General features: G+C 39.2%; 1 protein-coding gene across 1 annotated transcript; it reads right to left on the reverse strand.

Annotated features, from left to right (window-relative positions):
- Positions 1 to 46,572: 46,572 nt before the first annotated feature.
- On the reverse strand, positions 46,573 to 120,069 carry LOC149221808 (Peptidase S24/S26A/S26B/S26C family protein). Its single transcript, XM_089385248.1, has 4 exons — positions 119,838 to 120,069; positions 47,265 to 47,546; positions 46,987 to 47,152; positions 46,573 to 46,847 (listed from the first exon to the last, which is right to left on the reverse strand). Exons 2-4 carry the CDS (start codon positions 47,501 to 47,503, stop codon positions 46,740 to 46,742), a joined length of 513 nt encoding a protein of 170 aa, XP_089241374.1. The 5' UTR covers positions 47,504 to 47,546; positions 119,838 to 120,069; the 3' UTR covers positions 46,573 to 46,739.
- Between the last annotated feature and the right edge of the window lie 24,110 nt (positions 120,070 to 144,179).

Genomic DNA, 144,179 nt, shown 5'->3' on the forward strand with positions numbered 1-144,179 from the left:
GAATATGGGCAACAACACTTCCGTCTTTATAGTTGTGAATGGTATGCTTCCTAGTTGCCATAATTTTGCTTTCCATTTTTCTTTCTAACCTGAATGCCTTCTCTAATGAATCAGGTTCCCAAAGGCGCACATCATGTTGGATATTATCCTTTAAAGACTCTATGAACACATCAATCTTATGCTCCTCTGGAATATCTTTTACCCTTATGTTCAATTTTTGGAACTCCTCAATGTCCTCCATTATTGAACCCTTTTGTTTGAGACTTATCAATTGGCTAAAAAAAGTGTTGCTTTTTGTATCGTCATAATGTGCTATCAATTCTTCCGTAAAAATTGCCCAAGTGATAAATTGTTTACGAGAACAAAGCCATTGATACCATACAAACTGATTTGGTTCCAAATATAAAGTTTCCATACGTACCTTTTGTGTGTTTTGCACATTATTGAGGTCGAAGAATTGCTCCATCTGTAATATCCATGTGGCGGGATCCTTGCCATAAAACTTCCTCATATCGATTTTTGGAACATGGTGAGTCTTTGATCCAACATTAGAGTCTATGGAATCATGATTGACATTTCTTTTGTTCTCATCATGAGTTTCCTTTAGTACTCTTTCACCCTTAGTGACCATTTCTTGTAGCAACTTATTCATATTTATCTTCAATTCTTCCATCTTATCATCCATGCCATCAATTTTAGCGTCCATGCCCTTCACTTTAGCTTCCATGCCATCCATCTTAGCTTCTACGCCTTTCTTTAAACAATCCATCTTAGCTTCTACACCTTTCTTTAAACCATACATCTTAGCTTTTGTTCCTTTTTGTGCAAGGGACAGTTGTTGCACTTGGTCTTGTAATTTTGATATATCATGTTGCATTTCTTCCTCTTCTTCATGAGTCATGCTAGAGCTTTCAGGTTCCTTACTAGGTGTTTGCATTTTCTTTCCTCGGGGCATCAGTTACCGATAATAATGCTCTACTATGCCCTTTGAATTCCTTCAAAATAAATTTTCAAACCAAGCTTAAGCAAAAATTTAAAAAAATCTACACACCTTTTTTCACTTTGTAGGAGCTTGATATTGCCTCTGATGTATCTCTGTACTTTCCAATCATCTAGTTCTAAAATTGTGACCTGTAGTAGCTCTCTATGTCCTCTTTCCAATGCCACCAGTCTGATCCAAATTGGATTCTCCAAGAAAGAGTTATGCACAATCTCCCAAGATGACCTGATTATAGACCTTTACAGAAGAGTTAACTTGTATGAAGTGCCACGTGTACAATTTTCAACCTCTGGTTCTGAAAAAGATATACCAGAAACTACAGTCCGTCCTCTTTCTGTACCTTCTTACGAAATTTCAATCCGATCCACAGAGAGAAAGTTATGACGATTTTTCCTAGGTCACCTGTTTTGAATGTAAATCAGGAGTCTTCAAAAAGACCAACTTCCTCCGAGCATATCTCCGCAAATATTGCATGAAATGCTCTGAAATTTGGACCCAAGGTTCAGCGTGATTTCTTCTCAAATGGGTTTTTTTTGTGACTTCTGAAACGTCACAGAAGAAAAGTTATAGCGAAAATTCCACTATGACCTGTTTGGAGCAGCGAAACCCTAGAATCCAAAGCTCTGATACCAAATGTTATGAAACCAGCTCAAGAAAAGATAGAAAAGATAGATCAACGCCTTAAAATTCAGCCTCTTCGAGGGGGAAACCTCCTTTACATTACATAAATGAACAATTCTTCAATGATACAAATGACAAAACCTCTTTTCTATATATAGGAGTCTAAGGAGTCACAATATAATCCAGCCGACCTAACAATAATAATATAAAGCCACAAAAATAACAATAGAGGGATTCTATGGGGCACAGAAATAACAATATGGGGGTAATAGGGGCACAACAATATAAATAAGGGGTATAACTACAATAGTAATGGGGTAATCACTAGTATTATAGGGACCCAACAGAAGCCCAACCCGGTGAAATAGTTTCCAAACCTGGTGTACCAAGCATGGGGTGCTTATTTCAGTCCATAGAGTGCTCGCTTGATTCTGCACACATGAGACTCTTTTTTGAAGGTCTCAAATCCTTCTGGATGCTCAATATACACCTCTTCCTCAACCATATTGTTGAGGAATTTTGTCTTCACATCCATTTGATGTATCTTCCATCCCATCTGTGCTAACAATGCTAGAATAGATCTAATTGATGAGTACCTTGCTACCAGAGAAAAGGTCTCACCGTAATTAATTCCCTCTACCTGAGAGAATCTTCTGGCCACAAATCTAGCCTTTTGTTTCTCCACACTCTCATTTGTTGCTTGCTTTACCTTGTAAAGCCATCTGGAACTCACCACTGACTTGTCTATTGGTCTTGGGACAACTTCCCAAACATTATTTCTAATAATGGAGTCATACTCCTCAGCCATGGCATCAAACCTATACTGGTTGTTGCACTTATTCCTCAAATGAGGATGGCTCAACCTCTACACTCTCACTCATAAGATCCATGTATCCAGTGTACCGATCTGGTGACCTCCTCTACCTGCATTGTGATGTGAGTTCTCCCATATCCTCTTTAGAATCATGCATCAATATTTCAGCCTCTCTGGAGTGCTTCGTTCCATCTCTTGAAGTCTCTACGTGAGTGGGTGCTTCTACTCTCTTCTCCTCTGCATGTGGTTGCACCACATCATCCTGAGGTTCCTCCTTTGGAGCTAAAATCTCCTCATCTACATGTAACCGAAAATCCCTCTTAAGGGAACATCTCATCGCCTTCTCTTCATTTAACTTCACATCTCTACGAACCACTATCATCCTATTGGATGGCAGGTACACCCAATAGTTGTGAGGTGTATCAGTGTACCCCACAAATATTCCCAACTCATTTTTCGGTTCTAGTGTTTTCTGTGCATCCTTGGTAACATGAAAATAGACTAATGAACCAAAGATACTGAAGTGTGCCACATTTGGTTTCTTACCTAAAAAAACTTCTTCCGGTGTACTCATCCCGAGAATTCAATGAGGGCTTCTATTCTGCAGATAAACAGTTGTGTTGCATGCTTCATCCCACAAGTGAAATGGTAGGCCCTAATCATGTAACATCATACGTGCCTCTTCCACAATACTTTTGTTTTTGTTTTCAGCCACCCCATTCTGTTGTGGGTTATGAGGTGTTATTAAATCTCGTCGAATGCCTTTTGATGCACAGAAGTTCTTGAATTCATTCAACACATATTCTCCATCGTTATTGCTTCTATGAGCTTTAACTTTCCTGCCTGTATATTTCTCGACAAGTTCTTTAAATTCAAAAAAATTAGAGAACATCTGAACATTCTTCTACATGAAGAAAATCCAGCACTTACAAGAAAAATCATCAAAAAAATATTATATAATACATGTGCTTGGCCATGGATGTTTTCGAGAACGATCCACAGACATTTGAGTCAACTCAATCAAGGATCGCTTGCACTCGACTGTCTTTATCATGAAAGGAAACCTTGGTGTACTTCCCCAATGTACACCCTTTGCATGTGTCTCTCTACTCTAGTGTATCCTTGGGAAGTCCTGTAGAAATTTGGTGCATGATCTTCAAGGCTCAGTGGTGAAAGTGACCCAATCTTTTATGCCACAACTCACTGATGTCTCAGCTTTGCACCTTCTATGCTTTTGTGCTCAAAGAAACACAGTATTCTACATACAATTTGTAGAGGTTCTTCAGCCAAACCTCGATCTTTTTCGCTTGTCCTGAGGCTATGTGACAAAAGAAATCCTTTCCCTTTCTAAATATCACATTGTAGCCACGGTCCTCCAACATGGAAACTGAAACCAAATTCTTCTTCAATCCTAGAACATACATGCCATGTTTTAATGTGAGAAGAGTACTAGACTCCCTTTGAAAGGTAACAATACCGATGTCGGTCAGTCTATACCTCCCACCATCTCAAATCTCGATGTGCATCTATAGGTCCTTCTCCTCCAAGTCACTGAATAACTCATTGTTGTCGTTCATAAGGAATGAGGCTCCACTATCCAGGTATCACACACTACCCATCACCAATGTCACCATGTAGGCAATGAGGGTGAAATCAAGTTCGAATTGTGAAGCAATAGCTTCACCTTCTGCTCCTCATAAGGGATTCTTATCGGCCTTCTCGTGCAGACATGTTGTGGCATAGTGTCCCAGCTTGTGATAGTGAAAAAAATTAATCTTCAACATGTCCTTCTTCTTGCCACCCTAACTGGAATATGATTTGGAATGGGATGAATTCCCCTTCCCTTTCTTCTCCTTTATAGATAAGGCACAGTTATCCTCATCGTCATACTTGTATGAGGATCCATCCCTGGTATTTCGTTGAATCTATTCTTGTACCAAGTCAAACCATAATCAATCCCACACTGGTAGTTTCTCCCTCCCATTAATTGAGTCATGGTAGTTGTGTCAGATTTTGCAAAGTCTTAGAAGTTCTAGACTCACCAGAGCATCTTCAACAACCATAGCACCGACACTTCCAATCTCATCCCAACATTGGGTGAACTTGGTCAAGTACTTCAGTATTATGTCGCCCTTCTCCATCTCGATCTTTTTGAGCTTGTCCTTTAGTGTCATCTTCCTATGGCCAATGATGTTTTGGAATTGGTTCATTAAGGCCTTCCACATTGCAAATGGAGTTTCCTTACCATTGGCGGTTCAAGACAATATTATCTCAAACTCCTTCTAGGATAATCCTTCTCACCTTTGCCACACACTTTCTCCACTCTATTGGATCTTGAGCATCAGCTAGCTTAGGAATATCATTATCTCTGAATTCCTTAAGCTCATTCTCTTCCAACACTGCCTCCATCATGTCCTTCCAAGCAATATAGTTCGAGCTACCCTCAAGAGCATATTTGATTCTCAATTCGTAGAACGACATCCGGTTGGCTCTGAAGTATGATACCGCAAATTCAATTTCTCTAGAAAAATTCAAACTTGTATTCAACTCTTCTATAGTGATTTCAACTCTAATACCATGTAGAAATTCGTTGTAGATTCAAACTGCAGATTGTAATATGCTAAAACAATTGACTTGAATCTACTCTACTCATCAGTAGAAACAATAAACAATCGATGAAATCACAAAGCATAAAAGGGAAATAATTCAATCACACATAATTGTTAAATTATGGTATGTTCTATGCTTATAGCAGTTTACTTATTTTTCTTTTTATTAGCCACAGATTAGCAATCACATATACATTAAGTAAAGTGAAAATAGAACATTAAATGATCAACAGAAAACAAGCCAAGACAAGAGACACAAGATGTGGCGGCGACAAACCCCAATGCGGGGAAACCCTTTGATCAAATATTATTTTATCTTCAATAGTTCAGCATAGATAAATAGTACAAAATCGGAATTCTGTAATTTTATATCAGTAGTAGCAAACCCTAGATCAGCAAAGTCAAACTTGGTCAAACTAGCTGAAATTGTCCTCGAACAGCCTGAAGAAACAGCCCCAAAAGTTCAGTCAATTTGCAGATTTCTGAAGTCAACTTGAAGCCCTAAACTAGGGCAGTCAACACCGGTCAAATTAGAGGTTAGATCACCTCGATTTTCGTGCCAAAAATTGTGGCCTTCCTAGGAGAGGCAACCACACCCAATCCGCACTCTTGGAAGGTCAATGCTTGGTCAACTCTAGTCAAAGAGATGACCTGCTGCCCTAGCGTCCTTCTTTCTATGTCTTCCTTGCCCTAGGACGTATTCCTTTCAGCCACACGTGTGAGAGAGAGAGAGGCTCCTTTTATGTGTAGGAGAGAGAGAGAGAAGATGAGTGAATTGAATTGTCCAAGTGAGGAGAATGCTCCTTGTATTTATATGCAAATGTTGAGGTTGAATAGACATGATTGTTGGGCTTCTGAGCCTACATAAGTTTGTTGGTCGACCTTGACAATTTGTCCATAATCAAAATAAATTCATAGCTCCATAAATACTTATCGGAATCGGATGATCTTTAGATCAATCCTACTCCTCTCGATGAGATGAATCTAGGAAAAATATAATAAGCCATAAATAAGGTGATCCACATGGAATTTGGCCCTAGTTGCCAATTTTAACAACTCCCTCTCAACTAAGGAGAACTTCATCTGCAACCCGTCAGACCGTCATTGCTATCCATCCATCAAATGCACTGTCCTATACAGCTTGACCCCACTCCACTCTGCTCGAACTATGAAGAAGAAGAAATGATCAAGGATGTATCATACCATCCTCCACTAACCTGAAGTTAGTCTCAGAGTGTGAACCACTCTCACTAATCCCAGATCAATGGAGGTCATCCTAACATAGGGAGTATGGTAGATACAGCGATCAATCCATCAATAGTATCACTATGGTCCCTATCCTCATTTCCCTGCTCATTGATCAGATGAGAAGTACTTCCCATGAGTCCCATACTACATGGGTAGGATGCCTCGATAGGAGAACTAATCATCTTGTCCATAGGAGAACAAATCATCCTGTCCAGTGGATGCCACGGAGAAGTAATCATCCTGGCCTACATGAGAACTAATCATCCTTCTCCACAGTCACCACGGAGAACTAATCATTATGTTCCACAGCTGCCACGGGGTGTCACAGGGTAAGGTTGAACCTTTACCCTGTACATAGTACACCACCAGGGGATGGTGAGTCGCCCTGTGGTCACATGTCGCTCCAAGAAGCAGCCCGTGTCCCCCCAGAGCTCCTAGAGCTCAATACACAATACTCGACCCTCATAAGATGGTCTCTGAATGACACTAAGTTGTTCTCGGAAAGTCGGTAATTTGACCTTTCCTAGGGGCTTTGTCAAAATGTTGGTGACATGTTCATCTGTACCGATATGTTGGAGCCTTATTGCTCCTCGTTGTACCATATCCTGAATATAGTGGTACCTGATATCGATATGCTTGGAGCAATCATGAAATATAGGATACTCTGATAAATGGATCCCGCTCTAGTTGTCACACAAAATCACGATGGTATTCAATGTAAATCCAAACAGCTCACTGAAGAGTTTTCGCAACCAGACTGCCTGACAAGAGGCCAAGCTAGCAGCAATGTACTCTGTCTCGACGGTGCTCAAAGCCACTGACTTCTGCTTCCTTCTCATCCAGGATATCGAGGTAAATCCCAAAGAGAAACAACACCCATAAGTGCTCTTTCAATCCACTACACTACCTGCCCAATCAGCATCAGTATACCCAAGTAGTCTCACATCTCCGACAGTGTATCTCAACCCATGAGTGATTGTGCCACAAAGATATCTCAACAAATTCTTGGCACCAATCTATGTGAGTGGTGAGGCTCAACCATATGTTGACTCAATGTGTTGACTACAAATCATATATCCAGATGAGAATTCACCAAGAACATTAATGCTCTGACAAGTTGGCGATACTCGGTAGCATTTCGTAAAACAGGTCTGGCAACACTACCACTTAACTTCTTGAAGTCAAGATCCATCGAGGTAGTTACGGGTTTGCAGTCCACCATGCCGAATCTCTCCAATATCTTTACCACATACTTTCCTTGAGATAGGAAAATCTCCCCTAGTTTCTGCCAGACTTCCAGTCCTAGGAAATAGTGCATAAGTCCTATGTCTTTCATCTAGAACTCAAAATCCAGCTCCCTCTTACATTCGTGAATGAGAGGGTCTACACTTGTTAGAAAGAGGTCGTCAACATATAACACCAGTATGAGAGGCTTGTCATTTATAACCTTAAAGTAAAGGTTAGGGTCGGCTTCACTCCTAGTGAATCCCAGCTTCATCAAGTAGCTATCGATCCTCTCATACCATGCTTGGGGTGCTTGCTTTAGCCCATAGAGGACCTTCTTCAACCTGCACACAGGAGATTCTCGATCATAAATCTCAAATCCTTCGGGTTGCTCCACATAGACCTCCTCTTTGATTAAACCATGTAAGAACGCAGTCTTGATATCCATCTGATGTAGGTTCCATCCTTGCGAAGCAGCAAGGGGTATGATCGAGCGGATGGTGGTATGTCAGGAAATAGGTGCAAATATCTTGTCATAGTGTATAACTTCCTTCTGGGAGAAGCCACAAGTGACAAAACAAGCCTTATACTTTTCCGCACTTCCATCAACTGCATGCTTTATCTTGTAAAACCATTTTGAAGTGACAACTGCTTTGTCTTGGGGTCTGGGGACCACATCCCAAACATCGTTTTTCATAATGGACTCATATTCCTCAGTCATATCATCCTTCCATACTTGATGCTTGACGACATCTGTGAATGACAAAGGCTCATTTTGGATGATCGTGCTCATGATGGTCAGGTATCCCTCATACCTGTTCGGCTTCTTACTTTCACAAAAGGTTCCTCGGGGTGCAATGTGTCCTTCAGCATCATCAAGTGTCCCCCTAAGCCATGAAGGCCTCTTCCTAAAAGAGGAAGGCTCTTGCAGAGGAGGATCAATAGGATCCATAGGTTCTTCCACATCGGGCATCGTCTCATCTTATTTTTCCTTCGGTTCCCTGGTGTCAGCTTCTTTAGATCCCATTAAAGTAGGAAGATTGTCTAACTTGCTAAGAGCCATATCTTCGTCAAAGGTGACATCATGACTAATCTAAACTTCCCTTTGACCAGCCACATAGATTCTATAGCCCTTAGTATTTTCTATATAGCCCACGAAGATTCCTTTCTTTCCAAATTCACCCAATTTATTCCTTTTTTCTTTAGGCACATGAAAATATACAGGGCTTCCAAAACTAAAATGAGATACATCAGGTTTCTTACCGGTGAACATTTCTTTGGGAGTCTTGGAACCCAATGCTTGATGAGGGCATCGATTTTGTACATATACGGCGGTATTTGCAACTTGGGCCCATAGAAACTTCGGAAGTCTTTGATCATGGAGCATAGCACAGACAACTTCCACAATTGTACGATTCTTCCTTTCTGCCACACCATTTTGTTCAGGGGTATATGGCATAGTAGTCTCCCTCTTAATGCGAGCCTCTTTGCAAAAGTCATGAAACTCATTGGATTCATATTCAGTCCCATTATCAGTCCTTAAGATCCTAATCTTCTTTTCAGTTTGATTCTCAATCAATGCTTTGAAGTGTCGAAACCAGGAGAACACTTCATCCTTCTTTTTAAAGAAGTATATCCAAGTCTTGCGAGAATAATCATCTATAAAATTGAGGTAATATAAATACCCCCCCAAGGAGTTCATAGGCATCATACCGGATATGTCTGAGTGAACCAACTGCAATATATCGTGTTGAAAAGTGTGCAACAAGAAATTCTTGTTGAGAATGCAACAAGATGATGGAGCTTAGTGAAAAGAGTCGCCTTCACTAAGTGGGCCCGCATGCAAATTATGGCGCAAGTTCTATTTTTGATCCCAGAAGGGATGATCACAGTATGAGTGATCAAAGTTTGGGTGATCACAGTGTGGGTGATCATAGTGTGGGTGACCACAGTGTGAGTGATCACAGTGTGAGTGATCAAAGTCTATTTTTAGACTGGCTGTCAAAAATAGAAAAGTCAAATATTATTGTCTCATAATAATATTTGGACTATAAACTTGATATTATTCTCTTGGATCACTTCAGGATGAGCTACGGATGTGGTACATGCAGATCCCAGAGGGAAATACGTGGTTACCTATGGGATGACTAATATTTGCATGCAGGAATTCAGTTAGAACTCAAGTGAGTTGAGTTTAGTGGACTGGAGGTGTAGTTGATGGAGTTGTGTTCAGTTTAGCCTTGTTAAACTAGTTGTATTTAGTCTAACTGATCAATAGACTAGAGATGAGTTGGGTGAATTAGTTATTAATTAATTCACAAGTTATTAACTCATAATGCAACTATAGAATACATCAGTTAACTCAGTTGCATGTCATTGCATGTTCAGTTCAGCAGGGACAGGTGTTAGAGAATCAGATTGCTATCAGTTGTGACTATAGTTGTGCATAATGATTTGCACAATCAGAGGGATTGAGTATGCCAATGAATTGGCCAATACTAAGAATTGTAGCCTGTGCTCACGTCCAACACAGTGTGAGTGATTATTTTCAGGTCAAATACGAGTTTGATAAGCCATTCTCATCAGTTCTTGAGCAGGTATTGAGCTGGAGAGGCAGGCAAGCAGCGGAATAGATTTGGAGATCAGATCTGAGCTGTATTGTGTGTAACAGGTGGAGATGGTACTGGATTGCTTGTGATAAGCATTGTACTTTGTAATGTTACATGATTCAATCAATATAATATACAGATAGTGTGGGGTTTTTAGCGAGATGCTTTCCCCGGGATACATACTGTGTTTATGAGTTTGATTGATGCTTCTATATGTGCCTGTGAATGTTTTTGCTTCTGTAAATTGATGATCGACATAGAGGAGATTATGTATTATACATGTTGCGCTTATAATTGTATGATCAGGATAATCTCTGTGAATATGTGTTAAATTATTCAAAATTTCTACATGGTATCGAAGCTGCTTGATTTGTAGAAGAGATTTTTACAGGATATCAAGCGAGGATTGATCATCAGATCTATTATTCAGGAAGTGTTTACATTTTATTTCTTCAGGCAGAGTCTATAATTGGGCCAGGTAGCCTCTGGATTCATCCTTCTTTTGGAAGGTGAAATATCCGGTGAATTCCCATACAGTCGATCTCTGTACAAGAAATATTGTGTTCTCACGAATTCTAGATCAGAAGCGGTTGAGTTTTGAGCTGGTGGAATTCGAATTTAATTCAAAGCAAAATATAAAACTCAGAAACATTTAGTGTGAGAATGGAGACAGTATGCCCGAGTATCTCACGAAGCTCACCCAATGCCGGGATGAGCTGGGAAGTGTGGGGGTGACTGTCGGATGAGGATTGTGAGTCTAGGACTCCTTGACCTTCCTAAGAGTTGGCATAGCTACCAAGACTCGGTGAATGGAAGGGAGAAACTGCCAGGATGGGAGAGACTTTGGTCGGATCTTGTGTAGGAGGAGATTAGACAGAGCACCAGAGACGGTTCTTCATCCATGCGGGATGAGGAGAACTGTGCCTTAGCGAGTAAGGCGAAGAAGGGGAAGGGGAAGGTTTCTCTTTCCAAATCCAATTCTTCCAATGATGGGAAGAAGGTTGACAAGGCGAAGGTGAGATGCTTTCGTTGTCATGAGATTGGTTCACAGGTCAAGAACCTGTATGCTCTTGAGGTTCAAGATGCATGCAAAGCCTTGAGCAGCGAGGCAACTGATGGAGACTTGGTTATTGAGAGGGAGCGTATATTACCTCTCAACATGCAAAGCCAAAAGAAGTCTCAAACGATTGTGGAGGTGCCACGATTGGTGCAGCAGCTTCAGGAGGTTGTGGAGGAGCCACAACAAGGGAAGCTGAGAGGAGATCGAGTAGAGACATCTACTCATGCAGAGACCTCCAATAGGGGAAAACTTCGAGCCAGGTGGGCTGAGGGATCGCATGCAGCCATACCTCCAGGTAGGAGGTGGGGTGATGTGGATTGATTGTCCCAAGGAGGAGGGGCAGTGTTCACACCTAATCCGAAGGCGGTTGGGTAAACTGGAACGTGAACAGTCATCAAGAAGATGAATTGTTCCATCTCCTTTGTGTATATAAACAATAGTTCTCTAATGAAATAACAGATCAGTTTTCTTCTGCTCATTCTGGAGTTACCCTGGCCTGACATGGTATCAGAGCGCAGGTCCCAGATTCCTTGTAACTCCCATCTCTGTCCTGAGCGCTCCTCTGTCCTGAGCGCTGCTCAGTCCTAAGCGCTGCTCTCTCCTGAGCGCTGCTCTGCCCTGAGTGTCATTAATTCTCTGCGCATCAGTTAAATAAAATTGTCATGTGATTCGCTACCTCTCCACACCAGATGCACTGGCTCTACAACAGATCATTGAGAACGTTGTAGATCCTTCCGTTGAGAAGTTTTCAAAGGAAACGCCGACTTGCAGCTCGTTGTTCTCAGGAACATTCAGGTACATTTCCCATTGTATGGTATCTACCGCCTTCTTGCTCTCACCGGTGACATAATAGATTTTTTCTGCACCTCTTTCATCTGGGTCTCTGTTGACATATCTCGTCACGCCCCCGAGCCTCTGATCAAAGCCATCGAAAGCCTCACGACCTTGATTTCTGAGAGTTTGTTGGGCGCTCCTCCGGTGATCTTTGCAACCCTGAGCAAGGCAAGCTCAGCCTTGAGCTCCTTGAGCTGGCTTAACAACTCTTTTCGCAAGTCCGCCCTAGCTCTGGCCATTTCAATTCAAATCGTTTTGCAAGTCCGTCTTCCCCATTGTGGCAGGATTTAGTTATCCTAAGCCTCGCACTATAATCGATCGAGATAATCTCACACGCAACCTCCGCTTGCAGCGTCGCTCCTCTGCCTCCTCAAACCCTCACTAAACAGCTTTGCATGTGATGGCCTTGCAGCTTTGTCCCCGGTGTGATACCTTCGGAGATGGGGAAGCTAGCAAAGTTACAGATTCTATTTGCTCGTTCTTGTAATCTAGTCGGTGATATTCTGGATTCTATTGGCAATCTGTCGTCTTTGACAAACCTGGATCTGTCTTCGAATCAGCTCTCGGGACTTATTCCAGAGACCATCACAAAGTTGAATCAAATAGGACAGATTGAGATCTACGGGAACAAGTTAACAGGAAGGATTCTTGAGAACTGGGCTAATCATATTTCTCTCAGAAACTTTGATGTTTCAAAAAAAAAATATGCTCAGCGGGACCAAGGCATAAAGATATTGTATGTGACTCATAAAGATGATATTATTATATGCATTATCATCTATGTATTTGAAACGAGTTATTAGCTGTCATCTGTATAGACATTGAATATTATAGTATGCAATATCATCTATGCCACACAGATGCTTATACTTGGAGCGGAAAGGATTCAGAGGGTCGTTTTCCATGCATTCTTGACACGAAGCTGCTGGGATAGTTGAAAGTGTTGAGTATTGTGCAGTATCATTCAAAACATTTATATCATTCAAAGCATTTATATATTGCGTTGCTTTCAAAGTAATATTACATGATACATTAATATATTGAAGTGATATATTGAAGTGATCCCTTGAGCATTTTTTTAAAACATAGTAGTATTGCATGATATATTGAAGTGATATGAAATGCTTCTAGCAAACATTAGAGGGATTTGAAGGCTGTAACGCAAGGAAATTTTTTTTTATCAGCAAATGTAATTTTTTTACAGAATGCATTCAATCATCTCTATGGTCGGAATAGTTCTCACTGGCAAGGAGAACTATTCTGAATGGTCTCGGATGGTAAAACACACCCTCATCTACAATGAGTTGTGGAAAGGAGTGTGTGTCGGAGAAGAAGACAAAGACCCTGTGCAGCCTACATCAGATAAAGAACTTGTCATTTGGGAAAACAAGAACAGCAAGGCCTATGCATTGATCGCAGCATCTGTAAATGAAGAAGTAAGTCGTCATATTTCATCCTATTCCACTGCCTTTGAAGCTTTACAAAAGCTGAAAGAACTCTATGATTCACATTCTGCACTTGAAGTTGTTCAGCTCATGATTAAACTCTTCACTCTTGAACTGAAAAATAATGATCCTCTTGCTCTTGCATCTGAAATAAAGTCTATAATGCATGATATTAAATCCACTAAGGTTGAGTTGGATATCTCTCTTATTGCCTTTCTCAAAGCACTCTATCCTACCTACTCCAATTATCTTGAGTCATTACAAGCAAATGGAAATCTTAAAGATATAACCTTTGACTCTCTTGTGAAAAAGTTTGTTGAAAGAGAGAAAGCCTTTGGAAAGAAGACAGTCCCTGAATCTTCTGAAGAGACTGTTTCCCTTGCTCATAAAGAAAAGCATCCTGCTCAAGATTCTACAAGAGGAAGAGGTGGACGAAGAGGAAGAGGAAGATACTTCAGAGGCAGGGGGGCAGACATTCTCAAGCAGAAAAAGCAGATCTGCATTGCATTCGCTGCAAACGAAATGGATCACATGATGCTTCTACATGCAAGCTACCATGGGACAAAATTGAGCAGAGAAGAAATCAGAAGAAAGGTAAAACTGATGATACAGACAAAGGTAAAGCACCTGAATCCGCTCACTATATTGAGGCACAATGTAACATTGGAGTAAATGAAGATTTGTTTAATGCTTCACTTGCTTCTTCAAAAAATGATTGGTTGCTTGATTCAGGAGCAACCTGTCATATGACTCATAGGAAAGATTTTTTTGAAGATTTCACTGACAATGTTGATGGAGCAGTATACTTTTCAGATCAGTCAAAAATCAAGCCATCGGGGCTTGGCACAATCAGGCTTAAACTGCCTGGTCTTCCAGACTTTCTTCTGGATCATGTTCTATATCTCCCACAGCTCAAGAGAAACTTGTTGTCCTTGGTCCACATCCGCCAGCAAGGTCACTCCATTCATGTGTTTGATGGAAAGCTTGAGGTAAGAAAGGCATCTGACCACTCACTTGTCATGAGGGGAATAGAAGAAGAAAGACTTCTTAAACTGCAAGGAACCTCTGCTCATGCACAACATTTCTCATATATTTCTCATCATGAAGAAGGTACACTCCCGTCAAGTTTATTATGGCATGCTAGATTTGGACATTTAAACTATGATAGTCTCCGCTTGTTGAAGAAAAATGGTGTTGCTGGTTTGCCTACCATTCCTAGAAAACATAAGCAATGTGATGCTTGCATTCTAGGAAAGCATAGCAAACAGTCTTTTCATGATTCACATTCAAGAGCACATAGGAAGCTTGAACTCATTCATTCATATTTATGTGGTCCAATGCATGTTCCTTATGCAAATGGAAATAAATATATCATGACATTTATTGATGATTACACCAGAATGTGTTGGGTTTATTTATTGAAGAACAAATATGATGCTTTTCAAACATTCAAGAATTTTCATAAGTGGATTGAAAATGATGCACAATCTCATATTGGGTCTATTCGCACTGATAATGGAAAAGAATATACATCAAATGAATTTGAAAACTATCTTCGCCAACTGGGATCAAACATCAAACAACTGTACCTTATAATCCCCAACAGAATGGTGTAGCAGAAAGAATGAATAGAACAATCTGGAATATGGTACGATCCATGCTTTTCTTCAAAAATGTAAAGATAATGTTTTGGGTTGATGTTTTTCTATGTGCTGCATATATAAAGAATAGATGTCCATCTAGTGCTATAAGAAACAAGACTCCTTATGAATTTTGGTATGGACATGTTCCTTCGGTAAAACATCTCAGGATTTTTGGTTCCACCTGTTATGCTTTAATACCAAAGGTACATAGAAACAAACTTGGTGCTAGAAGTCGTAAGTGTATCTTCATGGGGTATTCAAACACCTCTAAAGCATATCGTCTCTATGATGAAGTAAATAAAAAGTTTGTTGTATCTAGAGATGTCATTTTTCTTGAATCATCCAAATCTGACAGTGTTGTTGAGCGGCAACTTGATCGCTTGGATAGATTCACAAAAACAAAATCATTTCAAGAGTTTGGTAATCAGATTCCACATCTTGAAGGGGGGATTCCTATACTAGATCAACATGTGGAATCTTCTTCTGAAGAACAATCTCCCTTGCATGAAACTACAACACCGAATGATCCTTTAAGTGATGTAATTGATAGAATTGGGAGACTCAATCTTGATTCAGTCCCAACTCAATCAACAGAGCAGCCTGGACCATCTCAGAAAGGTCCCCCAAAGTGGCTGACAAAGACACTTGAAAGTGTTCATCCTGATGAAATTGGAAAAGCAGGAACCAGAAATACAAACCGACAAGATGGAGGTGATGTAGATGACTCTAATTCACCTGTTGATATGGATGTTACTTATGATTGTGAATTGAACTTGTATACAGATTTTGAACCAACTTCCTTCAAAGAAGCTGCTTCTCATGATGAATGGAAAGAAGCGATGCAGAAGGAGTATGATGCCCTCATAAAGAATGGCACTTGGAAGCTGGTTGATCCTCCATTTGGAACCAAACCAATTGGCTGCAAGTGGGTTTACAAGAACAATTACAAAGCTGATGTCTCACTTGACAAGCACAAAGCTAGGCTTGTGGCAAAAGGTTTTGCACAGAAGGAAGGGGTCGATTATGAGGAAACTTTTTCCCCCACAGCAAAATGGGCCACCATCCAGACACTCTTTGCACTAGCTGCCCAGAACGGTTGGAAAGTCCATCAAATGGATGTAAAAACTACATTCTTGAATGGAGATCTAAAAGAGAATGTTTTTATGTCCCAGCCTGAAGGATTTGCTGTGAAAGGACATGAACATAAAGTATGCAAACTTGTGAAGTCCTTGTATGGCCTCAAACAAGCACCACGAGCCTGGTATGAAAAACTAACTGAGCATCTTCTGAAACTCAACTTCAAACATTTTGATCTTGATGATGCAACTTTATTTGTCAAGAAAGTTGGCAAAACAGTTGTATATCTTGTTGTATATGTAGATGATCTTTTAATGACAGGGAACAATGAAAGCTATATTGCATCCATAAAGAAAGAATTAGGAAAAAGTTTTGAAATGACTGATTTGGGCTATGTTCATTACTATCTTGGCATTGAAGTAACCCAACATCCAAAATCCATATTTCTTTCTCAAAAGAAATACATTGGAGACTTGTTAAACAGATTTGGCATGACAGAGTGCAATCCTCTTTCTACTCCAATGGAACAAAACTTGAAGATCACATCTATTGAAGGAAAGGAATTTGAGGATGCAACAAAGTATAGACAGCTTGTAGGAAGTCTCATCTACCTCACTACTACCAGACCAGACATTTCATTTGCTGTTGGAATCCTCTCCAGGTTTATGCAAAAGCCTTGTGAGGGACATTGGTTTGCTGCAAAAAGAGTTCTAAGGTACTTGAAGGGAACTCAAAACCTTGGAATCAAGTATACACAGGTGGACGACTTCAACTTGATTGGATACTCTGATTCAGACTTCGATGGAGACAAAGAAACTGGGGTATCTACTTCAGGATATGCTATGAGTCTTGGATCAGGAGCTGTCTCCTGGAGATCACGCAAACAATCAGTTCCAGCAGATTCCACAACAGAAGCAGAATACGTGGCAGCAGCTGAAGCAACGAAAGAAATTGTGTGGCTCAGGAAAATTCTTGAAGATTTGCAGGTAAAACAAGTACAATCAACTCCACTCATGATTGATAACACCTCTGCAGTAAAGTTGGCCAAGCACCCAAAGTTCCATGATCGTACTAAGCACATAAATACTAAATATCATCTAATCCGACATCATGTTGAGGCCAAAACAATCCATCTCCGTCATTGTTCCACAAATGAGCAAATTACAGACATCTTCACCAAAGCGCTTGGAAGAGAAAAGCTTGAAAGATTCAGAATGATGCTTGGACTCACCAACATCCCTTCAGATTAAGGGGGGAAATGTTCACACCTAATCCGAAGGCGGTTGGGTAAACTGGAACGTGAACAGTCATCAAGAAGATGAACTGTTCCATCTCCTTTGTGTATATAAACAATAGTTCTCTAATGAAATAACAGATCAGTTTTCTTCTGCTCATTCTGGAGTTACCCTAGCCTGACAGGCAAGATCCTTGAGGTACCCAACCTCTTGGATGATACCTTGCTACGGGAGCCCCAGATGTGTAGTAGCAGGAACTGACTGATTGGGTAGAGACAGATGTGGATGGAGCGGCAGAGAGAGCGACAGTGCAGGGAATCCCAGGACAGCGCATAGCTAGCAGGCTGCAGCAATGCAAGAGGCACAAGTGTTTTGCACAGTGCTAGGTGGCACAGAGAGGTGTGCAATGGTGCGAGATGCATGGAGATGTTGCAGTAGCACAGATGTCAGAGAGGGAGCACTTGTCAGCGGTAGGTAGAGCTTCAGCATCAGAGGGTGTTTCTAGTCCAATAGGGAGGTCAGTTGGGAGGTGCAGTGCGGATGCAATGCTGGGAGATAGAACCAGCAGCAGCACGAATGCAGTCATAGATCAAAGTGACAGAGGGTAGAACAGTCAGATATTGAAGAGCACAGAGATGTAGAGTCTTCAGTTGACAGAGGCAATAGCAGTCAGAGACTTTGATGACAAAGCAAGTGGACTGGCCAGATGTGTTGCATGGAGAACATTCCAGAGTTTCAGGATCGGGTTTGAGAGGAAGCCTTTCTTGTTGAGAGGGAGTGTTGAAAAGTGTGCAACAAGAAATTCTTGTTGAGAATGCAACAAGATGATGGAGATTAGTGAAAAGAGTCGCCTTCACTAAGTGGGCCCGCGGGCAAATTATGGCGCAAGTTCTATTTTTGATCCCAGCAGGGATGATCACAGTATGAGTGATCACAGTGTGGGTGATCACAGTGTGGGTGATCACAGTGTGGGTGACCACAGTGTGAGTGATCACAGTGTGAGTGATCAAAGTCTATTTTTAGACTGGCTGTCAAAAATAGAAAAGTCAAATATTATTGTCTCATAATAATATTTGGACTATAAACTTGATCTTATTCTCTTGGAGCACTTCAGGATGAGCTACGGATGTGGTACATGCAGATCCCAGAGGGAAATACGTGGTTACCTATGGGATGACTAATATTTGCATGCAGGACTTCAGTTAGAACTCAAGTGAGTTGAGTTTAGTGGACTGGAGGTGCAGTTGATGGAGTTGTGTTCAGTTTAACCTTGTTAAACTAGTTGTATTTAGTCTAACTGATCAATAGACTAGAGATGAGTTGGGTGAATTAGTTATTAATTAATTCACAAGTTATTAACTCATAACGCAACTATAGAATACATCAGTTAACTCAGTTGCATGTCATTGCATGTTCAGTTCAGCAGGGACAGGTGTTAAAGAATCAGATTGATATCAGTTGTGACTATAGCTGTGCATGATGATTTGCACAATCAGAGGGATTGAGTATGCCAGTGAATTGGCCAATACCAAGAATTGTAGCCTGTGCTCACGTCCAACATAGTGTGAGTGATTATTTGCAGGTCAAATACGAGTTTGGTAAGACATTCTCATCAGTTCTTGAGCAGGTATTGAGCTGGAGAGGCAGGCAAGCAGCGGAATAGATTTGGAGATCAGATCTGAGTTGTATTGTGTGTAATAGGTGGAGCTGGTACTGGATTGCTTGTGATAAGCATTATACTTTGTAATGTTACATGATTCAATCAATATAATATACAGATAGTGTGGGGTTTTTAGCGAGATTCTTTCCCCGGGATACATATTGTGTTTATGAGTTTGATTGATGCTTCTATGTGTGCTTGTGAACGTTTCTACTTCTGTAAATTGATGATCAACGTAGAGGATATTATGTATTATACATGTTCCACTTATAATTGTATGATTAGGATAATCTTTGTGAATATGTGTTAAATTATTCAAAATTTCTACATATCGGAGGTCTTGCTTTGGCTTGAGGGGAATGGTCCCCTTTTGAGCTTCCCTTCGACACATCCTCGACATACACCTTCTTGCTATAATCTGAACTCGGGCATCCCAGTCACCATTTTTCTTACATCGGGTAGATCTTTATAATGAAGGTGAGAAAACCTCCAATGCCATAGTTCGAACTGAAGAGATGTGTCACAAGACAAGACACCCAGCGGACTTCCACCGACTTGATATAATGAATCAACTCAAAACCCAAGACTAAAATCATCTTTAAAGCTCTTTTTCCATACACGTAACTTGCCATCGCTGAAGGCCAACTTGTAGCCTTTGTATTCCATTGTCGAAATGGACACCAAGTTCTATTTGAGATCAGGTACATATAATACATCTTGTAAGTGGATGTTATTACCTTGATTCAATTGAAGAGTGACATTTCCTACGCCTTTCACGGGATATTTTGAATTATCTCCAAGAATAATTTCCAAGTTGGTTTCCTTCTCTATCAGATTATAGAGAGCTTCTTTGTAACCAGTGAAGTGCCTTGAGGGACCACTATCAATAAGCCAATTTCCCAGCAAGTCTTAGGGAGCAGTAGTAGATAGAGTTGTTGGTAGATAATATTCATCTTTCTTATTGTTAACGGTGTTAGATTCATACCTGGAATTTCTTGCCTTCTTGAATGGTTGTCCTCTTCCTTGATTTCTAGCACTACTTTTACCTCTGACATTCCTTTGATTGCCTTGAGAGGGATTTTGATCATTGTCCCAGTGTGAGTCCCTTTTATCAGGGAACTCCCTAGCATAGTGAAGCTTTTTAATGCAATTGTAACTTTGTCCTTTTCTTCCACCCTTTGGTCCAGCCTTTCCTTTGAATTTAGCCCCGGAATTTCTTCTTCTTTTAGTATGAGAAGAAAAGGCAGAGGGATGACCTTTAAGTATGGGCATTTCTTGCTCTTCCATCCTCGTTTCTTCTTGAATGCATCTGGAAATTAATTCCTCAAATCCAGGAATTACATTATTGTTGAGAAGAGTAGTCCTGAATATATACCATTCAGATGGTAGTCCTCCAAGAGTTGTGAGTGTCATTTCCCTATCAAGAATTACTTCCCCAATAGATAGGAGATCATTCTTGATCCCAGTGATCCTTAAGAAATATGCTTGCATACTTTCATCTTTTCCCTTCTTAATTTCCTTCAGCTTATTTCTAAGAAACAAGACTTGATTTGCATCATTAACTTTAAATAAACTCACCAGTCTATCGTAGATTTCCTTGGAGGTGTTCAGTTCGGAAACATAGGCCACCGAGTGTTTGTCGATAGAATCCCGAATGATCTTCCTTGCTTTGACTTATCCCTTGGTCCATTTGTTCCTAGCAGCAGTGGATGCATTTGATGGAGGCCCAACAATCCCGCCTCTCATATGGTCCAACACTTCATGCTCTTCTAATGTTAGATCGAGAGACATCTTCCATCTGTGATAGTCAGACTTCTCATGGAGTTTTTCTTCAGCAAGGAAGTGTGTTGAGGACCCCATGATTCTTTTAAGATAGTATTTCCAACCTTCTCTTCGGTAATTTCTCTTGCTCTAGCTCTTGTTTGGGCTTTGTCTTCACCTCGCCTCTGATACCATGTTAAATTATGGTATGTTCTATGCTTAGAGCAGTTTACTTATTTTTCTTTTTATTAGCCACAAATTAGCAATCACATATACATTAAGTAAAGTGCAGATAGAACGTTAAGTGATCAACAGAAAACAAGCCAAGACAAGAGGCACAAGATGTGGTGGCTAGCCAGGGACAAACCCCAATGCGGGGAAACCCTTTGATCAAATCTTCTTTTATCTTCAATAGTTCAGTAGAGAGAAATAGTACAAAACCTGAATTCTGTAATTTTATATCAACAACAGCAAACCCTAGATTAGCAAAGTCAAACTTGGTCAAACTAACTGAAATTGACCTCTAAAATACTTGGTCAATTTCCAGTCAACTTTTCCTCAAACAGCTTGAAGGAATAGCCCCAAAAGTTTAGTCAATTTGCAAATTTCTGAAGTCAACTGCAGCCCTAAACTAGGGTAGTCAACACCAGTGAAATCAAAGGTCAAATCATCTTGATTTTCGTGCCAAAAATTGTGGCCTACCTAGGAGAGGCAACCACACCTAATTTTCACTCTTGGAAGGTCAATGCTTGGTCAACACTGGTCAAAGAGATGACCTTCTGCCCTAGCATCCTTCTTTCTGCATCTTCCTTGCCCTAGGACGTCTTCCTTTCAGCCACACGTGTGAGAGAGAGAGGGGCTCCTTTTATGCGTAGGAGAGAGAGAGAGAAGATGAGTGAATTGAATTGTCCAAATGAGGAGAATGCTCCTTGTATTTATATGCAAACGTTGAGGTTGAATAGACATGATTGTTGGGGTTCTAAGCCTACATAAGTTTGTTGGCCGACCTTGACAATTTGTCCATAATCAAAATAAATTCATATCTCCATAAATACTTATCGGAATCGGATGATCTTTAGATCAATCCTACACCTCTCGATGAGAGGGATCTATGAAAAATATCAGAAGCCATAAATAAGGTGATCCACATGGATTTTGGCCCTAGTTGCCAATTTTGGAGTTTGGCACAATGATTTTCTAGGGAAAGCCACAGCTAAAAACACCTACTATCTGTATATTGCATTAATCAGAAAATATGAGAAGATTACAATGCTTTTCTCAAGCCTAAGCAACCTCTGCACAATCTTAATCTATCTCACTACTTCACAAACAAGCTCCAGCCAATACTTAGCCAAATCTGCTTCCTGCCAAGCTCTTATTTCCTTGCGCAGTTTCCTAGGGAATTAGCCCGTACTTAATTGGGAAATTCCTCATCCATAACTACGCAATCCATCAATTGGCATTCCTCTATTTGCATGCACCATCAGTTTAATTTAGATGATTTTACAACTGATAGTACACTTTCCCTGAACTCTAATCTCGACTGGGTCTTTCTCTAACTTGACATGCATGAGTTAATTATGATTGAATCTTCAGTTTACAATTTGAGTAGTGTTGGTTACACCCCACTATTGGATCTCCCACTAATTCCTCCATCAACTAGAACTAGTTTAACTAAAAATAACTCAACCTAGGCCCCTAAAATTTAGGAACCACTCTACATGACTCTAGATAGACTACCAACTCTAATTAACTGAGTCAACTATGTCAAATTAACTTAGTCAACTATTACAAGTTGCTATGAGAATTAGAATTACAATTTAATTCAAGGACAAAAATAAATTAGGATTTTCTTCTTGCATTTTTCAACAGATGGATGTCGGGGGTCCTATCTATGTGTGTGTGTGTGTGTGTGTGTGTACATGTGCTTTAAGGAATAAAACTATTTCTTTTTGGTTTTCCTATTTTTGGGTTTCCAGGGTAAAATATATGTTTTAATGTGTATGTTTATCATTACATGTTTTCTATTTTACTAATAATTTGTTTCAAACAATTAATTGTACAAGGTTAAAACCTAAATTTTGGTATCATAGCAGTTTTAGCTTCAAGCAGATGCTTTCGTGACTTCAAGGGGTGCTCGAGCCTATGGTAGACCCTATTACAATGGGAGATCTATAGAATTGATTCTTGTGGTGAAAGGAAATGCCTAGTAATTGAAAGATAAAGATCAAGAAATTCAATGGAAGATTTTTTAGTTGTGAAAGCTCAAAATAGAATAATTTTTGGTGGACAAAGATCAGTGATCACTATGGATCCAAGTACTACACTGACATGGATTTCAAAAGAATACTGGACCAAGTTGGATCGAAAGGAAAAGAGAAAAACAAGGTTGTGTCTCTCAAATTCAGTGTTACTAAATGTTTTAGGAGAAATTAAAGTGAGGGCATTATGGAACAAGTTAAGGACTTTGTATCAACCTAAATCCCTAGTGAACAAATTGCTCCTACAAAAAAATGTGTATAATCTAAGGATGAAGGCTAGAGACTCAATGACATAGCATCTAAATGCCTTCAATATTGTGGTAATTCAGCTATTATCTATTGATATTTATATTTGAGATGAAGATGAGCATATTAGTTTGTTGTGTTATTTACCAAACTTGTGGGATAGTTTGGTTGTTTCCATTGGTAGTAATGCAACTACTTTAAGTTTTGATGATATATTCTCATCCTTGTTATTAGAGGAGGTGATATCGAAAAGCCTATAAATCTAGAAAACATATGCCCTATCTGAAAGAAGATGATCCAATAATAGAAATAGAAATAATTCCTCATGTGAGAGATCTAAATCTAGAGGAAGATCTAAATATCCAGGAAAAAATTTAAAGGTATGTTGAAGATATGGAAAAGAAGGGAAATACAAAAAAAATTGTAGATCCAAAATTGCAGAGAAAGGAAATGGATTTGATGATGCTCCTTATACAGAATCAAATTCCTCCTGAAATGAGGGAGGGATGTGTACTTGGCTTCTTCAAGTACACATGTATATCATGAGGCATGGCTAATTGAATTAGGGTCATCCATTGGTGATGTTTTCCTTAGACATGACTTGGAAGCTAGAATCATAGGAGGAGAAAAAGTCAATTTGAATCTCATGGCTGGAAGGATTAGAACAGTCCCTAGTGTCATGCACATGCATCCCAGTATTAGCTAGAAATTTGATTTTTGCAAGCAAGATAAACGATGCAGGTGTATAACCAATGTTTGAAAAGGATGCTTGCAAGATGGTTTGAGGAGAAATGGCATTGTTATAGTCTCTAGAGAAAAGACTATGTTGTGGCATCAAAGACTAGTACATATCGTAGAAAATGGACTTCAATTATTATGATGTTAATGGTATGGTAGATGATATGTCTAATTTCTTTCTAGATTTTGAGTTATGTGAACATTGTTTATATGGTAAGCATAGTTAGGTAAAATTCTTCTCTAGTACTACAATGGCAAAGGGAATATTACAAATGGTGCATAGTACTGTGTTTGGACCCATGTTGGTTCCATAATTGGGTAATTCTATGTATAATATCCCATTTATAGATGACTTCTCAAGGAATACATGGATTTATTTCCTTAGGAAGAAATATGAAGTCTTTAAAAAATTCAAATATTTTAAGGCTCTTGTAGAAAATCAAATAGAGAAGAAAATGAAAGTGATAAGGGCATAAAATGGTGGAGAATCTTGTGAGAATGAATTCAACAAATTATGTAAGAAGTGGGGTATATTAATGCTAAAGGATACTCCATACACACCTCAGTAGAATGGGGTTGTGGAAAGGATGAATATGACACTCATGGAGAAAGAAAGGAGCATGGCCAATGGTGACTGATTAAGATAGGAATTTTGGGCAAAGGCAATGGATACTACATGTTACTTGGTAAATAGATCACCCTCATCAGCATTATATGATAAAAATCCATATGAGGTATTGACTAGTAATAAACCTTCTCTTAAGCATCTCAAGGTATTTGACTATGATTCTTATGTACACAATCTAAAGGAGAATAGGTGTAAGCTAGATATGAAAGTTGAAAAAAGTATTGTTATTAGATATAATGATGATTTTAAATGTTATAGGCTTTCGAACCCAAAAACTAAGGTTGTGTGTAGTCGATGTAGTATTTAGAAATCAAATATGTTTTCAAATAGGAAGTCCTAAAAAACAAATAGAGAAGATAAAGTTTGAACTGAAGGATGATGAACGACATTCTATAGAATGGAAAGAACCAAAAGAATAAGAGCCACATGCTCCAATATTGAGGAGATCAATTCAGGAAAGAAGGAAGCCAATAACGTATACTCCACCTAATTTCCATTAAAAATTTTCATTCTTTGTTACTAATGATGATCCTAGAACTATTAGGGAGGAAGTGTATTCAAAGGATGGAAAAATATTGAAAAAGGTCATGGTTAAAGAAATGGAAGCCTTAGAAAAAAATGAGGCCCAGGATTTAGAGGAGTTGTCAGCTGGAAGAAATCCCATTGGTAGCAAATGGGTGTTTAAGAGGAAGTTTAATGCATAAGGAAAAGTGGAGAAATATAAAGCTTGATTACTAGTAAAAGGTTATTCCCAAGTAGAGGGAATTGACTTGGTGAGATTTTTTCTCTTATTGAAAAGTTAACTTCTATTTGAAGGTTTTAACCCTGTATAGAAATTACCTGCAAATGAATTATTAGAAGGCATAAAAATTATACAATGGCGAGAACAGAAGATATACATATCTTTTTTTCTCCTAGAACCCAAAACCAGGAAAACCAAATTATTTTTTCATTACATCCCTTTCAATGTTACAATACATTATATACATCATGAAGCATTCATAAACCCCCAATCAATTAACCCTAGATTAGAACATAATCGTAGTTCCCTTGATTGGATCTACAAAATACCATGGGAGAAACCATCATGCATAAAACTATGGGTGGGTCAACCCACCATCCTTGGGTCTACCCAAAAAAAAAAATTGAGGTGCTTCCCAGAACCCATGCAAGGGGACTACCCCCGGCCCCCTCTTTGTGCTTGATGCAACGTAACAACTCCTACAACTATTTGCGTAAAGAATATAACACATACACAACACTATTATATTTATTATTTTTTTTATTTTTTTTAAGTAGAGCATATAGATTTGAAGATAGCATTCCTACTTGCGTATCTAGAAGAAGAAATCTACATGAAGTGGCCAAAAGGATTTTCAATGAAGGGAAAGAAAGATTTGGTATGCGAGATAAAAAAAAAAAAAAAATTATCTATATGGGTTAAAGCAATCATTAAGAATGTGGTATCAAAAATTTAATACTTATATATTGGGACTTGGCTTCATAAGGAGAAAATTGGATCATTATGTTTATTTCAAATTAGACAGTGATCATCTTATTTATTTGGTCTTGAATGTGGACGATATGTTGTTAATTGGAATGACAGGGAAATCATCCAGGAAGTGAAAACTCAATTATGCTCTAAATTTGACATAAGGGATATTGGTGTTGAAAAATCCATTTTAAGCATGGAAATTAAAAGAGATTGGGAAAATAGGTAACTCTTTATAAATCAGGGGGAATATGTTAAGATAATATTGCAAAGTTTTAATATGTAGGAATGTAAATTAGTAGGTCCTTATTCTTGTAGGTGTAAATTTATATGTAGAACATTGTCCTAAGACAAAGGAAGAGGAAGAGGGCATGTCTTGTGTTCCATATGTTGGTGCAATTGGAAGTTTGATGTATGCAATACTCTGCACCAAACCAAACATTGCACATGCAGTAGAAGTATTAAGTAGGTTTATGTCAAAACTAGGGAAGAAGCATTGGACAACAGTCAAGATGGTTTTCAAGTATTTGTGTGGCACTACTAGTTATGGATTGTGCTACCATAGAAGACAAGGATTGGACAAAATGTTGGACATTGTTTATGCTAGCTAGGCTAGATATTTGAATCACAAGTTCTCTACAAGTGGGTATGAGTTTATCCTTTTTAGACGAGGAATTAATTGGATGAGCAAGAGACAATATGTAGTGGCACTCGCAAGTACATAAGCTAAATACATGTAAGCCACTCATGCAGGAAAGGAATAAATATGGTTACAAAGATTGTGTTCAGGTATAGGTTGGTACAAAAAGCTCTGAGGATAGTTCTAACAAGAATTATGCAACATTCCTAGCAAAGAATACATAATACCATTTTAAGACAAAGCATATTGATGTTTAGTATTAATTTGTGAGACATATGATTGAAGAAAAGAAGGCATTGTCAATGAAGGTGGAAACTAGGAAGAATGTTGCATATTCATTAACAAAACCTGTGAGCATTATGTTCTATTGGTGTAGAGAAACAATGGGAATTATTGCACTATATTCTTGATCAATGTACACCTATGACCCCATGTGTGCAAAGAAAACAAGTGGGAGAATGTTGTGTGTGTGTTATATTCCTTGCATGACTACTTCCACACGTTTTATGTTGCATCAGATGTTGGGGGGGGGGGGGGGGGGGGAGTGGTGTGGTCCCCCTTGCATGGGGGTTTGGGGCAACAACCCTGTAAAAAAAAATTGATAGTTTTTTGTAATTGTTTTTGGCAATTTTCAGCACATAGTTTTCGTTTTTAGTGGTTGTGTGGCACATGGTGGTTTATCCCATGTTTTTGTAGTTTCACTCAAGGAACTACACTTGTATTCTAATCCAGGGTATATATATATATATATATATATAAAGAAGAATATATATTAAAAAAAACTTTCTAGTCTTCCTAGTTTTGGGTTTCCAAGGTAAAATATCTATGTTAATATGTGTGTTTTCCATTACATATTTTCAATTTTATTAAAAATATGTTTGAAGCAGTTAATTGTATCAGGTTAAAACCTATAGTATTACTACAAGTTCTATACTATATATTCCATTACTGAAATCCATTTTTATACGTTTAAATGCCTGGTCTTATCTCATAATTTTTTATATTTTTTAAGAAAAGAGGTGTACCACCTCAAAAAATGAAGAAGGGATTTACCTTATAGTGTTATCTCGAATACTAGTAACAATCTCAAAGATCAACACCTTTGATGAACTAGATACTATTCTAAATTTTGTATAGTAGCCCACAAAAAGGCCTAGTCATTGCCTCCGTGTTATTGAAGCATATGTTGCCACATTGAGGGTCAAACAAATAATAGCATTGGGGTCCTATTGGCACCAAGGTAGGGCCAAGTTTTGGAAAAATATGCAAGAGTTGTACTAAAGAGGATTAAGTTGTGTATGAGGGATTTTGTGTTAAGAAAGGGTTAAAATTACAATTCGTTTGAGATCATAGTCTCAACAACAATTAATGTTCTAAGCAAAAACCTTAAAATCAACCTTCAAAACAAACATTAATGCTAATAATAGCACCGAAATTTTTTTGAAGTTAACATTGCAACTTATTTGAAATTGTGGCTTTGATAACCAACAATGTTGCAATTTGAAACTTAAAAATCATCCTTTAAATTAAAACGTAATGCTACAAGAAGCACATTTTTTCTTAAGATAGGAAAATGTTAAAAGAAAAAGACATTAAAATTGCAATATTTTCAGATCATAAACTAAAAACTAGCATTGTTGTCACTAAAACATAAAAATATATAAATAAATGAAATACATATATAAATATAGATAGCAAAATTATAATTTTTTATATATATATATATATATAAAACATTAAAAATAAATAAATAACCATTAAAAAAAAATTATATATATTAAATTAAAATTTTATAAATAAAACATAACAAAATATTAAAAATAAATTAAAAATAAAAACAAATAATGGTCTTAAAATTAAAAATTTAAAGGGAAAAATGTTAGAACGTATTTGGAGGGAGTGTTTCCTCTCGCTCTTTATGCGGGTGCCGAAAGGTGGCTACTCCAAAAGATAGGTCATTGTTGGTGAGGGTAGTTTTCAGAATTTGCATCAATGTGCACCCCCACTTAGTACTATTTTTAAATAAACAAACTCATTGAATTTTTTTTTGAAATTTTCTCTCATTAGTGAAATGTTTTTCTTAATTTATTATATAATTTTTATTAAACTTAATTAAATAACAATAAAGAAAAATACAATTGTTTTATATTTTTAAATAATTTAAAATATATATATATATATATATATATATTATTTTTTTATTTTCAGGGAAAAAATTAGTTTTCTAATTTTTTAAAGGTTTAAGTTTATACTATATTTTTAAATCGTAATTTATATATATATATATATATGATGTTTTTCTAATATTTTTGAGAGTTAATTTAATTGGTAAAGTCTTTATTGTTAAAACACCTTTGCTATTGAGAAGTTAAGGGTTCAATTCTCTCGACACCCTCAGGGTCAAGCTTTGTGGTTAAGCCGGCAGGAAATGGTCGCTTAAGATGGATTTGTTACAAATATTCCATAAATAGTAATATTTGCTACAAATATTCCATAGATAGTAGTCACCAATTTCTGGGATCTGTGAACCATCCATATATATATATATATATATATATATATAGATATATATATTCTTCCAAAATAAAATAAAAATAAATTTCCATCTCTTTTTTTTAATTTCTTTAAAACTTTAAGTTTGTAATTTTTTCTTAAATCGTTATCATTTAAAATGTTATTTGACAAAAAAAAAAGCATACATTCCCCTTTGCTTTAACATTTTTCTATAGATATGCTTTTTCATTTCATTTATTTATTTATTTTTCCTTGTTAGCAATTTTGTTTGCAATAGTATCATCTTTCTAAGCCATGGTTTCAAAAGTGTTACAATTTTAAATAAAAAATAAAGAGCAAATGTGCTATTACTAACACCAAATTTCAATTTGGAATGTGATTTTGAGATTTCAATTCACAGTATTATCAATTTGTTAACCCTGCATTTTCAAACAAGTTGTAATGTTAACCCCAAAAAGGATACTACAACTAGCACCATTTTTCATTTCAGGGTTCAATCTTAAGTTTTATTTTTTTCAAAATTGTACTAGTTGACAAGTCCTTGATTTCAAACAAGTTGTAATTTTAACCTCAAAGAAAAAAGGGTGATGATGGAGCACCATTTTTTTTATTTAAGTATATTTTTTTAAGGTTTTTGTTTGCAACTTCATAGATGATAGTTCAAAATTCTGTAATTGAGCCGAGAGGCTCATTCTACAACCCAAAATGATGTGTAACTATGTCCGTCCATCATCAAAGTTGAAATTTTGCTATCTCAGTCAAAAAAATAACAATAATAATAATAAAATAACTATACAAAACATTTAAATAATGTCGGCTCATAAAAAAAATATGCACGTGAAGAAATTGGATCCCTCTCAGCTCATGTTAGATCCGTATTTAAGATGGATCCGTATTAGCATCTATTTTTTAAACAAGGATAAATGGCCAATAAATGTGACATTTAGAAAAACAAAAACTTTGGAGGGTTCTCATCAAGTTAGTAACCATGCTTTTCACTTTTTTCTATTTTATTAACTTTGGAATGGAAGGATCTCTTTCACTTTGCACATTTATTAAACATTTGATCTATAGATTTTGCACATGTTAATCATTTGAGAATATTTATTTACCTAGTATGCATGATTTTCCTATAGATCAAATAGATATATTTGCTTAGAGCAATTTTTGTGAAGGCTTTTAAATCATTATTAAATCTACTCAAAATCATGGTTTTAGATATTCATACCATGGAATTGAAAAAACCAACAAAAAAATTGTTGAGTGGGATATACTTATGTGCATTGTATTGAAATAACTTCTCTGAATATTTATTAACCAGTTTACCAAGTGATATTGTATATATAAATCATCTAAGAGATAAGTCATTGGATAAGTGTGTGCCACCTAGGATGGTAGAATTTTGAACTGGTTATAGTTCCTCAATAGAGAAGATAATATCCAATTGGTTGATTACTAAGAAGACCCTATAAAAGAAGTGGGATCTAGTTGTACCAAAGTAATGGCTCATGGGGTGTAAAGCAGGGAGACTCTGTATAGGACTTTCAAACTTTAGGTTGTGATTCCAAAGTGGATGAGATAGAAGTACATCAGTCTCTACCAAATATTGTCAAACTAATAATGGTCATAGGACAATGGATATGAGGTTGGAGATAGAATGCATAGTTTAAAATTTTAGGGAAAGTTGTTTTCTCAATGCTATCAACGGGTGTCATAACTCTCTATGCATTCTAGCTTAGGTGGGAAAGGGAGAGGCATGGAAACTAATATAGAAGGAATTGCAATCCCATAGCTTGGAGTACAAGGGTTTCAAACATATAAAGCCATATTTGCATTCAAAGGAGTGTAGGAGTCTTAGGGTGGGTTCATCTATGTGATATGGACCTCACTCAAACCAAGGTTAAGAGTTTATATTGGTTGAAAAATATTATATTAATCATATTAGAGGTGTATGGTTTAGTGATGCTTACCTAAATTAGGGATCTCTATGTGGAATTTTTAATAGGAACGAGACTAGAATAGTCTCATGAAGATAAGATAAATAAGAAGAGGGGGGGGGTGATAAGCAAAAAAGAAGAAACGGTAAATATAGTTGTGGGAGAAGACTTGGGGGTAGCTCAAATTCTATAATTCTTTAGGCAGGCATATAGCAAAAGAAACATTAAATTTATGGATGCAACAATTTTGAAAGTTGATAATAGGACATGGTCCAGTTTATTACATCATAGTTCGAGGATTAATTTCTCTTTTCATGACGAGAGAATATAGTAAAATACTAAATGGGGTTTGGTCTGGGGATTATTTGTTTTTATCCTTAAATCCCCTAGCATGCATGCATCAATCCAATAATAGAATAAATGTCCAATATCCTGATTTATATTAAAGCTCTATGACTTACATTGGAGTTTTGGACTAAAACATTTCTAAATTATTCAGGGAATAAGTTGAGTATGTTTCATATGGTGGATTCCTCCTTTCAAGGTATTGCATTCAAGATTTTTGCCAAAAGTTTTAGTGGAAAGTGATATTAAGGAGAGATTGGCAGATATTATAGACATGTTATTGGGCCATTGAATCCATAAGCAAATTATCGATTATCGTCACATGTTCCATCTAGATGTGTGAGATTCCATATGCATGCTTATTTTGCCAAGTATTTTTCTAACCCCTTCTTAAAGAAGATTGGAGGATAAAGAATGAGATCATGAAATCCTCTCCATGAAATAATCAAGGGAATTTATATTTGGTTAAAATAATCCTAAGGGAGAAGAAAATGAATCAAATATTGCAAATGATTAAAAGATCCCTACCAATATTGTTCCTATTCTACAAGTACCAATTTCAAAGGATGATAATTATGCAAAATTTTGCATCCCCATAGAGATTCCTCTTAGGGATTTGAGAGCAATGAAATATATGTTCAAATTCAATCCTTCTGCCCAATTTACTCAAAATATTGTTAATAGTGGTTTATGTTTTAGGTATTTTGAGAAAAATCTTACAAACAAATCATTCAATCCTTTTATGAAACCAAAAAGGGAAATACTTCTAGGTGGAGAAATATCTAATTATGAGCCTTTTCTAAGGCCTGGTAGGAAAAAAAATACAAAAGAACCATCCAATCTTGAGTCTAAAGGAACCTCCCAATAATATTTAGAGAATTTCAAAGGGTCTTAGAAGCCATCAAGTTGATACCATATTAGACCATTGGAGAGAGAATAGGGGTTGAGGGGAAAGGTTTTGGGAGGTTTGGGGTTTGATGAGGCTAATAATTTAGAGAACCATTCTATAGGTAGGAAACCAAATATTCACAGTGCCTAGAAGGCATGGAGAGAAATTTTTCAAGGCAAAGACAAGTCACATGGTTCCATAGAGCTAGCCAAATCTAAAATAAAAAAAATATGATCTCTTTGAACATCAAAGGGTTGGGAAACCCTTACAATAAGTTGGCCCTATCTATGTTAATACGATATTAGAAGCCAAACATTATAGTTATACAAGAATCCATGAGGGATGATAATAAGACAATAGGGTTGTCGAAATCATGTCTAAAAATTTGTGAATTTATTGATATAGATGTTGATGGCTTATTAGGGGGGAATTGCCTCTAATTGGTGTTCAACTGCCACTCTAAAAAATGTTTTTTTTTTTTTTTTTTTTTTTTTTTTTTTCATGCTTGGGTGTAGCTTTCAGAATCAAGGGCTTGGGTATTGATGTATGTTTTCTTAATGCTTATGAGCAATACAGTGATACAAAAAGGCGTTGGGAAAAATTTCTCTTAATGTAATAAAACAATACTTGTTAGTTATAGGAAGATCATTGAACTTCACTTGGGAAACATTACAAATATGGGGTTCACTAAAATATAATTGACAAATTAGGGGATTTTTTAAAACAATATTTTGAGCAAGTGAAATGCATTGATGTCCATGAATCAGTCAAGATTATTGCAACTTGGAGGAATAACATAACTAGGAATGATAGTGTTTTGAAGTGGATGGAAATTTTCTTATATTTGAATAGCTATTGGGGAAGATATAAACATCTACATTATGGATGGACAGTGGTGGAGGATTATGCTATTGTCCAATATTTCTTCAATTAGAGTCAATAAATGGTCAACCACTTTCCCTTTTGAATTCAATATTTGTTGGATGGAGGAAGAGGAATTGCATATTGTAGTTAAAAGTGAGTGGATAGGTTATGATGATAGCACAACGATTTCGGCCAACATTCAAATTGCTAAATATATGAAGAATATGAAGTCCAAAGTGGTGGACTTGAAAATGGAAAGACATAAATCTAAAGACAAGTCTTTAAATATGTTAAGGAAGAAATTAGAAGGATGCATCATAGTAATTATTTTGGGGTCTTCAATGAAGAAGAAAAAATGAAATTGAATGATTTGAAAATAAAAGTGAGGAGGGTGTTGGAAAATAGAGAAGTAGAATGGAGATTGAAGAGTAAGCAAATATGGCTAGAAAATGGTGTTTAGAACACCAAATTTTTCATCATTTCACAAACCAAAGGAAAAAGCATAAAATTATATGGGAAATAAAGGATGGGGAAGGAATATGGGTAAGAATCCATGGGGAGATAACTTGAGTACGGGTTAGGAATTTTCAATATATTTACAAGGAGCCTAACTATGTAAATGTTCTAAAAAAATTCAAAGCTTTTTATTTTTCTACATTTGTGACAAAAGAATAGAATGAGTAGATCCTAGAAGAAGTTCCCAAGGAGAAGCTAAGGTCAAATTGTGTTTTTTAAAAAGGTACAAATTTCATACCCCTAGTGAACATATTATTGAGTTATTTCTTATGTTTATGTGTTGGCTCAAGAATATTTGTTAAGGGTGGTTAAGGAAGTGCAAAATTATAATAAAATGCCAAGGTGCTTTAATTCAACATTCACAACACTCATTCCAAAGAAAGAAAAAACATATTGTTTTGATGGCTTCAAACCCATCTCATTTTTCAACTTATCTACAAAATTGTAGCAAAAGTAAGTAAGGTTCAAAGGCATGTTTTCAAGGGTGATATCATCTTAATAGTTTGGTCGCTTGGAAGGTATGCAAATGCATAAAGCCATTGGTATAGCACAAAATATTTTCACTATATGAAAAGTAAAAGGAAATAGTTGATGGTGATTAAGCTAGATATATCAAATGCCTATGACGAAGAAAACTTGTTGTGACTAAGATTATTTTGTATTGATGTTGGTTTTAACCACTCTATTGTCAATTGGATCATGGGTTTTGTGCCATTTGAGAATTTTGCTTTATTTATAAATGTGACAACTTAAAATTTATCCAAGCCAACAAGAGGATTGATGGAAGGTTTTCCGCTATCCCCTTTGTTGTTTCTCTTAACAACTGAAGGGATTGGTAGGGTTTTTGTGGAAGAAAAAAGTATAGGAATCTTACAAAGTATAAAAATAGGTTTAGTCCTCTTAACCCACCTTGTATTTGTAGATGATATTCTATTATTTTTAAATGGAACTAAGAGGAAAGCCAAAAAGGTTGAGATAATAAATATATTATGTGTGGCCACTAGGCTGGCAGTAAATCCTCATTCAAACACAATAGGTTGAGAGAAGAAGTGCTTCAAAGATCAGTCACTTTATTTCCCTACGAAATTATGGATTTTCAAGAAGGTCTAATGTATTTGGGTTTTATTCTGTTGAGTGTGGAGCCTTATTATCTGCCTGATTCAGAGGTCTTGTTTCAGCCATGTTTGGATCCCATTCCCTAATCGGGTGTGGGGGGCTTTCCCCCTCACTATTGTTGCCCCCCCAGCATGGATTCAGGGGTAGCACCCCTGAAAGAAAAAATTTGAGAAAAGTTGCCTTGTAAAATATTGTAATTTCATAGTCAATCTGGGTCATTCATTAGATGGAAGATTTGATGATAGGAGTCATGTTAATTTAGGGTTTTTTTCCCTAGAAGGAAACCCCCAGTTTTTATGAGGGAATTGTATTGCAGTTGTGTATTATTCTGTGAGAGAAAAACATAGGAGACTATGTGAGAGCGAAGAGGAAGCTACAATGAATGTGCTCTGGGTTGTATCTCTTCTATTTGTTGGATAATATAAAAATAAGGATTAGTTGTTTCTCCGTGGACATAGCCCAAATTGGGTGAACCACGTACATTTGTGTCTCTCTTTTTTTATGCTTTTATGTGTTTGTGTTTCCGCAATATTTTATGTGTTCCATCTCTGTTACTTAATTTATAACATATTCTTAAGCTTCATAGTTATGGTAATAATGGTTGAGGTTGGATAATTGAAAGGATTGAGGGTAAAATATTTCATTGGTGTAGCAGATGGTTCTCAAGGGGTGGAACATTAACTTTGGTTAATTCTATTTTGGAAGTAATCCATGTGTATTAGCATTCTCTTTCCTTCATTCCAAAGGGAGTATTGCAATGATTTAGGAAACTATGTTTCAATTTATTAAGGGGATGTGAGAAGGATACATGAATGGTTCATATCTCTGCATGTTTATATATTGCTAACCAAAGGATATGGGAAGGTGGGGTTTAAAGAACATGCAACTATTTGGTGAATCATTCACTCTAAAAGTTTTGTAGAATTTGTTGACCAAAGACCTATGTTTGGAGGAGAGTTATTGATCATATGTATATCACCCTAGATATTTCACACACTAGATTAGGAATCCTAGGAAGAACACAAAAAACATGTCCAATCAATTGAGGAATTTAACTTTGGAATTTTGTATTATTGGAAATAATTCATCGTGGAAAATTGGTAATGGGACCTAGTTTATATTGTGAGCTAATTCAATTTTGGGGTGTAGAAATGCAGTCTTATTACCTCTATAGAAGATAGAAAACTTACAAGGTCAAGGTTTGCATTAGTTAAATCAAGCAAAGATATTTTTCACAACTTCTATCTAGTCAAAATAATCGAGATTAGCAAAGTCACTAGAGTTAGAAAGGGAAGAAAAGATAGGTGAATATGTTGATAGTTGGGTTAAGAAAGGGTCACATAAGAATCAAGGACGAGGCTAACTCATTAGCATAGGTATAAGACAAGGGTTCAAGGATGTCTTCTCTAGGATTTGATAAAAAGTATTGAATTCAAGTGATGAACAAGTAGAGGCATAGTGTTGGACAAAAATCTAGAATATAAAATTCCCCACAAAAGCCAAGGCATTCTTATGGTTGCCACTTATTGACATGCATTATGATTCAAAAAGGGGGTAAGAGTGGCCCGAGTCTATGTTATTTTTGGGGAGAAGTTGAAACAAATATTGGTCACTTAATGACTCATTGCCCTTGAATTGGTCAAATTTGGAAGGATGTTGAGAAGCTTATTGGTATCTCCAATGTTTGGAATGGTACATACATTGAGCAATGTTTAGGAAAATGGTTTAGAAAGGTGTTAAAAACCTTCAAAGAACTTCCTTGTTAAATATTATGGGGAATATGGATTTCTCATAATGATAACTTATTTAATGGCATCTAGACACCAACCTTTCAAGTGTACTCATACTTCTATGGTATATTTCAAGGTTGTAAGGAGGTGCCAAAAGATAGAGGGACAAGGAAAATTGGCTATTTGTTGGTAGACAAAAGATATCCATGGGGCTTCTTTGATGGGATCAAACAAGATGCTCATAATTTTTATAGCACTAGAGGAATATTATTCCTTACATATGAGCATTTTATTAAATTGAAAGTAGGTCTGGATACAAGAAACAATAATTCAACAGAATTCTCAACTTTAATATTTATTTAAGTTTGCAAATGAGAAAGGGATTAAAAGAATGCAAGTATTTGGAAATTATGTACTTGTAATAAAACGGATAAGAAGTGCTAGCCAAATTTAGAATGTGACTCACAAATCTCTAATAGATCATCTAAAAAATTATCTAATCTTTTTCAAAGCATTTATTTCACACATAATTATCAATAATTGAACGAGATTGCAAATGGAATATACCAAATGATGCATAGAGCCCCCAACGGGTAGCTCTATTGGAAAGCACCATGAAAATGAAGTCTTATGTACCAAGAGATTTGAGGTTCAAATCCGCCCTACTTACTCGTGTCTGTGGAAGGGGCATACGTAGACACCTAGGGGTTATAGTGGCAGCAATGAGAATCAACACCATGTCATGCGAGTACGAAACCAACCCAATTTCCAATTCTTCTAGTCACAAAAGGGATTCATAGCAAGTGGTGGAAGGAACTGTACAACTAGATGAAACACTTGACGTTCCTTCTCCATTTCTTCTCATGTACCTTAAAGACCTTTATGAAGTAGCTTTACAAGACAATTACTATTGATTTAATTGTTCCTTAGGAAAATCCATGTGTATATTATAAAGACTCATATAAAGTCCAAGAAATTGGACAAGGCACTCCTATAGGATATATGCACTATAAGTGTTATCTCCACAAAGAAGCATGTGTTTTAATTAGGCATGAAGCTTCATCTTTATTTATTAGCATATTGTTGTTAGTATTGTTAGTATTTTTATTTTATATATTGCATTACATTTATTAAACATTTAAATTCATTAGATCATCCCTCTTTTAAGATGCTTCAAGAAAAGGAGCATGCTTTTTAATTAGGTATGAAAACTCATCTTTAATTATTAGCATTATTTTTTTTATTTTTTTTCTCTCTTGAAGAAATATCGTTATATTACGTATGAGGAATATAAATGTTTCAGTTGTCAAGGGATTATCAGACAATAAGGCTCAAATATATACTCATTATGAGCTCAACATGTCACATTTGGCAATTGAACCCGGGTGAGGAGGATAATAACACTTCTCCCAACCACCCGAACTACATCCAATTGACTTTTTCAAAGGACATGGGGTGGGCTTTGATCCACTTATGTGTACAAAGGTCATGAGACCATTTTTAATATAGAATATTTGTGTGCAACCACATGTTCAACCACTACCTCAAGGTGCACCCATTGCTTCAGGGCTAGGCCCTCATGGGAACTGAACCTTACACAATGGTGAAAAATCCTTTATTTCCACCATTGAATCCAACCCCTTTGGGAAATTATTATCATGATGTTATCATTATTAGACGAACGTTTATTATATATATTGCATTACATTTACTAACTGGATTAATATTCATTAGATTTCCTTCCCTTCAAGATGGGTCTTCCTCCAAGCATAATAAGAAATACTTTGATGATTTGTTATATGTCAAAGAGATACTTAATGATTCATTAAATGTTAATGAGTCTCCAAGAATATTTTCCAAAACCAAAACAGAGTTAAGAAACTCAATAACTAGAGAGATTACCAAATGACTCCATCAATTGGGGAGTTGTGGACAAGTAACATATTATGAGATCTCTTACTCATGATGGATTCTATCTGTAAGAGCTTACTATTTTGATTGGATTTTCCTCAAACCTTATTTCTTTGTGCCTACATATATAGGCTTTAACCATGTGCCACAATATATAGACTGAATCCCTCTAACGAGTACAGTCTTCCCTAGAATTTGTGATTCACATCCTTAATTGGGTATCAAGATTCTTGCAACTCAGTCAAAGTCATAGGACTACAGGCCAAACATTCCATGGTTCAAATCGCAATTTATTTTAATTCTCCCTCCTAAACAAGATTAAAACAATTACCCCTTGCTTAAAAATCAATTGAAGTGAGTGCAAGGTAATGACTAAAAAATTTTACCAGTTTTTGGACAAGTCATTTGATCTTGGACGTGTCTTTATGGAAGGTCAATAGATTATGCAAACTCATCAACACTCTATGGATAGCCAATGATATATGCAATCCAAATCATTAAGTTCATAAAACTCTATTATATGTTATGGAATCAAGGTTTTAGAAGCATCCACCCTTATATTTTCAACAATTTCTAGACAATTGTTAATCATCGTAGTAATCTTCTCAACCTTTTAAACACCATAAATTTATGTATCAAGAGAGAGGGGTGAGAAGTTTATTGTATGAGAAGGTCCAAAGTAAGAAGTTGTTGAAACATATGATCTTTTCCATCCTTTATATGTGTTTCAACTGAATAGGTCCATTTATTCCATTGTTGGTAACTACATTTGCCCATCAAATCAAGCTATCAACTATGGTGCCTTCAATATTATAAATGTTTATTTTCTCATGGCATATGCAATGGTTGTCATCACCAATTAACTTGCCTTTGGAAACAATTTCATATGATTTATCCCTTGGGTTGATGTTGAAGGGTGGGAGCATTGCCATTTCAGTTTTATTTTTCTCATGCCAATCAACCTCAATGTTCTCATGGTCATTATTGTGACAACACACATAGTCATTTTCCTCATTGGTACTAAAATGCGAATAGGATTTGGTAACTAGGTCCAACTTCTATAGTTTACCTTAATGAATGTTTGGATATGAGTGGCATAATGCCATTATTGTTAAGCCCTAGTCTATAGTGCATCCATCTGATGCATCTTTCTGAGCTTATCACACTTGTCCTTCCAACGATTTGGTGAGAGAATATCACTCATCCAATGAACTTCAACAGACACACCCCGGTTCAATAACCAAAGCAACTTCATCACTTTCTTCTCATGGTGGTCATCTCCACATAAATAACCAACATATCAACACCATTAAATGATATTGTGAACGTTTGGGCAATTGAAATATATTACGTAGTTGGGGTGCCCTGAGAATTGATATAAAATTGCCATGAATGTCATTGGAGTCTTATTTAATTGTTTCATTCTTTCATTGTTGTCATCCAAGTTTTGTTTTATTTCACCCTAGATTTGCATCATCTCATCTCGATACTACTTCAATTAGTCCAAACAATTATGTAATTTTGCATTAATAAGCATCATTATTATTCCCAAGGGTTCTATGGATTTAGCCCAATCAAGGGCCTTGGTAGCAATGTTTTTTTTTTTTTTGCATGTGGTTCACAAGCACCCTGGTCAGTGAGTGATCGCTACGTCCACAGAAAAATCTGGGCGATAGCTGGGCTAAATCGCCCCTCGGCCTACTGCAAGACCTGACCCCAAGAGCTTCGAGTGGATTCGACCATGTGACTTCCCGATGGCGAGGCATGGTTTTTGACCAACTGAGCTAACCCTTGGGGCTAGCGTTGGTACCAATGTTATAAACATAAAGGCGCTTCTAAATTATTGACAAATAAATATAATAATGTGTTTTGAAGAATTGATGAGATATGATGAACATAAAATGAACATGAGCCCCAAGTATAATTAAACTCTCAAGGGGCATTTCCATAATGAGAAATGTAGGTAGGCAACCTTGCCTTTAAATATAAGCATAATGCTATTAGTGGTAATAGCATAATGCTATTAGTGGTAAGCGTATCTTTATAATACATTTATCTTCATTATATATATGGCCAACATTGAAGATAAGAGAATAAATGAAGTCATGGAAAAAGAATAGGGAACAAAGTTGGCCATGTAAGCATCATGATGATCTCTAATGCATGCCAATGGATTGCAAGGTGGCATTCCTTTGGTGGGAAATTTCTAATGGAGAGTGGTCATATTGACCATATTAATTATGAATGGAAACTCTAAATTATCATGGCATTACAAAAAAAAAATGAGGTGAATCTTTTAATTCCAATGATGATGATCTATGAATGTTGGGATATGAGTGGCATATTGCCATTCTTGTTAAGCCCTAGCCTATAGTTCATCCATCTGATGCATCTTTCTGAGCTTATCACACTTGTCCTTCCAACGATTTGGTGAGTGAACACTCATCCAATGAACTTCAAGAGACACACCCGGTTCAATAGCCAAAGCAACTTCATCACTTTCTTCTCATTGTGGTCATCTCCACGTAAATAACCAATATACCAACACCATTAAATGATATTGTAAACGTTTGGGCAATTGAAATATATTAGGTAGTTGGAGTACCTTGAGAATTGATATAAAATTGCCGTGAATATGGAGTTTTATTTAATTATTTCATTCTTTCATTGATGTCATCCAAGTTTTGTTTTATTTCACCCAAGATTTGCATCATCGCATCTCGATACTACTTCAATTAGTCCAAACAATTATGTAATTCTGCATTAATAAGCATCTTTACTATTCCCAAGGGTTCTATGGATTTAGCCCAATCAAGGGCCTTGGTACGAATGTTATAAACATAAAGGGTCTTATACATTATTGACAAATAAATATAATAATATGTTTTGAATAATTGATGAGATATGATGAATATAAAATGAACATGAGCCCCAAGTATAAATAAACTCAAGGGGCATCTCCACAATGAGAAATGTAGGTAGGGAACCTTGCCTTTAAATATAAGCATTATGCTATTAGTGGTAATAGCATAATGCTCTTAGTGGTAATCGTATCTTTATAATACATTTATCTTCATTATATATATGGCCAACATTGAAGATAAGAGAATAAATGAAGTCATGGAAAAAGAATAGGGAACAAAGTTGGCCATGTAAGCGTCATGATGATCTCTAATGCATGCCAATGGATTGCAAGGTGGCATTCCTTTGGTGGGAAATTTCTAATGGAGAGTGGTCATATTGACCATATTAATTATGAACGGAAACTCTAAATTATCATGGCATTACAAAAAAAAATGAGGTGAATATTTTAATTCCAATGATGATGATCTATGAATGTTGGGATATGAGTGACATATTGCCATTCTTGTTAAGCCCTAATCTATAGTGCATCCATCTGATGCATCTTTCTGATCTTATCACACTTGTCCTTCCAACGATTTGGTGAGAGAAGATCACTCATCCAATGAACTTCAACAAACACACTCAGTTCAATAGCCAAAGAAACTTCATCACTTTCTTCTCATTGTGGTCATCTCCACATAAATAACCAACATACCAACACCATTATGCAATCCAAATCATTAAGTTCATAAAACTCTACTATATGTTATGGAATCAAGGTTTTAGAAGCATCCACCCTTATATTTTCAACAATTTCTAGACAATTGTTAATCATCGTAGTAGTCTACTCAACCTTTTAAACACCATAAATTTATGTATCAAGAGAGAGGGGTGAGAAGTTTATTGTATGAGAAGGTCCACAGTAAGAAGTTGTTGAAACATATGATCTTTTCCATCCTTTATATGTGTTTCAACTAAATAGGTCCATTTATTCCATTGTCGGTAACTACATTTGCCCATCAAATCAAGCTATCAACTATGGTGCCTTCAATATTATAAATGTTTAGTTTCTCATGGCATATGCAATGGTTGTCATCACCAATTAACTTGCCTTTGGAAACAATCTCATTTGATTTATCCCTTGGGTTGATGTTGAAGGGTGGGAGCATTGCCATTTCAGTTTTATTTTTCTCATGCCAATCAACCTTAATGTTCGCATGGTTATTATTGTGACAACACACATAGTCATTTTCCTCATTGGTACTAAAATGCGAATAGGATTTGGTAACTAGGTCCAACTTCTATAGTTTACCTTAATGAATGTTTGGATATGAGTGGCATAATGCCATTCTTGTTAAGCCCTAGTCTATAGTGCATCCATCTGATGCATCTTTCTGAGCTTATCACACTTGTCCTTCCAACGATTTGGTGAGAGAATATCACTCATCCAATGAACTTCAACAGACACACCCAGTTCAATAGCCAAAGCAACTTCATCACTTTCTTCTCATTGTGGGCATCTCCACATAAATAACCAACATACCAACACCATTAAATGATATTGTAAACGTTTGGGCAATTGAAATATATTAGGTAGTTGGAGTGCCTTGAGAATTGATATAAAATTGTCGTGAATATCATTGGAGTCATATTTAATTATTTCATTCTTTCATTGTTGTCATCCAAGTTTTGTTTTATTTCACGCTAGATTTGCATCATCTCATCTCGATATTGCTTGAATTACTCCAAATAATTATGTAATTCTACATTAATAAGCATCTTTACTATTCCCAAGGGTTCTATGGATTTAGCCCAATGAAGGGCCTTGGTACAATGTTATAAAGGCGCTTATACATTATTGACAAATAAATATAATAATATGTCTTGAATAATTGATGAGATATGATGAATATAAAATGAACATGAGCCCCAAGTATAAATAAACTCAAGGGGCATCTCCACAATGAGAAATGTAGGTAGGCAACCTTGCCTTTAAAGATAAGCATAATGCTATTAGTGGTAAAAGCATAATGCTATTAGTGGTAATAGCATAATGCTATTAGTGGTAATCATATCTTTATAATACATTTATCTTCATTATATATATGGCCAACATTGAAGATAAGAGAATAAATGAAGTCATCGAAAAAGAATAGGGAACAAAGTTGGCCATGTAAGCATCATCATGATCTCTAATGCATGCCAATGGATTGCAAAGTGGCATTCCTTTGGTGGGAAATTTCTCATGAGAGTGGTCATTTTGACCATATTAATTATGAATGGAAACTCTAAATTTTCATGGCAGTACAAAAAAAAATGAGATGAATCTTTTAATTCCAATGATGATGATCTATATCCCTCTCCCACAATGGTAGAAAAAAGTGCATCAATATATTGTAATGTTCAATTTTAGCTAACCCTTTGAGTTCCTTATTTTTTCTAATATTATAATGTTTATGGATCTTATTGATTAATCATCATAGATCGATGTTGGTAGAAATTGCATATTTAGAATCTTTCTAATAAAATCTTAATTTATCCTTATTTTGATCTTGAGGTGATGGTGTACTTGGTATTTCAATGTATATTTGATTGAATATAAAAAGCAAGCTTAAAAAATATGTGTTCCAACTCCATACTCTTAAACTGAGAAATGTATATTTGATTGAATATAAAAAGTAAGTTTAAAAAATATATGTGCTCCAACTCCATACTCATAAACTGAGAAAGCAGATGTGTAGCAACTTAGCAAGCTATTAAGTTTAAAAAATATATGTGCTCCAACTCCATACTCATAAACTGAGAAAGCAGATGTGTAGCAACTTAGCAAGCTATTATAAATCTTCACATCAGTATTTGCCAATCTATAGGCACCCTCATAATCAGCTCTACTTTTGCATCCATTAACCCAAACACACATCATCCTCAAAGGAAAGAAACTTGAATAAATTTCCATTACTGGCTCTCGTCGTCCAAACACATTCATAGGCAGCTATTCATAGACAGCTTGAAGCCAAGTACCACCTTTATCCTTGAAAGGTGCGCTCTCGTTTTTCCTTTCCATGCCATAATATGTTCTGTCAGTGATTCAACTTAAAAGTGAATCCTCAGCTCCATTTCTTAAAATTAATATTGGGCATTCCTCTACAAGCATTTTATTTGCTAGCATTGGAATAAATGGTCTCATAAACCTTTTCCAAACAGCATGTGTCTGCAAACTAAATAACACTTATCATGGGATCAACAAATAACTTTCACCTCAAACTAAAATCCTATTATACTATATCATGTCTTCACATCTATGGCAGTCTCCAAATTTGATTAGTTCTAGTTAACCGCAAGTTGCAAAATGACCACAGTACTTACAGCTTCATTTAGCCTAATTTACAAAGTAGAATACGAAAAATTGCAAGGAATGCATCAACTAGTTTAAGTGTAACCTTTCCATACATTAGGGATATAACCCACGCCTTACAGTACTTGAATATAAACATCAGAATTCTCTGACCACGGGCCATATAATCTAAACATCAGAATTCTCTGACCACGGGCCATATAATCTAAACATCAGAATTCTCTGACCACGGGCCATATAATCTATGAACCGATCAAATTTATAGCAGAAAGAGAATAAAGCAGCCTATATATATATATATATATATATATATATAAGCTTGTATTTGAACAGGCAAACCTGCAACGATATGGAGGTTGAATCTATAATGAGCTGCGCAACATTAAAGCTGTTAACCTCTTTTATCACCTCACAAGAGAACCTTTAACTCAGATAACATTCGTCTTCAATGAGCCATCTATAGAACCAATAAAATATAACCCAAAAGGATAAGGATGATTCTCAACAAGGGTCTACTCTGAACAGCAAACAATCTATCCATGACACTCGAGCAGCTCTAAGAGTCTAAACTGATCACTCACTTCAAATTGAATTCGTTCAAGATTTTGCCAAAATGTGCTTTTGCATTATCCTTAGGCAAGTATGGAATCTCAGATATTCTAGGGGTTTGTAAACTTAGGCCCATATTTATCACACAAAATGTGGCAAATAATGAAGGAAGAGCATGTTACAATATGCATAAATTGTATCCAGAGGACCCAGATCCAGTGAAGCCCTAACAAATCCACCCCAACTCTTGAATAGCTTCCCTCTGCGATGGGCAATTGAACAGATACTTGTACCTCTTCCCTTTTTTTATCAAGGGATCATGCAATAATCCCGTATGGGCTTTTGAGATCCTTTTTAGGAGCTATTACGATAGCCAAATGACATCTCGATGGAACAAAAATTTGTGCTGCAAAAGTAAAAACTCAGTAGTCATGAAAATAGCCTATTGTTTGCCAAACTAACTCTTACAAGTGTTGATACGTTGCCTACATGTAGAACAAGTGCCTACACACTGTTGACATGCTATCCACAGAAAAAAACAAATGGCTATAGTTGTAAAAACAGCCTATTGCTCATCAAATTCAACTCTCACAAGTGACAGCATGCAAAACAAGCACTCTCACAGTTGCAAAAAATGTCCAATATCCAAAGGTGAAAAATAGGTCATATGTAACAGATCTCCGTGACCAGATGAAATTTTCAATCATAACATAAGAAAGAAAATAGAGGTCTAATATCCATGAAATGGTAAAATACACTTTAGGATTTGAGAGTCAAAGTGTTTTTAAGGGCTACAGCTTGCTTTCACCTTCGAAACATCCTTCAACTCACAGCACACAGTAGAGTCTGTCCCAGACATCCTAAGAGACATCCTTAGCTCAAGGTAACAACCCTCGGTACACATACTATATACTTTTTTTCCATTATGTTACTAATATCGAGGAAGAACGGAGATAATTTTGAGCACTGATAAAAGCAAGACCAATTATTATGTCCCGTCTTCTAAGAGACATTAAATCTCAAAGATGTCCAAAGAAGATGCACTTGTTTTGTTCCCATAAATTGAACACAAGAAACTCGTTTTATAAAAGACATTGAATGATGGAGCTCCAAAAACAGACATCTGGGTGTACGAAAACAAGATAAATGGCATTAAATACTTGGAAAAAAAGTGTTTTTATTGCATATAAATGAATCAATCATCAATATCCACAATCTTTATTGTTCTCTCATGCCATAATAAGGCATTTGTGTCAAGCTTATGACTATATAAAGGGTTGAAAATTAAAACTGAAAATTATCTTGGTCTTGCCAGGCCATTATGTCAATAGGATGAGACACGTTCCTTGGGATATCGTTTCTCTATTGCACCAACTCTTTCAGGAGGCCAGATAACATGAGTAACTCTGCCCTGCACTAAACCCAATGGAACCTGCAAAAGCGGCCATTTTAGATCACAATCAATTAAAAATCTGATAAAATATGCATTAACGAATCAGTTGCGGGACCTATGAAAAAAGCAACATGTTTCATTAAGACTTGGCCAAACAGAATATTATCATTCCACTTACTGGCCCAAATGATCTGGAGTCCAAGCTGGAAACTGCATTGTCTCCTTCAACCCAGCAGTGACCTTCAGGTATTTTTACTATCTCATATGTTCCAGGAACGCTTATCCAATCTCCGGGCAAGGCTATCAACCTCTTTACATGCCACTCATTGCGCTCATATGGAGATCTGCCAAAAAAATTCATTAAATCCCATTTGACAACAACGGAATAGAAAGCACAATATTCAGAAGTATAAAGACGAAACAATCAACGTCTTTGCTGACTTTCAAAAATACTACCTGAATACTATTACATCCCCATGGGAGAATTTATAGTTCTGTAAACAAAACTTCTCCAGCAAAACAAAGTCTCCTTCCAATGACCCAAATCGATTTTTAGAGCCTGGATTCAATGTAGGTTGCATGGAACGTCCCTGAACTGCAACAATGCTTGCATATCGGTCTGATATTGTAAGTCCAATTAATGCTCCAGAAAGAGATTTCTTTGAAAGCATCCACAAGAAATCCCATGCTCCCATATTACCTATCCTTAGCAGAAATACATTCTCAAAGAACTACAACCTACACAAACAGCATTACATTTTCAGAAAAAAATGCAAGGAATAAATTCACAAATTTAACGAGTTTAACTCACTTATGAACTACTCAAGGTATAAAATAAACTGTATTACTCAATGCAAATCAATCATGAGATATACTTCTTTCTCATGATTATCTTATTGATTTCATGCTAAGCAATAGGCACAACAAATATGCCACAACATTCGCTATGACCCTGTACTTCAATGTGAAACTTCCAGCTCCTTCTATGTTTTTGAAATTAATAGATAACAGAAACATGAGTACAGGAGTGAATCAAGTGGGAAGCTGTCACTTTTCAGGATTTTACAATTTGGATATGCATTAGCACCAGGGATTATAAGAATATATAAAGATCTACATGAGAAATCATTGCGGAAACCCTTCTAATGTTTGCCATCGATTTCAACAAAGGACCTATTACCACCCAAACTAGCAGGGTTGCCAAGGACCTTGCAACCTAATAAGATGGCACACACAAGACAAGCACCCAGTGTCACCTCCGCACGAGTCCCCACTCTTTAAGCCCTCTAGAATGGCTATGAGAGGATTCCCTTGAACAAGTGCTTCAAACCAAAATTAGAAGACCGGTGCCTTGAATGGGGTCTTGGTGGAGAGAGGAGTTAATCGTTTGCTGTCTTACTATCTAAAAATGTGAATTACACAGGAAGTAAATGCAGAGCAGATGTATAAGTCACTCAAAATTCAAGATATTCAACATGTAAATAACTCAAACGAGTGAAAATTAATATAAATACCAAATCTATGAATGTTCCTTCGTATAAACCTTTGGTAAGAGGGGTGGTTATGGTAATTTGTCTGTTGTCCTGTGTGACTGCAGAAAATATGCAGAACAAAAAAATGAAAACAGCCACAAATCCCCCTTTACAGAGCCACCCAATAGTGCCTAGGCACTCTAGATTGATAATCTAGGGGTGGGGAAGCTATGACAACAATGGTCACTTTATGCCCTTCCTAAGTTTCAAATCTACAATGGAAATGAGTTCCCAGCACGCTGGAAACTCTGTTGCAGAGGTTTTGGGATCAAATCCCACTGTGTAATAACCCAAAAAATTATTCCAGCCTATAGATATGACTTTTTATCAGTGGAATATGCTTAAAACAGTACCAAAATAAAGATATTAACTTGAAATACAAATATGGAACTTATTACAAGGGTTCTTACGATGATAAATTACTCGGAGAAACCCTTGTACCTTGGTCTTCTACAAAATCTGAAAGTATATGGTTGTAACTTACTACAGATTTGCAAAAACATCTCAATATACCCATGAAGAAATGTGTTTTTGAATGTTCATATCATAGGCATATTGATCCCTTGGGTAGATATTAAAGTTATGCTTAAAATACCCAAGGATTACTAGCTAATCTTAAGATAAAACTTGAAGAGTACATACTACAAACTAGCAAATGTTTAATTAAAACAGAAAATAAAAATAATTTTGGATTTCTAAAATATCGAGTGGTTGTTGAGAATGGCTTACCTTGGCCACAATTTTACCTCTCAAATGTCGGGTTGTAAATTACATTCACCTTTAAGTCGCTCACGCAATTGGATAGTGACATGAATTTGGGGTCGAAAGACTATGTCATCCCCACCTATGTCTAAGATCTTCCACAACTTTCAGAATCCAACTAGGAGCAACCTCTAGCAAAGCACCTCCAATCCTCAAGTCGACAATGCGGAAAGAGAAAAGCTACCTGTTCCAATCACTCCTACTTGCAACAAAAGAAATAGAGAAAACTAGTGCCTTATCTACTCCCCCCATGTGACTATGTAGCCCTCGATGGGTCGTCCCTCTTGTTGATTTTTCATAGGTCTTCTAAACCGATAATTACTTCTTATGATTTCTTAATTTAATCACTCATTCATTCAACTTCATCATAAAGTAATTACACAGAAGATCTTCAACAATAGACATTAGAATCATAAAGAGACAGCGAAATCAAGAACACAAACATTTACCCTAGGAAAACCCACATGAGAGAAAAAAACCCAATCTTCAACAATAGACATTAGAATCATAAAGAGAGCCAAATCAAGAACACAAACATTTACCCTGGGAAAACCCACATGAGAAAAAAACCCAACAACCTTTTCCTTGGAGAAATTCTTCAGTTCAACAAGAGACACATCTAGATCATCTAGTCAACCATAAGGTCAAACTGAACAATAAAGACGACTTGGTCAAACCTGGTCCAACTCCTTTCTAGTCAAGTCATAAGTTTGCCCATTCAGAAATTTGGTCCTATACTTTCCTCAGAAATTCGGTCCTGCAACATGCCTCTGAAATTCAGTCCTGAAACATGCCTCTGAAATTCGATCCTTAACATGCCTCTGAGATTTGGGCTTCATCATCTCAGAAATCCGTCCTCAAATTTGTCCTTGAGATAGACAGAACGCTGCCTTAGAGGTGACTTCTTCTCTGTCTCAAATCGACTTCTTTTCTACTTCAGATCAACTTCTTTGCTCAGAGCAATCCGAGTTCCTTGAACAGAAAGATCCAAATCATTGTGTTTAGGAAGAGGTCAAGTGCCTTATAAATATCCTTCTTGCTGGCCGAATGGGTGCTATCTTGTCTAGGCTGACTTGACTAGGAGGAGGGCTGACTTGGCTATTTTGGAGCCAAAAATTTATTTCCGAAAATTCAAATTTTCTCTTTTAAAAAAACGACATGAAGAACATGTCATCTATTATCCCTTTTGACAAGGTCATGAAGAACATGTCTTATTTATTATTTCAAATACATCAATAGATTAATTATGAAGACCAACCATAGCTACAAAATTCAACACCTCCAACATTTGCGTTGTTGGAAATACTGAGAGGGGGCTGAATCAGTATTTCTTTTCAATTGTTACTTTTACCAGTTAGATCACTTATATTTAGAACACAAAATGAACAATAAGAATAAATGCTTTTATTAATTTCTTCAATAAATCAAGTACAATATATGTAGGGCTCCAACCCTAGGTGAAGACACCGATCTTCAATCTCCCAGGCTCCAACCTGTATTTGCCAAGCACCGACTTGGACTTCCAAGGCTCCAACCTTGTCAATTTTGAGGCACCAACCTCAAGGGCTCCAACCCTATATCTGGTTCAGGCTCCGACCTGGTTTCTTGAGGACTTCGATCCTCTAGGGCTCCAACCCTATCTTATCCAAGGCACCAACCTTGAGTTTAGGAGCACCAACTCCAAGGACACCAATCCTATATTTTCCAAGCACCAACTTGGACTTTCCAAGGCACCAACCCCAAGGGCTCCAACCCTATAGCTTCACTTTGTCAAGGTATGTTTGGTTATACTTCACGGCTCCCAATGTTTTCTTCAACAAGCCCTATCAATCTTCAGCTACGCCTTCACTTAGTCTCCACGTCACATCATCAATGACAACCTTGTTCTTCACATGAAGGTGTCACCACTGCTCTTCATGTTACCCAAACAAAAATTCTTCAAGGTCACCTCATAATGGCTTCAATGCATCATGGTCTTCAATGATCTCCACAAATCTTCAATATGTTGCTTCACAAAGTTCTCCAACTCTGCCCTATTATGTTCTCAAGAGAAGACTTCAACAAGCTCTATTTGTCCAATCCCAATAAATCAACACTTCGACCATGACAACTATGACAACTTCGACCACAATAGTTTCAACCACGACAACTACGGCAGCTTCGACCATGGCAACTATGGCAATTTCGATTACGGCAGCTTCGACCACATCAACTACAGCAGCTTCAACCACGGCAGCTTCGACCACGGCAACTACAGCTGCTTCGACCACAGCAACTACGGCAGCTTCGACCATGGCAACTACGGCAGTTTCGACCATGGTGACTATGGCAGCTTCGACCACGGCAACTACGGAAGCTTCAACTACGGCAGAATTTTATGCCCAAACAGAGTTATTTTTTTTCATCCTAAACAATAGTCTCCTCGTTCTCCTCAGCCTTCTGTCTTCTTCCATACTTCGTATCTCTGAATTCTTGCCCGAATTTCTTATCAAAATGAAGTGTTTAGACGTCTATTTATAGATATTTCGTTTATAACTGAAGGGACACGTCTATTTGAAGTGAGGCCGACTTGTATGACTGAGTGTAGGTCGACTCACTGCTAGGAATAATTTCCTTCACTTAAAAATTCAAGATCTCACAAACTATTGGGAGTTTCAGGGCAAATGAAGGCTCATTAGAAAGAGGAAAAAATCCTCTTTAAGATGGTCTAGGATCCATTTTGAAAGGATTCCTCCAAGGTGTCCAAAATAATTTTTCTTTGTGATTGTCCTTAAATTTTATGCATAAAAAGTTTGGGATAGCATGAGGAATGTTTGGGACAGTGTGGCTTCTTCATTCTTTGGCTTCTTCATTGTTATCAATGTCATCATAGGTTCATAGAGTCATTATGTAGGAGTTCAACATCCATGTCGCATGACGCATGAACACTGTCATCATATACTAGTGCAGTCATAGTGCAACATCATTAGGAGAACTCCAAAATAATCTTCAGCCATCAAATGATCTCCAACCATGTTATCAAGACCTCATCAAGTGCCATCACCAATTGTGGTCATTCATCAAGAATATGACATCATCAAATGTAGTCCTCCATATGTCATCAAGGGCTTCTAAATACTTGGCACTTGGCACTTCTTAAGACTTCTTCATTAGTGACTTGACATATTGATTGATGACATTCTTATCAAACAAGAGTTATGACATCATCATATGGAACCAGGCATCTATTGTCTTCAACCTTATCATCTCATTCTAGGGTTTCATGATATTCATTAAGGCATATCAAGAATATCTGCCATCTCGGCCAATGCCATATTGACATCAATGACAACATTGATTAACATGCGTAACCCTTACTAATTGTTTATTATCTTATTAAATCCCTTTTACAATATTAAAAAAGAAAAGATAAAATAAAAGGAACCAACCCACTCCCCGATGGGGGTGTCCATGCCTCGAGAACTGGAGTTAAACAAGGTGTTATGCCGCCATTAGAATGTTACGGATGATCTTCAAGTTAGTTAGCGTGGTGATAAGCGCCCATGCAGAAGCGTGGGCGCTGAAAGGGATATTGTGGGTGGCATTCATTGCACCCTGTCAAGTTGGTGCCTTAGTTATGGGTATTATGAGAGGTGAATTCTAGCACTCGTCTCTCTGGTTGAGGAGCCTTACGCTCTACATAGGGGGAGAGGGAGGTCGGGCTAGTGTGCAGTCAAAGGGTTGTGGCAATTTGAGGATAATTGGGTTAACTGGGTCAACCTCATATGATGGTTGGGACATTAGACTCTCCAAACTTGGCCTGTGGAGAATTTAGGAGGAGGCGACGCCTTTGGCTCTCTTCTCAAGGTTGTTTTGATGGGTTAAGTTTCTTCGGTGTGCGCTTTCAGGTATCTCCAAAGCTCTTCTACCTCCAAGCGTTTTCTAGTTGGTTTTATGGGAAATCAATGTTAAGTTTAAGTTTGACAGACTCTCTGGTGGCATGTGGACTTTTCATGTTTGCGTTTTTTTGGGGAATTCGACAGTGGTTAGTGGGTCTTTCCTTTCAATTGTCGGGACTCCTCTTAACTTGGTGGGGCCTTGAGGTGTGGGAAGCCCCTAGTTGTCTGTCTGTGTGTTTAGTCTTCTGGCATTTAGGTGTTCCTGTCCCTCTAGTTTATCTAGTGTTTGATTCTTCCTTTTCCTAGCATCAATGTGCTTCGAGGTGATTTGTTTACTTTGGCCTTTTTTCTGTTCCCGTTGTTGTTGGCTACTCGTATTTGGTGCATTGGGACTGGGCTGCTGGTGGAAGTTGGGATTTTGCAGTGGGGTAGTTTAGGGAGTCTTTGCTTACCTTTTATGGCATTGGGGTGGTAGAGATGCTTGCGATTGGGACCTCGGAGCCTCCTTGTTGGCTATCCAAGCCTGGGTGGCTATGGGTGGGTTATTTGGCAATGTTGGGTGCTCGCGACCCTGGTGGCATAGTCTTCGGTCCCTTGCTCTCTTGGTTTCAGGGTGGTGTTGTGGCTTTGGGGTGGTGCAGGGTTCGGAGTGGTGTTGTGGGAATCATTTGTTTCTTTTGTGTGCACCTCGCCTATCATGCCTCCTCCTCGCAGTGGTCGACACAATTCGGGGGGCTGGGGAGGGCGAAGGATTCCCATTCGTTCAAGTTCCAGGCGACAGTGGGGGTCCTTTGTGTCGTCCTCTTTTCAGCCGCCAGGAGGTATCTCAGCGGACTCACATTCTTGGATTTCTCTAGAGGACCATGGGGAGTTCATGAGAATCCTTGGACATATTTAGCATAATTAGTGACAGTTGCATGACCGGATGGTGACTATATGGCGTGGCTAGCATCGCATTCTGGATAAACTTGAGCAACTGGAAGAACATTTAGCATGTTACCCCTCAAACTAGCAGGGGTCCTAGGAGGGGATCCTATAGAGCAACTATTAGGTCAAGGGGCAACAATGGAACGATAGCCCAATGTCACCTCAGCTAAGGCTCCCTACTCTTTACAGACTTTCACCAATGGGAGGAGACCTAGTATAATTAGGATCACTATAATGAATATATCAATGACAGGATCCCTGTTGTCGCCCAAAGCGTACACCTAAGGCGCAACGCTCAGAGTAGGGGTTGTCACCCTGATCCCTAGTCACTCCATTCTAGCTCTCTCTTAGACAATCTAAGGGGCGTAGTCCCTAAAGATAGATAAAAGGGGGGAAACTTGTTGAAGCAACAAGTCCTAGGAGATCAATGGGCAAGATCAGTACCTTTCTTGACAACTTGAATTATAATGAATTAGCAAGTGTTTTATTAAATGAGAAAAATATATCTTAACAAGATGAAGCAATTAAGAACAATGAGGCAACAACGAGATCAACAAATATAGACCAGTGCCTAATGAACAATGCTCAAAGTAGATTATATCACTTGCACAAATATGAAGAGCTTCAAGTTACTAGATAAGCAGTGTTGCAAGATGAATGTTAGTGCCACAGATCAAGATAACTAGAAGTATGAATAGTAAAGAATAATTGCAAGAAAGAAACTTATGCTTTTCAATAAATTATGACATTCAAAAGTACAATAAGCTTGCAATTATAATATTGAGCCCACAATTCCAATTACCAATGATCAATGAATGCAAGATGAGAAAATACAAGAAGAAAAAGTTAGCAATGAGGTTGGTAAGTTAGTAATAAAATAAAAGGGACCCTCAAAATGGGATACCATGGGGAAAGGACCCCAAGCTCCCTCTAGGAAGAAACTTCTTTATTATTAAGATTAGAAAAATGTCTCCCTTTGACAAAGTGACAATTCAAATAATCCTAAGGGGGCTTTATAAAATATATCATTTTAAATGTCCTCCCTCAAGATACACAATGATTTTACAAAACTTATAATGATATTACTTCTCCCAAAATTAAAATTTCAACTTCCCTTGAGATATTAATATATAAATGAGAGATTTATAATTGATTATTGTATTTAATTAAACAAAACCCTCTTCAATTAATCTCACTCTAAATTGCCATACGTCTTCAGGGAGAGTGAACTACAAAAGGGTTAAATTGAGGAACCCTTCTAATGTTTGCGGTAAATGGATGAAGGCTACCAAAAAATAAAATCTTTAAAATATTGAGCCTTCCTAAAATTCAATTTCAAGATTTTTAAACTTTAGAAATGCTCTACTTTCGTCAATATAATTTAGCTCAAAGAAATTTCACGTCAAAGCTTAGGAAGAAATTACACACTCACGGCTATGAGCAACAAAAAAAATTGAGTCTTGAATTGGACTTCCAACTAGTGAGATAACGGCCCAGATATCAAGGCAGCCTCCAGAGGAGAAATCGATCTGAAATTTTTACTATTTAACTTCAATTTTGATCCCAAGGCAATGTTGAATCTCCTTAAAATTATCAAGCTTTATGCCGTTGGGAAATTCATTTGTTTGCAGAAGGTTCAAGCCCCAAAAGGTCTCTTGCACCAAGTGAATGTAACAATTTTATGGCTGCTCAAGAGAAGGCATTCGGTCTACAAACAAAATATTAGTGAAATCCAACCAAACTCCCAACGAAACCCCTGCAAAAATTGCTTCAAGCCATGATCTTTGACCTTAACCTCAAATATGGGCCTTGTTACCACTCAAACCAACAAGGGACCTAAAAGGGGTTCCCAAGAGGGCAACTGCTAGGTTAAGGGCAATGGTGGAGGTTTATCCACTATCACCACAGCTAAGTCTCCCTGCTCTTTATGGACTTTCACTGATGGGAGGAGTCGCAATAATGTAGGGATCACTTGTAAAGTATATGTCAATGGATAGGTGAAAAGTGACCCTGGAAACCCTTTCCCAAGGATGGAGTGAAGGATGGAACTTGCTTGCTCTTTAAGAAAGGGACTTGGTCTTCCAGGGGTAAGGGGTGAGGATTGGAGGTTTGAGGGAGAAGGAATAGGCTTATAAACGAGGTTCTCAATTCCTATAATCCTGGGGAAACTTGGATTCCCAAATGGTCTTTGACAAATAATCATTATTGAGAAGTGGGACCACATGGGGCCAAGTGGACCAAGTCCAGGCTCGGGGATGGAATGTAGCAACCAATGATGTTCCTATCCTGGACAAGGTGAAAGAAAAGGACAAAACAACCAAACAAGAATAGTTACTTCAAATGGTTGAATTGATCCTATTGAAGTCTAGCCTTGGGGAGGCCTAGGCAAAATTCGATCCTAGAGCTAGGGCTTGAGATTCTCGGAGATTCCACCATTAGAATTGGCCTCAAATTTGGATGAGAGGGAGGGGACCCACTGGCGCAGTAGCCTAGTAAATTGATGCCCTAGGTGACCTTTGACGGCTAGACATGGGAAAAAGTGGTGAAAGGTGAAAAAGGTGAAGGAGATGACCACCCTTTTTTAGGGATCAATGCCTAATTCACTTGGAGATATGGAGTCAAGGATGATGATGAGTAAAAACTTGGTTTCTTGATCAACGAGGCCCGGAAAGTCAACGTCATCCAATGTTGAGAGGAAGAAAAGGAAAGTGACCTTCAAGCATTTATACTTCAAAGAAAATGATGCAATCATATCAAGACCAATAATCTCTAGGACATTTCATTCATATAACATTGGCCCATACATTAAATTAGCTAAAACATGCTTAATTACATATTTCAATTATGCATCAACTAGCCCTAATTTTAGCAGTATGCAGCAACAAGAATCACAACATCAATATTTTCTTACAATGTTATAGAATATATCCAACCAACATTTTGTTTGCAAGACAACGCTCCAAGACAAGAAAAATAGACCAAATCCATACATCAAAAGTCATTCATCTCCAAAAAATATCCTCCAAGGAAAAAATGTGAAGTTCTCTATGATTAGAGAGTTCCCAAGTCAAGTGATGATCCAAATGAATGTCTAACATCAATATATAGCCTCCTCAGGAGTTCGAATTAGCCTATGGGCCTACATTAGCCCCTAATGATACAATAATGTGCAAATAAAACCCCTACTGGTGACAAGCCCACCAAACTAGCTCACAAGTGTAAAAATAAGCCTCACAAGGGGCCAAATAATAATATGTACATGTTGTGGGGCCCTCCAAAGGCCTAATAATGTCCTGAAGTGCCATACCGTGGAATAAATTCCTTAGAATATGATGGACAAGGAGGTGGCCCCTTGTTCTCCAAGTAGTAGACCGTGGTGCTCCTAGTGGGTCTGAGGGCACATAAATGACCCCATGGGTCTCCATATGAATCGGAGATGCCTATAGATCATCTGCAAGGGTCTAAGTGGTGGAATGAATGTTGCCACGATATCGTACAAGTCTTCGGACACTTGCCAAGAGTGTGGGGCTCTTGTGAGGGGTTGTTGGGCATAATGTACCAAGCATATCACCATCATCCTAAAAGTGGATCACTAGTAGTCTCTAAGCATCGATGAAGATCCGAGGAGTGTTGTCTATTGTTGTAGAGGCTAATGGCTCTCTATGCACACCCTATATGTGTCAATGTAGACCTCAGGGGGTTCAGATCCCGTATAGGGAGACCAAACCCAAATGGAAACCATCTGTAATCCTGCATAAGATCCAATGCGTCCCATAGGATTCCAGTACAACCAGTCATTAAAAATAATCGGGTAAAAGAGTTTACAAATCATGGATAACAAAGTGGGCACTTCATAACAAAGTGGCTTTGAAGTGGATCACTAGTAGTCTCTAAGCATCGATGAAGATCCGAGGAGTGTTGTCTATTGTTGTAGAGGCTAATGGCTCTCTATGCACACCCTATATGTGTCAATGTAGACCTCAGGGGGTTCAGATCCCGTATAGGGAGACCAAACCCAAATGGAAACCATCTGTAATCCTGCATAAGATCCAATGCGTCCCATAGGATTCCAGTACAACCAGTCATTAAAATAATAGGGGTAAAAGAGTTTACAAATCATGGATAACAAAGTGGGCACTTCATAACAAAGTGGCTAGATCAAAGACTGAAGTGCGGGATCCGCGAAGCTAATATGCAGCTCACAGATAGTCAGCGCCGCAAGTGGTTTATAGCCTCGCTCCTGCCCCACCTAAGGATTGCTTTATCGCAGCAAAAGATAGGAACTCAAGGGGAAGCTCTAGAAATTGCAATGAGATTGCATGAAACGCCTATTCAGGACGTGCCCTTGGGAGTCCAACAAATTTACTCGCAGTCGCAAAACATCTGTTTGGAATTGTAGAGCTTGAAAAAAGAAAAGGAGGCTCGGACAGAGGTGCACGAAGAACTCTGGTGCCTCAAGTGTAAGAGCCAGGGGCATGATAAGGATCATTGCCTTGTCTTCATGAATTATATCTCGGGGGGGCCGGATGCCCCTTAGGCAGGAAGCTCCAGCGGGACCAAGTATGGGGCCCACGCTATGGTGCGCTATTTGTCAGGTGGACGGAAAACATGTAACGGATAACTATCATTTGCTGCAAAAATTTGTGCAGACACCACAACAATTGTTCTACGATTTTTGCAAATCAGTGGGCCACGATGAGCGCCACTGCCGTAGCTATGAATTAATGATGGAGAGGATGCCTATGTATCGAATGCAAGCAGAAACTCGGCCTCTAGATCAAAGCAATGGGGGAGCGCGCAGAGAATATCAGGGGTGTGGATGAGGCCGAGGAGGAGGAGGACCTGGTAGAGGTCATGGACAGGTCATTTGTTATAATTGCGGAACAACAAGGCACTACGCACGGGAGTGTACGAGTCAGACATGCCCGTCATGTCAATACTACACTTAGTTTGACCACACAATAGAAGAATGCCCTGTGTTGATAGCTAAGATGCAGGAGAAGAAGGCACAGCCTCAACATCCTACCCAGAACTTACAGATGATGAGGGCTGAGCCCCGCAAGGAAGATCCAAATGTGAATATCGTGCTGCGAAGCAGAATAACGACTGGTGATGATAAAGGAAAACAACCTGAAGAAAGTGGGTGGGTCCACAAGGCCCCAGAAAAGGAGGTTGGGTTTGATCTGGAGTGCGCGAAGGAAACGTTTATGGAGGCGAAGAAAAGCTTCGCTGAGGCCTCTACCTCAAGAAGTCAGGACAAACTACCAGCAATCGGCACGCCTACAGAGGTTGACCCCTTTGTGCTTACCACCTTCTTGGAGACTTGTATGAAACTACTGCGCAATAGCAAGGTTGTGAAAGGGCTACAAGAATTGATAAATAAGTGTGCTGGGAAGGAAAATGCTCCTGAAGGACACCACGTAGTCAGAAAGATTGGCAAACATAAGACAAGGACAAGGCGCGAGATGAGGCTCACCGCACAAATAGGAGACTATGAGATGGACCAGGTTATTTTGGATCTAGGATCTGATGCGAACGTTTTGCCTAAACAAACATGGGAGAGAATGGGGAGGCCTGCACTGCAGTGGTCTCCGATTCAGTTGAGGATGGCGAACCAACAGAAGATTATCCCTATGGGACGATTGCATGGAGTGACCATAGATATAGAAGGTGCGAGTGCACTGGCTGATTTTGAAGTAATAGAAATCGTTGATGACAGCAATCCATACCCCGCGCTCCTTGGAATTGATTGGGCTATTGATATGAATGGGGTAATCAATTTGAAGAAGCAAACAATGTCGTTCGAAAGGAAATCACTCCGCGTTGTAGTACCATTGGACCCTACAGAAGGATCGCGCTATACTGAACCAATCCGCGACTATGAGGAAAGTGATGATGATTTGGATCAAATCTACAAAATTACAACGCGAGACCAAGATTGGGTTAATCCAACAGCTGATGGATGGATTGCATGGGACTGTGAAAGCTCTTGTACCTCAGACTCAGATGAAGAATTGGAGCATTAGCAGAATAGGCTAAATGAAGTATCTACGTTGCGTTGCAATATGATGACAAAATCATTGCTTGTGTGTCATTGGAGGTGAAAATTTACCTTATTACGATGGTTTAACTGATGTAGAGAAGTTTTTGAAAGCTTTTGAAAGAAAAATCCCGAAGGATCATCGTTTTCAAGCACTGGATTTGGCACTGTGCGCTACGCCCGCTCGATGGTGGGGTACGCACAAGGACAACTTTGATGAATGGCGCGATTATAGGAGGATGATGAGGATGCGATTTGGTCGTCCTAAAGTGCGGTTAACTGAGAAATATGATGGGAGGAATGATCCGCGCGATCATTTAGCAAAGTGGACTAAAGTCTACAGAACAGAGTCGCAGCCAGAGTGGGTGCACTTATTCTGTCACACTTTGGATATAATCCCTATGAATTGGTACCTAGAAACGGAGCTCCGCCACGACACCGCAGAGTGGGATATCTTAAGGGAAGGCTTTGTGATGACCTTGAGTTTTGAAGACGGATTTGAAAGCATTAATGAGGCACTGTAGGAGGTTAAGGCAGCGATATTCAGAATTCCGCAGGATCCCTTGGAATTGGTTCAACCGGATTGGAGCACCTAGCTACGCCATGCACTGGAATGCTATAATGTGACTGCTGAAGGGGAGGATGAGGATCCAAGGAATATCAATATCCCAGAAACGGAAGGCCACTGTGAGGTCGAAGATCCGCAGATAGAGAACTCGGATATCACTGCACCATTGAAGACCAAGCAAGTAAACATTGGTACTGAAGCGGAGCCAAAATTTGCAAAGATTGGAGATTACTGGGATGATGCCACAATGGATAAAGTTGCTAAGTTACTCCGCGAGTACCAGGATCTTTTTCCTACAAAATTTTCGGACTTGAAAGGCATCATAGGCGATTTGGGTGTGATGAAAATAGCTTTGAAACCGAACGCGAAGCCCGTCAAGCAAAAGGACATATCACCTTAATGCCAAATACACAGAAAAGGTCCACTTGGAATTGGACAAGATGCTTGAGGCAGGTATTATTGAACCAGTGGAGGAATCTGATTGGGTGAGCCCAATGGTAGTTCAGGAAAAGAAGCAGAAGGGAGAGATAAGGATTTGCGTAGATCTAAGAAAGCTTAATGATGCTTACGTCCATGATCCTTTCCCGCACCGTTTACGAATGAGGTATTGGACAATGTTGGAGTACAGGAGGCCTATTCATTCACTGATGGGTTCTCTGGATACCATCAGATTAAGATCGCACCAAAAGACAGGAGTAAAACAACCTTCGCGATGGAATGGGGGTGTTTTCAGTACACGGTGATGCCATTCGAACTCAAGAATGCGCCAGCGATATTTTCTCGTTTAGTCATCAGGCGTTCAAATAGTTTATTCACAAATTCTTGCAGGGATATTTTGATGATTGGACAATGTTTGGGTTAGTAAAGCGCCATGTAGCCAGTTTACGCTTAATGTTGGATACGTGCCGAAGATATCAGATTGCGCTGAACCTGAAGAAATGCTTATTCTGTGTCCCCTTTGGAATTTTGTTGGGTCATGTGGTGTGCAAGCAAGGACTAATGGTGGATCCTGCCAAGATCGTGGTAATAGTCAATTTGGAGGCCCCAAGGAGTGTCAAACAGTTGCGCGCAACGCTGGGCCATACTGCGTATTCTCGAAAGTTCATTAAGGCTTATGCTCATATTACCGTGCCAATGGAGAAGTTACTGAAGGACACTACATTCTGTTGGGATGAAGAATGTCAGCGCAGTGTGGATGTTTTGAAAGAAAAGATGGTCATGGTGCCAATCTTGGTCTTCCCAGGTTGGAAGAAGGAATTCCATGTGCACGTTGACGCCTCGTGTATTGCGCTGCGAGCAGTGCTGACACAGGCTGGCGAAGGAGAGATGGATCACCCTATAGCTTTTGCGAGCAGGAAATTATCAAAGGCTAAGAAGAACTACTCAACGACAGAGCATGAGGGATTGGCTATGGTATATGCACTCCAAAAATTCAGACACTATCTGTTGGGCGGACAGTTCAAGATACACACAGACCACTCCGCATTGAAGTACCTAGTCAATAAGCCTGTGTTGGGGGGGAAAGATATGCAGATGGCTACAACTGTTTCAAGAATATGACTTTGAGGTAATTGTGAAGCCAGGAAGGTTGAATGCAGGACTTGACCATTTGTCGCGAATTGAAACAAGGGAGGAACCTACTAACTTGGAGGAAGGGTTACCTGACGCGTAGCTCTTCGCGGTGCGCGTAGCGGATAATCATTTTGCAGATATTATCCACTTTTTTATTATAGAGACGGCTCCAGAAGGATACACCAGCCAACAGAAGAAAGAATTAGTAGTGCGCACGGCAGATTTCTCGATAGTTGTAAGACATTTATATAAGATGGGATCGGATGAGATACTCCGATGGTATGTGCCCGATTTTGAACAAAATAGCATCCTTGTTGAAGCTCATGGAGGAGCTGCGGGAATACATTCTGCAGGAAAAGCAACAACGTAGAAGATTTTGCGCGCGGGTTTGTGGTGGCCTACATTACATAAGGATACAAAGCATATTGTGGGGCGTGTGATGCATGTCAAAGAACGACCAGGCCATCGTGAAGGGATGAGCTGCTCTGAACTCTCAGGTGTCATTGCAGCCATTTGAGAAATGGGCAATCGACTTTGTAGGACCGATTCAACCCCCAGGCAAGAAAACAGGTGCGTGCTATATCATCACCGCGATAGAGTATCTGACCAGATGGGCGGAGGCACAGCCTGTGAAGGATTGTACAGGGGCCACAGCAGCTAAATTCTTGTTTGAGTATGTGTTAACCAGATTTGGCTGCCCAAAAGTGTTGATGAGTGATCGCGGTACGCACTTCCTCAACGAAACGATCAGCGCGCTGACAGAAGAGTTTTAGGTGTATCATCAGAAGAGTACGCCATATCATCCTCAGGCTAATGGAACAGTGGAGGCCTTCAATAAGATATTGGAGAATGCGCTGACAAAGATTTGCAACGCGTAGCGGAATGATTGGGATGTGCGCGTACCAACAGTATTATGGGCGTACAGGACTACTTGCAAAAAACTAACAGGTCAAACACCTTTCCGATTGGTCTATGGCATAGAAGCTATGATGCCTATGGAATATATCATGCCTAGTCTACGCATAGCAGCTTTCACAGGGATGGCGGATCGCAGAACCTTGGAAGAATAGCTTGCACAGTTGATGGAGCTCAAAGAGGACAGATTCTTGGCTAGATTTCATCAGCAAGTACAAAAGGAATGTGAAAAAGCATGGCAAGATTGACACATCAAGCTGCGCACATTCAAAGTAAATGATTTGGTATTATTATATGATAGTAAGTTCGATAAGTTTCCAGAGAAGTTTCAAATGCACTAGTTGGAGCCATATGTCATCAAAGAAATCACAGATGGGGGCCACAACAACTAAATTCTTGTTTGAGTACGTGTTGACCAGATTTGGCTACCCAAAAGTGTTGATGAGTGATCGCGGTACGCACTTCCTCAACGAAACAATCAGCGCGCTGATAGAAGAGTTTCAAGTGTATCATCAAAAGAGTACACCATATCATCCTCAGGCTAATGGAACAATGGAGGCCTTCAATAAGATATTGGAGAATGCGTTGACAAAGATTTGCAACGCACAACGGAATGATTGGGACGTGTGCATACCAGCAGTATTATGGGTGTACAGGACTACTTGCAAAAAACTAACAAGTCAAACACCTTTCTGGTTGGTCTATGGCGTAGACTCTGTGATGCCTATGGAATATATCGTGCCTAGTCGTACAGGACTACTTGCAAAAAACTAATAGGTCAGACACCTTTCCGGTTGGTCTATGGCATAGAAGCAGTGATGACTATGGAATATATCGTGCCTAGTCTACGCATAGCAGCTTTCACAAGGATGGTGGACCGTAGAGCCTTGGAATAACGGCTCGCGCAGTTGATGGACCTCGAAGAGGACAGATTCTTGGCTGGATTTCATTAGCAAGTACAAAAGGAACGTGAAAAAGCATGGCATGATCAACACATCAAGCTGTGCACATTCAAGGTAAATGATTTGGTATTATTATATGATAGTAAGTTCGATAAGTTTCCAGGAAAGTTTCAGATGCACTAGTTGGGGCCATATGTCATCAAAGAAATCACAGATGGGGGCACAGTTTAGCTCGCAAAGCTAAACGGAGAACCTTTCCCGGGAAGGGTGAATGGGAGCTGGTTGAAGCCGTATGTAAGAGATCCAGCTCAATGACTATATGGTGGCCGAATAGTCTTAGTGCTCCAGGCAGTTGTAAGGGAGCGCGGGACTATAAACTACACTGCCCGGTTTTGGGGACTACGCGATAGGGGGGCTGCGCAAAACAGGGTGATGTCACAGTACCAAAAGCCACGCGAAGGGAGCTGTGCTATGGAGGGAGATACCACGCAGCACAGCCAGAAAATGACCGTTAGAGTCACTATTCATGATTTGACAGCCAGGAGACGGTTAAGAGGAGCGGGTGGGCGGCATTTAAGGCTGAAATCTTTGGAGATCTACCGCCAAATCAGCATTAATGGACGGATTTTGGGGGGAACGGTCGGATTTGAATTCAAATTCTCCTATAAATTACGCATGCCAGTCCAGCAAAGAACACTTTGCACCCTTAGAGTTTTTGAGTTGTGTTGTTCGTCGCTTATGAATCATAAGTTTTTCGAAGATTTGGTCACAAGCTCCGTGTTTGATAATCTACTCGAGGAAACTCGGCAATTCATTTACAGCACTATGTCAGGACCAGGTGAGACTGCAAGCACCGAGGAACTGTTGCCTCCGAAGGAGCGACTCCAGAAGTTGTGAGCATGGAGGCTCCAGCTCCTATGCCTACGGCGCCGAGGTCGCCTAGGCCGAAGCCTACACCAGTGCGCGAGACCCACAAGCCGAAGAAAGACAAGCAGAAAAGGCCAATGCCAGTGTGCGAGTCGCCTAGAAAGCACTCTGCTACCCAGACACAGAAGAAGGACAAGCAACCTGAGAAGGTTGTAGATTTGGAGGTCGAAGAGGGTACTGAAGATATAGATGCTGAGGGCACGGAGCCCATCACTAAGTTGCCAGACTACATCCCTTCGCGTAAAGGGAAGGTGAAGGTCACCAAGGACCCCGATGCGGAGAAATTCGTCATTCATACGCACTTGCTGACGAAAAAAATAACCTTCGAAGGTCGGCGCTTGGCACGGGTTCCCCTTTTAAAAATGGAAGATTGGGACTTGGTTGACCATGAGAGGTTCCCCACCTCGCGACGGAGAATTACATGAAGCGAGGATATTGCAAAGACTCCAGTGTCACTGCGTTGGAGATAGTTTAGTGGATCCGCAGAGTAGAGCAGTCCGGGTTATTGAACCTGCTGTGGGTGCCCCACTACCACCGCTCTAACATAAATACCACCTGTATATGGCAAAGGGAAGGTGAAGGTCACCAAGGACCCCGATGCGGAGAAATTCGTCATTCATACGCCCTTGCTGCCGAAAAAAATAACCTTCGAAGGTCGGCGCTTGGCACGGGTTCCCCTTTTAAAAATGGAAGATTGGGACTTGGTTGACCATGAGAGGTTCCCCCACCTCGCGACGGAGAATTACATGAAGCGAGGATATTGCAAAGACTCCAGTGTCACTGCGTTGGAGATAGTTTAGTGGATCCGCAGAGTAGAGCAGTCCGGGTTATTGAACCTGCTGTGGGTGCCCCACTACCACCGCTCTAACATAAATACCACCTGTATACGGCAAAGGGAAGGTGAAGGTCACCAAGGACCCCGATGCGGAGAAATTCGTCATTCATACGCCCTTGCTGCCGAAAAAAATAACCTTCGAAGGTCCGTGCTTGGCACGGGTTCCCCTTTTAAAGATGGAAGATTGGGACTTGGTTGACCATGAGAGGTTCCCCCACCTCGCGACGGAGAATTACATGAAGCGAGTATATTACAAAGACTCCAGTGTCACTGCGTTGGAGATAGTTTAGTGGATCCGCAGAGTAGAGCAGTCCGGGTTATTGAACCTGCTGTGGGTGCCCCACTACCACCGCTCTAACATAAATACCACCTGTATACGGCAACTACTAACTCTGGTGCATGATGGGTGCTTATGGCTTGGTGTGCCTATCCCCATCATGGACATGCTCATCCACAGGATCACGCTCCTACCACATGAAGGCTTGAATCTGGCCAAGGAGTTTGGCAGAAAGACAAGCGAGCGGGACTTGGCAGAGAAGATGAAGAAGAAATTTGAGCTTCTCAAGAAGCCACGCAACTAAAGTAGCATTTGTGCAAAGTGGAGCTGGGGGATCTTCACAGCAAGATCATCACGCCAGCCGAGTGACTCGAGGGCGAGTCACGACCTTTATGTTGGGGGCCTGTTGGGATGGGGTCCCCTGGGTCAGTTTTGGGGCAAAAGCCCAAGTTTTGATGTAAAAAGATGTAAAGTCTCCGCAAATTGTGGACGCGGAGCGCAAAGTTAGTTAAGAGTCAAAAAGGGCTTTTACCCTCATTCATGTAAACTTAAGTCGATTTTTGAAGATCTGTTATGGTCCGTGGACCATGGGATTGTATAAATAGGTGTGTCTTAGAGAGTCTAAGACAAGATAGATAGAGATAGAGTCTTTTGTCTATGGGTACAACAGAAGGAGTCTAGGGAGTTAGCGCAGGAAAGTAAGAGGAAAGGCTCTGCAGCTGAGTGCGCAGAGGCCTAGAGTAGTGTCCGCAGCTGAGTGCACGAACCCCTGCAGCTGAGTGTGCAGGGAAGTATTGAATCTACAAACCCATACTGAAGATCAATAAAGAAGACTGTTGCAAAAACTCCTGTGTTTTATCTCTTTACTTCTGTTATCTATGATTGCAATATATGCTGTGATGAAATGATGTCTTTATAAAATAATGATGTATTGATGCGCGAATTTACTGGATCCGTCTTATTATCTGAACAGAATTAATGTTAACTGATTACGCGAAGATCGTAACAATTTCTGTTAAAGTTATCGAACACTTAGGTAGATCTGAGTAAATGATGATCTAAGGGTAATCTATGGTACGCGTAAGTAGTTAATTTGCCAGTACAGGGTCCGCAAAATCCAGTCGTAGACCTTCGCAAAGGTCTAGAGGCCGATTGAGGGGAGTCACAACGCCAAGCCTTAAGGGCTTAGAAATCTGCGCGAAGGCAGATCTAGGTCATAGAAAGACATCACACAGATCTCTAGATGTAGAAACTTGGTTCCAGCATCCCCCCATACTGCTTCGGATGAGACTTTGGTTTGCGCTACGCAGATTGATGCCGAAAGGGCTAGTAGTGTAGGGATTTGTTTGGCGCAACTAACTTTGTACCTGGGTCAGGACCCATTAAGCCAACAGGAGGGTTTCTCAAAAGGACTTTCTCTTTGGGAGACTCTTTAGAGGGGACATTTTTGGAAGGATCTTACTTGGGAGAAGAGTCCTCTTTGTTAGGTTCTTTGGAGTTTGCAGGATCTTTTTTATTGTTTCTTCGGGAATATTGGACCCCTTTGACTCCTCCACTACGCTCATCAATGTTCAAAATAGGCTCCTCTTTCTCATCTTTGGTTATGACCTCATTAATGGGAGGATGAGTGTATGAACCTCCAAGTAGAATGTTGAATATATCGGATTCTACAAGGTTAGTTTGCTCGTTTGTTCATCATCATCACTCTTGTCACTCTCACTAGGCTCATCTTCAGAGGATGAACCTTGGTCCACTATATTGGTTGGAGCCAAGGTATTTGGGACTTGAGATGAGCTAGGCTTATCCTCCTCACCTTGCTTTCTTGGAAAAGGCTTCCCCCTTGGAATAAAATTTGATTTTTGGGCTTTCTCCAAAGCGGTGATTTTGTTCATAACAATTCGATCTCGTGAATGGACTTCCTCGGTAAGCTTTTCCATTTTCTTGAGGATAGCCAGAAGGGTTTCCTCATGTTGATCCTTTGATTTCTCCTTCTTAGTCTCAGTTCTGGCTTTAGGGAGGTCATCAACATTCATTTTTGAGATACGAAGGTTTTCCTCAACCTGCATTGCCATCTCTTTAGCTTCAACCAATGTGGAAGGTTTCTTGTCTCTTAAGGCATAGGTTAGGTGGCCCCCAACAGCTTTGACAAACTTATCAAGGATGTTGGCATCAGAAGGCTTTAGGTGATTAGGGATATCCCATACAACCCTATCAAATTTTTGAATGAATTCTCGAAGGTCTTCCCTTCCCTTGGATATTTGATAAAACTTCTCGATGTTGAAGGTTCCCTGGGCATTGCAAGACCACCTTTTCATGAATAGGTCTTCAAACTCATCAGAGTCACTAATGCATCCAGGGGGAAGACTAAGGTACCATTCTCTAGCTTGTCCCTCAAATGATAAAGCAAACAGCATCATGATTCTATCTTCATCAAAGATCATCCTAGGGGACAGTTGCCAATAAAATTCTTCAACAAAGTCACGGGCACTCATAGTGGCATCTCCTTTGAACCTGGGCAACCATCAATTGTATTTTTCAGGTAATGGCTTGGGATCATTACTCAACTTCAAAGGAGCAAATACGCTAACCAAGTGTCTTTTGCTTTTGGTCATCTTGTTGTTTCTAGCGCAGAAGTATCTGTCATTTTCGAAGTGGGGTCACTTACTTTTTCAAATTCAAGAAGGAGAGCAGTGCCACCAGGTGATGGTTAGCGGTTCCTTCTTGCAGCAGCCCTAGTTAAAGGAGGAATGTTGTCTTCTTCAAGCAGACTAGGGGTTTTGACAATGAGTGGAGTCGCCAAAGGAAAAATGATAATGTCGTTAATGAATCAATTCCTCAATGATTCACTAGGGAGGCAGACCTACTTCCTCCCAGTAACGATGCCAGAAATGCTACCACTCAAACTAGCAGGGGACTTAAAAGGGGTTCCTAAGAGGGCAACTACTAGGTTAAAGAAACCGCTGGAGGCTTAGCCCACTGTCACCACAGCTAAGTCTCCCTGCTCTTTATGGAAATTCACCGATGGGAGGAGTCCCGGTAGTGTAGGGATCACTTGGAAAGTATATGTCAATGGATAGGTGGAAAGTGACCCTAGAAACCCTTTCCCAAGGATGGATTGAAGGATGGAACTTGCTTGCTCTTTAAGCAAGGGACTTGGTCTTCCAGGGGTAAGGGGTGAGGATTGGAGGGTTGAGGGAGAAGGAATAGGCTTATAAACAAGGTTTTCAATCCCTATAATCCTTGGGAAACTTGGATTCTCAAATGGTCCTTGACAAATAATCTTTATTGAGAAGTGGGACCACATGGGGCCAATTGGACCCAGTCCAAGTTCGGGGATGGAATGTAGCAGCCAATGATGTTCCTATCCTGGACAAGGTGAATGAAAAGGGCCAAACAACCAAACAAGAATATTTACTTCAAAAGGTCGAATTGATCCTATTGAGGTCTAGCCTTGAAGATGCCTAGGTAAAATTCGATCCTAAAGCTAAGGCTTAGGATTCCTAGAGATTCCACCATTAGAATTGCCTCAAATTTGGAGAGGGAGGGGACCCACCAGCGCAGTAGCCTGTAGGAGATTGAAATTTTTCCTTGGCTTAATTCTTGGGAAATCGATGCCCTAGGTGACCATTGACGACTAGACCTGGGAAAAAGTGGTGAAAGGTGAAAAAGGTGAAGGCGATGACCACCCTTTTTTAGGGATCAATGCCTAATTCACTTGGGGATATGGAGTCAAGGATGATGATGAATAAGAACTTGGTTTCTTGATCAAGGAGGCCCGAAAAGTCAGCTTCATCCAATGTTGAGAGAGAAAAGAAAAGTGACCTTCAAGCATTTATGCTTCAAAGCAAATCATGCAAGCTTATTGAGACCAATAATCTCTAGAACATTTCATTCATATAATATTGGCCCATACATTAAATTAGCTAAAACATGCTTAATTCCACATTTCAATTATGCAGCAACTAGCCCTAATTTTAGCAGTATGCAGCAACAAGAATAACAACTTCAAAATTTACTTACAATGTTATAGAATATATACAACAATATATAATGGTCGATTCTAACACTTGATCAAACAAACCCAAAAAACAATTTCTAAAGCCACACAGCTTCAGAACATGCTGAACATGTAGCTATATACTCAGCGTCAGTCATACTCAAAGCAACAAAAGTTTGCTTTCTACTAGACCATGAAATCATACGGAGCCCAAACCAAAACAAAATCCTTTCTATCATTAGAGCTTCCAGCCCAATCAACATCTGTAAATCCATGCAGTTGCCATCCACCATTAGAAGCAGATTATAAACCATATTCAATAATACCACTCAAATATCTCATAATGTATTTTGTTGCAATCCAATGCATATGTCAGGGCTCAACCAAGAATTGGCTCAATGTGTTCACAGCATAATAAATATCAGGCCTACTATTCACAAGATAGTTCAACGAGCCAATCAATTTGCAAAACATAGAGGGATCAATCAAATCAGAATCTTTGTCTTGGATCTTCTTCAAATTCATCGCCATAGGTGTGTCCATGGACTTGCAATCCATCATGCCAAACCTCTGAAGGATCAAAATAGTATATTTACCTTGGCCAACAAAGATTCCATTAGGTTTTTGCCAATTTTCCAACCCCAAATAGTAATGCATGAGATCAAGATCCTTCATTTCAAATTTAGAAACCAACCCCCTCTTACACTGGACAATGAAAACTTCAACCCTTATCAGAAACAAATCATCTACATACAACAACATCTAGGGCTCATCTTCAACAACTTTGAAATACAAGTTTGGATCAGCATTAGTCTTCTTGAAACCAAGACGCAACAGATAACCATCAATATAGGAGTACCAAGCACGAGGAACTTGCTTTAGCCCATACAGGGTTTTCTTCAATTTGCAAACATGTGATTCTCTATCATGGACCTCAAACCTTGAAGTTGTCAATATAGACTTCCTCCTCAATAAACCCATTCTAAAAAGCATTTTTGACATCCATTTGATGCAATTTCCAACCTGCAATCGAAGCAAGAGCAATGACAGATCTAATAGATACATACCGGGCAACTGGAGCAAACGTGTTTTCATAATCCTCTCCTTTTTTGGAGAACCCATGAGCCACAAATCTAGTGTTGTACTTTTCAACACTTTCATTAGCACAATGCTTAATTTTGTAAATCTACTTTGAAGACACAGCAGACTTTCCTTTAGGCCTTGGCACAATTTCCTAAACATTGGTCTTCTTCAATCATAGCATCTTTCCAAACTTGTTTCTCAGTTTCTTCTTCATAGGTGGATGGTTCAGATTCAATGATCTTGCACATCAAGGTTTTACAATCAAAGTACCTTTTTGGCTTCTTGCTTTCCCTAAAGGTCCCACGAGCTATGGCATGTCCTTCAACTTCCTTTAATGTTCTTTCAAGACAGGAAGGTCTCTTTCTAGTCTCAGGTACAATGGCTCTTGGAGATTCAACAAGTTCATGATCATCAGATTCTTCATGAGGATCTTGATCCATCAATTCAAGTTCTTTAGACTTTGATTCCACATTCTTTGGAGCCACTTGAATCTCATCATCAGAGTCCAAGTGTGTACCCATGGACTTCCAAAAAGAAGCAGCTTCATCAAATATAACATCCTTGCAAGTTTCAATATAACGTTGTCCTGGTACATAGACCCTAAAGGTCTTTGAATCTTCACTGTAGCAAAAAAAGGTTCCTTTCTTCCCAGAAGGTTCCAATTTTGTCCTTTTCTCCTTGGGCAAATGAACATAAACAGGACAACCAAAAATTCTTAAATGCTCAACATTTGGTCACTCATCTGTGAAGACTTCTTCAGAATTCTTGTAGTCTAATATTCAATGTGGGCATCGATTTTGAACATAGACACTTTTTCTTGCAGCTTCTCCCCAAAGAAACATAGGCAACTCTTGATCATGAAGCATGGCTTTGGCAATGTCCATAATAGTCGTGTTTTTTCTAATATTCAATGTGGGCATCGATTTTGAACATAGACAATTGTTCTTGCAACTTCTCCCCAAAGAAACATAGGCAACTCTTGATCATGAAGCACGGCTTTGGCAGTGTCCATAATAGTCATGCTTTTTCTCTCGGTAATTCCATTTTGTTGAGGATAGTAGGGAACTATTAGCTCCCTCTTAATTCCAACATCCCTACAGAAATCAATCAATTCCTTGGATACATATTCACCACCATTATCAAACCTCAAGGCCTTGATCCTTTTTGCAAATGAACGTAAACAGGACAACCAAAAATTCTTAAATGCTCAACATTTGGTCTCTCATCTGTGAAGACTTCTTCAGAAGTCTTGTAATCTAATATTCGATGTGGGCATTGAATTCAAACATAGACAATTGTTCTTGCAGCTTCTCCCCAAAGAAACATAGGCAGCTCTTGATCATGAAGCATGGCTTTGGCAGCTTCCATAATAGTCGTGTTTTTTTTTCTCTCAGTAGTTCCATTTTGTTGAGGATAGTAGGGATCTATTAGCTCCCTCTTAATTCCAACATCCCTGCAAAAATCAATCAATTCCTTGGATACATATTCACCGCCATTGTCAAACCTCAAGGTCTTGATCCTTTTTCCTGTAGCATTTTTAGCTTCATCAAATATAACATCCCCGCAAGTTTCAATATAACGTTGTCCTAGTACATAGACCCAAAAGGCCATTGAATCTTCACTGTAGCCAACAAAGGTTCCTTTCTTCCCAAAAGGTTCCAATTTTGTCCTTTTCTCCTTTAGCAAATGAACATAAACAAGACAACCAAATATTCTTAAATGCTCAACACTTGGTCTCTCATCTGTGAAGACTTCTTCAGAAGTCTTGTAGTCCAATATTCGATGTGGGCATCAATTTTGAATATAAACAGTTGTTCTTGCAGCGTCTCCCTAAAGAAACATAGGCAGCTCTTTATCATGAAGCATGGCTTTGGCAGCTTCCATAATAGTCGTGTTTTTTCTCTCGGTAGTTCCATTTTGTTAAGGATAGTAGGGAACTATTAGGTCCCTCTTAATTCCAACATCCCTGCATAAATCAATCAATTCCTTGGATACATATTCACCACTATTGTCAAACCTCAAGGTCTTGATCCTTTTTCCTGTAGCATTTTCAACTTGAGCTTTGATCTCACAAAAATTTTCAAATACTTAATCCTTTGACTTTAGAAGATAAATCCATGTTTTGTGTGAATAATCATCAACGAAAGAGACATAATACAATCTACCACCCAAGGTTTTGCCAAACATGGGCCCACAAACATCAGAGTGCACAAGATCCAAAATTCCTTCGGATCTACTATCACTGCTAGTACATCTTCCTTTCACAGTTTCCCAAGGCACATCCCTTACAAATGCCATCATGATCAACCTTGATTTCCGATACATTAACAAAATCTTTCATTCTAGTCAAAGTTTTATATTGAATATGAGCGTACCTTCGATGTCATAGCTCACAAAGATCAGTGGTGTTATGAAGCGAAGATTGAATTGAAGACAAAGGAGATATAAGACTCTAATTTGCACACCAATGACCTTGGTTGATTCAAAAGAGGCATGCTTCTTCCATACTCTTGAATCCAATTGGAAGGATTAGCCAATCAATTTGACTTTGTATTTTCCATTATCCCCAAGTTCAACTCTTTGAGCAATCTTCTTCTCAACCAATTCAGAGAGATGATCGATTCCCAATCATGTGCCTAGAGGCACCACTGTCCACCAACCATTTTTCATCATGACCTGCAATGGCACCTATAAAAGCATAATAAAATGAGTATTCATCATCAGAATTATTCTTTCTAGGCCTTCTCTTATGAGAAGATTCATCAAGGCTAGTAATAGAGGCATGATGTTTCCCTTTTCTCTTCTGATCTCCATTCCTTTGATATTCATCCCTTTGATTTCTTTGAGTACAGTGATCTTGATAGTGACCATAAGCTTGGCAACAATAGCATTGGACATTTGTCAGATGTTTTCTATCTCTTCTATCTAGAGAGGAAGGAGGAGGTCCTCTTTGTGGACCAAATTCCCTTCTTGAAGCAAATCTTGGAGCAGATCTTGCATTTGGTCTTCTACCAAAACTTCTTTGAAATCTTCCAAAGTTAGGATTTCTTTTTAAACTCTTAGAATGAGCTGTAAAAGCTTCTTCACTCGGATCTTCAGCCAAGTCTCTAGAATGGAGTCTTAACCCTTCTTGAGAGCAGGCAGCCCACGGCTTATTAAATGAAGGTGCACTTTCTCTTGCACTAATACTTGTTGCAAAAGGATCCCAACATCTAGGCAAACCACCCAAATCAACAGCTACCAATTCTTTGTCAGATACTTCACCAATGGCCTTAAGGTGATCTCTTATTTGAGAGATCCTTGCAAAATATGATGCCACTGTATCATTCTTTGCCATCTTTATATTGCGAAGTTGACCTCTCAAACTTAAGATTAATTGATGTTGTTAATAGTGTATAATCCAATGATGGCATCATACATTCCCTTGGAAGTTTGTTGATCAGCAATATAGGGAATTAGATTATCCCTAACAGACTCTATAATGATGCTTCTTGCCAAAATGTCATCTTCCTGAAACTTCTCTTTTCCTGCTTGATCAACTGGTTCAATCACTTTACCTGTAACAATGCCCAAAACCTTGTGTCTTGCAAGTACTAGGTCCATCCTAGCCTTCCATGCCCTGTAATTAGTAGCTCCTTCAAGCTTGTTCTCTGCCTTCATGAAGGAATTCATGATGAAGATAATGAAGATGACCAACCAAAATCAGAAGATGAAGAATCCCAAACTCTTCAAGGGTGCTCTCAATGCTTCTTCAAGGTGATCTCACAACTCTTTCCCTTCACCAAAGCTCTGATACCATGTTGATTTTCTAGTGCAATCAAGACTAGTATAGTTTTTCACAATTGATAACTACTTCCAATGATATAATTATATTTCTTCTAGCATTCCAATCATAAAGCAACTATACATGAAAAACTTCAACCATTCAATTTCATCAATAGAGCAATAGAGATCACAATGAACAATAAACAAGAGACAAGAGACACCAAAAATTAGGCTTCAAGCCAGGGAAAAACCCACAAGGGGAAAACCCAACCAATCTTTCCTTATGAGAGAGAAATTTTGTTCATCAATAGTACATCAGAATATTCCAACAAGATTCCAAAATTCTGACCTCAAAAATGTCCAAGTCAAAACCAGTCAACGAAGAGAGAGAAAGTCAACTCTGGTCAAGTATATGTCTGCAATAGTAAGGCCGAATTCGGCCTATCGAAACTCTGAATAGGAGGCTGAAATTTGGTTAGGGCTTCAGTCAACAATCCCTGCAATTCTCGGTCAAAGGAGAGACAGTTGACATACGGTCAACAACCCATAATAGAGGTAAAACTTGGTCATGACAAGTCTACAACCTTCGGCCTACAAGCACAGTGAAACCCTCGAGCAAACAGATCCAAAATAGCCCAAGTCAACACAAGTCAAAGAAAGTCAAAACAAATACAAACAAGTTGGTCAACGTTGATCAGAAATCCTCCTTTGCACATGTGGATTAGACTCTACGATTTTCAAATTGAACTTGTGTGTGAGATGATGCCAAAATGAGCTCCAACAAAGTCATATGTGTGTGTGTGTGTGTGTGTGTGTGTGTGTGTGTGTGTTTGAGTAGGTGTCTTTTCACCCATGAGAGTCAACTTGTCCTAATTGAGGTCGACTTGGTCAAAGTCAAAAATATGAGTTTTCTCCATTAATTGCCAATGAAAATACCAACCACAACTACACCATTTTCAACAAATGTCCCCATTTTACCTCTAAAATTCATCTTTGTTGACTCAAACAGCTAGTAGGTGGTACAATTTGACCCCAAGAGGTTATTGTTCAATGCCCTTGCTCTTTTTGACTAGCTTGCCTCACTAATTATTGGATCTTTGACTCCTTACTTTCATCCCACTAGCCCCAAAAACTAGATTGACCCTAGTGTTACCTTATTTGACCTTCACATGGCATAGGAGGAGGATGTCATCATGCATGAGAGAGGGATCTCCAACACACTAGGTTACTTGGGAATTATGCCACCTAGGTTTTCTCTGACTAATTTTGCAAACCACTTTTGACATGTTGCATGTCTCATTATGTCAAAATTTGCCCCTGTTATGCCACTTAGAAACCCCCACATATTGTTGGACCAGTGTTGCGGGGGAGCGCCCCCCCCCCTCTCGATCCCGCTCCCAATCCGTGCTCCGAGCGGGAGCGTCTCGAGAGCGAGCTCCTAAAAAAAACGCTCCCTGCCTTTTCGGGAGCGTTTAGCCTTTTTTGCAAAAAAAAATTGCAGTAATGTTTCAAATGCAATTTTTTTTCAAAGAAACAAATAAGTTCTGAGTGGGGCAACTTAATGATCAAGCCTATGGCCCTAGTATTGATATGCGATTCAAAGTAAAAGTGACATTCTCCTTAATCTTCATTTTCATCCTTTTACTTAAATTTTTAACATTACCATGAAATGACTTATAGGATGTTTGAGAGTGGTTTCGACCACATTGGATTTCATATGGAGAAAGTAGAATTTTAGATTTTATTCAAAATCCAGCAGACTTATCAATTTTTCAGGATTTCAAAATTGCAATGTTTCCATTGAATTTTGTCATGTATTAGGGTATGGAACTCGTATTTAATCAAGAGCACCAATCCCTCTATGTACCTTGATGTTAGTGACATTGGTTGTCGAAATCCTCTATCATGACCCTCCTAAAAATGTACGCATCACTCAAACAAAATCTTGACTTGACATGCTATGCTTTTTCTATCTTATGTTAATGCTTAGAGGGTTCTATTAATGACAAAGATCCCTATACAAATACAGAGGTAATGACAAAGATACCTCTGGATATTAATGCTTAGAGGGTGATATTAATGACAAAGATCCTAATTTTCCAACAAGACTAAAAACTAGACATTTCTCGTGGTGGCAAGAGGCCCGAGCATAAGCAATAGATAATAGATTTACTTGTCTTTTCTAGTTTCTCGTAGTTTTTATAACTATTGACTCTTTCATATTTGTTATGATATTTTTTTAAACAATATATGACAACTTAAGTTTGAAGTTGGCAATGATAACTCATTAGTAATGAATTATGAATATGATGCATCATGAAAGTTGAAAGTTGTTTCATTTCATTTTATAACATTTCATTTCATGTTAGATATTATTTGTTGTAATGATTACACTTAGCTTACAAATACAACCTTGGTGATCAATGATAATAAATGTTATATATTGAATTTTGAAAGCTTGAAACTTTAAGATTGATGAATCACGAGACTCAATATGTTGTATGTTACTAACTTGTGGACGTGGTTAATGAAGATTATAACTTCTAGATGATTGTTGTTATATGGTTCAATCTATGTTTTTTTATGTTTTTTATATCTAATCCATAATTCTACATGTTTTTGTTGAAATACATGTATCAAAATATAAAAATATAAAATATATATATATTATATAAAAAACGCTCCAGGATTCACTCCCAAACCAGGAGCTTTTGAAAATGTCGCTCCCGCTCCCAAGTAACACTGTGTTAGACCAACTTTGACTACCATTTTCTTGATGATGCCTTCACATGTTAGAAAAATTTCAATGTCGTGTTGGAAATATTGAGAGGGGTGTGAATCAATATTTCTTTTACAATTGTTATTTTATGCTAATTAAGATCACTAGGTAAAAACAAAACACAAGATGTATAACAAGAAAATATTTTTATTAATGAGAATGATGTGGACTCCAATCCTCTTTTACAATAAATCATATACAATAACACTTCAAGGCTCCAACCCTAGATGAAGACTCCAATCTTCAATTTCAAACCAGGCTCCAACCTGTACTATACCAAGGTCCAACTAGGTCTACTTGAGGACTCCAATCCTCTCAACAAATCAAGCTTCGACTTGGTTTTCCACAAGACTCCAAACTTGTGTGAGGACTCCAATCCTCTAGGATTCCAACCTTTTGCTTCGATTCTTCAAAATGGTTTTAGTACTACTTCAGGACTTCCAATATCTTCTTAAACAAGTCCTGAATGACATCTACCACGCAATCTTCAAAGAATGTCTCCAAGAATGTCTCCAATAGACTTCAACAATGCTTTAAGAACTGCTTTATCAAGATTTCAAATCTTCAATAACTGTTGTAAAGGATCTTCTCCAACTGTGCTCCAAAATGAAAGTCAACTTCAACAAGATATCGAAGGTATCTCCAAAGCTCTTCATGTATGCTTCAGATAAGCTTCTTCAAAGTTACTCCATGAGGGCTTCAACAATGCTCCAACTAGCTTCTTCAAGCTAATCCTTCAATACAACTCCAAGCCTATTACAACAGGATCAACAACTCTTCAATGAATGTCCCAACAAGTCAACATGTCTTCAAAGAACAACTCTCAATAGTACTTTATTAATGCAAATTGACTTAGAATGCTTGTGCAAGGTGTATGAGTCAACTCTTAATAGTACTTTATTAATGCAACTAGACTCAGAATGCTTGTGCAACGTGTATGAGTGAACTCTCAATAGTACTTTATTAATGCAACTAGACTTAGAATGTTTTTGCAAGGTGTATGAGTGATTTCTTAGGTTAAGATTGTTTAATGTTTAAGTACTTAAGTTATAATTAGCCTTTATGACAAGAGTACTTAATAATAAATGGAAAGACAATCTATCACCAAGAATGTGCCAAATTATCAAATGTCAATACTCAACAATAGATCAATTCAACTTATGACAAAATTATCTTCGACAAGATGCTTAACCAATATAATTGATGGAAATTTAGAGAACTTATCCACTTCAATGATTAAATAGAAAATGCAAATGATATTTCCCTGGGACAATTAGAAATCTTCCAAGATATTTTCAACAAGATAAATGCTTATGCTGATATTACATAATGCCAACAATCACAAGATGCACAATTAGATTAGAAGCCTTTAAGCAAAGAACACCAATTAGGCTGCCACTTAAGAGAAACAAGATATTTCAATGCTAATCCAAAGCATAGTTGCGGGGGAGCGCCCCCCCCCCCTCGAACCCGCTCCCAATCCGCGCTCCGGGCGGGAGCGACTCAGGAGCGGGTCAGGAGCGCGCTCCCTAAAAAAAATTTCGCTCCCTGCGTTTTCGGGAGCGTTTTGCCTTTTTTGCATTTTTTTTTTGTAGTAATGTTCAAAATGCAATTTTTTTTGAAAGAAACAAATAGTTTTTGAGTGGGGCAGCTTAATGATCAAGTCTAGGCCCTAGTATTGATATGCTATTCATGGTAATGTTAAAATCTTAAAGTAAAAGTGACATTTTCTTTAATTTCCATTTTCATCCTTTTACTTAAATTTTTAACATTACCATGAAATGACTCAGGATGTTTGAGAGTGGTTTCGTCCTCATTGGGTTTCATATGGAGAAAGTAGAATTTTAGATTTCATTCAAAATCCAGTAGACTTATCAGTTTTTCAGGATTTCAGGATTGGGGGATTGCAATGTTTACATTGAATTTTGTCATGTATTAGGGTATGGAACTCGTATTTAATCAAGAGTACCAATCCCTCTATGTACCTTGATGTTAGTGACATTGGTTGTCGAACTCCTCTATCATGACCCTTCTAAAAATGTACGCATCACTCAAACAAAATCTTGACTTGACATGCTATGCTTTTTCTATCTTATGTTAATGCTTAGAGGGTGATATTAATGACAAAGATCCCCATACAGATACAAAGGTAATGACAAAGATACCTCTGGATATTAATGCTTGGAGGGTGATATTAATGACAAAGATCTTGATTTTGCAACAAGACTAAAAAATTAGACATTTCTCGTGGTGGCAAGAGGCCCAGGCATAAGAAATAGATAATAGATTTACTTCTCTTTTCTAGTTTCTAGTAGCTTTTATAACTATTGACTCTTTCATATTTATTATGATATTTTTTTAAACAATATATGACAATTTAAGTTTGAAGTTGGCAATTATAACTCATTAGTAATGAATTATGAATATGATGCTTCATGAAAGTTGAAAGTTGTTTCATTTCATTTCATTTTATAACATTTCATTTCATGTTAGATATTATTTGTTGTAATGGTTACACTTAGCTTACAAGTACAACTTTGGTAATCAATGATGATAAATGTTATATATTGAATTTTGAAAGCTTTAAACTTTAAGATTGATGAATCATGAGACTTAATATGTTGTATGTTACTATGTTACTAACTTGCGGACGTGGTTGATGAAGATTATAACTTCTAGATGATTGTTGTTATATGGTTCAATCTATGCTTTTTTTATGTTTTTTATATCTAATTCATCATTCTACATGTTTTTGTTGACATATATGTATCAAAAATTAAAAAATATAAAAAATATATATATTTTTAAAAAATCGCTCCGGGATTCGCTCCCAAACTTGGAGCTTCTGAAAATGGTCACTCCCGCTCCCGCTCCCAAGTAACATGGATCCAAAGATTTCAAGTGCTAAGATTTCAACGCCCAAAGAAGCTTGAATTATTCCACACAATGTGATTTGAGATTAGAGTGCTTTAGCGAGTGTTATTATTAGATCTGAACTTATGAAACTTCAACCAACTCACAACAACAAATGTGTTAGTGCACCTTGAGACCAACTTGTTATACAACCATGAGACGAATAATTATAGAGCATGAGCAAGGAAAGTTCTTATGTTACTTATATCTCAAACACATTCAAATGAGCACTTATTAACCCTTTAGGACAACAGCAAGATTATGTATGACAACAGTAAATAATTAATGAAAATTTGTCTCCAAAAATGTTAGGGAATTTCTAGATACCAAACCAAGTTATCCAAACTGAAATTTTGGATTTTTAGCCCTCTTAAGATATTATATCAGATTTGAACACACTTGTTATGCAGATATATCAGTCATTAAAACAATTAGATTAATTCCAAACAAATGATGCCCAATTCACAAAATGACTAGTAAATTTATACCATGAATTTCTTAAGAGAATTTAGACAATTTATGTGTAAATTTTAGAGCATTTAAAGTTAGATTTAATCACTGTTATGAATGTATTCGGAGAGCTGTAGCAAAACAGTGAGAATTATGAAGATTAGAAACAAAACCCTTAGGCCCTAGGCCTCGAAGATCACTTGCCCAATGTGCAAACAATTAGATTTATTCCAAAGAAATGATGCCCAATTCACAAAATGACAAATGAATTTATACCATGAATTTCTTAGTGCATTTAGGCAACTTGTGTGAATTTTAGAGCATTTAAATTTAAATTTAATCACTGTTATGAATGTATTCAGAGAGTTGTAGCAAAACAGTGAGAATTATGAGGGTTAAAAACCAAACCCTTAAGCTATAGGCCTTGAAGATCACTTTCCCAATTTGCAAAAAAAAAATTCCAAAGACTATGCCACCTGAAAACACAAATTTTGGCCAATTTCTCTGCAAAACCCACCAAGAATTAACTTCAAAAAATTTCAGAGATCACCCACAGAGACAAATGAGGGGAAGATAGGCAAAATAAATCTCGTTGAAAGGAGAACAAGGCTAGAAGGCTTGACGTCATGGATGAGGAGGCCCTAATGGGCTTGCGGCTCAAGGGAACGAGCCACAAGGGCTCATGGTAGAGGGTTTAGGGGTTGGTAAGCCCAAGGCAAGGTGAGCGAGAGGGATAGGAGGCCTAAGGAAGGCAACAGACAGCAGAGGGCTAATGGAGGGGGGTCGAAGAGAAGACGGGATTGCGGTAGGCTGAAGGAGAGAGGCTGAGTGGCCTAGGGACCACTGCCAGGCCTACCAAGGCCTAAAAACACCACAGCAAGGGCTCAAAGGGTAGGCTGAGGCCCTTAGAGTCCTACGGCTAGCCCTTGGAATGAAGATAAGGCTGACGTTGAGGCTAAAAGGCTGACGTTGAGGCTAGAAGGGGCCACGCTAGCCCTAGGAGGTCTACAAAATTCTTCAGTTGTTGGCCCTGCAAAAATTGTAAAGTCTAGATCTTACCTTCAAGGGCCTAAATCTAGCTTTAGTCCAGCAATTTTCCTTTGATCTCACCTGCACAAATAAATTTACAATAACCCAAAACCCCAATATATACAAAAATTCAAAATCCCAAAAACCCCAGAAAATAAACAAGGGTTAGAAAACAAGGGTTGGAAAATAAAGTAATTTACAAATTTATTATACAAAATATACAAGTGTACAATGTTTAGAAGAATATTTTGAGAATAAAATTTTTGTAAATCTTGATAATGGCTAAATGTATTTCGAAAAATAAATGTCAAACCACAACCTTAGCGAAGTTAGAAAATCACATAAAATATTCAAAATCCAAACATGGTCAGCCTGTGCCCACAATTTGTGAACTTGGAGCCCAAGGGCCGAGGAACCTACAAACACTATATATTTTCTCAAAGATAAACTGTTAGAACATACAATGAATCAGATCACCTAAGATAAGCCCAATTCTTACCAATAGAATATTCCTATCATCTACAAAGAAGTAACGATTCAATTAAAGTTTAAAGCACAATATAGGAATGTTCGTACCCAGCACATACAACAAATCAGCGAGACAAAGACACCATGAACTGCATCCCAAAGTCTTTTATTATGATTATCAAAACGTTCCCAGCGGAACAAGCGCTTCACATCAGCTTTTACAAAGTTACATTAGCCAAAGATCAGTTGGCTTGAGACACAAATTACCTCTAATTTATAGATGAATCCTCCAAGTGGAAAAATAACGGCTAGTTGGTTTGATCCCCGTCAAAATAATCTTGGTCGTTAATAAATCTTTGATGATCTTTTAATCTCTGTCGTCGAAATAATTATTTTTGAAGAATTTTCGATTTTCTCATTAAAATCATTTTTATTAGCTCAAAAATAATTATTTTGTGCTAATTTCCTCAAAAAATTGACTTTGACTTAACAAACAAGGTCCAATTTTTCTTGAAATTTCCAATATTCATTTGGTGGGGGATCTCCAAAAATTAATTTCTTTAAAACCCATGAAATTTTCCACTTGGAGAATTTAATTTCTCTAACAATTTAATTTTGACTCTAATTAATTAATTTTTTGGCTTACAATTAATTTTGTTTTTGCCAAAAAATTTAATTAATTAGCACTTGAAGGGATTAATTATTTTTTCCATGCACTAAAATATTTTTACATAAGATTTTACCTATGTTGCAGGAAACGTGGTGTAGAGGTCCGTTTCCGTACGGAAACGGGTACGAAACGCGAAAACGCATTTGGTACGACCGTGAAACACGTTTCCGGCCGTACTGCCATGTTTCCCGAAACGGAAACGTGGCCAATACGGTCGAAACGCGTTTCAGGGCCGTACGACCCACGTTTCCTCATTAACTTGTATTTTTTTTTTTTAATCTGTTTTTTAATTTACTTTTAGGGTATGTTAGTGACTTCTTGTTGCTTCTAGATGCGTGTCTAAAGTTATAAAAGTGAATTTTTGCCCTAGTGTTGATATGCAGTTCATGGTAATGTTAAATTCTTAAAGTAAAAGTGATATTCTCCTTTATTTTTCATTTTCATCCTTTTACTTAAATTTTTAACATTACCATGAAATGACTCAGGATGTTTGAGAGTGGTTTCGCCCTCATTGGATTTCATATGGAGAAAGTAGAATTTTAGATCTCACTCAAAATCCAGCAGACTTATTTGTTTTTCAGGATTTCAGGATTGGAGGGATTGCAATGTTTCCATTGGGTTTTATCATGTACTAGGGTATGGAACTTGTATTTAATCAAGAGAACCAAGCCCTCTATGCAAGGGAAACTCCCAATAATCAAGATCATGTAGGGTACTAGGGTATGAAACGTGTATTTAATCAAGAGCACTAAGGTCGTTCGACTATGTAGGAGGAGACTCCCAATACAACAGTGGTCCTTCTAAAGAATGGGATGTGGATGCAGAAAATCCTGATTTGGATCTCTCTCTTGCAGCCTTATAGTCTTTATTGTACTTGCAGCCTCATATATTAATATAAATAAAAGCTGATTTTGAGATTTGGATATATAATAAAGGTTGCTTTTGGATATTCCAATATTTTTATTTTCATTATATGATCATTCATGAGTAAATGTGATGTAAATAAAATCTTGATGTTTAAGTGTAATAAATTATAATGTATCATTTATGCTTTATGATTGCACATATATATATATATATATATATATATATATCTATTCGCGTTTCCCTGTTTCCAAAATTTGGGGAGGTCGTGTTTCGTATCGCTTCCCGTTTCGGAAACTCGTACCCGTTTCCACGTTTCGTGCAACTTAGGATTTTACAAATTCAACCCTCAAAAGGGGAATACCCGTTCGTTATAGACTCTCAAATAACTTACCCAATTCTGCGAAACAATATGATCTAGTAGACAAGTGACTTGTAATAAAATAATTTAGTCAATTAGCTTAAATTATTCTCAAATCACTTTTACAAAAGACTCGACTAAAACTCTAGGACTCACCTAAGACTTCGACAATAGATTTCACCCTTGCTTTGGGGTTTAAGCTGGAAGGAAAAAACTCTTCCGATTCGCTGTGTTTAGAAACACAAGTAATCAATGAAGTTAAAAAACCTCCTAGGATGAAATTCATCGCCACAATCATAGGCTTACCTAGGTTGTTACAGCGATACACGGTCTTGCTAGCATCATTTACATTACAAACTTGCAAAATGGGTTTACAATGACTCAATAAGTTTGGTTGATGACCTCTATCTTTTGAAAAAAATCTGGCACAACTGCTTCCTTGGAACTTTGACAAAATACTCCATATGGGGACATGTTGCTTCCATGAAGTAACATGAGAATCCCAAAATCATGTATCCAAGAAAACAAAAATCCATCAAATAGATATCCATTTAAAATCGAAATCATCATGCATATATAGAGAATCTGTTGGAATAGAAAAAATCTACTCTAACAATTGAAAAGTAAAGACATAAAACATAAGTACATAAAATAAAACCACTTAATGACATAAATGAAAAGGAGCAGGGTTAGAGATACTGTACAAAGATGCCCCATGGCATCAAATGTCTTCAACATAGTGCATACCAAGCATCTGCCGAATTTTAGGTAGATCTATGGGTTGCTTCTCGATTGTGACATGTTGAATTATGAAAATGCTAGGAATTTGACTTATCTGAATATCGAGTTGCTCTCACCCATCAGATGCATCAAACCTCTTCCTTCTATTCTGCTTTTTTCTTTTCTTCCCGGTGGGTTGTGAGGTCAATAATGAAACCACCATAGATTTCCTGTCTTGATCTTGAAGATGCTCAAATGAAATATTGAAGAATTCGAAGTATGCCCTATCTTATTCTAAATATACTTTGTCAAAGGTGACACAAGCTTGGCCTTTCTTAACTTCTTTTTTAACCATGACACTTATAGTTAACCTGTCTTCAATGGGAAAAGTGACCTCCTTGCGATGAGATGGGAATTGCTTCGACGGACTGGGAGACATGTGAGTCGTGAAAAACCCTTTGCACTTGTTGATGCAGGGCTAATACTTTAACCCAACAATCATGTAAGGTTAACACTAAACCCCGCTGTATAACCCAGGTTAATGCTCTGATTCCAGGTGATTATTAATATATTACTATGGGTTTAAAAAAAAACCCCTCTTCAACCTTACTCCCAATTCTCATCAATCAATTCTATAAGCGGAGACTTTTCCTCTAAATTAATTTTATTAAACGAAATATTCTACAACCCTTTTCTACATGGCTTGTGGGACCTCCCGGCATGAATACCCATAATAGAACTCTATACCATAAGTTAAGCATTGAGCCAACACATGTCCTCCTCTTTTTAACATTGCAAACAAATTGGTTTACTTTGCGATGACTTAACACTTTTCTCATAAACCTTTCGAATTGCGAAGTTGATTCTGCGCCACGATCTCCACCGTTGGTTTAGTGCTGATCCAACGACTATCACGTCGTTCGCTCGCCAAGTAGCCCAGACGATCTCCACTGTCGATGTGACCCGTCCAATCGAACGGCTATCGCGCAATCTCATGCAGATTCTAGCACAATCGATATTTGGTCGAGAGCACACGAGAAAAGTGGTTTTCCTTTTCCATCGTGTGCTACGTGTCACTCACTTAGGCTAATTGCGTGAAATTTAGAAATACCGGTTACCACTTTCTTACCCACGCGAGATACCACTTACCATAAACGTCACCGACTGCTGACTTGTGAAGTGTTGACCGATTTAACATGCGATCTGTGCTTTAATCTGAGCCGTCCATCCTCCATTTTCAACGATGTGACTTAATCTCCACTGTTCTTTCGCCCTTCACTGTCTCTTTACAATCCTTTAGGAAGTTAAGAAAAAAGCTGCGTCCTCCACCATAGAAGATAGTTCTCAATCTTCCTCTGTCTACTGTGAAAACCAATTGCATTCACTTCCGGCTAATCCATTCGTCCATTTAAAAGGGAAATCCCAATTTCTACATGCCTATACACAGGTTTTATTAGACAATTAAATACTAATCCCCTAAAGGAAATTTCGTCAGTCATTCATGCTATTCAACACAAAAATTCCACAATATTTCTTAGATTCACAGTCAATGCACCATAAGGCTATTAAGACACATATAGACACAAATTCCCACACATGATATATACAAATCCACACTGTTTTGGTATTTTTATAAAATATTTACAAGGAAAATAGTCACATTCAATTGTTTCAGTTCTTTTCCATAAAATCCATCTACTTCTCTTCCTAACTCCTCACTCTTGCTCTTACTATCCTCTAGCTCTCTAACCCCTAGCTAACCTCTGGCTAACCTCTCGAATTATTCAAAAGATCACAATTTATACAAAAACGGATTCATGAACCAATTTAGTTTAGTTCCAACAATCTCTCACTCTCTCCCAAATTAATCATTTAATCCCTCAAATCCTCACTCTTCCTAGGATTACTCAACTGTCTCTAAGATCTCTACATTCACAACATATTCTCCATAAATAAATTTACAATTAAAATCCCCTCAACTCAACTAAACTTAGGAAAATAAATAAAATGATTAAGGGAGCCCACTCCCTTTAGTAAATGTGAACTAAGACTCATGGGTCTTATAAGTTTTGAAGAATGCTCCTGCACCAGACTCCCCAGGTTGAAATAATTCATGGACTCCTGTTCATGAGTCTTCCCACTTCCTTTGTTGTAAACTTCATTAGATTTCATCTTCCAATTGGTTGTCTGACCTTTTCCAATTGCAAGTGCATTTACTGCCTTCTCTCTTTCTCCTAGATGCCAAACTCTGTGTTGTGGATGTCCTTTTGCTCTGTTGTCATAAGCATCTCCTTTGCATAGTGTTTTGGTGCTGATATCCTGCATAAACAACTCCTGAAACAACATAAATTTTTGTTCCTTTGTCTGCTGCTATCTTGTCATCATCTCAATAGAATTGAGCTCCAACTTTATGTACTTTCCATTGTCTTGTACCTGACTGTTCATTCTGATTTTTGACCCAATCACCAGCATCCTCTTCTGTCTATAAACCATTTTCTTTATGTTGTCCTGTATATCCTTCCATCTTTCCTTGACTTGCTGACTTTGACAATTCCTCATGCTCATCACCTTTGTAGTTTTCATCATCCACCTATCCAATATCTTGAGTAGAATCCTCTCAATCTCAAAAGAAGATTGGTTCTTGTTTGATACAAGAACATATAACCTTTCAACCACATACTGTCCATCAGTTGCAAATATTTTAGTTATTGAACCTTGTTCAATTTCCTCCATATTCCTATTAAATTTAACTGAACTGTTCATCCCAATTTTCAATTGCAAATTCAAAATAAACTCTCGATATTCCAATCTTCTTTGGATTAAAAACAAAATCTGTTTGTGGACTGTACTTTCACATCCTCTATAATTTTCTTTCTCTTCTGCAATGACTTGTTTAAGAGCTATGCCAACTTTCCTTCCTTCATCCCGAACTTCTGAGTCAACTAGTTGCTTACTCTCATCTTCTTGTTTCCATAAGGAAAATTGTCTTTCTGCAATTCTGGAACTTACATACTCCTTCATGTTTACTTGTGCAAACATATCTCCAAGAGCAGTTTGTCCTTCATCCTGAAAACCACATTCAACAATTAATAATTCAAAATCAGAAAATACATAAAATGTTCCATTAAGTCTGCTCCATAATTTCTCTGATTTATCATTCTTTTGATGCACATATGACATGTCAAACTTGTCATATCCTCCTCCATATTGTCTTATTTTGAAATAGTCTTCTTTGTTTTAACTTTGCCCTGAATGTTGTCTAATTTTTGAATTTTGTTCTTTGCTCTTCTCTTTGGCCTTCCTTTCTTTCACACTCCTTTTCATTCTTCATGTATCTTCCTTACAGATCTGTAAGCCACTACACTGCCTTTTCCATGCCCCTTCCTTTTCAACCAAAATCTTCCAATCTCTAAGTTTAGAACCTAAAATTCTCTTTGTTTCTATACAGGAAACAAAATCACCATATACAACAAATTTTTCATTCCACTGTAATGTCCCTTTTACAACAGTAAAAATTACTGTCAACACCATGAATATCACATTCCACTAAACTCCTTTGCTGCTCACTGCATATGCATAGTTCACAAAAGCATCCTTGCCTTCATCCTCTAAGATTATTTGTCTCTTTCCAAGTTGTTGATTACATTCACCCTTACTCTTTTTGCAATTTGTACAAATAACATTGTCTTCAATTTTCTGTTGTGCATCAGTCTCTACTAACCTCTCTTTAAGTTCCTGATTGTCCTCTTTTCCTTTCTTCTTCACAGCCTTTTCTGGACTAACTGTTCCTCCTTGGGATGAATTCTCTTTATAAATCTCTGTTCTACTATCTTCCATAGTACACTCTTTAGTAAGAGTCCTTTCCATTAATGTTCCACTATGTCCTTCCAGATAGTTTGTTGTCTATTAACTATCAATATAGGTTCATAATTTTTGAATAAAAATTGAAGAGATAATCCCATTACCTCAAGTGTTTGCACTGCACATACACTCTTGTTTGCTCCTGTCATAAGGTTATCTTCATACCTCTTTTCTACTTCTCCTTTTGCAATCTGCACTTTCCTTTTGTCTTCAGGCCGTCTGCCATCTTTTTGCCAAGTCTTACTAGATTCATCATCTTCAGGGCTAATACTTTAACTCAACAATCATGTAAGGTTAACACTAAACCCCGTTGTATAACCCAGGTTAATGCTCTGATACCACCTTTGTAGTAGTTTTCAACATTTGTCCATCTTTAGTATCTTTGAATACATTTTCAATCAAGAATTGTTCTATTACATCCATCTCTTCTAACAGTTTCATTTCTTCAGCAACCTGCATAAACATATCTTCTAAAGGTTGTTCATCACCTGCATACATACACAAATCATCAGTTTCAAAAATACTAGGCTCCTCTTTCTTTGATGTTTCAATCATCACATCTCTCTGCTGATTCGAACTTGTCCAACAATTCAAAAAATCATTAATGATTCCTTCCTCAGCAAGGTAAACCTCTTGCTCAGGTCTACAATAGCTATCTTCCATCTCTAACTCAGCTGCTCTGAGTTCTTCTCTTAATTTGATATACATTCTCCTCTTTATCTGTTTCTGCAACAGCTTCCACTTTATCTTCTTTCTTTTCTTAGTCCAACCATAACATTGGTCCTTTTCACATTTTTCTAGCAGCATTATTATGGCATCCACACTTGCTTTCAATTTTGCAATGTCTCTGTCAAATATCTCTTGACTCATCTCCTCTCCTTTGCCATTTTCCTTGGCATCATTCTTTCTTCTGTTGTGGCTTCGTTCTGAACCCCTGCTATGACTATCAGTACTCATTTCCTCGTTATCTCTATGAGCTCCTCACTCACTATGAGTTGCATTAAGCCTCTGCGACAGCAAGTCCTCCTTGTTGTCACTTACCTCACCAATCCCCTCTCTGGACTTGGTCTTTTGGTAAACGCTAGTTCTCTATCTCTAGAACCTCTTAAGCACTCTCTTCGGCGCTCTTTAGGCTTATACCCTCAACTCACCTTCTCCTGAGAACAGTTTAATTGTCCTCCTTGTCCAACCTTCAGCTGGAATATTTAGGTTCACTGCCACTAACACAACTCCTCTCTTTCTTTACACAGTCTGCTACTGTGTGTTGCTGCTATCATTCTCTTCCCTTATAAAAACAATTCAAATGAACCAAACATCAAAATACAACTCACACCTAAGAGATATTCAAATGATCTATCTCTTTAACCTTTCACTGGCTTGGGAAATACATATGTTGCTTTACTTTTCACTGTCTACACTTCAGTTCTTCTTTCAATTGATTTCCTTTTCTTGCTGAGTATATCCATATTCACTTTAATTCCTTACAGTATCTCTGCTGTAATTTCTTCATTTGCTTCTTTGTCACAGCTACCTGACTGAAACTTCATTACCTACTACTTGCATTCACCTACATACATCATTGAAGTTGTCTTCCTCAAATCCCTTTTCCACAGTCAATCTTGAATGAACCGACTGAAGTCTTCATTGCCTGTAACATTTCAGAATTCTTCTCTGCATAAAATATTGTGTTCTGATCTCCTAACACCAATTCCTTTTAGATCATATCCCTCTATATCTGAATCTATTACCAATGCAATTCTACACATTTTGAGAATAAAATTCAATCTTTCAACCAATCTCCACAGAGTATTAGTCTTTGCTCTGATACCAAAATGATGCAAGGCTAATACTTTAACCCAACAATCAAGTAAGGTTAACACGAAACCCCGCTGTATAACCCAAGTTAATGCTCTGATTCTAGGTGATTATTAATATATTACTATGGGTTAAAAAAAAACCCTCTTCAACCTTACTCCCGATTCTCATCAATCAATTCTATAAGCGGAGACTTTTCCTCTAAATTAATTTTATTAAACGAAATATTCTGCAACCCTTTTCTACGTGGCTTGTAGGACCTCCCGACGTGAATATCCATAATAGAACTCTATACCATAAGTTAAGCACTAAGCCAACACGTGTCCTCCTCTTTTTAACATTGCAACCAAATTGGCTTACTTTGCAATGACTTAACACTTTTCTTATAAACCTTTTGAATTGCAAAGTTGATTATGCGCCACGATCTCCACCATTGGTTCAGTGTTGATCCAACGACTATCGCGTCGTCCGCTCACCAAGTAGCCCAAACGATCTCCACCATCGATGTGACCCATCTAATCGAATGACTATCGCACAATCTCGCACAGATTCTAGCACGATCGATATTTGGTCGAGAGCACACGAGAAAAGTGGTTTTCCTTTTCCATCGTGTGCTACGTGTCACTCACTTAGGCTAATCGCATGAAATTTAGAAATACCGTTACCACTTTCTTACCCACGCGAGATACCACTTACCATAAATGTCGCCCACTGCTAACTTGTTAAGTATTCACTGATTTAACATGCGATTTGCGCTTTAATCTGAGTCGTCCATCCTCCATTTTCAATGATGCGACTTAATCTCCACTGTTCTTTTGCCCTTCACTGTCTCTTTACAATCCTTTAGGAAGTTGAGAAAAAACCTGTGTCCTCCACTATAGAAGATAGTTCTCAATCTTCCTCTGTCTACTGTGAAAACCAATTGCGCTCGCTTCCGGCTAATCCCTCCATCCATTTAAAAGGGAAATCCCAATCTCTACATGCCTATACACAGGTTTTATTAGACAATTAAATACTAATCCCATAAAGGAAATTCCATCAGTCATTCATGCTATTCAACACAAAAATTCCACAGTATTTCTCAGATTCACAGTCAATGCACCATAAGGCTATTAAGACACATACAGACACAAATTCCCACACATGATATATACAAATCCACACTGTTTTGGTATTTTTATAAAATATTTACAAGGAAAACAGTCACATTCGACTATTTCAGTTCTTTTCCATAAAATCCATCTACTGCTCTTCCTAACTCCTCACTCTTGCTCTTACTATCCTCTAGCTCTCTAACCCCTAGCTAGCCTCTAGCTAACCTCTGGCTAACCTCTCGAATTATTCAAAAGATCACAATTTATACAAAAACGGATTCATGAACCAATTTAGTTCAGATCCAACAATCTCTCACTCTCTCCCAAAGTATCTCTCCAGCTCCACTCTTTTCTCAAACAAAATCCCAAATTAATCATTTAAATCCCTCAAATCCTCACTCTTCCTAGGATTACTCAACTATCTCTAAGATCTCTACATTCACGACATATTCTCCATAAATAAATTTACAATTAAAATCCCCTCAACTCAACTAAACTTAGGAAAATAAATAAAATGATTAAGGGAACCCACTCCCTTTAGTAAATGTGAACTAAGACTCATGGGTCTTATAAGTTTTGAAGAATGCTCCTGCATCACTTGCCCCCTGGATCTTTCGGTCTAAGCTGAAGTCCCAGAACCTATGTCTTGTCCATCATTTGCAGCTTATCCTGAAGAGTGGTCTTTTCAATTCTAATGGCATCCATCTGGTTAGAGTGTTCAACCTTCATAGCACTGATTTCCTTGGCATGGCTTTCCTCCATGGTTAACAACTTATTCTGAAGACATATCTGACCAACTTCCATATCTTTTATTACTTTGTCATTATCTGCTTTTATGGCAATCAAATGATTCTGCATATTGGACATCATAGCCTCCATTTCTTGAGCACACTTTTCCTTGATGGTGGCTATCTAATTGGAGTGATTAATTTTCATGACCTTTAGCTCCTCATCATGTTTTTCTTCTATAGTTGACGACCTGCTCTGAAAACCAAATTCCAGGTCCTTTGTTACTTTATCATGATTTACTTGAATAGAACTCATTTTTGCTTTATGATTTGCTTCCATAGTGATCAAATAATTTTGCATGGTGGCCATCTGATTAGAATGACTAATTTCCATGGTTTTCAATTCCTCAACATGTTGTTCTTCTATAGCCATCAACTTGATGTGCATGGATCTCATCTCCACAGAGTGATTCTATTGGCTAAGTTTCATGGTTTTCATCATCTGAGCTTGATTGAATTGCATGTCTCTAAGCCTTTGAGTTAATTCCCTAATAAGATCCCCTTGATCACTTGTTCCTGCCTTTCCACTATCTCGGACTCTGGTTGCAAAGGCACAAGTGGATTCATCATGAAAGTGGTCACAAGGTCTGCAATAATGCACATTTTGATGTGGTGCATTTTCTTGAAATTTTTCTTCGATAACTGGGTCCTTTATAGGATCACTTATATCTTTCTTCATAGTACTAGGGGCACAAGGCGAACCCTTTTGATCTCCATATCTATCTTTAAAAGCATCGACGATGTCTTGTAAAGAATCAAAAGAATCATCAAGAAAATTGCAAAACCAATCTCTAGCATCACCTTCCAAAGAGAGGACAAAAGGCCACCTCTTGACGTCTTCATGATTGTATGCAGTTGCGTGAGCATATTTTTCCAGGAAAGTAATGAACCTTTTGATGTGGTCTGTAGCAGTGGCATCATTACCCGTGAAAGAAGGTAATCTGTCAATAGAACTTTCCCGAATATCATGAGGGGTGTTAGTAAAATGCAAAGGGGAGAACAAGCCATCCATGATGACTTGCTTAAGGGGAAAGGGAGTGAATGGATGTCAGAGAGATCCTTGTTCAAAAAAAAACAAGAAGCGGCCTTCTAGCAAAAACTCTTGCAAAAAATGAAAGAGATGGAGTCGCCACTTGAACATGAATCTAACTCCAAAATCCAAAAAGGTTAGTTAGGAAGAAGCAGGTGGATATCAGGGAGGGCTTCTTGTCTGAGAAATAATGGATGAATAATTGGAGTCGCCACCCAAACCAAAAACCAACCAAAATGTCTAGGTGCAGATAGAGAAGATGAGAGGATTAGTGAGAGAGAAAAGGATAACGGGATGAAAAGATGAATAGATTACAACAGCGCCAAAAAATGTGGTGTTGGGGAGATGAGATAATGAGAATAATGGAAATGTCGTTGAAGTGTCGAGAACAAGATAAACTTATCCCCAGCAACGGCGCCAAAAAATATTGTCGCTCAAATTGTATACACACTGCAACAACGACTCAGGTCGGGGGCTGCCACTCTGATCCCCGACCTCTCCGTTCTAGTTGTCTCCCAACAACAGGCTAAGGGGGGTAGTCTTTATGGAAATGTGAAGATGAAGAAGAAGTTGGCAACCAAAGAGCTTGAGAGACATGATTGAATGGCCTAGCTACATGGTTAATTTAAACAACAAGATTTAAGGATTAGATTAAATTCAAATGTGAGACCAGTGCCTTATGGAGTCAACTTATTGCTTAGTATCAATTAAAGACCCACTAACCGGTTGGGCAATCGTTGCTTGGATGCTTCACTAACTTATATGCTATGCAAATCCTAAGACTTAGGTGTGATGCAAGAATCTTGGTTACTTTTAGTTATATGCCTATTCTAAGTAAGACCTTCATCTTAACTGTTTTGGAACCAATCTTCAGAGCAGGTTGTGGGATGGAAGCCAACGGGAAGCAAGCAAAGGTTTGATTAACAATACCCCCCTATGTTTCAACCACCCAATGCCTCTGGCGCAGCAGAGACTGTAGCTTTGAAGACTGCAAGGCCACCATGCAAACCACTAGAAAGGTGTTGAATCCCTCAAGCTATATTGAGAAAAGGTGGCCCTAGATGTCTATCAACCAAGCTTATGCTTGGAGGTACTTTATTAATGTAACTAGACTTAGAATACTTGTGCAAGGCGTATGAGTGATTTCTTAGGTTAAGATTGTTTAATATTTAAATACTTAAGTTATGATTAGCCTTTATGACAAGAGTACATAATAATAAATGGAGAGATAATCTTATCACCAAGAATGTGCCGAATTATCAAGTGCCAATACTCAACAATAGATCAATTCAACTTAAGACAAAATTATCTTCCACAAGATGCTTAACCAATGTAATTGATGGCAATTTAGAGCACTTATCTACTTCAATGATTAAATATGAAATGTCAATGATAATAAACTGGGACAATTAGAAATCTTCAAGATATTTTCAACAAGATAAATGCTTATGCCAATATTACTTAATGCCAACAATCACAAGATGCTCAATTAGATTAGAAGCCTTTAAGCAAAGAACACCAATTAGATTGCCAATTAAGAGAAACAAGATATTTCAATGTTAATCCAATGATTTCAAGTGCTTAGATTTCAATGCCCAAAGAAGCTTGAATTATTCAACACAATGTGATTTGAGATTAGAGTGCTTTAGTGAGTGTTATTATTAGATGTGGACTTACGAAACTTCAACCAACTCACAACAACAAATGTGTTAGTGCATCTTGAGACCAACTTGCTATACAACCATGAGACAAGAACAATTATAGAGCACAAGCAAGGAAAGTTCTTATGTTACTTATATCCCAATCACATTCAAATGAGCAATTATTGACCCTTTAGGACAGCAGCAAGATTATGTATGACAGCAGTAAATAATTAATGAAAACTTGTGCCCACAAATGTCATGTAATTTCTAGATACCAAACCAAGTTTGTCAGACTGAAATTTTGGATTTTTAGCCCTCTTAAGATGTTATATCAGATCTGATCACACTTGTTATGCAGAGATATCAGTCATTGAAACAATTAGATTTATTCCAAAGAAATGATGCCCAATTCACAAAATGACTAGTAAATTTATACCATGAATTTCTTAGTGCGTTTAAGCAACTTATGTGTGAATTTTAGAGCATTTAAATTTAAATTTAATGACTGTTATGAATGTATTCAGAGAGCCATAGCAAAACAGTTAGAATTATGAGGGTTAGAAACCAAACACTTAGGCCCTAGGCCTTGAAGATCACTTGCCCAATTTTCAAAACAAAAAATCTCCAAAGACTACACCACCTGAAAACACAAATTTTGGCCAATTTCTCTGCGAAACCCACCAAGAATTAGCTTCAAAAAATTTCAGAGATCACCCACAGAGACAAATGAGGGGAAGATAGGCAAAATAAACGCCGCAGAAAGGAAAACAAGGCCTAGAAGGCCTAACATCTTGGATGAGGAGGCCCTAATGTACTTGTGGCTCAAGGGAACAAGCCACAACGGCTCACGACAAAGGGTTTAGGAGCTGGTAAGCCCACGGCAAGGTGAGGGAGAGGCATCAGAGGCCTAAGGAAGGCAGCCAAGGGCTAATGGAGGGGCGCCGAAGAGAAGGGGTTGCCGCAGGTTGAAGGAGGGAGGTGGAGTGGCCTAGGGGACAAGGCCAGGCCTACCAAGGCCTAAAAACACCACGGCAAGGGCTCAAAGGGTAGGCCGGGACCATTAGAGGCCTACAGCTAGCTCTTGGAAGGAAATTAAGGCTGACGCAGAGGCTAAAAGGCTAACGTTGAGGCTAGAAGGGGCCACGCTAGGCCTAGGAGGCCTGAAAAATTTTTAAACCCTCGCCAAAAAAAAACATTTTTCTTCAGATATTCAATTTCTGCAAAATTCTTCAATTGTTGGCCCTGCAAAAAATGTAGAGGCTAGATCTTAACCTCAAGGGCCTAAATCTAGCTCTAGTCCAGCAATTTTCCTTTAATCTCAGCTGCACAAATAAATTTACGTTAACCCAAAACCTCAATATATACAAAAATTCAAAATCCCAAAAGCCCTAGAAAACCCCAGCTGCGAAACAAGGGTTAGAAAATAAAATCATTTACAAATTTATTATGCAAAATATACAAGTGTACAATGCTTAGAAGAATTTTTCAAGAATAATTTTTTTGTAAATCTTGACAATGGCTAAATGCATTTTGAAAAATAAATGCCAAACCACAGTCTTAGCGAAGTTAGAAAATCACATAAAATATTCATAATCCAAGCATGGTCAGCCTGTGCCCACAGTTTGTGAACTTGGAGCCCAAGGGTTAGAGAACCTACAAACACTATATATTTTCTCAAGAATAAACCGTTATAACATACAATGAATCGGATCACCTAAGATAAGCCTAAAACTTACCAATAGAATGTTCATATCATCTAAAATGAAGTAACGATTCAATTAAATTTTAAAGCACAATATAGGAATGCATGTACCCAGCACATACCACAAATCAACTAGACAAAGACACCATGAAATGCACCCTAAAGTCTTTTATTATGATTCTCAAAATGTTCCCAATGGGACAGTAGCTTCACATCAGTTTTTACAAAATTACATTAGCCAAAGATCAGTTGGCTTGAGACACAAATGACCTCTAATTTATAGATAAATCCTCCAAGTCGAAAATAACGGCTAGTTGGCTTGATTCTCGTCAAAATGATCTCGGTCATTAATAAATATTTGATGATCTTTTAATCTCTGCCATCGAAATAATTATTTTTGAGGAATTTTTGAATTACTCATTAAAACCATCTTTTATTAGCTCAAAAATAATTATTTTGAGCTAATTTCCTTAAAAATTTGACTTCGACTTAACCATCAATGTCCAAGGGTCCAATTTTTCTTGAAATTTCCAATATTCCCTAGAGGGGACCTCCAAAAATTAATTTCTTTAAGACCCACGAATTTTTCCACTTGGATAATTTAATTTCTCTAACATTTTAATTTTTTTAATCTAATTAATTAATTTTCTGGTTTAGGATTAATTTTATTTTTGCCAAAAAAATTAATTTTATTTTTGCCAAAAAAATTAATTAATTGACCCTTGAGGGGATTAATTATTTTTTCCACCCTCAAATATTTTAGCCATGGTGTCTGAGTATGAGGGACCATGCACTAAAATATTTTTACATAAGATTTTACAAACTCAACCCTCAAAGAGGGAATACCCGTTCGTTATAAACCCTCAAATAACTTACCCAACTCTGCGACACAATATGATCTAGTAGACCAAGTGATTTGTAATAAAATAATTTATCCAATTAGCTTATATTATTTCCAAATCATTTTTACAGAAAACTCGATTAAAACACTAGGACTCACCTAAGACTTCAATAATAAATTTCGCACTAGCTTTGGGGTTTACGCTGGAGGCAAAAAACTCTTCCAAATAGTTGTGTTTAGAAACACACGTAATCGACGAGGTTAAAAACCCTCCCATGATGAAATTCGCCATCAAAATCATAGGCTTACTTAGACTGTTACAGCGATACACGGTCTTACTAGCATCATTTACATTACAAACTTGCAGAATGGGTTTACAATGACTCAATAAACTATTGGTTGATGATCTCAATCTTTTGAAAAAAATCTAGCACAATTGCTTCCTTGGAACTTTGACAAAACGCGTGCAACAGGGCACAAAATTCTGCCTTCACATAGTCCCTTTACTCCATCAAAGTGGTTGTTCGTAGGCTACCAAAACACTGTCCTAACACGCTATAGCAAGACAAACCTTCCACACATCACCTCCAGCAATCATCTACACGAAAACTCAGCCCAATACTACCTTGACTACCTTTGCTCAGGTCTAAAAGAAACTTGACCCTGTGCAACCATACGACTCAGATATCTCGACCTAATTACATACCTCTGCGACCACCTCAGCCTTAGCTTATTATGTGGCCACCTCAGTCCTATATCTCTACGGCCGTTAAACTCCTACGCTTGCCTTGATGAAGTGTAGCCCTTAATCCAGCATTACTACAGGCCTTATGGCCTCATTGTCCATCAACAACAAGGGTCTCATCGCTCTCCTAGACACATAAACTTACTTAGTCTGTTTCATAGAGATTCACCACATACTTGAGCACAAAACCATGCCATAACCACTTGATCGGCCTTCCTCTCCTTGACCTATACCAAAACATAAGAAACAAAGAAAAACTCATCCTTCTTTCTTCTCTTCAGCTCAGCTACTTGAGGTATGCGGTCACTTTGGCTTGGCTTCTCTTGAGATGAATTGCACTTGTGATGATACCAAATGAGCTTAACTTTACTCCTACTTATAGTGTTCTTGGTGGAGTCAATTAGCCACCAAGGGTCATGACTTTTTCCCAAGCCGACCTAAGCCAATCATGATTAAACACCAATAACTTAAGAGATAAAATTCTTCTCATTTACTTTCACCCACTCCATTGTAGCCCTAGGTGCCCCTTAGCCCCTCATGAATCCAATGAATAAACAATCATTTTTCACTTTGGTATTTCGCCCACAATTTTGGGTACAAAGCCCAACAAACCACATTTTTGTGGGTCAACTCCTCACAAACCTAGTACCGCAGGGGTTGTGGGAGTACCTCCCAAGCTACACATTTCAACACATTAGTCCAAGTCTTTGGTGAACATCTCAAAATTTTCTCCATAATTTTCTCTCCTTAAAATCGGTCCTTTTAAAGCTAGGGCGAAAATCTAGGGCTTGCGTCTAAATTTTAGGGAGAATGATTTTTGGTGATTTAAGAGCCTAAACATCAAGAGATATGTCTATGGTACCTAACCTATCAATTTGGTGGGTATCCACTCAAATTTCATCCATAAAATCTCTTGCCCTAGGTGTTGCTCTAAGAGGGAAACCCTAGTTTATTTTCCCCTCAACTTGAGGACATTCTTGAGGATTTCATGCGCCTTGGCTTAGTTGAATATAATTGTAAAAAACCCTTTCCCTTGGGCCTTGACCTTCTGAATACCTATCACCATCTAAAAATCTCAAAACCCTAGGTATTGAGCCTTTTTTCTAGGGCTTTTCTTTGAGAGTGTTTTGCTTCATTGAAGCCTTGTACCTTTAGCGTGTCACTCTTTGAATGAGCTTCAGTAGGGTCACTTTGTACCTTATCATTAGCATATCCATTTTATGCGATTCCTTCCCACTAGGACTCCTCCCATCGATGAAAGTCCGTAAAAAGCAGGGGGTTTTGGCTGAGGTGACATTGGACATCTACCCCATTGTAAGCAATTTGTCTAGCTCTTGATTGTAGGGTTTCCCTCTCCAAGGCCTGCTAGATTTTGTGGTAACAAACCCCACTAGCAGAGATTGCATCTTTCCTTGCATATTTCATTTTTCAAAAGAGACATGAACTACAAACAACCCTTCTTCATTCTCTGAAAGCCATCTAACATACTTTCTTTCTCCTCCATCCATGCCTCACTACAAACCTTGACCCTCAATCCCTTGTTCCTATATAATTGCATTTATGATGTCCCTGAGCAACCTAATATTGTTATCACCTACCCCCATCCTTGTGTCACTTTTCATCATATAGATATTTGCCAAGCAACATGGGAGTTGAGCACCAATAGAGCAATCAACGATGAGGGGTTCTAGGCAAAATTCTTCAAACATGGTGTACATTCTCTTATAGAATACATTGTTGATTTATTTAACCATGTTGTTTGCTTGAGATTTCCATGGGTCTAGTCCCACCACACTATTCACCCAATACACAAATCAAGATCCAAAACTAGGTCGAACAATTATAAAAATCATTACGGGACACACTTTCTCCAAGCTCTATGCTACCACCCTTCATCTATAGTTCTCAAAGCAGCTTGAGATATGTCACCTAAAGGGCCAAGAGCCATGCAAGTTTTAATCTTAGGCATCAAACTAATGGCCATACTCTAACCTTCATAACCATGATTGGGGAAATGGGACACCGCTCTTTGAAAGCCTTACGTTGCTTTGTAGAAATTCAAAAAGTTCTTGACTCAATTATGAGGGAGGCCCTTTTTCAGCAACTTTCAGACATTGGCACATCAGAGGCCCTCATCATTGTCATCATGCACCTATTTGAGTTCCTCCATGGCCAACTCAGTACAACACACATGTTATCTGATTTTATTGAAGCACCATTGGGGTGAAGTAGGGGTGCCCTCTCCCCCCAACCTAGTTTGGGACTTATATTGATGAGCTAGAGTCCTTCCTATAGGAATACATTTAGCCCAAGGTTGGTTGTCTTCTCCATCAAGTTTTGAACTCTATCCTCCTCTTCACAAATTATGTGATCCTCATGGCCTCTAGCCCCAAGGACATGTAGAGACAAGTGGATGCCCTATCCAAATTTTGTGATCTTTAACAATCGATGGTCAACATGGGTTAAATCAAGGCGATGATCTTCAATAGCTAAAAGAAACAAATTTCCATTTGCTTCTTGTTATTTTTTTTTAGGGGGGTGTGCAGGTTTAGATCACCATAGCTTCTACCTACTAGGGAGTCTACTCTTCAAAGCCTAGGTTTAGGTTGAGGAAGACACTCAAACCTTAGATCCATAAGAGGTACAAATCCTTACTCTCCTCAAGCAAGAGTTTCTAAAACTACTTCCAAGATGGATCTCACAGACTCTATCATTTGACCTATGTTTCCTTATGGTTATAACTTCTACGGTGTGGGGGCCTAATCTACTTAAGTCAAATTGCGCCAATTTGAAGGGTGTACAGACCCTCGAGTTATGCCTTACTGTCAAAAGTAAGAGTGCAATTCCCCACATCATTGTTAAGGTAAAGTCAAATTGTGCCAAGTCAAAGAGTGTACATCAGGAGTAAGAAAGCAATTCCGCACACCATTGTTAATGTAAAGTTTGCAGCCCATCCTTTCTGGCTCAAGACCGTTTTTCAATTGGTCCTGTTTCAACATCATATCTGATATTTTATTGACTTGACAGCTGGTAGGCACCATTATTTGCACCTTTCTTGCTACTCCTTTTATGACTTGGTCTCAAATACATCCACTATACAAGTTCACAATTGTTAGGTTTCAAACATTTCAAGTCTTCTCGATTCAGTTGGCATCTCAATGCACAATCTCCCCATTGTCTTCAAGTCTTCCCTACTATATTGAAATTTCTTCTCCCAAATACAGTCAGCATATCTACTAATGGTATGTCAAGAAAATCTCCAACTAAGAACTCATCACCAATGTCAAACAGATATGAAGTTTTTTTTTTAGGAAGAGACCATCATAACTCCAAAGAAGGCGAGGCTAGGTTCCTTTAAACCCAACTACTTTGAACCTATCTTCTCAAAAATACCGATGTCCCAAAAATTCCTAGGAAAATCCATAAATAGAAAACCATGTGGGATATGAAGAGACTCTAACAAATAAGGGAGAACAAAGAGTGGATTCTAGAAAAAACAACCATGCATAGGAATGAGAACCAGGAAAAAAATCTCAGTACAGGAGGGCATAGAAAAGGAGGAAGATTTAGACAAGAGACTGCCCAAGAAATCTGGAAGGAAAACAGCCAAAATAGTCAAACAATAAGCTACAGCTAGAGATGCAACTTTGGGTACCCAGTTGACCCTAGATAAGAATATAGTTATGGACTCCAGGATAATACGGAACTCTCAAGTACTCCAAAACCATCCCAAGGCAGTGATCACAAAACCCAAAATAAATAATGAAAATTATCACCTGGAATTGTAGAGGATTAGGGAACAAATTCAAAGAGGAAGACTATTGAAAATGTAGCGAAGGAAGGTCTTTTGGCTTGTGCCTTAGCCAATAAAGACCTCGAATTGTCTCTCTCTAGCATGAATATGAATTCATGAGATAGGCTTCAGTGTGATGAGTTGATTTCCAGTTCACTGGAATGGTCATCAATAGATTGAATGTGTAGTGTTGGAGCTTTAGTTCTTTGGAGTCTTCTTCAGTTAGACTACAGGATGAGGTGGCATGGACAAGTCTAGTTAGGATGAGTTAAGACTGCAGAGACGTTTAGTTAGAATGAGTTAAGACTTCAAAGACAAGTGAAGGGAGGACGAGTTAAGTCCTCAGTTCACGACTAGAGGAAAACAAGGAGCAACTCGAGCCAGTTCACGACTAGAGGAAAACAAGGAGAAACTCGAGCCAGTTCACTGAGAGCTAGGCCAAGTGTAACTGAGACTTGCTCTAGTTAACTGGCAAAAGGAGCTCGGCACTTGTGTGAACACAAATTCGAACTTGGCCTCCTTGCATGAATCGAAGATCTATTAAGGCAAGAGAAGGATGAGAGCACAGATGGATGATTCTTTATTGTTGGCAGAGTACATTGGTTGAGGTGCGAAGATCAGGGATTCGAAGAGTAGAAGTCGAGCCTCGCTTCAACAGGGAACACTTGTGTGTGCAAGCCGAGATCGAGAGGTAGGGCCGAGAGCATCTTCTCAAGCCCGAGAGCATGCCGAGAGCAATAGTGGAGCTAAGATTAATTTCTCAGAGGCTATTTGTTGGCTGCAATAGCAGTACACTGAATTTGTAAAAGATCCATTTGATCAAAGAACAATCAATAAAAATCCCACAACAAAGAAAGCAAGTTTTCCCATTTGGGTTTCCTAGGTAAAACACTGGTGTCAAATTTATGTGTGTGCATGTGTTTTTATCTCAAGTATTTTCCGCTGCATGTTGAATGTTAAGAAACTTTGTATCTTGGTGAAAGTTAAACTTGGTTTTAGTTTTCAGTTGCCTTGATTTTTCAGTAAATTCATCTAAGTAGTTGCAGAGTTTCAAGAAAATTAACATGGTATCAAAGCCACGCTCTGTATAAAAACAAGCACCAGGATTTGTTCAGTCAGTGAAGAGTGCAGTTCAGTCAGTAGGCTTGCGCTAGAGTTTGAAGAGCAGTATTTTGGATAGCAATATGTCATTCCAAGGACTAAGGGCAAATCACTATTTAGAGGGAGCCTCTAACTTCTGCTCATGGAGGGAGCGGATTTCAATGGTGTTGGAAGATAATGGGGTGCTAGAATTTGCGAAGAACCCACAAACTGCACCCACAAATGCCCAACAATTGATCCAGCATAACAAGAATGACACCAAGGCCAGGAGGATCATTCTTGAGGGGGTCAAAGACCACATTATCCCTCATCTCCATGGGAAGATGACAGCAAATGATATGTGGAAAGCCATCTTAACTTTGTATCAGGGATCCAGTGATTCTAGGAAGTTTGCCTTAAAGGACAAGTTAAGAAATATCTGGATGAGAAAAGGAGAGACCATCATTATGTACCTTTCCAAGTTCACCTAGGTTCGGGATGAGTTAGTTGGAGTGGGTGAAACTGTAGCAGACAACGACCTTATGAGCCTTGCGTACTGGGACTTCATAAGTCTTGGGAGAATTTCCAGGATGCAATAAGTTGCAAATAGAATCTTCCCAACTGGGAAAGGCTATGGGGAGACTACGTCTAAGAAGAAATCTGTAGGGGAACAAGAGCTAGAGGTCCAGTAAAGACAGAGGACGAGGAGAATTTTGCCTTGGAAGGCAAAGGAAGCAAGGCCAAAGGTAAGAAGAGCCAAGGCAAGGCCAAGTCCAGTCAAAAGAACAACAAGAAGAAGAAAAATTTGAGCAAGATCAAATACTTCTCTTGCCACCAATTCAGACACTATGCCACTACGTGTCCTAAACAAAAGAAGGGGTCTAATATTGACCATGTGGCAACATCAGTTGAGGTAGATGTTTTTAATTCTCATTTAGAGAAGGATTTCTCATTTATAGCTTGCATGGCAAGCTCAGTGGGCAGCAACGTGTGGTACATTGATTTCGGAGCATCCTTTCACATGACTAGGAACAAGGAATATTTCAGCCAGTTGAAGGAGGAGGACATGCGGTTTCACATTGAGCTAGGAGATGATGGTAGGTACCTGACCAAGGGCATGGGCACTGTCAATTTTTGAGAGGAAGTCTCATAACCCTCTCCATCTCAAGGATGTCCTCTATGTTTCGGGCCTTAAAAAGAACCTTGTTTTTGTTTCCACCCTAGAGGACAAGGGTTATGATGTCATTTTTTGCAGAGGAAAGGCCCACCTTAAGCATTTTGAATCTAGAGCCAAGAAGCATATCGGTGGGAGGGTGAAGAACATTTACAAGTTGCAGATTGAAACAGACACAGCCTTGAGTAGTAAGGTAGGGCGTGAGCATGGCAGAGATGTGGGGGAGCTTGGGCACAAACGCATGGGACATTTGCATCATGGGGCGTTAAAGATCCTTCAGCAAATAGCCACAGGGCTACCATAGTGCAGTATTGACAAACTTGAAGTGTGTAAGGGTTGCACACTTGGAAAGTACGCCAAGTCATCTTTTCAGAGCCGAGACAGCAGAGCCAAAGGGATTTTGGAGCTGATACATTCAAACTTATGTGGTCCCTGCTCTTCTCCATCCCTCATGAGACACAAGTACTGTGTCACCTTCATAGATGACTATTCTCGGAAAACATGGATCTTCTTTATGAAGATGAAGGAGGAGGTCTTCTCCAAGTTCATGGAGTTTAAGGCCTTGGTAGAAAACCAAACCAAGAAGAAGATCAAAGCATTGAGGAGTGATAATGGCGAAAAATATGTCTCTAATGTTTTTAGGGACATGTGTGCCAAGAAGGGCATTAGGAGAGAGCTTACAGCACCCTATAAGCCTTAGAAAAATGGGGTGGCTGAGAGGACGAACCGCAACATAGTTAGAGTGGCCAAGGCCATGTTGCATGACCAGGGGGTTGCCCATGTTCTTGTGGGCAGAGGCATGCAACACTGCAGTATTTTTGCAGAACAAGAGTCCACACAGGGTGCTTGGCCGAGTTACACTGAAGGAGGCTTTCACAGGTAAAAATCTTGATGTTTCTGACTTCCACATCTTTGGGACAAGAGTTTACTGCCATGTGCTCAAAGAGAGCAGGAAGAAGTTAGAGCCCACAGCTAAAAAGGAAATTTTTGTGGATTACTGTGAGACACCTCAAGCATACAAGGTGTACGTACCATCACATAAGAAGACAGTTATCAAGCGGGACATGAGGTTTGTGAAGGACAAAACGCTGAGGGATTCCTTAGAGCGAAAGCAGGTTGGAGGCCCTGAGGAGGAGCTTCTTGCTCCAAGCAAGAGCCTTAGCCAGTACCACAGAATGAGTCTCATCCAAGCGACAAGCAAGTCGTATAGCAAGATGACAAGGACTCATTACAGAATGAGAAGGAGAGACTAGGACAAGTTGAGGTAGCCACTCAGTCGGTAACTCCCAGCACAGGGAGTAAGAGAGTCAAGTGAGCCGAAAGGTTGATCCACGAGGCCCAAGAGTGAGTTGAGACTCACAGCTCTACATTCACACACAGCAAGCAGCCATAATGGTACATCGAATACATGGCACTAATGACTAAGTTGTTAGACTCAGAGCCTTCTTGTTATGAGGCAGCCTCTCAGCAAGTTTGGCGAGATGCCATGGTGGAGGAATATTCCTCCATCATGAAGAACAATGTCTAGGAGATTGTGTTACGCCCAGAGGGAAATTCAATGGTAGGCTCATGCTAGGTGTACAAGGTGAAGCATGGAGCAGATGGGAGTGTGCAGAAGTACAAGGCCATATTTGTGGCCAAGGGCTTCTCACAGGTTGAGGGCATCGACTATGATGAGACATTTGCCCCAGTGACTCATTATTCATCCATCAGGGTGATTCTGGCACTTGCAACTCAGATGGGGTGGAAGATCCACCAGATGGACGTGAAGACAGCATTCCTCAACAGGGTGGTTGAGGAAGAGATTTATATGGAGTAGCCAGAGGAGTTTGAGACTTTCAGTAGAGACACTCATGCTTGTTTTCTGAAGAGAGCTCTTTATGGGCTCAAGCAGGCACCAAGAGCATGGTACACTCGCATTGACAGCGAACTTCAGAGATTAGGCTTCACTAAGAGTGAGGCAGATACCAACCTATACTACATCATGGTTGGAGGGCTTCTGCTCATTCTAGTGCTCTATGTTGACAATCTTATCTTGACTGGAGCAGACAGCTTGATTTAGGATTGCAAGGTAGATCTTGCAAGAGAGTTTGAGATGAAGGACAACGAGTTTATGCACTATTTCCTTGGGTTGGAGGTATGGCAAGGTGATGGGGAAATCTTCTAGGTGCAGGGGAAGTACACTACAAAGATTCTCAGGAGGTTTCGTATGCAAGATTGCAAGCCCATGACCACGCCTCTAGTCACAAAATGGGGGAAGGTGGACACTAGTAGAGTAGAGCGATTAGATGCCACGTTGTATAGGCGGCTCATTGGATCGTTGATGTACTTAGTCAACACATGGCCTAATATATGTTTTGCAGTTGAGCCATTTCATGATGAAGCCTTTCCTCCTCATTTTGGAATATCAAATTTGTCTTGTGCAATTTTGATCCAACGAATTTCAAGAGGAGATAAGGAGGCTGAAAAAGTGAAGGAGGGCTATGGGATTTGGCTTGGCATTTCTCTCATTCTTGGGTATTGGTTTGGCTATTGACTTGATGATGTCTCTAATGTACTGATGTATCTTGAACTCTCTCTCTTTCTCGCATAAGGAAGAATTTTCGGGCTTTCCCCTTGTGGGTTTTGCTCTGGCCTCGGGCTTAATTTCTGTGTCTCTTGTCTCATGGTTTCTTGGAGTTTCTACTGCTCTGTCATGCTTATGAATGAATTTTCTTATTACTGCTTCATGATGAAAACTGTTACAAAACCTGATGCTAATGATGATTATTTGGAGTTGTTAAATGTATAAGAAAATTTTTCTAACATTACCCTATTAAAATTAACATGGCATGAGAGCTAGGGGTCATTGAAGAGCAGGACTAATTTATGGCAAATGAATCAAGCAAAGAAGGTCGAGTCTGCAATGGCACTTGAAAACAAGGTCCAATGGTTGAGTCTGCAATGGCATTTGAAACAAAGAAGGTTGAGTCTGCAATGGCATTTGAAAACAAGGTCCAATCTGCAATGGCATTTGAAAACAAAGGTTTGATCCAAGTCTCCCTGTGGAAATTGAGCTTACTTCCTATGGTACTAATTCTCTATGCAAGCTCTATGACATGCTCTATAACATCCTTGATGCTAACCCTCTATGACATGTGAATTCTATGATATTTTATATATTCTATAAGATTGGGAAAATTTTGAATGTCCATGTTCTCTGCGACTTGACTGAAGTGTAATTCTATTCAAAGGGCAGATTTCGAGCCTCTGTGAATTGTCTCTGTGACCAGGCCGAGTTATCCTAACAGATAGCAAGGCATTTATTTTTTGTGGACTAATCTCTGTAACATGAATGCGATTTTTTATGCTAATATGCAAGCCTGTGAATGGAAACTGATGACTACCCTCTGAGATAAAATTGTGGACCTCTGGAAATTGTCTTTCTATGATCCAATCTTCACTATCTATATTCTCCTTTGAGAAATCCAATCCTCTGTAATTGTGCAAGCCTCCATCGTTAAGATATATAGCGTTAACTCTTTATAGTTGTACAAGCCACTTGTGGAGCCTTCTGAGGATAATTGCACTAAAGTGTATGTGAATCGTTATATGGAACAATGCAAGGCCGAGAATCTATCACATTTAAGTCCGTGAAGTTTGTCTTAACTCAAGTTCTGTAAAATTTGCGAAGTCTTTGTCTCCTTTATGCCAGCTACCTCAATTCAAGTCTTGTAATAATGCATTCAAGCAAGCATCTCTGTGGGATTATATCTAAATGCTGAAGTCAAAGATCCAAATATCGACCAAGTCTAATCTTTGTGGAAGCGCAAGATTATGTCTATGTGGATACGAACCTTTTTCTTGTAAGTATCGTCTCTCTAATTTGCGAAATAGTGACAGGACTAAAGAGTATTGATCCTCGTTTGTGATCCCTTATCTGATTTTCAAAAGATCCAATCTTGAAGAATCAAAAGTATGCATGATGGCACTACTTGTGCGAATCCTGTGGCATCATTCATATGAAATCTATGACGTGAATTTCTAGTAATCTCTGAGAATAAGAGCAAAAGCGAGGCATGTTCCATATCATTATTCTCTGTGCATATGTAAATATTGTCATCTGAAGGCTAATAAGTCTGAGATCATCCCAATAAATATGAGCTCTTCCCTGTACTACTTAAAAGGGATGAATTACATTGTCTGAGTCACTAAGAATCTATCTCTGTAAATATATGAGTTAATGAAGCATCACAGCATTCATTACAAAAGGAGTTGACCTGTCTTTCTGGTATGTATTACTAACTCTTTTATCTAAAAGTTGTTGTTTCTCTTAATTGAAGACTAGACTGTGAATGTCTACCTCATCTATGCAATGTTACTTTTGGAACCTCATCAAAGTCATAGGAATTAGCAAAATAAGTAAGGCCTCCGATTTTTTGAAGGATTTCCTAACTGAAATTTGAATAAGTATGGTCATGGGATTTGCAGACAAAACCCTAGATGATGAAATTGAGTTTTTTCTCCGCCAGCTAAGAAAGTCATCAATATGTCAGAGCTCCTGATAAGTTGCATTGAAGTCTTAAAATCAATCAATAATGGGTGGTTTTGTTGCAAGTCTAATCGCTACTTTAGGGTCTGCCAAATCTATGTATGTTGCCCTATATATATGATAGAATTCTCTGCATAGACTAATGTTGCTAGCCCTGGACATTGGAATCAATCTCGAGGATATCAAGACATGATAAAGATCCTAAAGTTTGATCAAATTTATTACTGATGAATTTGAAATGTCTTGAGAATCCTAGGTTTTGGAAGACTGAAATGATATATGGTATTGGTAAGGAGGTAAATAGGAATGTCCTGGGGCAATTTCTCTTTGGATGGATGCAATGAGAATGAGCTTTGTTACCCACCAAAAGTGGGTGACCCATTAGGAGAATTCTTCTCCTAGATTTGTCTTCAACCAGCAGCCAGCAGCCCTTGACAACCACCAGTGTAGCCGATGTATTGTGCCACTCGATCTCTGCTCCCTAAGCTAGTCATATGTCCCCTCACCCATCTATCAAGAGCATATGTTTGAAGGTGGGCAATCCAATCCTAAAGGTATGTTTTTCATTGTGCAATCTGGTGCTTATGCTTGTTTTTCCTTGGGCACTTTGGGCATGGATTATTGAGTGACTTGGAAGAAGGAAGGATTTTGACTATAATTTTGTTCCCTTACCTTAAATGGGGGGTTAATCCTCAATCCTAGTCCCATGGGATCTCCCCTATTAGCTTATAGCTTCAAGAAGGGCATTACTTGGGAAACCCTGATTTTGGTAGTGCAGTTTCGTTTTCCCATTTTACCTTTTTCTCTCCTCTCCGCACATTAAAAGCCCTATTTCATCATTTTCCCTCTCTAGGTCCACATGACCACAGGGTCCGCAAGGCATTGGTACCAATGTTTTAAAACTCCGACTCCGATTCGGCTGAGGATCGACTCCGACTCGGTATCGACTCGGCCAACTCGATCTCAATGACTCGGTCGTTGCAAAAAATACATTAAATATTTATTTTTTATAAAAACACATAATTTTAAAGATTCTCATTCATGTTTCCAAACGCACAGCATTAGAATATAGATAGAAGACAACAAATGATCAAAGTAGGCTCATGAATATATCCATTATATCAAAATGGCACCCAGTGCACTGTCCAATACATACACGATGATGATATATAGATCAAACAAAAACACATAACCAAGGAGGCTATAAATGGCCTCTACAACAAAAGTCTGTGACCAGTACTACTGGCTACTGCTAGAGTTGCCAACATCATCTGGCTCAGTGTTACTTGGGAGCGAGAGCGAAAGTGGGGAGCGAGAGCAAAAACAGGAGCAGGAGCGACATTTTCAGAAGCTCCTGGTTTGGGAGCGAATCCCAGAGGAGTTCGACAACCAATGTCACTAACATCAAGGTACATAGAGGGATTGGTGCTCTTGATTAAATACGAGTTCCATACCCTAATACATGACAAAATTCAATGGAAACATTGCAATCTTCCAATCCTGAAATCCTGAAAAACTGAAAAGTCTGCTAGATTTTGAATGAAATCTAAAATTCTACTTTCTCCATATGAAATCCAATGAGGCCGGAACCACTCTCAAACATCCTGAGTCATTTCATGGTAATGTTAAAAATTTAAGTAAAAGGATGAAAATGAAGATTAAGGAGAATGTCACTTTTATTTTAAGAATTTAACATTACCATGAAATTTGAATAGCATATCAATACTAGGGGAGGAGAATGGACCCCAAATAGCATTTAACTAATTTAGAAAACACCTTGGAGTCCCCAACACTCAGCTAACAATTAAATTTTTTTAAGAAAATATGAAAAATTGCATTTTTTTGGGGGTTACGGGCCGCTGTTATGACTCCGACCGAGTCAATACGGTTTCCTCCACCAAGTCACATTTCTGGGCAATGAAACGGATCAACTCGGCCGTTTCTGTTTCGAATCAGCCGAATTTTAAAACTATGGTTGGTACACCCCCTCCCCTTGTCCAAATGTTTGGGTCGAACCTAGAAATGTTGCCCTAGAGGTTGATGCAACTAAAAAAAGGTTAAAAGCATATCATAGTCACAAGCAAGAAACAAAAGAAAAGAATACTATAAAATGCAAAAGATAGTCAGGACATTATATTAGCTTGTGAGAAACAATGTTATCAGAACTGAAACGGTGATCGAACCGAAAAACCTTGTGAACCGGGAACTGGTAAAAAAACTGGGCCAAAAAATCATTTGACCAAAAACACATAAAATATTCAAATTTTAGAGAAAAACATATATATACATGTGCATCCATATGAATCGTAACCATTATACACAAATAAGCAAAAGTTCTCATTTATATAGCATGTAAGGGTGCACATAACCAAAATAGCATTGAATGCAATCCATCCCTGAACCCAAAATACATCATCAAATAGGCTCTAGATGGCCTCTAGCATCTAAAAATAGCAATGCTACAACAAATACCTATATATCATCAAAATCATTTGGGCAGTTGATCCAAGGCCCAAAGGAGGTTTGTCTCACCCTTGAGGCATGGGAGGGCATGCCCCATCATCATAGTCATCATTTGGAGCATTGTACAGGCTTTTCTTTCATTTGCAGACCCATGAGACCAACAGATGTGCCCCAAACCCACACTGGGGCACCACATGATGACTTACATGGAAAATTAGGGGCCATCCCCTAATTCATCTTTCTTGGAGCCCTCTCTCTCATCATGGCACTTAGGGGACTCAACGTGGCCCTCCAACAACCCTTCATCATTACATCATCAATTTGGCTTACTTATGTATGGATTTTTCATAACTTGTGATAGCTACTTGGACGGCTTGTAACCAAGGCTTGTTTCTAGCACATTGTTTTATAATTTTGGGGGATCACTAGGCTAATTTGATTTAGAGAGACTCATATAAATAGAAAAGAGTCTCATTTGTGAGAACTCGTCATCATCACTTGGATTCTTCTCTTGTAAAAGGAACTCGCAGTTTTTCTTCAGAGACTAATGGAGATTCTTTGATGCTTTTTGACATTTGGAGCTGAAATTTTCAATCTTCTTTGGAGCTACTTCATGATTTGTGGTTAGATATATCATATTGTCATCTTGTAAGTGCTTCTTGTTGAATATTTTTCTTGGAATAATGTCTAATGTATGGAATTGTTGCAACTAGTTAATGCTCTTATGCCCTAATTTGTTGAATATCATTTTAGAAAGCTATTTGGTTGGTAATTGCATATGTTACTCATTGCATGATAAATGATGATTGTTCTTAGTGGATGAGATTTTGTCTTACTTCCATGAAAATCCATTAATCTTGAGTAGGTAAATGTTAAAGGTTGGTTGCTAGGGCATAAATCTTTAGCCTCCTTAAGGATGGTTTTGGCCAATTTTGGATCATCTTATACTCCATAGCCCAAAGGACTAGGCACTAGTCTAAGAAGTTTGGTGATCAACTTCTCTTTTGTTCCATATTTTCTCCTCCTAAATTTCGGTCCCCTAAATGTAGGGCAAAAATCTAGGGCTTGCAAAGAAATTTTAGGGAGGTGATTTTTCAGGAATTTGAGGGTCCAAACCTCAATCTCGCGGTCTAGGCTACCTATGCTCCAAGTTTGGTGGGTATTCACCCAAGTTTCATCCATAAAATCTCTTTCCCTAGGTGCTACTCTATAAGGGAAAACCTAGGTCTTTCTCCCTCACCTTGGAGACTTCTTTGAGGGTTGTATGAGCATGGTATTCGTTGGAATAAATCATAAGAAACCTTTTCTCCTCCCTTGCCTTGACCTAGTGAGTACCTTGGAAGTATTTCTTCCCACAATTATTCATAAAACCCTAGGTCTAGTGCAAGTCTTTCCTAGGTCTCTCAAAGGAACCAAAGAGTCTCTTGAAAGTTTTAAAACATTACATCAAGCTTCTTTTAGAGGTCCTATCCCATCACTTGGGGTCTTGACCTTAGGTATACCTATTATCACTGCAAATATCAAGCCCCAAGTCTTGATCTCCTCCTAGGTCTTTCTTGGAGAGCCTTTAGCTTCTTTGAAGCATCGAACTATTATTGTGTCTCTCCTTAAATAGGCTTAGTGGAATCACTTCACACCTAAATCAACAATCTATTCATTCCAAGTGATTCCCTCTTTACTGGGACTCCTCCCATCAGTGAAAGTGCGTAAAGAGCAAGGGACCTTGACTAAGGTGACAGTGGGTCATTGTCCCATTGTTGTCACTTATCTGGTAGTTGTCCTTTCAGTTTCCCTTCCTTAGGGCCCAGCTAGATTGTGTAGTAACAAGGTTCATTGCCCCCAATAGTATGCAGTGACTTTTAATGTTGTAGATGTTTTGATGCTTTGGAAACTTGTAAGCTTTGAGGATTGTTAGGGTTTTGTTCTAACCCTAGCCCATATACTCAAATTTTCTAGTAATATTTCGATAAATCCTAGCCATGTGATTATGGTTTGTCAGTAGTAAATATGTAAATTGTTTGGCTGATCTAATACCTGTGCATAAGTGTTTGTTGATGTGTAGGTCATTGCCCTGAGGAACAAAAGAAGTACTATATGGCAGATCAAGTTTTGAATTATTGTCATATATTTATGATGAGTTCTGATAACCTAGCAAAGTTGCACTTGATTTCATTCACCAAGTATAGTAAATGCTTGTTAGGGTTATGAGTAAAATATGACATATATATATCTATATATATATATATATTGAATTATTGTCATATATTTCCGATGAGTTCAAATGACCTAGAAAAGTTGCACTTGATTGCATTCACCAAGTATAATGGATGCCTATTAGGGTTATGAGTAACATATATATATAATTGATGCCCTGTGTAGTTGTTGAGGCTAATGTTGCAGATGATAGTGTTGCTACTGACATATTGTTTTAGCTAACTGAGGATAGAATATTATTGTTGCTAAAACTTTGCCCATTTGAAAGTCATATATGCAGCTATAGTTTATGGACAAACCCTAGATTGCTTCTATTATAAGGAGAAACCCTAGCTCCTTGATGTTGATGTTGACAAGGTCGATGATAATGATGTAGGCTCTGTGATAATGATACGAACAAGGTCAACTTTTTGATGATGATATATGGACTCATTAATAATGTGGACTTCTTGATGGTCGAGGTCAACTACTTGATGATGTGAATGAGGTCAACTCCTTAACGATGTGGACAAATTGATGGTTGACTCTTTGATGATGATGATGTTGATGTGGCCTCCCTGTTGATGATGATATAGAGTCCCTGATGATGTGTCGTTATGAGTCTCTTGTCTTGTATATCTTGCTTGGTTGCATTTGTTCTTCCATGGCCTTCTAGTGAGGATTGCAGGTGCACAATGAATACGGCCAAGGTTGTGGCAGCAAATTAAGAAGGATGGAAGAACAAAATACTTGTGATTGGATGAGCCTTTGGACTCAGAGGGAGCAAGACAAGATCAGCTTGGTTGAAGCAAGTTTTGATCTATGTGACATCCATGATGAAGATGGCTAGAAGTTTTTTATGTTGATCTGATTGTGTTGAAAATGAGCCTGTGATGATATGTTTCTAATAAGGTCTAAGATCCTCTTTGTCCAATGTAAGAGGAAGTTGATTGAAGAATTGAAAGATTGAAAATATGGCATGAGCCCGACGAAATTTCTGAGGTTGAGGCATAATGGACTGTGTCCATGGACACTTGCTGGATGAAAAATTTGAAGAAGTTGCGAGACTTTGTTGTTGATTCTTTGATTGGCTTGTTGAACCACCCGATGCATGAAACTACTAACTGGACTTGATGAATTCTAGATGTTGTATTGGTCGAAATGACATTGATGACCCTGTTGCTTGTAACACAATTGAAGCTAGAAATGTAGCAGATTTGTGAAGTTGGTTTCTGATGTTTGCTTCTGTAAGAAGCCTTTTATTGTCTGACGAATTCGACTATGGCACACTTTTCTGTTTTCAAGCAGGGTGATGATATTTGCTTATGTGAGAAGCCACTTGTTATCTGTTGGATTGTTTGCTTCTATGAGAAGCTCCAGCTAAAGTTGAATGAATCGCTGGATGTTGTTGTCTGTTAGAATATTTGATAAAGTGCAGAAGTTTTTCGTGGATACCTTTTCTGTTGTTGAGTCATTTGTTGATTATTATGTGATTGAGCTAAGAGTATTACACATAAGGGTGTTGCTTTAGCCTAGGACCTGCCATGATTTCCTAGATGAGCAGGAAGCAGAGATCTATTGCTCTCAGTACAATCGAGGCAGAGTATATTGCAGTAGTATGGCTAGTTGTGAAGTAGTGTGGTTGCGGAAGCTCCTTGCAGAGTTGTTTGATCATGTGCTAGATTTGATCTTCATATACTGTGACTATCAAAGCAGGATCAGATTTTCAGAGAATCCAGTGTTTCATGACAGGTTGAAACACATTGAGATCAAGTACCACTATATCAAAGATATGGTACAAAGAGGAGCAATGAGGCTCCAACACATCTCGACAAATGAGCAGATTGCAGACATTCTCACCAAGCCGTTGCCGAAAGCAAAGTTCTTATTCTTTAGAGAGCAACTTGGAGTGTAGGAGAATGTATCCCTCCTTGAGAGGGAACACTACTGATCGAGAACACTAAGCATATGCTCCCCCCAGTCTTTCGACTAGCCATGGACTTGGTGAGGGGGGATGAGCAGCGAGGCTCCTGGGTGTGAGGGTACTCCTTAGAGCCATGGACTTGGTTGAGTACATGCCCCAATATGCATCCTACCCACAAGTCACCTTCGTGTCTTTATTGACCAAGGGCCATGGACTTGGTTAAGCTTGCCGAGATTGCCACCCATTTGGCTAGTGGGTGAGGAGACTTAGGTGTGTGTGATCTTTACCAAAGTCAAACACGACTACCATGGACTTGGTTAAGGTAAATTGATCTCCCTAAGTATTGGATGCAGGTGTTCTACCACTTGATCGCTAAGGATCAAGTTGGGTGAGGGTCAATCAATGGACATAGGGTGTGTGTGATCTTTACCAAGGTCATTTATGACTGCCATGGACTTGGTTGTGGTAAATCGATCTCCCCTATTATCATTGTGGATCATTCTTCCGAGATGAGATGATGATGTAGCTATCAACTTTTCCTTATGTTGAGACATTTACATCTGAGATGAGAACTATGACATACTTTTTTAGGCCATGGAGCTTCACCTCGAGACCAATAGGGTGTGTGTGATCTTTACCAAGATCAAATGTGATTGCCATGGACTTGGTTGTGGTAAATTGATCTCCCCTATCATCCATTGTGGTTTGAGACATCACTATTCAACCGAGATGAGATTTATGGAGCAGCCGAAAGAATACCTCCATAGCTAAGACAGAGTGATGCTATCTTCTTTCCTTATGATGAAAGAGAATGAAAATATCTCCATGGCTAAGAAAGAGTGATGAAAATTGTAGCCATGGTCGGCATATCCATCAACGAAAATAAAAGGAAGGAATTGTAAAATTTATAATTTAAATTTCTCCCTCCAAAACTTACAAGTCGGCCTCAAATTGTCTTAGGTCGGCTGGGCCCTAGGAGGCACCCATTCGACCCCCACAAAAGTCTACATAAAGGAGCCTTTCCTCCTCATTTTGGAATATTGAATTTGCCTTGTGAAACTTTGATCTAGCGAATTTCAGGAGAAGATAAGGAGGCCAAAAAAGTGGAGAGTTATGGGATTTGGCTTGGCATTCATCTCATTCTTGGGTATTGGTTTGGCTATTGACTTGATGATGTCTCTAATGTATTGATGTATCTTGAACTCTCTCTCTCTCTCGCATAAGGAAGAATTTATGGGTTTTCCCCTTGTGGGTTTTGCCCTGGCCTCAGGCCTAGTTTCTGTGTCTCTTGTCTCATGGTTTCTTAGTGTTTCTACTGTGATTTTCTATTACTCTATCATGTTTATGAATGAACTTTCTTATTATTGTTTCATGACGAAAAATTTTACAAAACCTAATGCTAATGATGATTATCTGAAGTTGTTAAATGTATAAGAAAATTGTTCTAACATTTCCCTATTAAAATTAACAAGTTTCTACCAAGCATGTCTTGAGGTATATCAAAGGCACAATAGATTATGGGTTATGGTAAAAATAGTTTGATGGAGTGAGAATTGAGGGCTTCACAGATGCAGATTGGGTAGGGAGCTCCACAGATCGGAAGAGTACTTCAGGTTGCGTCTTCAGCATTGGGTCAGTAGTTGTTTCATGGTTTAGCGAGAAGCAGACATCAGTTGCACTCGGTTCAGCAGAGGTTGAATACATCGTTGCTAGCTTGGCAGCATGTGAAGCCATCTGGATGAGGAAGTTGCTTGTGGGTCTTTTCAGGCAGGGGTTGGAGCCCACCATGATTTATTGTGACAAGCAGAGTTGCATTAAGCTCTCTGAGAATCCAATTTTTTATGACCACACCAAGCACATCAAGATCAGGTACCATCATCTCAGGGACTGTGTGTAGAAAGGGATAGTAAAGCTATCAGACATTTCCACATATGAGCGGGTTGCATATATCTTGATGAAGGCCTTAGTCAAAGGCAAGTTCGTGTTTTTCAGAGATATGTTGGGAGTTGTAAAGAATCCCTTCCTTGCTAAGAGAGAGTGTTTAAAATGTAGCGAAGGAAAGTCTTCTGGCTTACAACTTAGCCAGTAAAGACCTCGAATTGTCTTTCTCTAGCATGAATGTGAATTCATAAGATAGACTTCGGTGTGATGAGTTGATTTCTAGTTCACTGGAATGGTTGCATGCATAGTGTTGGAGCTTCAATTTGATGGAGTCTTCTTCAGTTAGACTAGAGGATGAGGTGGCAAAGAAAAGTCCAGTTAGGACAAGTTAAGACTACAGAAACAAGTTCAGTTAGGACGAGTTAAGACTTCGGAGAAAAGTGACGGGAGTGTTAGACATATGGTGTCATTGATGGCAAAAGCAAAGGCAAATTGATGGCAAAGGCATTGATGGGTGCTAGAAGATTGATAAAGGAACAGAGACTTCGAAGCCATTCTCAATATAGCAGTTCATTTCAAGTGTTATTGGAAACTGCTCAGATAGATAGAGCTCTGTGTTGAATGGTGTTGTCATTAATGCCAACATACGTTAATGAACGCTCTTAATATTTGTCTGGATTGCATCAAGTTGGAATCTCATATGGAAGGATCGCTGGAAAAACCCTAGCTCTACGGTTTGAATTCCCTGGGTGATGGTCATACCCCACACTTGTTGGAAGTTTCTGAAGAGGTACATTATTAAATTTGCCTTGGAGATCCTCGCTATTGGATTCTCCTCGTCGAGCTGAATACGGTGATATGTGGCATGCCATGAGAGCCTTCAGGGTTTGTGAGTTATGCCAGTTTGAAGTTAAAGCCCCAATCCATGGGTAAAAAACCCCAAGGTGGATGATGTGGCATAAATATATTGGCTGGTCAAATGTGAAGATAAAAAGGGAATAAAATTAATTTCTTTCATGGTCATAGATTAAAGAAACATTAGTAAATGAAGGGTCAAAACTATTTTTGGGATCACTCAAATATTTATATATCAAAATATAAAGATCTTAATTTTATTGAAGTTTTAAATTTTAATTATAATCTATCTCAACTCCTTGTCAGTTTCAAATCTTTTCCCTAAAGTATGATATTTGTTTTATCCTTCAAACATTATAAATACAAGGTATATCTCTCTTCCAAACTGATACATATGAACATTATGCAAATCTAATTTGTGACCTTTGAATTATCTTCAACCTTGTGGATCATGGAGTAAATCTTTTTGGAGGTCGAGAGTATTGAACATTTCGGGTTTCTGAGGATATCTCGCTGCTCCAGTGCAAAAGATCAAATCCTCTGGCCAAGACAATATCACCTGGTCAATTCTTGTTTCTGGCCCAGTAAATGGTTGGTTCTTTGAGTATTTATTACCCTAGGGTTTCATCTATGCCGCAGAGGCTTGAAATAGTCTGAAGTCTTTTGTGTGTAATCTCTGTGACGTCATCTTTGTTTTCTGAGCATTTGTGATCAAGGCTATGTGAATTTGGGGTTAGATTTGTTGAAGACTGCATTCAGACCTCCGGCCCACAGAGCAACTAAAAGGATCCAGAAATGAGTTAATTATTGACTTGAAGAAATGCGATATGGCTCTGTGATACAAGAAAAATTCGAATTGGCTGGAGGCTTTGTGAAGGTCTGTTCAGTCAAACAGAACTATTCTAAGGCCTAAACATTGCAACCTCAGCCATTTAATTTATCTCAAGTTCGCATCTGTCACTAAAATCACTACTGCCATTTTAAGGTACAGTTCAGCTCAGGTATGAATTCTTCGTTGAAACTGATCTAGATTTGCTTGTTTAGTTTTCTTGAGAAAAGGACTTTACATTGAATATTAAAATCCTCCATTTCTTCAATGGTACTCTCTGCTTTCTGATTTGTTCATACTTTGTCCACTAAAGTTTAGACATTCATTGTTCAGCCTACTTTTGCAAATATCAGGGTTTATTAATTACTGTACTAAACTTCAATTTGTATCATATTGCACACTCAACCATATTGATAACCTTGGTCCTTTCAGCCCTGTAATTGGGCACTCTTTGGTAGACCATTGAAAAGGAATTTTGATCAGAACTAAGGTTAAAACAGTAACCCTACCATATTGAAATAAGTAACCCAGAGAAAACATGAATCCTTATTACCTCAAGATGTTTTGAATAATAGGATTTTGTCACAGAAATTCGGGACACTGACTTGTCAAGAAGTTTGATCATTCAAAGTTACATTGACGGCATCCTTTGCATTGTATGTTTCACTACTGCAATTAGCTATTCTTGTAGACGCTGTCAAATTGTTTTGGTTCAAGTATTGGCTACATTGCTCACTGTTCTGAACTGCCGATAGTATAATCCTGAGCATAAACCACTGCAAACAAAACAAGTGGACAGAATTGAAGTTTGGAGCAGGTCTCTAAATGTAGCAAGTCTTTAAGGCATCAAAATACATCTGCATCATACACGTTGAGAATTGTGTGCAGACCTTGAAGCATCACTTTTATGAAGAATCTAAGAATTTGAGTCACCTACAGCTGAACTGATAAAAGTACAAAAACAGTTATATTTTGTCAAATCTTGCAATAATTGTCATTGGATGCATATGGCACAGAGTGGAAGTTTGATAATGTGTTGATATTGTCAATTGACAACAAGCTCTAGGGTTGATCCTTTTTTTTAAACAATACATTGCCACAAAGTGCATCTCAGTAATTGATGATGCTGGTGTGAGTAGCTAAGGTTTTGATTGCGGCATCCTATGATCCAAAGCTCATCAAGGATACAACTTATTGTTGGGCATAGATCGGATTGGTGGCATCTAAGGTTGTGCTCACAGGCACAGGTTAACAGTGTTAGCAGTGGAAGTATTACAGGATTGTGATGCCAGAGCAGATATGGTGCAGGTTATTGCATTAATGATTCGACATACTTCTGATAAAGTTATTGACAGATTTATCTATACGATGAGCAGTGTTGGTTACAGTTGTGAAGCTAGGGTTTGATATGCAGTTTGGACAAAGATAGAAGTGATTGATATTGACAGCTAGAGTTTGATGAGCAGAGGAAAATTTGATTGATAGAGTTGGTGTTGCAGTTATTTTGTATTTTAGTTGTTTTGTATTGATTCAGAGCACAGGTGGATCCAGTCTGAAAATTGTGAAACATGGTTTGTCCAGTGTCGGCTGATCAGGGTGGTTGGGTGGTGCAAGGAAGTAGAGTGGAGTCTCCTTCAAGTTGGAGCCTGAGAACACTTTAGGGCGACAGAGTGGCGCTAGGGCAGGTTGGAGTATGCACAGGGCATTGGAGCATTCGTCCAATTGCAGCTGGTACACAGGGTGTTGGAGCACCTACAAGTTGGAGCTTGTAAACCAGGACGTTGGAACGTCGTCCCAGTTGCAGTTGGTAAACATGGCATTGGAGCATCATATAGGTTGGTGCCTCCTTCAGTTGGAGCCGAAAACTTGATGTAAATCTTTTGAAGACAAATATTAAGAAGCATTAGGTGGTTTTTGTGACGGAGGTGTTTCCACCTAAAAATCTATGTGTCTACTGTCTCTATTGTTATCCATTGTTGAATGGTGTTGAAAAATGTTTACGTTTATCTAATGCTAATAACAATTAATGCTCTGTAAAATTACAAATATACTAATTGATAAGAAATATTGATTCACCCCCCTCTCAGTGTTTCCAACACTTTGAAAGAGCTTTCTAGTGGTATATGGAAGTCTGCAAATAGCCTCCTAGATTAGAAGCAATTGCCAGTAAAAAATCAGAAGCCCTAAAGTCAAAGGTTGCAGCTAAAAATATGATGGTCTTAGTTGGAGTTAGTTTTGGCATTTGGCCAAACTTGGCGGAGCTTTTGGTGGAGAACATTCATTAAACCTCGAGCATGTATGAACGCAGATTGTGCACCACGCATCCCCTCTAACCAATTGGCGGAATTGTGCGAGCCCAAATGCGCCTAAGGGTTAACAACAAAGGGTAATACGCTATTGGCAATATTGCCATACCGGCAATCATAAGATCAACAACTCATATTAAAAGCAGGACCCCCTTTTACCACAAAATCACATGGGGGGTCCACGTTAAAACCACAGCGGTAAACAATATGTGGCAAGGGAAGCATGGTTGAGCAAGGTGGCATAAACAGGTGAGTTGGACCAATTAACAAAGTGTGCCAGGAGGACGTGGCTGAACAAGTGGCAGGATGAGTTGACAAGCATGGACCAACCAGAGAGATAACACATGGCATCATTTTATTGGCCGACAGAGGTGAAGTGGACGTATAGGTGGAAACTCAAGTGGATGATGACATCAACATGATGTCAACAGTGATGTGGCACCTATGAGTGTGTGAAACGTGGCATGTTTTTTTCGACATTTTCTAGTGGCCAAGTGGGCCAGACCCGGGTGACACATGTCACCATTCTAGAGCTGCCACGTGGCACATATGGCGTTAACAAGATGATGTGGCATTTGAGCCAAAGGTCGTGTTTGGTAATATTTTCCTATGTATTTGATTATCGGAGATAATTCAAAAACTTGTGCAGAAGGTCGAGACTCCAAGCTAGTCGGACCTCCAACCAGTTGAAGGTAAGTGCCAGCATGCAGTAAGGTATATAGGTTGATCTTCGACCTCTTGAACTGTGTGGAAATTCGCACCAAGGTTGGTATTGGAAAGTTTCCATTCAGAAGTCAGGGAGTTGGAGGAGAAACGAAAATTTGGCAAAGCTTTGACCCCATTCGACCGCTGACCTAATAGCAACTTGGTCACAGCTCTAAGTCATTTGGTGAAAGTGCTAAAGGACAAGCGCTCCAACAGTCGACAGAGGACACTAGCAGTTGAAGAATTTTTTAGCAATGGCATGGATAGAGTTGGCAGTATATTTGTTGATTTTGTCAAATATGGAGATAGCCAAATTTAGAAAGTCACAAATAAAGCCTAATATTTTTTCTAGAATTGAAAATTTGGACAATTAACTCAGGTTCACTCACAAAGACAACCAAGTAGAGATTGAAGACTTACAGTACACATCAAGAGAACATTCCAGAAGCAGAAAAACAAGAAGTTAATGAGATCAAAACCTCAGTGAAATTTAAGTGCAAGTTAACTAAAGTTCGAAAATTAAAAATATCAGCCCTAATTTCTACATAAGCATAATCGAATTTCCAAGGGGAGTTGTTGGTTGTATGGTGTGTTGGTGGTTCAATTATTGTTCAGAGGTGTATATTGGTGGATTGATCAGTGATCAAAGATGGTTGAAGGTGATTTTATGGTGATTGTGGTGAGTGATTGAGGTGAGAAATTTATTTGTTTATGTAAAGAAGTAGCCTTCATGATTTGACTTTGAAAATTGTATGAAAGATGAATCATTGAGGTCAAGCAAGTGGTAGCTTGTAGATCAGGGATTGTAGCTCCTTTCAATAGTGGCTAGTAAATAGTTAGGGGTTGGAGCTCCTTTCAGTGGTAGTTGATAAACTAGGGGTTGTTGCTCCTTTTAGTAGTAGTTGATAAATTAGGGAGTAGTAGCTTCCTTATAGTTGCAGCCAGAGAACTTTGTAAAAACAAGTAGAAGTTTGTCTTCGTGAAATTAATTGAAGAAAAATTTTGAAGAATCTATGTGTGATATTTGTGCTTCTTATGTTGATTCTTGTGATGCTCATATGAACTATTGTTGAAGAGTTTATTGGTGTCCTGGTATTCTTTACAAGTGAAAGAAATTTTTAAAATTTCTACAACACCGATTCACCCCCCTCTTAGTATTGTCCTGGTTTTTAACAATTGGTATTAGAGCCAAGTTGTTTCAGGATCAGCTTAATAGCTGGAAAAAAGATCAAGGACCTTGGCAAACCAGGAAGGAGGATACGCCAATAGGGCACCGATGTTCAATGGAACAAACTATGTCTTTTGGAAAGTCAAAATGAAGACTTATATTCAATCACTTGGAGCTTATGTATGGGATGCAATGGAAGAAGAATATCAAAAGCCTCAAGCCTTGATTACTAGAGATCAGAAGATGGAATTTACATGTAATGCTAAAGCTATGAATGCCCTGCTTGTTGGCCTACCTGAATCAGAACTAGTTAAGGTCATGGATTGCTCTACTGTAAAAGCTATTTGGGACAAGATGAGCAGCTGCTATGAAGGTGAAAACAAGGTAAAGCAAGCCAAACTTCAAGGTTTTAGAATGCAATTTGAGTCTTTGAAGATGCATGATGATGAAGATATTGCTAAATACTTTCTAAGAGTTGATGAGGTTGTGAACACTATAAGAGGTCTTGATGAAAAGTTAGAAGAGCCAGTAGTAGTTCAAAAGGTGTTGAGATCTCTCCCTGAGAGATTTAATCCCAAGGTTTCAACCATTGAGGAGATGACAGATCTAAAGACTCTCACTTTGGATCAACTACTTGGTACTCTTACTACCTATGAGATGAGAATTTCTAATGGCAAGCCAACAACAAAGGAGTCAGCCTTCAAAGCAGATAAGAAGCCCAAGGAAGAACATGATGATTCATGTTGTGAATCAGATGAAGAGGAAGCTAAGTTCATGAGGAAGCTTAAGAGAGGCTCAGGCAAGTACAAAGGTAAGCTACCTTTTAAGTGCTTTAACTGTGGTAAAGTTGGTTAGTATGCTTCCAAGTGTCTTGAAAACAAGAAGAAAGAATATGACCCTAGAGAGAATTTTAGAAAAGTGCAAAAGGATAGAAAGAAGGCTAAAAATAAAAGCTTCTACACCCAAGATGCCAGCTCCTCTGAAAGTGAAGAAACCCAATCATCAAATGAGGACAGAACTTATGAAAGTGCAAAGGAGCTTATGCTCATGTCTATAAATAATCTGGAAGGAGAAGTTGTTGATTCTAGTGGACAAGAAGCCGAAGTCGACCTAGAAGGTGAGTTAGTCAGTGCTCTTGAAGAGATTCAAAGGTTGAGGAAGAAAAATAAAACTCAAAAGGAATTGTTGATCAAGGACAAAGTTGAATCTTTAGAACATCTGCTCCTGCAAATTGAAGAAGGTAAGAAGATTCAAGAAACTTTGAATCAGCAACTCAGTGAAAAAAATAAAGCATTTGAAGGCTTGAAGGAGAAATTGTTTCTCTGAGAAAAGAGCTTGAACAAGCTAAAACTTAGCTGAACTTCAATGAGAAATTTACAAAAGGGACTAAAAGTTTAAATGAGCTTCTTGAAGCACAAAGAGTCTCCAATAACAAGTCATGTCTTGGATTTGAAGTCGAGTCAAGCTCAGTGGCTGATTTGAAGGGCAGGAAAGAGATTACTCATGTGCATGTAGCCAAAATTGGAGACAGTGCATCAACAAAAGGAGATCCAACGCAATAGCTGAGAAGAAAAATGACCTCGTAGTCTAATATACAACCAAAGGCAAATCATGTGTTGCAAAACAACAAGAGAAATTTGATTAAGCAAAACCCAAACAATGTAGCCCAACAAGACTTCAGAAATTGATTTTCTCCCAGATATGAAGACATATTTCCAGGTTATTGTTTTACATGCACAAATTATGGGCATAACACAGCAACTTGCAAGGTGAATTTATCACACATATAGCTCAGGCCATGAAGAAGAATTTATCAGCCAAATAATCAATTTATCAGGCAAAGGATGAGTAGAACCAGGTACAACAATTCGTTCTCTCCTTTGAACAATTTGATTCAATGTTATGTCTGTCAGAATTTTGGCCATAGAGCAACTGATTGCAGACTTAAAAATAAAAGGCTTGATCCAATTATCAAGCAAACAAGCCAGGAACCCAAAGTTTGGAAGGAAAAGGAAAATACAGAGAACTGTAATATTGTTTTATATGCTCAGAATGAAGGAAGTCATTGGTATGTTGATAGTGGTTGTTCCAAGCACATGTCAAGAGACAAAAGTAAATTTTTGTCATGGAAACCAGTTGAGAAAGGTAATGTGACCTTTGGAAATAATGCACCTGGTAAGATTGTTGGTAAAGGAGTTGTCAATCTAGCTAATGGCAGAGGTAAAGCCAAGAATGTGTTATTTGTTGATGGGTTGAAGCATAATTTACTTAGTGTGTCTCATATGTGTGACCAAGGCTATGATGTGTTGTTCAAAGCTAAAAATTGTCAAATCAAGTCTGCAGGCACAAGAAAAATAGTAGTTGAAGCTGTTAGAACAGACAGTAATGTCTATGTGCTAAAAGAGAAGACAGAGAGGTGTTGTTTGTCAAAGATTGATGAGAGTTGGTTGTGGCATAGAAGACTTGGACATCTGAATTTTGATCAAATTGTCAAGTTGGGAAAGAAGAATGTTGTTAGAGATCTGCCAAAGCTTTCAAAGCCTGAAAATTCTATTTGCAAGTCCTGTCAGATTGGAAAACAAGTTCGAGTACCATTCAAATCCAAGGAGAACTCATCAACCAAGCCATTGCAATTAGTACATATGGACTTATGTGGTCCTTCAAGAACTCAAACACCTTCAGGTAAATTGTATTTCATGCTTATCATTGATGATTTCAGCAGAATGATATGGGTGGCATTTTTAAGAGAAAAATCAAAGGCCTTTGAAAAGTTTAAGGACTTTAAGGCCATGGCTGAAAATGAGACAGATTGTAAAATCAAGTGCATAAGGTTTGATAATGGAGGTGAGTTTACTTCAAAAGAATTTGATGACTTTTGCAAGCAACATGGCATCAAAAGGTAGTTTACCATAGCAAAGACTCCACAATAGAATGGTGTAGCAAAGAGAGCCAATAGATCAGTTCAGTAGTTAGCCAAAGCCATGATGGGAGAAAGAAATATTCAACAAAGATTTTGGGTTGAAGCTATTCACACAACAGTGGTGATTCTCAACAAAGCACATTTCAAACCAAACAGTGATAAAACCCCATATGAGCTTTGGTATGGCAGACCTGCAACAATCAAGCATTTCAAAGTGTTTGGAAGCAAATGCTATATCAAAAGGAATGATGAAAAGCTTGGTAAGTTTGATGCAAGAGCTGATGAAGGTATTTTTCTTGGATATTCTCAGAATAGCAAGGGCTATAGATGCTACAACAATAATACAAAGAGGATAGTTGATTGTATTGATGTTAAAGTTGATGAACATATTGATTTTGAAGACAATCAGCCAGTAAATATCAGCTCCAATGATCCTGTCACCAATGATGAGAAGGAAGATGAGCCATTTTCAGATGCAGACATTGAAGAATCCCTCAGTCCACACTCCAAAGAACCTGCAAGGTATGTGCAAAAACACCATCCAACTGACCAAATTGTTGGTGACTTAAATGCAGGAGTTCATACAAGAAGAAGACTATTAAATCACCCTACTCAAGTTGTTAAAATTGGCAACTAGGTCCAAACTCCATGTGGGTCACCTCATTTATGGCAGCTGATATTTTTCCTAGATTCCTCTTTTCGAGAGGTGTAGGATTGATTTAAAGATCATCCGATTCCAACAAGTATTTATGGAGATATGAATTTATTTGTATTTACTTGACAAATTGTCAAGGTCGGCCAGCAGTTAAATGTGTGGCACACATGCCCAGTGAATCATATAAATACAAGAGAGGTTGATTCATTTTCTCATCATCTCATCTCCACATCTCTTCTCCCTCCTAGTGATCGGATTTAAACAAGAACGCAACAAATCACAGAGATAACCATATACACAAAGATGCAGCGGAAATAATACTTCATTACATTAATGGAAAATACTGAAATATGCTTACAACCAGAAATGGAAATAAACCAGCTAGGGCGATGGTAGCTTATCTCTGAGAAGAGATGTGATGGCTACATGCCTCTGAACTGTGTTACAATGAGGCTCGAAGGCCTATTTATTGTTGAGAAACAATGGAAAACCCTTAACATTCCAAAACCTAACCCTAGGAGATGAAACGCCAAACTGTGGGCCCCGTTTGGGGGTAAATTGGTACATCAACTTCCCGGGGTCGTAACTTTGGCATATGATCTCCGTTTGACGCGTACAATAGCTCATTAGAAAGATCTATCCGAGCACTATCATTGTTGGAACGGGCAACATCGGTCCATTCCATGGACCCATGTTGCCCCTGGATTCCCCAAAAAACGTCGTTTAGGGCCTCAAAACGGCTCCGGAAGTTCAGGACCCGAAAAACTGCTAAAAATAGTAAGTTGTGCTACAATTAAGGAAACTGAAAATGCTGAGAAAGACAATGGTGGGGGTCCAGGTGGACTTGGCAGGTGGCCACCAATATCCACCTGGATCATTCCTCCCCCCTTAGGAAGCAATGGTCCCCATTGCGTTGAGCTCCTCCATGAGATGAGGAAACTTCTGCTGAACTTGTTCCCTGGTGAGCCACTTGCCCTGCTGAAGGAGTTGGCCTGCTTTGACAACTCGATACAGTTGGATATTTTGTTGGCGAGTGTTCTTGATCTGTGTGTCCATGATCCGATCAGTTGCAGCTTGTTCCATGCAATCTGGATTTAATTCTGTGGGTTTGAGCTGTTCTGCAATGTCGGATGTGTCTAGCAATGGTGGAAAGTATGGCCGAAGGCGGTCCACATTGAACACTGGGTGCAGGCCAAGGAATGGGAGAATGCTGAGCTCAAATGCATTGTCTCCCATAGCCTTAGTAATGGTGTAAGGACCATATCGGAGTGGTCTCAATTTCCGATAGGCTCCAGTAAGGCGTTCCTTTTGCAAATGCAACCAGACTTTGTCGCCCACCTGAAACTTGTGTGGCACCCGGTGTTGATCATGTCGCTGCTTGTACTTAGCATTTGATTTCTCAAGAATGTCATGGACCTGCTGGCGAATATGTTGGATGCGCTCAATGAAGCTGGTGGCCCTATCTGTTTCGGACTGGACATGAGCTGAATTCATGTGAGTAGCTGCAAGGGGCATGGCCACATCAATGGGGCATAGTGGCTGGAATCCCAAACCCACCTGAAAAGGGCTATGGCCAGTGGAGCTGTGAAGAGCTCGGTTGTAGTTGTGCTGAACATAGGGGAGGCTCTCGTCCCATGTGCGTGGATGCTTTGAGTTATACATGCGCAAAATGTGCACAATCATCCTGTTGACAACCTCTGTCTGGCCATCAGTTTGAGGATGGAAGGTTGTGGACTTCGTGAGTTTGGTGTCCAGCATTGACCAGAGACTGGACCAAAATGTGCTGAGAAACCGACTGTCCCGATCTGAGATGATAGACTGTGGGATCCCAAAGTGCACCCACACTCGTTCAAAGAAGAGTTTAGCAGTGGCTTCTGCTGTGATATTCTTCTTGCAAGCCATCATAATGGCCATCTTCGAGAACCTGTCGACGACCACAAAAACACAGTCATTTCCATGCTTAGTGGAAGGAAGGCCTGACATGTAATCCATGGAGATGGATTCCCAAGGTCGACTAGGGGTAGGCAACGGGGTATAGAGGCCGTGCTTCTTAATGGTCGGTTTGGCAATGGCACAGGCAGTACATGACCGGATGTACTTCCCAACATCCTGTCGAAGATTCGGCCAATAGAAATAATTTTGCAGTATTGCCACTGTTTTCTCAACCCCGAAATGCCCAGCAGCCCGACTGTAGTGTGCTTCCCAAATCATCTTGGCACGCTCGCTTGAAGGAACACAAAGGTGACCGAGGTGGCATAATAGGGCGTCCTGGAGGTGAAAATCTGCAACATGCCGACCCTCCAAGAGTGTCTGGTATGTGTGGCCGAATTCTGGGTCGCTTTTGTAGAGAAGTGGCCAATCAGCAGTCTCGTGCCCACAAGAGTTGAGCACGGTGGTTAGTGCCATGATCGGTGGCCGACTGAGGCAATCTGCAACATTATTGGTGCTGCCCTTTTTATACTTGATATTCAAGTGAAACTGTTGCAGGTATGTAGACCACTTCTGATGGCGATCATTCTGCAATTTCCCTTGGGTCTGTATGAACTGCAGAGGTCGGTGGTCTGTGTGGATGATCGTTTCCTTCCCCAAAATGTAATGCTTCCATTGTCGGCAGGCCTGTACAATGGAATACATCTCTTTATCATAAGTGGGGTACTTCCAGACTGTGTCTGAAAGTGTTTCACTGTGATATGCCACTGGATGTCCATGTTGAGTAAGGACTGCCCCAATAGCATAGTCAGAGGCATCTGTCTCGACCTCAAATGGTTGTTGTAAATCTGGTAACGCGAGCACTGGTGCCGTGCAGAGGCGATCCTTCAATTCCCTGAATGCCTTCTGTTGAGATTCAGACCAAAAGAATTTTGCTTTCGCCCCGCCCTTGGTGACTTGACTCAAGGGCCAAGAAATATGAGAAAACCCCAACACAAACTTGCGGTAGAAGTTGGCAAGACCTAGAAAGCTGCGGAGCTCTGTTAGAGTGGTTGGAGAGGGCCAATCCCGAATGACTTGGATCTTGGCCGGATCGACATGCACCCCCTGTTCATCAATGATGTATCCCATATACTGAACCTGGATCATGCCAAAAGTGCATTTCTCCAAATTGGCACATAGCTTGTGTTGCCGCAGTGTTTGGAGAACCTGTCGGATGTGGTGGAGGTGCTCTTCCCAACTCTGGCTGAAGATCAGAATGTCATCCAAGTATACTACTACAAAGGAGTTGGTGAATGGCCGCAGGATGTCATCCATTAGCCTCATAAAGGTTGCAGGAGCATTCGTCAATCTGAAAGGCATGACCAACCATTCGAAGAGGCCCTCCTTGGATTTGAAGGCAGTCTTCCACACATCGGAGGGTTCGATTGGTACCTGGTGATATCCTGACTTCAGATCGATCTTGCTGAAATATTCCGCCCCTTTAGTTGGTCTAGGAGGTCATCAATCCGCGGGATCGGGTACCTATTACGGACAGTGATCTTGTTCAGCGCCCGATAGTCAATACAGAGTCTCCACGTCCCATCCTTCTTCTGTACCAACACGATCTGGCTCCCACAGGGCGATGAACTCGGACGGATGTGACCTTTCTGCAGGAGCTCCTGGATCTGCCTCTTGATTTCATTGTTCTCCAGAACGGAGCGCCGATAAATTGGTCCATTGGGTAGCGGCGCACCTGGGGTCAGATCGATGGAGTGCTTGACCTGACAGTGCAGAGGAACCCCTGCCGGGGAGGTGAAGATGTCCTCGTACTCCTCCACAACCTTGTCCATCTGTAGTTGTCGTGCAGAGGGACCCCGTTTGGAGGTCGCGGCCACTGTCTTCTTCTTTCCTTGAGGGCGTATCATCAGGAAAACAAATTTCCTGGTTTTGGAAATGATCTTACTGCATTGTTTTGCAGTAATCAAAGAGATGGCGGCAGGTGGTGCTACCTCTGGTATCCTGAACAACTTATTTCCCAATGTAATAATAACAGCACGGGGCCTTGATTCATACACAGCATGTCGCTTCCACAAGTATGGTTGTCCTAGTAATACATCACAAACTTCAAGGGGAGCAATGTCACACAATACCTCATCCGTGAAGGGCTTGATGTTGTATGGAAGGCGGCACTGCTGGCTCACGCGAAGATCTCGTCCTTGGTGAAGCCACCCAATGGTGTATGGTTGTGGATGTGTTGTGGTCGGTAAGCCCAACCGCTTCACGACCTCTGCCGAAATGAGGTTCTTTTGACTCCCGCTATCAACAATGAACTGTATCGGGGAGCCCTTTACCCACATCTGGGAGTGGAAGAGACGCTCCTCCCCCTCTGGATCTTCGGGTTCATTTTTCTGGATCTTGCGGTAGCAACAATGGCGCTGGGATCCGCATCAATGATCTGCTTCCCTTTTTCATACCCCTTATCGGGTTCTGACTCAGAGTCAGAACATGCATCTGATTCTGAAACCTTTAGCTCAGCCACCAGTGACTGCTTGGCCGACACTCACTTGTGTTGTGAGTGGAGCTCTTACGGAACTCGCACCATTTTCCAGTGTCCTTTCTCGGCTTCGCGGCGCTGTTCTTTGCTTGCGGCTTCGGCTGGTTGTCTTGGGCTGTCCCGCCTTGGCTTTGTCCTTTGTTCTGTGGTTTAGGGGCACCTTTCCCCTGCTTTGGATTCGCAGATCCAAAGTCTCGCTTCTTTTGTTTAAACTTCTGCTCGACCTTGACGGCATATCGGTATGCTGCGCCGAGCCAGGGGATGTTTAGGAATTGTATTTCTTCCTGGATGTACTTGTGCAGGCAGCCACGGTATTTGAGTATCAAATGTTGCTCTGAATCCTTGATACCCAACTTTGTGCGAAGGGTATGGAAAAGATTGGTGAACTCCGGCACGTCTTGGTCCCTTCCCTGCCGCAGCGTGGTCCACTTTATGTATTCATCCTCATAGCTTCCGACAGGGTAGTACTGCTCCTTGATGGCATCCCGGAACGAATCCCAGGTGGGTGCGGCTGAAAATAGTGAGCCAGTACTTTCATCCTTCTGCTCGCAGTAGGTTTCCCACCAGTCCTTGACGTGGGGGGCTGCTTTGAGAAGAGCAAAAACAATCTTTTCCCGACTCGAAAATTCATGAACAGAAAAATAACCCTCTAGCAGATTTAACCATTTATCTACGGCATCTGCGTCTATCTGACCCTCGAATATGGGGATTTCAAAATTAACTTGTACCTTAAAGGGTGTGGCGTTTCCAGAGTAGCTGCTGGAAGCCGATGCGTTGCTTCTGGGTAGCCGCTGAAGGATCTGGGCAAAGCTGTCCATCATCGCGTTCTGTTGTCGCTCGAGGGCTTCTTCGAGCAAGATTTTGATGGGATGTCCTGCCCCCTCGTCTTTCTTCTCGTCCGCCATGGGAGGCCGTCGGGATTTGCGAGGCTGGTCTTGCAAAGGTTCAACCAGTTCAAGCCCTAACTCCTTATATCCCGACCTTGTTGGGGACATGCAAAGAAAAACAGAGAAAAAGCAGACCGCTCTGATACCACTGATCCGGATTTAAACAAGAACGCAACAAATCACAGAGATAACCATATACACAAAGATGCAGCGGAAATAATACTTCATTACATTAATGGAAAATACTGAAATATGCTTACAACCAGAAATGGAAATAAACCAGCTAGGGCGATGGTAGCTTATCTCTGAGAAGAGATGTGATGGCTACATGCCTTTGAACTGTGTTACAATGAGGCTCGAAGGCCTATTTATTGTTGAGAAACAATGGAAAACCCTTAACATTCCAAAACCTAACCCTAGGAGATGAAACGCCAAACTGTGGTCCCCGTTTGGGGGTAAATTGGTACATCAACTTCCCGGGGTCGTAACTTTAGCATATGATCGCCGTTTGACGCGTACAATAGCTCATTAGAAAGATCTATCCGAGCACTATCATTGTTGGAACGGGCAACATCGGTCCATTCAATGGACCCATGTTGCCCTGGATTCCCCAAAAAACGTCGTTTAGGGCCTCAAAACGGCTCCGGAAGTTCAGGACCCGAAAAACTGCTAAAAATAGTAAGTTGTGCTACAATTAAGGAAACTGAAAATGCTGAGAAAGACAATGGTGGGGGTCCAAGTGGACTTGGCAGGTGGCCACCAATATCCACCTGGATCACCTAGTCTCTTGGGTATGCATAGGAGGAAGAAGACTCTCACGTGGGAAGAAGAAAGAGGACGCAGTTAGGGCAGCAAGTTGTGACGTGGAAGAAGGAGGACGCAGAAAGGTACAGCAACACGTTTTGGGTGCTAGAGGACTACGTTGATCAACATATAGGCTCCCTCAGTGATGCGGGGGAGCGCCCCCCCCCCCCTTCGAACCCGCTCCCGAAGCGCGCTCCGGGCGGGGGAGCGGCTCGGGAGCAGGTAGGGTGCGCGAGCTCAACTAAATCGCTCCCGGACGGGGAGCGATTTTCGGGAGACGCGCTCCCGTTAAAAAAATTGCGCTCCCTGGTCTGTGAGGGAGCGCTTCAGGGGAGCGATCGCTCCCGCGCTCCCGGAGCGCTTTTTAATGCCCGGGAGCGATCGGGGAGCGATCGCTCCGGGCATTAAAAAACGCTCCGGGAGCGAATTTTAAAAATTCGGGAGCGATTCGGCGGAAAAAAATTCCGCGGACCCGAAAAAAAAACAAAAAATTTAACTTATTTTTTTGGATTTATAAGCCCAATGGGCCAAAACAAAATCATTTCAATGAGATTGAGCTTGAGTTTGAGAGCAAAGGAGCAAGGAGCAAGAGCTGAGGAGCAAGGAGCCAGAGCTGAGGAGCGAGGAGCAAGTGCCAAGGAGCGAGGAGCAAGCTTGCAGAGGTAAGTAACTTAATCATTTAGTTAGTTTAGCTGGTTAGGTGGTTAGTTTGGTTAGTTTAATTTACCTGTTTGAGTTTAAAGATCATTAATTTAAATTAAATTAATAAATTAAATGAATTAATCCCAATAAACTAAATTAATTTGCAGATTCAAGACTCAAACCCTACAAACATCAAACACGATGGACCTGGGGATTTTTATTGGCATTTTCCTCTTCCTGGTCCCTTTTCTGGTTATTATGGTGGTGGAGAGTAGGAAACGGAGGGGGCCTGAAACTGAAGAGGTGGATGAAGAAGCCGGAGGAAGTCAAATAGGTGAAAACCCCAGTGAGGAGGATGTGGAGGAGGGTGAACATGAGGGTCAAAAAACTAAACAAGACCAAACTCCATTGTGGAAATATGTTCAGAGGCCTGAAGCAGGGAGAGGGGGTGGAACCACTAAATTTCATTGCCCCCATTGCAATTCTGATTTCACAGGCTCATACACCCGTTTGAGAAGACACCTTTGCGGGAAAAGGGCATGGGATGGAGAGAAACAAATAGGAATCAGAACTTGCGACAAGGTGTCAACAGAAGATAGAGCCAAATACATAAAGGAAGAGGAGGACGCCCAATACAAAGCAAAAAGATCAAGGGGTTTCTTTGAAAGCTCACAAAGAACTCCTTCAGCATCCTCCCAAGGCAGTGGATATGGACATGGAGGCTCAGGGTCATCATCTTTACGCCGTAGTAGAACCATATCAGATTTCCTTGATGAGGGGTGTAGGAATGATGTGGATTCAAAAATTTACAGGTTCCTCTATGCAAATGGGATACCATTCAATGTTCTACGCTCACCTTATTGGCACGAAATGGTTTCTGCCATAAATGATGCCCCTAAAGGATACAAGAGCCCTGGGTATGACAAGGCAAGAACAGTTGGCCTTGATCATGAAAAAGCAAAAATATCACATTCTTTGAATAAAATGACAAGTTCTTGGACTGACAATGGGGTGTCCATTGTATCTGATGGATGGACAAATGTAAAAGGCAAGCCATTGATAAGTGTTCTCGCTGTGTCCCGAAGTGGTCCCATTTTTCTAGCTGCACATGATTACTCAGACAAGTTCAAGACCGCTATCAACATTGCAGAAGCATTGCTTGAAACAATTGAGCGTATTGGCCCATACAATGTCATCCAAGTCATCACTGATAATGCTCCTAATTGTAAGGCAGCGGGAGCAATTATTGAGGATAGATACCCGAACATATTTTGGTCTGGATGTTTGGTTCACACATTGAACCTTCTGTTGCATGATATTGTCAAAAACAAAAATGAACAATACCAATGGATTGGTGATTTGTACAAGAAAGGAAAAAAAATGATAAAATTTATTACAAATCATAGCAATACCCATGGCCTTTTCCGCAGTCACTCGAGATTGGAGTTGCTGAAGATTGCGAGGACTAGATTTGGTAGCTATTACCTCACCTTCAGGCGCCTTTTGAAGGTAAGAGAGGGTTTAGCTAGCATGGTATCAAGTCCAAATTGGCAGGTGTTAAAGGAAAGGGCTACAAATGTAGCTGACATTGCAGGTTTTGAAACGATGGAGGAGGCCGCTCTTGATGGGCAGTTTTGGACAACTGTGAGACAGGTATTGGATTTCACCAAGCCAATTTATAACATGATTCGGTTTGCAGATACAGACAAACCAGTGATTGGTGAGGTGTATGAGCAAATGGATACCATGTTGGGGGAAATAAAAGACATTGTTAATAACAGAGATCCCGACTTGTACAATCTGATTCACGATTGTGTGTGTCAACGGTGGAAAAGGCTTAACCTTCCACTACATTGCTTGGCGTATATCCTTACGCCAAAATACTACTCAGATTCTTGGTTGGGCAAACCTGCAGCAGGGGGTGGTGTTAGGACCAAACCCCATTTAGATCGAGAGGTAACTAAAGGATATCTGGATGCATTAGAAAAGTTGGTGCCTGACAGGGAGGAATGTGCAGCTGTGCGCCTTGAAATAGGCAGATACTTCACTGGCAGTGGTTTGTATGGTAACTTCCATGCAATGGACGACAAAGATAAATTTGATTCTCTCACATGGTGGGAAACATATGGGCGGCGACGGACTTTTGCGAAAATTGGCATTGAAAGTTCTTGCACAGGTTGTAAATTCTTCTTCTGCAGAGAGGTGTTGGAGCACCTACAGTTATATACATAATGTGAAAAGAAACAGGCTCAACGAAAACCGAGCAGAAAGCTTGGTTTATGTGCACTACAATTTGAGGTTGTTGAGCCATTACTGTGATCGGGCTAATGAAGATCCCACATATAAAATTTGGGACAATCACCCTGAGGACGACAATTTGGAAGATGGCATTGTACATATGGAAGAACTAGAAGATGAGCTTGTACGGGATGAAGCTGAAGCAGCTGCAGCAGCCATGCCACCTCCACCTCCACCATCCAGTTCTCGGGGCCCGAGTCTTGTTCCATTGCTGTCGCCACCTCCATCGACACCCTCGCGTGGAGGCTCTAGTTCTGGTCGTCGGTCTGGGCGGGAGACTCCTAGAAGACCGCCAAGACCTACTTATACTCCTGGAGACTCTCGTGGCAAGGGCCACTTGTAGATTTACAGTTTACTTGTCTTTTTTAGTTTCTATTAGACTTGTGACTTGTCACTTTAGTTTTCATAACTGTTCAGTGTTGAGTTTTGAGTCCTTGACTCTTGACTCTTGACTCTTTCATATCATTATGACATTATGATATTTTTTGTAAACATTATATCACTGGTGACTGTGACAATGAAAATTTGAAGTTTGAAGTTGGGCCTTGGCAATTATAACTCATTGGTAATGATTGTGAATTATGAATATGATGCTTTGTGAAAGACTAAAGTTGTTTCATTTCATCTCATTATTCATGTTTCATTTTATAAATTTTTAACATTTCATATCATGTTAACAGTTAGAAGTTAGGACTTAGAAATATCTTCGATATTACTTCTTGTAATGGTTTAAACTTGGCTTACAAGTACAACTTGTTACTTTGGTGATCAATGATGATAAATGTTATTGAATTGAATGTTATTTTAATTTATTATTTTACTAAGGTTGATGACGATTATAATTTCTAGATGATTGATGTGATATGGTTCAATGATCAATTTATGTTTTTTTATGTTTTTTATGTCTATTTCATCATTCTACATGTTTTTGTTGACATATATGTATCAAAAATTAAAAAATATATAAAATATATATATATTTTTAAAAAATCGCTCCCGATTCGCTCCCAAACCGAGAGCTTCTGAAAATGGTCGCTCCCGCTCCCGCTCCCGCTCCCGCTCCCGCTCCCAAGTAACACTGGGCTCCCTTGACTGCGGATTTGTGTGGGGAGTCTTTCTCTTGCTAGCCACAGTTCAGATCAGCCTTGTTGACCTCTGTTTGACCATTGTTTTGGGGCAGCGTAGATTAGTTAGGGCTGACTACAGGAGCTGATATATTGATTGTTGTTTTGACCATGTTTTGAGGACTGTTTTGGGTTGCTACTTATTGTTGTTAAAGACCGAGTTCTTCAATTTGACTAGAAGTCAATCCGGGGTTGTCTGACCAAGTTTGACTTTGTTGATCTAGGGTTTGCTACTGCTGATATAAAATTACAGAATTCTGATTTTGTACTATTTCTCTCTGCTGAACTATTGAAAAAAGAAGATATGATCAAAGGGTTTCCCCGCATTGGGGTTTGTCCCTGGCTAGCCGCCACATCTTGTGTCTCTTGTCTTGGCTTGTTTTCGGTTGATCGTTTAATGTTCTATCTGCACTTTACTTAATGTATATGTGATTGCTAATTTGTGGCTAATAAATAAAAAAAGTAAACAGCTCAAAGCAGAGAACATACCATAATTTAACATGGTATCAAAGCTGAGGTGAAGACAAAGCCCAAGCAAGAGCAAGAGCAATCACTGAAGGCTGTTGAAGCAATCTTCAAGAAGTCATGGGGTCCTCAGCACACTTCCCCAATGAAGACAAACTCCGTGAGAAGTTTGACTATCACGGATGGAAGATGTCTCTCGATCTAACATTGGAAGAGCAGGAAGTGTTGGACCATGTGAGAGGCAATATTGTTGCGCCTCCATCAAATGCATCCGCTGCTGCTAGAAGCAAGTGGACTAAGGGAGAAGTCAAAGCAAGGAAGATCATATGGGACTCTATCGACAAGCGCCTGGTGGCCTATGTTTCTGAGCTGACCACCTCCAAGGAAATCTACGATAGACTGGTGAGTTTATTTAAAGTTAATGATGCAAATCAAGTTTTCTTCCTTAGAAATAAGCTAGAGGAAATTAAGAAGGGCCAAGATGAGAGTATGCAAGCATATTTCTTAAGGATCACCAAGATCAAGAATGATCTCCTATCTATTGGGGAAGTAGTTCCTGACAAGGAAAAGGACACTCACAACTCTTGGAGGACTGCCACTTGAATGGTATATATTCAAGACTACTCTTCTCAACAATAATGTAATTCCTGGATTTGAGGAATTGATGGCAAGATGCATTCAAGAAGAAACAAGGATGGATGAGCAAGAAATGCCCGCACTTAAAGACCATCCCTCTGCCTTTTCTGCTCATGCTAAAAGAAGAAACAATTCTGGGGCTAAATCCAAAGGAAAGGCTGGACCAAAAGGTGCAAGAAAAGGTCAATGTTACAATTGCAACAAAATGGGCCACTATGCAAGGGAGTGCCCTGATAAAAGGGACTCACACCATGACGATGATCAAAATCACTCTCAAGGCAATCAAAGGAATGGAAATTCCAATGGCAAAGGTAAAAGAAATGTCGGAAATCAAGGAAGAGGACAAATTTTCAAGAAGGAATGAAATTCCAGGTATGAATCTAACATTGTTAACAATAAGCAATATGAATATTGTCTACCAGCAACCCTCTCTACTATTGCTCCCCTGGACACGCTGGGAAATTGGCTTATTGATAGTGGTGCCTCAAGGCACTTCACTGGTTACAAAGAAGCTCTCTCTAATCCGATAGATAAGGAAACCAACCTGGAAATTGTTCTTGGGGACAACACAAAATATCCCGTGAAAGGCATAAGGAATGTCACTCTTCAATTGAATTAAGAAAATACAATTCATTTACAAGAAGTATTATATGTACCTGATCTCAAAAAGAACCTAGTGTCCAGTTCGGCAATGGAAGACAAAGACTACAAGGTGGCCTTCATCGATGGCAAGGTACGTGTATGGAAAAAGAACTTTAAAGATGCTTTCACTCTGGGGTTTCGAGTTGATTCATTATATCAGGTCAGAGGAAGTCTGTTGGGTGTCATGTCTTGTGACACATCTCTTCAGTCCGAACTATGGCATCGGAGGTTTGCTCACCTTCATTATAAAGCTCTACCCAAAGTGAGAAAAATGGTGACCGGGATGCCCGAGCTCAGATTAGAGCAAGAAGGTGTATGTCCCGGATGTGTCGGAGGAAAGCTCAAAAGGGGACCATTCCCCTCAAGCCAAAGCAAGACCTCCGATATATTGCAGTTGGTTCACTCAGATATATCTGGTATGATGCCTGTGAACTCCTTGGGAGGATATTTATATTACCTCACTTTTACAGATGATTATTCTCGCAAGACTTGGATATACTTCTTGAAAAAGAAGAATGAAGTGTTCTCTTGGTTTCATCACTTCAAAGCCTTGATCGAGAATCAAACCAAAAAGAAGATCAAGATCTTAAGGACTGATAATGGGACTGAGTATGAATCCAATGAGTTTCATGACTTTTGCAAAGAGATTAGCATTAAGAGGAAGACTAATACACCATATACTCCTGAGCAAAATGGTGTGGCAGAAAGGAAGAATCGTACGATTGTGGAAGCTGTCCGTGCTATGCTCCATGATCAAAGACTTCTGAAGTTTCTATGGGCCAAAGCTGCAAATACCGCCGTATATGTACAAAACCGATGCCCTCATCAAGCATTGGGTTCCAAGACTCCCGAAGAGATGTTCACTGGTAAGAAACCTGATGTATCTCATTTTAGAATTTTTGGAAGTCCTGTATATTTTCATGTGCCGAAGGAGAAAAGGAATAAATTGGGTGCATCTGGAAAGAAAGGAATCTTCGTGGGCTATAGCGAAAATACTAAGGGCTATAGAATCTATGTGGCTGGTCAAAGGGAAGTCGAGATTAGCCATGATGTCACCTTTGACGAAGATATGGCTCTTAGCAAAGTTGATAATCTTCCTACTCTAAGGGGATCTAAAGAAGCTGACACTAGGGAACCGAAGGAAAAGGAAGATGAGACGATGCCGATGTGGAAGAATCTATGGATCCTATTGATCCCTCTCAGTAAGAGCCCTCCTCTTCTAGGAAGAGGCCTTCATGGCTTAGGGGGACACTTGATGATGCTGAAGGGCACGTTGCACCCAGGGGAACCTTTGGGAAAGTAAGAAGTCGACCAGGTATCAGGGATACTTGACCATCATGAGCACGATCATCCAAAATGAGCCTTCGTCATTCGCAGAAGCTATCAAGCATCAAGTATGGAAGGATGCTATGACTGAGGAATATGAGTCCATCATGAAAAACGATGTCTGGGATGTGGTCCCCAGACCCCAGGACAAAGCAGTTGTCACTTCGAAATGGCTTTACAAGATAAAGCATGCAGTTGATGGAAGTGCGGAAAGTATAAGGCTCGTTTTGTCACTCGTGGCTTCTCTCAGAAGGAAGGTATAGACTATGACAAGATATTTGCACCTGTTGCCCGATATACCACCATCCACTCGATCATAGCCCTTGTTGCTTCGCAAGGATGGAACCTACATCAGATGGATGTCAAGATTGTGTTCTTGCATGGTTCAATCAAAGAGGAGGTCTATGTGGAGCAACCCGAAGGATTTGAGATTCATGATCGAGAATCTCATGTGTGCAGGTTGAAGAAGGCTCTCTATGGGTTGAAGCAAGCACCCCGACCGTGGTATGAGAGGATCGATAGCTACTTGATGAAGCTGGGATTCACTAGGAGTGAAGTCGACCCTAACCTTTACTTTAAGGTTGAAGATGACAATCCTCTCATACTGGTGTTGTACGTCAACGACCTCTTTCTAACAGGGGCAGACCCTCTCATTCACAAATGTAAGAGGGAGCTGGCTTTTGAGTTTGAGATGAAGGACCTAGTACTGATGCACTATTTCTTAGGACTAGAAGTGAGGCAGAAGCTAGGGGAAATTTTCCTATCTCGAGGAAAATATGTGGTGAAGATATTGGAGAGATTCGGTATGGTGGATTGCAAGCCCATAACTACCTCGATGGAGCTTGACTTCAAGAAGTTAAGCGGTAGTGCTGCCGGACTTGTTTTACGAAATGCTACCGAGTATCGTCAACTCGTCGGAGCATTGATGTTCTTGGTGAACTCCTGTCCGGATATATGCTTTGCAATCAACACGTTGAGTCAACATATGGTTGAGCCTCACCACACACATTGGATTGGTGCCAAGAATCTATTGAGATATCTTTGTGGCACAATCACTCATGGGTTGAGATACACTGCCGGAGATGTGAGACTACTTGGATATACCGATGTTGATTGGGCAGGCAGTGTGGTGGACCGAAAGAGCACTTCCGGGTGTTGTTTCTCTTTGGGATCTGCCTCGATATCCTGGATGAGAAGGAAGCAGAAGTCAGTGGCTTTGAGCACCGCCGAGGTAGAGTACATTGCTGCTAGTATGGCCTCTTGTGAGGCGGTCTGGTTGTGAAAGCTCTTCAGTGAGTTGTTTGGATTTACATTGGATACCACCGTGATCTTGTGTGACAACCAAAGCGGGATTCGTTTATCAGAGAATCTCGTATTTCATGATCACTCCAAGCATATCGATATCAAGTACCACTATATTCGGGATATGATGCAGCGAGGAGCATTAAGGCTCCAACATATTGGTACAGATGAACAGGTAACCGACATTTTGACGAAGCCCCTGGGAAAGGTCAAATTCTTGACTTTCCAAGAACGACTTGGTGTCGTTCAGAGACCCTCTTATGTGGGTCGAGTATGATGTATTGAGCTCTGGGAGTTCTAGGGGGGGGGCGCGGGGTACTTCTTGGAGCGACATGTAACCACAGGGCGACTCACCATCCCCTGGTGGTGCACTACGTACAAGGTGAAAGGTTCAACCCCTCCCTATGACACCACGTGGCGACTGTAGGACAGGATGATTAGTTCTCCTCTGGGCCAAGATGATTAGTTCTCTGTGGCAACTGTAGGACAGGATGATTAGCTCTCCTGTGGGCCAGGATGATTAGTTTGTCATGGCGACTATGGAACAGGATGATTAGTTCTCCTGTGGGCCAGGATGATTAGTTCTCATGTGGTGACTATTGGACAGGATGATTCGTTCTCCTGTGGATAGGATGTTTAGTCCTCCTAATGCAGTCCGAGACTCATGGGAAGTACCTCTCATCTAATCAATGAGTAGGGAAATGGGGTTAGGGACAATTAGTAGTACTATCGATGAATGCATCGTTGTATCTAACGTACTCCCTATGCTAGGATGACCTCCATTGATCTGGGATCAATGATACTGATCTGAGATCAATGAGAGTGGTATGACACACTCTGAGACTGACTTGGGTCAGTTGAGGATGGTATGATACATCCTCGATCATTTCTTCTTCTTCATAGTTCGAGCAGAGTAGAGCAGGGCCAAGCTGTGCAAGGCAGTGCATTTGATAGTTGGGATAGTAGCGACGGTCAGATGGATTGCACATGGAGTTCTCCCTAGTTGAGAAGGAGTATTAAAATTGGCAACTAGGGCCAAACTCCATGTGGGTCACCTCATTTATGGCAGCTGATATTTTTCTTATATTCCTCTTGTCGAGAGGTGTAGGATTGATCTAAAGATCATCCGATTCCGACAAGTATTTATGGAGATATGAATTTATTTGTATTTACTTGACAAATTGTCAAGGTCGGCCAGCAGTTAAATGTGTGGCACACATGCCCAATGAATCATATAAATACAAGAGGTTGATTCATTTCTCATCATCTCATCTCCACATCTCTTCTCTCTCCTAGTCTCTTGGGTATGCATAGGAGGAAGAAGACTCTCTCATGTGGGAAGAAGAAAGAGGACGCAGTTAGGGCAGCACGCTATGACGTCAAAGGAGGAGGACGCAGAAAGGTACAGCAACACGTTTTGGGTGCTAGACGACTGCGTTGACAGCATATAGGCTCCCTTGACTACAGATTTGTGTGGGGAGTCTCTCTCTTGCTAGCCACAGTTCGGATCAGCCTTGTTGACCTTTGTTTGACCAATGTTTTTGGGCAGCGTTCACTGGTTAGGGCTGACTGCAGGAGCTGATATATTAACTGTTGTTTTGACCATGTTTTGAGGACTGTTTTGCGCTGCTACTTATTGCTATTGAAGGCTGAGTTCTTCAATTTGACTAGAAGTCAACCCGGGGCTGTCTGACCAAGTTTGACTTTGCTAATCTAGGGTTTGTTGTTGCTGATATAAATTACAGAATTCTGATTTTGTACTATTTCTCTCTGTTGAACTATTGAAGATTAAAAGAAAATTTGATCAAAGGGTTTCCCCACATTGGGGTTTGTCCCTGGCTAGCCACCACATCTTGTGTCTCTTGTCTTGGCTTGTTTTCTGTTGATCGTTTAATGTTCTATCTGTACTTTACTTAATGTATATGTGATTGCTAATTTGTGGCTAATAAAAGAAAAGAAGTAAACTGCTCTAAGCATAGAACATACCATAATTTAATGGTATCCTTCATCGGCCCTTGCATCAAACTTACCAAGCTTTTCATCAAAAGGAATGATGAAAAGCTTGGTAAGTTTGATGCAAGAGCCGATGAAGGTATTTTTCTTGGATATTCTCATAATAGCAAGGGCTATAGATGCTACAACAGCAATACAAAGAGGATAGTTGATTGTATTGATGTTAAAGTTGATAAACATATTGATTTTGAAGACAATCAGCCAGTAAATATCAACTCCAATGATCTTGTCATGAATGATGAGAAGGAAGGTGAGCCATTTTCAGATGAAGACATTGAAGAATCCCTCAGTCCACACTCCAAAGAACTTGCAAGGTATGTGCAAAAACACCATCCGACTGACCAAATTGTTGGTGACTTAAATGCAGGGGTTCATACAAGAAGACTGTTAAATCCCCCTACTCAAGTGAATGTAGCCTTGTATACATGATAGAACAAAAGGATTTTTCTCAGGCCAGCCAAATGATAAATTGGATAAAAATTATGCATGAAGAGCTTGATCCGATTGAGAAAAATCAGACATGGGAGCTTGTTCCAA

Source organism: Pinus tabuliformis, chromosome Q (genome assembly GCF_031772625.1).
Source record: "Pinus tabuliformis cultivar Carrire ecotype Pingquan chromosome Q, CPIR1, whole genome shotgun sequence".
Classification (NCBI taxonomy): Eukaryota; Viridiplantae; Streptophyta; class Pinopsida; order Pinales; family Pinaceae; genus Pinus; species Pinus tabuliformis.

What these genes read in the sequence shown, in the direction of transcription:
- LOC149221808 (XM_089385248.1), bottom strand. Translation starts at nt 47,503, where the DNA reads ATGGGAGCATGGGATTTCTTGTGGATGCTTTCAAAGAAATCTCTTTCT. An exon ending in GGGGATGTAATAGTATTCAG is followed by an intron (nt 47,153 to 47,264) that starts GTAGTATTTTTG and finishes TTTTTTTGGCAG; the next exon opens with ATCTCCATATGAGCGCAATG. An exon ending in ACTCCAGATCATTTGGGCCA is followed by an intron (nt 46,848 to 46,986) that starts GTAAGTGGAATG and finishes CCGCTTTTGCAG; the next exon opens with GTTCCATTGGGTTTAGTGCA.